The following is a 140,599-nucleotide window of genomic DNA, read 5'->3' on the forward strand; positions in this document are numbered from 1 at the left end:
AAAAGCCAAATGAGACAGGTTTGCCTTTAATAATCCCGGTGTTCATTGATGGTGATTGACAATTAGAATCATATTTTCTCTAGATTCAAAGTGGTCAATTGATCATGGATTACTACCAGGCCGAGAAAGCGAAACGATTTGACTTCTTTTCATAAAAGTATTCCGATTTCGCTTCAAATTCCAGTGAAAACGTCAGATTGGCAGACAATTGAGTGCGCGGTTGGCTGCGTATTCATGGGGTAGAGGTCCCAATGAGCACCAATCGCGAAGAAACACTTCAGTTAATGCACGAAAATTGTAAGTAATTGCTTCAAGTCACATTGACCTTATTCATTTGTGCTTGGAGCCAACTTCGTGATAATTTTGGTCAAGACGGCGAGCCAAAAGGTAAGATCTGTGATATCATTTTCTCAGTTACCAATGCATTTTCTTTGAGCAAGTAGGCTCTCGAAGACACTATCAAAAGGATCAAGGAGGCTGTTGGGGCTGGAGGTATCAAGCAAGACGCTGCCAGCTATAAGGAAGCAATCTACGAGATACCGCACTGGCTGCCAATCAAGCTTAATGCGAGCTCTAAAAAAATCAATCCTATCTTCATGTTCTTATCCGAACTTAACATTCATGACTCCATCCTAATCTAGACGCCCTGCCAATGGGTGGTCTTCTCGCGAGGGCTTTATTTTTTACCTAATTGCTCAAGTAAATGTCTTGCTGCTATGTATCACGGTTGAGCGCCCCAGAAACCAATGATCCAATCTACTGTCATTCCTTCGCAATCATGGCGGGCCATGAATAAGGGATGTGAATTTCTAATTGAAGGATGTTCTGTCCTGCATCAGTCTCCGGAACTACGACGGCTTACATCTATTGAGACCGTCGAGCAGTCAACTAGACAGCCAAACATGATTGCCCTGCCTGTATCTCAAGCTGAGTAGCAACAACCAATACTTGGGTGGAAGCTGATCGGCCGAGGTCTTCCTCTTGGACACACACTCCTCTTTGACTGTGCCAAAGAAGAGCTTGATCATCGGCCCAAAACAATTAAATACCCTCCATGATGGTTATGCCTCTGATTCGCCAATTGTCCTGTCAAGCTTGTCAATCACATTCATCTGCAGGATCTGCATTACCATGTTTGTCTCTCTCTGATCTATAATAAATTGTCTTGTTGAGGACTAAAGTAAAACTCTTAATTAAATATCTTGAAGGTCAGATCTTCAAAAATGAACTCTTCAATTAATTTGATCATCACAGATCCACAACCAAGTGTTATTCCACAGGAATGTTGTCCCGCCCACACAGGTTATTTTTCATGTCACTGCCCACAAAACTGCTGGTTAAAACTGAAATAATAATATCACTGTGATTATCAACTTGTTGGAATGAAGTTGACTGCAAGTGCATATTGAGGGGAAGGTGCCTGCTATGCTGAATTTTTGACTCTGGTTTAAATTTGGTTCACCAAGCAATATATTGATTGACATCACTTGGTTCTCCACAACCAGTTGAATTCCTGGAAAAGACTATAGAATTTAGGTATTGCCATTGGAGTTTTGATTTGCAGGCTATGCCGATGAGTTTTTGGAGCTGGGTGCCTGGGCAAAGGATGCTGTGCTGCATGAATAGCAATAGGAGACCTCGGAGTTGCCCAATGATAAATCAGGAGTGTTACAGAAGAAGTGGTTTTTTGTCAGGGGTTCAGGTTAGCACCATGGTATGTAAATTTCATGGTGGATGTGAGCCTGAGCCTCTATAGTGGCTACAGGACACAAGAAAAGTGGGAGGCACTGGTTGTATTTCTTGGGATAAAGAACTACAATCAGAGAGAAGAGAGAAAGAGAAAGAAAGAGAAAGAGACAGAGAATATAATGATCTGGAGGGGGTCTATCTACTCCTTGTAGGAGGATCCTCAAAAGTCTACTTGAATCACCTGGAAAAGTGATAAGGACAGCTGTGCCAGACCAACAAGGGCTACAGCCTCCGCGCGCACCAAGGAGACGGTGGGGGGACACAGAATAGTAATACTAATCTGCTCTGATTTTTAGACTGAGTCTAGGATTAACAGAGTAACCTTTGATCTTGAGAATAGTAGAGGTGAAAGCAATAAAGAGGAGCAATCAGGAGGCACAGAGAATCACTCTGGATAATCAAGGTTCAAATGAAGAGTATACTTACTGTCAATATCCTAGGCGCCTGTGACGGTAGGAGTACTGGGAGCGTGGTATCCTCTTGTAAGGTGATCCTGGGTTATCTACGGGGTGGTTCTGGGTGGTCTGAAGTCTGTAGATCCTCCTCAGGCAAGGGGGATCCTGACTTCGAAAATTTTCACAGTTTGCTTATGTAATTACATATGTACATGTGGTTTGGCGCGCCTGGTAGCGCTGACACGTCACAACTGCGCATGCGCGCCACAACTCAAGGACTCAGGGAAGGAGTAGAGTTACAAAGAATTGGTGAGTTGTAACTAGGGTTAAAATTGCGTGAGGAAACAGAATATGAAGTCAGAATAAGGATATCTCTTAAGATGGAAAAGATATAAAGCAATTCATATGTAAAAGTAGATAAAAGGCAGACTTTGGGTCAGCTGTGATGACTCTAAGGCTGACATTCCCTACCACCAAAAAGGTTGGATTTCTGTAAGAAATTAAACCATAGGGGTAGACCTCTTTTCACTTCTGAACTTCCTGAGAAGGATAGCAGAGTCTGGAATGTCCTTCTCTAGGAGCCATTCATCATGGTCAGCACTCATACCCTTGTATCTAGCTAAGTACATCATCACATCTCTGTTCTCTACTCTCAATCTTTTCTCTCTGAGAATCTTCTGTATGACTTTATTCTGAGGGGTCTTATCCATGGGGGGAATAACAACTTTAACCTTCTGTCTCAAGGGGAACTTATCTGGATTGGGGTCTTTGTATGGTTTCACCAAGCTGACAGGAAATGTAGGATGTTTTCTGCTGAACTCTTCAGTCAGAATCACTTCTACAGCATTCTTCCCATGTAAAGCTTTCACAAAGAATGGTCCAGTGAAGGAGTCTCTCATCTTCTTAGGGCCAGACAGGTTGTTAAAGTTTGCAGTGGATATTAGGACTTTATCACCAACTTTAAAGCATGGTTCTTTGTGAGTCTTGTCCCATCTCTCTTTGTTGTAGGATGTAGCTTCTGTTATGCATTGTTCTGCATGTTTTCTAGCTTTCTCAAAGATTTTCCCATAGGCAAGAGCAGTAGGATGAAGGTCTACAGAGTCTTGTTTCAAGAAATTCCTGGGAAGGTTTGGGATCCAGCCTTTCTCCAGGATGGCAGGAGGTTTTCCGGTAGTTGAATGTATGCTGGTGCAATAAGCTAGCTCAAGGATTGGTAGGAGTGAAACCCAGTCATGAGTGTAACCATCATTGTCTTTGAATTCTAGACCATATGCACAAAACCTCCTGATCATGTCTTCAAGTGTTTGGATCATCCTTTCAGCTAATCCATCAGTCTGAGGGTGGTAAGCAGTGGAGAAGGAGAGTTTTGTTCCTAGCATGCTATGTAAGCCAGTCCAGAATTCAGATGTGAACTTAGGATCTCTGTCAGAGATGATGATTCTGGGGATGCCAGTTCTAGGCATTACTCTGTTCCAAAACAGTATGGCAGTGTCCATGGCAGAGTCATCTTTGAAGCAGGGTACAAATATTGGGGTCTTAGAGTATCTGTCTACTATTACCAGACAAGCATTGAAACTAGCAGCTCCTCCAGGGGACAAGGATGTTACCCAATCCATGTTAATCACATCCCATGGCTTTGAAGGTTCTTCTATTTTCATCAGCAGTCCAAATCTCTTGCCTGTGGCTTTATTGGCTTTCTGGCATCTATCACAGGAAGAGCAGTATTCACCAGTGTCTTGTCTCCAATTAGCCCACCAAGCAGTATCAGCTACTTTTTCCAAAGTTCTGTCTTCAGAAAGATTACCAGAGTAGACACTGTCATGGCATTCATGCAAGATTGTGTTAATGCTGTCTTTATCAGCTAGAACCAGCACAGAATTGTGTTTTTCTCTGAAGTAGATGAGGCCATCAAAAAGTGAGAATCTTCCTTCATCATATAACTTTCTCCAAGGTTCCTGTAGAGAGTTTTTTAGTTGGGAATCCTTGGCATCCTTCAGCAAAAGCTCAGACAAGATAGTAGTGTTCTTGTCTTGCTGGTAACCTTCTCTTACTGAGTCAAAGAATTCATTCTTGAAGGTAGAGACATGTATACCCATGATGGGGAACCTATCATCATCTTTATCTTCTGGGTCATAAGCAGGGTTACTTGGATCATTTGGTAAAGCCCATCTGCTGAGTCCATCAGCATTCTTGTGAATGTTCCCATCTCTGTGGATGATGGTCATATTGCCTCTGTATTCCTGAATGGCAATCTGCCACCTGAGCATATGTCTGTTGGGAGTCTTCATGTTCAGCAGAGATCTCAGAGCTGTGCAATCTGTTACAACATGAAAGACACTGCCATCCAAGTAGTAATGGAGTTTTTCTAGGGCCCAAACTAGACATAAGCATTCAAGTTGACTAGCACCATATCTTGTTTCACTGTCCTTTAGTTGTCTGGATATGAAAACAATGGGTCCTTCTTTCCTCACTCCATCAATAACTTGGACTTGGTGTAAAGCAGCACCTAGACCAGTCATGCTAGCATCTACATATAGTGTAAAGGGATGGGCCCAGTCTGGGAACAGTAGTAAGGGTGCTGTAGTCAGTTTCTCTTTCAACAAGTTGTATGCCACTATCCTATGATGAGTCATCTCATATATGACATCAATCCTAGTTAGCTCAGTAAGAGGTTTTGCTATCTCAGCAAACTTCTCAATGTGCTGTCTGTAGTAACCAGCAAAACCAAGAAAGGATTGCATTTCCTTCCTGCTACTAGGCACAGGCTTTTGGAGGACAGCAGCTACTTTGTTCTGATCTATTCCTATAGCAATTCCAGAAACAAGATGGCCTAGAGCTTTGATCTGGTCAAACCCAAAGTTACACTTCTTCAAGGAGATTTTCATGTTCATGTTGATGACAACTTTAAGTATCCTGTCTATCCTAGTCAGGTGTTCCTCCCAAGTATTGGACATAATGATAATATCATCAATGTAGATAATGACCCACTTCTCATCAATTTCTTTTCTGAACTCAATGTCCATCATCCTCTGGAAATGAGAGGGGGCATTCTTGATTCCAAAGGGCATTCTCAGGTATTCATATATTCCTTTGTGCATAATGATCCTAAGTAGGTGTCTGGAATCTTCTGCAATGACATTTTGATGAAAACCTTTGAGTACATCCATGCTAGTCAGAAATTTGGCTTTGGCTAGATTGTTCAGAGTTTCACTGATTTTTGGAATAGGATATCTGTCTGAAGCAGTGTAGGAGTTTAGGGCTCTGAAATCTCCTACCATTCTGGACTTCCCATTATGCCAGGCAATAATAACAGGAGTGGTGATTTCAACTACTTCATTATGGCCAACTTTCCTCAGAACATTCAGGTTTACTAGTTCTTCAATATGTTGCTCAAGAGCTTCTCTGCTTTTGGGGCTAGCAGGATAAGGAGGTCTTCTGAGAAGAGGAGGATAAGGCCTTTCAGTTGTTAACTTGAGATGAACTTCATGACCTTTAATGGCACCAAGAGGTTGGTTGGTGTTAGAGAAAGCAAGTTTGTTATTAAAGAGGACTTCAAATAGCTTCTCTTTCTGCTCAATAGTTAACTTATCACTGAACTTGGCTTCACAGAGTTCTTCCACAATAAATTGCTGCAGTTGAGGGTGGGACTTCTTTACAGCAGAAATTTCATTGGAAGGACTCATTTTCTCCAGATGATGAGATTTAAAACTGAATTTCTTCCTCTTGTTTTCATTTCCAATGGTAAAGAATCTCTCTTTGCTGTTAGTGATATCAAAACCATAAAGAGACATGTAATCATTCCCAAGGATAAGGTAGTTTATTCTTGCATTTTTCATAACTACAAATTCTGCTAGAATTCTAATGGAACCTTTAGTGTGAGGGAAAATTAAAGCCATTTCTATTATGCCCATTGGCTGTAACTGATCACTACAACTATGGAATTTGGCATGATTGATTGGCATGAGCTTGTTCTCCCACTCAGGTATTATAGAATCTAGCAATTTGTTGCTGATGATTGAACAAGAAGCTTAAATTGGCCCTGTTTCCAGGATAGGTATGGAATACATTTTACACATACATTATACCATACATCAAGTGTTTTTCAATTTAATATCAGAATATTTTGTGGCAGACATGAACCTTGCCTTCAAACCAGTATCTAACTGAGATCCAACAAAATCTATAACTGAGTTCAGAGATGGCACTTGCATGCAAGTGCTGAGCAAACTCCCATGGTGTAAGTACAAGCATCAAGTTGTGGTCAAGTGGCATATTGAATATGCATGGAAGTGAGTGGAAACGAACGGAAGAAGGAACAATGAGAATCAGTGACATCCAAGATATCACACACAGAGCAAGCACACACGAGGTCATCAGTAGATAGGAGAGCACACAGACAGTTCTAGACAAGGATCAAGGTCACAGGGCTTAGAAAATGATAAGGACATAACCAGATCTAAAAGACAACATCAGGAGACAAGCATATGTGAGGAGTTTTGGATGAGAAAGAAGGAAGAGAGGCAGATGGAAGATAGAAATCCAACAGAATCAGTTTATCCCAGCCCACCAACCTCAGTAATTTCTCCATCCAGGTTCCCAAATGAAGGGTTAATATGGGAAGTGGGTTCAAGTCAATGTAGGGAGGAATAATTTTTGGTGGTTTCTTGTGGTTGGTTTTAGGGCATTGGGGGTTGGCCAGGAAGATTGTGCAAGCTTTGGTAGGGTGAGGATAAAGTTCATGTTCATTTTCCCCAGAAACCCATGATTTGGTGGCAGGTTTACAATTTACGCTTGGTATTGAAAAATGTTTGAAACTTTTTTGGGTCTGCATCTGCACCTGAATAAGTATTTTTTTTGTATTTTAAACTCATTTCAAACCAAACCCAAAACATTCCCAAATATTGTTTGGGAGTTGAAAAATCGACTCCCGTAAATTAATTTATCGACTCCCAAAACGTGTTTACGTCGCGGGGACCGTCTCACGAAGTCCATGTTAAGCTAGTCAACCAGTGTTTCCTATCTTAGTCTCTCTTTGTATGCTTGTCACATGTCTGTCATTTCACATCACCTGTCACATATCACTACTCTACCTGAGACAGCGCACGTGGAAGGTCCCTTTCCTCATCCTTCCACAACCATCACCCACTCGTCTCCACCTCGTGTCCGCTGATCTCAGGTAGAGTCCTTTGTTTTCTCTTTCTTCTCTTTTTCTCTCTCTTCTGTTTCTTTCCTTCTCCTTGTGACTGATCTTGTGCAATGATATTATCCTTCCACAACCATCACCCACTCGTCTCCACCTCGTGTCCGCTGATCTCAGCCCCAGTCTAGCTCATCAGTCCAGACAGGGTCCGCGGGACCAAATTTTGACCCGCGCGGATTTCGGGAGTTGTAAAATTAATTTTGCTATCCAGAATGGGAGTCGGAATTTTAATTTCACAAAAATTGCCAAAAAATAAAGAAAAATTTATACCTCCTCACTGGGGCCCCCAAAGCCCCCCAACATTTTACAGCAGGCAGAAAATGCTCTTAAGAGCACATGGTGAGCTGCACGGCAGTAGCACACCCCAGGAAATGGGTGTGCTACTGTGGGTCTAATTTCGGGGATTTCCTACTAAGGAAATCCGCCAAAGCATTAGCTATGGTGCCCCAAGGCCCCCCAAAGTTTTACAGTGCGCAGAAATACCGCTGAAAAGAACCTTGTGAGCTTTTTGGAAGTAGCACACCCCAGGCAAGTCACGTGCAACTGGGGGTCTAATTTGGTGGATTTCCTACTAAGGATATCTGCCAGAACCAGCTACTGTGCTGCAAAGTGCACCAAATTTTGGATCATAAAGTTAAATAATCTGTATTAAAACATTTAGCTGCAAGGCAGTAACCCACCAACAGAAATAATTTTGGGTCAGCTGGGGCTTTTGGTCATATCTACTACTAATTGCCTCCACCATAGTTATTAGTCCCTCTGCCACAGTTATTGGTCCCTCTGCCACAGTCAGTTGTCCCTCTGCCACAGCTATGAGTCCCTCCACCAAATTGAATAGTGCCTCTGACACAGTTATTAGTCCCTCTGCCACAGTTATCAGTCCCCCCGCCACAGTTATTGGTCCCTCCACCAGCTATTAGTCCCTCTGCCTATTAAATGTGGCAGAGGGACTAATATCTGTGGCAGACACACTATTAACTGTGGTTGAGGGACTAATAACTGTGGCAGGGGGACTAATAACTGTGGCGAAGGGACTAATAACTGTGTCGGAGGCACTATTCAATTTGGCGGAGGGACTACTAACTGTGGCATAGGGACAAATTACTGTGGCAGAGGGATCAATAACTGCGGCAGAGGGACTAATAACTATAACAGAGGCAATTATTTGTTGTGATGCTAAAAACCAGGTCGGGGACCCAAAGTGTCCGCACGGGTTTGCGGAGGTCGCGGGCTGTGTATTCCGCAAGGCTGGGGCGGAGCGGCACAGTGCGGAATATTTCCACAAGGCGGAGCGCGGGGCTATTTCCATGGCGCGGCGGCGGCGGAGCTGGACTCAAATTAAGCAGGCCGGCGCGGACTGGATAGTATAGGCTGTGACTGGGGGAAGCCGTGGCAGCCAAAGCGGGCTACGTCAGCGGGCATAGCTGGGGTGGAGGCGGTGTGTGGGATCCCGGCATTGAAGGCTGGACAGGGGCAAGGAAGCTAAGGCAAGAGGAGTCTGATGGAGGGTGATGACGTGCGGCGATGTTGACAGAAGATCCGCGTGAGAGCGGAATGGGCGGATGACATGCGTGGTTTTGGGAGCGGGGCTTGGCGGATGGCATGCATGAGGGGCGGGCGGAGGAGGATGGTTTTCTTTCTCACGTTGTTTTCCTTTTTGCACGGAGGGGGGGGGGGGAGAGTTTTCCCAATCCATCATCTCATGTTTGTTCTTCTTCATGGATTCTGGTTATTCTTGTTATTCTTGTTACTCTGGTACAGATTCCTTATGGCGGAGATTTGACCACTTGCAGCGGAGTTGTTTTGACTTGCGGAGTTTGTCTTTTGTGTACTTTATGGCGGATTTTATGGCTTATTGCGGCTTTTCTACGTGTCTTTGCGGTTATGCATACATTAGTTTACTCGCTCTTTGATCATTGCGCCCCTACATGTACTTTCAGAGCGGAGCTGAGTTTCCCAGATCACCCGACTTTACCCGGGAAACATCTTGGAGCAGCGGAGGTCCTGACATTTCTACACAGGGATCTCTCTTGTTCACCACATCGTAGATATGACCAAAAGCCCCAGCTGACTCAAGATCATTTCTGTTGGTGGGTTACTGCCTTGCAGCTAAATGTTTTAATACAGATTATTTAACTTTATGATCCAAAATTTGGTGCACTTTGCAGCACAGTAGCTGGTTCTGGCAGATATCCTTAGTAGGAAATCCACCAAATTAGACCCCCAGTTGCACGTGACTTGCCTGGGGTGTGCTACTGCCAAGAAGCTCACAAGGTTCTTTTCAGCAGTATTTCTGCGCACTGTAAAACTTTGGGGGGCTTTGGGGCACCATAGCTAATGCTTTGGCGGATTTCCTTAGTAGGAAATCCCCGAAATTAGACCCACAGTAGCACACCCATTTCCTGGGGTGTGCTACTGCCGTGCAGCTCACCATGTGCTCTTAAGAGCATTTTCTGCCTGCTGTAAAATGTTGGGGGGCTTTGGGCGCCCCAGTGAGGAGGTATAAATTTTTCTTTATTTTTTGCCATTTTTTGTGAAATTAAAATTCCGACTCCCATTCTGGATAGCGGAGTTAATTTTCCGACTCCCAAAATCCGCGTGGGTCAAAATTTGGTCCCGCAGACCCGGGTTGGACGTCGTGAGACGGTCCCCACAACGTAAACACGTTTTGGGAGTCGATAAATTAATTTATGGGAGTCAATTTTTCAACTCCCTATTGTTTATAATTGAGTCCTGAGTGGGTTGATGGTTTTGCTTCAAAGGAGTGGTTTGGTCTGAATCTTTTTTTTCAGGCAATCAGTCAAAATTAGTTTTGGGATTTCATTGGGTTCTCTGACCAAGATTTCATTGAAATGGACAAGGTTTGTAACAAGCAAGCCTTATGTTGAATTAACCATGGGAAATTTTACATTGAGTAGCCTTGGTAGAGGATTGCAGAAGTCAATGCAAAAGTACCAGAGCTTTTCTTGAGCCAACCTGGTTGTTGCTGGAGGCCACCATAATGTTTCAGTGTGCTGATGATTGGTCAACAGTCCATTAAGATGGTTACAGCCCTGTTGAAACAAAATTGAGTTGGGGTTGGTTTGATGGGATGTCCAACATTGTTACATTGCCAGTGCCCCTCTTCAAATCAGACCATGAAAATGTGAATTTAATATCTAACCTTGCCAAAACGATTTGAATGATGTTAAAAGTTGATTTATGCATGCATAAACCATCTTTGCACACCATAAATATTGCAAAACTGTATCCCCAAGGGTAAAACAATCTTTACACAGAAGTTAGTGAAAACTCAAACAATCCCACCCAAAACAATTTGGTGTTAAACATTCTGAACAATTTCAAAGATGTACACCACAGGCGCTGTGGTCATTATTCCTATGTTTGTAGGAGAAAAATTCAAACTTTCATGTGAACTTGCAAAAACACCTCAAGATACGGCCAAATGTACATCATAAATGGAATCTAGGACCAAAATAACCCCTAGTCACCCACTGAAACCACCCTCATATCTCTAGCAGATCAGAAGATACACAAATCACCCCTTTCACGCACCAGTCCGAGTGGGTTCACACACAAACTCAACTCTTGGCTATCATACTTGGCATAATGCATACAAAACATGAATTACTTTTCTTCCTTCCTTTTATCAGTCCTCACCTCCTATTTTCTCTTTGCATATGTTTGTTTCCCATTTGCATATCTTTGGTCTTGGAAAATCCTTGTATGAACATATATGATCCTGTTGCATATCAAAGGGACACATTGTAGATAGTCTAGCTAAATTCCCTCAGTTTTACCTTCTCACTAGCCAAATTCCCTCACTCTTGTCTATATAAGGAGGCCTCTGCCTGTCAGTTGTTCCCTCCCCATCCCATCAGGGGACATTCCCCCTCAGATCCCCATGCCATCCAGGCGGTCTATATCCCATACTCACTTATCACCACTCATATTATTCTCTATCACAGATTACAGTTATCAGTTCATATCACCACTCAGTTCACATACCTTTCACCAGTGAACTAGTCACCGGTTCCACTCCTGGTTGAGCCTAGCTCCCTCTCACCCTCATCACCCTTCACTTTTGGAAACCTATATACCCCCAGGCCAAGGACCTAGGTTCAAGCCCCGCTCAAGACATCAAGTCACAGGCACCTATCTCATACATCAATAACTCAATCAACCTCAGACATCAACAACAATCCTCTTATATATCTCATTCTTTGAACATATCCTTTCACAAAATAAATTGCCAAGCTTACCTTGGTGGTCTTGTTTTCTGATATCCAGAAAGGCAGAGCCTGCACCTCATCCAGACCTTTTGCCATTCAGCCAAAGGGTCTCATGACACCTTTTGAGTCTTTCAGCGCATAATTTTCAAAGTTTGTGGTCAAACCGCCCAAGGCAATAATTTGACATTGACTTGCCGCAGCTACGGCAAAAAGCGGTCCCAGTGAGGCAAGACCACCAATCACCATCTCCCAAAAGGGTACGGCTAGCCTTCCACATAGCAGACCTCCTAACCCCGTTGGGCAGGAATTTCCATCAATGAGGTGGCAATCTCACCACCTTAAGACGGTGCAAGACTGTTCTGGCCCACCATCCAAAACAAAATGCCCTGTATTTGTCCTGGCAAGAATACCGCCCAGCCACGGGCATGGCATCACAGCACAGCCCCATCACGGGCATGGCTACCCACCACACAGTTATGTACATAGATACATATGTAAATAAAAACCTTTGTACACAAAACTATAATGTCAAGAAGTTGAATTAAACACAACTCTGCATTCTGGATTCATTCATTCTCTGTGGCCTCTTTGTTGTTGGAAAAACTCCCCCCGGCCCCAAGCCAGGCAGCCAGTCCTTCCTCTTGAAAGAATTCAGAGAACTAAGATTTTTATTCTTATTAGTCTTCAAGTCTAATTTATCTTGTATTTACAATTATGTTGTAGAAGAAGTGAAATCTCCTTTTTACCTAAGAGCAGACACAGGACCGCTATCTGACAGGATGGATAGAAGTTATTCTCAATGAGAGAACTTGAGGAACCAAGGATGGTTCTTTGGATTGAAATGATCTAAGATGATCTGGAAGGGTGAAGCAAGTTCAGTGTCAGTCTTTGCTGACTATTATCTGAGCTGCAATCTTTCTTACTCGGATAAGGCTTTTGCCTTTTTATATCCTATTTGGTTGAGCGGCAGCGAAACGGCGGAGAAGTGTTGCAGTGTTTTCTGTAACAGTTCAACAGTGTTGTTCTCTTAGCCTTTTGTTTCTGTCTGCCTGATCTAAGAACAAACACTCTTACCGGTGTTCCCAGCTCTTTGAGTGGACTCAGTGTGTTTGATCTGGTTTTCTCTAAGGATGGCGTTTGGGACCCGGGTACCCGTTGCGGGTCCGGGTACTGGGTGAATTTTTGCCCAAAAGATGGCACCCGGCACCGCACCTGGCACCGCCTGGGCGGGTACCGGCGGTATCCCGCCGGTACCCGCTCTCAAAAACATGTATATGTGCTATATTACTTCATTTTTCAGTCTTCATCTACAACTATAACCTTATTTTTACCCTTCTCCTTTGCCTTGACCTTCTTTTCTGTCTGAAGCTCATGCTTCCACTTGGCCAAGACCCCGTCTTTGATCAGTCCATTTTTCAAATAGAAGGCCACTGTCATGCCCCTGCTCAGTGAGCGAGCTGATAGCTGGTGTCTCCTTGGCGAAACGTAATCGCGCCCAAAGCTAAAAGCTCTTTCAACATCGACCGATGTTGCTGTAAAAATGTGGAAAATCAGTCAGCTCATGCAAGAAGAAGAAGGGGATCCTGGAAAACTTCTACTGACCTGGACAGCTCAAGACATCAAGTGCCATATATACAAGGCCCCCATGTGTGTTTCCTGAGTTTTTCTGTTGGATCCACCACTTCAGTGGATTGACAGGTTCATCGCCATCCAAGATGAGTGCCCCCCCAAGCCAAATATCCAGAGGATCGTTTGAGCAGTGGCCGCCTCGAGCGGCAGCAGCTTCACCAAGGCCAGCTAACATGGTACTCTTAGCCTGTCAAAGATTGATACAGGTTTCAATATGTGGGAAGGAGTTGATCAACGAAATTTGAAAACTCACCTTGGATGTTTTAGTCGATGATGTTGAGGGGTTTGGAGGTGTTGGGTCTGGTTTGTAGAATGTTACCCACATTTTGTTGAGTTGTCTGTTAGTCTGCTACCATGATGTATCACCACAGTATGGAGGGCTGTCGGATCGACCCATGAGCACTACCAACCAACCACCCAGCTGGCAGCCACAAGCGTCTGTAGCCTAGTTGGTAAAGGCAGCACTCTAGTATGTGTCTCAGCATAGCTGAGGTCGTGAGTTCGACTCTCACCAGACACATCTTCATTTTACAGTCTCTACAGGTTATGAGCCCAGAGCTACCTGAGCGCTACTCGCTTACAATAGAGACTTGATGAATTTGTGAATGCTTACTTGTAAGACCACGCAAACCCCTATAAGCCTACATCTAGATCACGGGTTCAATCCCTACACTGATCATCTTTCCTGGGTCTCATTCCCACTCTCTCTTGGGGTCAATCCCCACTTCCCATCATGTAGCAAGGGGGGGTGTTGAGTTGTCTGTTAGTCTGCTACCATGATGTATCACCACAGTATGGAGGGCTGTCGGATCGACCCATGAGCACTACCAACCAACCACCCAGCTGGCAGCCACAAGCGTCTGTAGCCTAGTTGGTAAAGGCAGCACTCTAGTATGTGTCTCAGCATAGCTGAGGTCGTGAGTTCGACTCTCACCAGACACATCTTCATTTTACAGTCTCTACACATTTCCCACGCGAGCCGTATAGCTTCAGTAATCCACTCCGGTTCCCAGTGGAGTAACTTGAAGTACTCGTCCCTAAACGACGGGTGAAGGACTTGAAAAGAATAATTAATATTTCATGCAAAATCAAGCAGATCTTGATGACAAACAGTACTTACTGATAGCTATCCTGTAGAGAGGGGAGTTGTCTGTCAAGCTATAGTACTTATTCGTGATTTTCAAACCAATTCGGCAAGCGTTCTTCAACGCTGGTGGATACTTGGAACCAGAGATTGCAGTTGATAAATGTTTGGTAATTTGATCGATGAAAACGACAATGTTGGACAAGCAAGCGGAGCCCGAGATCAAGATTTGAAGAGTTATCTCGTAGAAGATTGAGAGGATTTCCGATAGATCCCGCGCCAAGTCAAGGTCAGACTTATCAAGGTGGAACTTGCGATCAATACCAAGTCGTTTGTGACGCTGCCACTCGCGACTGGGGGTTAAAAAAGCAAGGCAGTCAGTTCATGCACATTGTAGTGTCAGAAATAGTAATAAAAACTTACATGGCGGCCTCACATCGGATAATACTGTTAATTTGGACAAGAGTTGAATTCCATTGGGTTCGTACGTCCCGCTCAACATTGTGAGGAGTATCGCATCCATTTTCACGGCATATATCAACAAATTCAGCTTTTGAGTTCGGCGAGTATTTCAATTTTTTAGCAATCACACAAAACTATCAAAAGAAAGGACAATCAACTACAGTATATGTCAGACAAGTTGTATGTAAATGCAAACCTTTGCCAAACTGTTTCTGCAAACTTTAGTCGTATATCGATCATCTTCCTCTTCGTCGCTTGCGTGATCAATATCATCCATACCAAGCAGCTCGAACTCATCTGGTTCTTTTGGGTCATACGACCCAGCTTTGCTTTCATCATCATCGTCACTACAGTACGTGGCATCTTCTTTGGGTTGGAAGCTAGTAAAGATGAGATAAATCAGTGTCTGGAAATAAAATAGGGGTGAACTGAGAGTCGGACTTACAAATTAATGTTTCCCTCCATGTCATTGTTGCTGGATTCAGAATAATCTGAGTCATCCCAAGTAGTTTCTTTCTGTTGTTTTTTGGTCCCTGTTCGCTTCTGAGTGCCAAAGGGTTGTAGAATTCCTTGTACAATCAAGTTGAGTATGTGTGCAAAACAGTGTACCCACTGTGGCTCCCCTTTGAAGCGGGGCCACTGCTGTTTCTTCAGCTCTTTTACCATGACATTGTTGTTTGTTGCGTTGTCGCTGACGATCCCACATAGCTAAAGGTTCTTGTTCCTCAATCAGCAACAGACTAACAAGCAAAAAAAACCCTGGCTAACCTTCTGTTGAATACCAAATTTCTCCACGACGAGGCGGACCGTCTCAGCAAGATAATGACCTGTGTGGCTTTGAGAGAGGCGAACAAAGTCTAGAGGCATGGCCTCTAGCTTTGGTTCACCCAATAGATCGCCTGCTAATTGGTAGATGATGATCCCAAGGATGTCGAACCCATTGGGAGACTGCCAGGCATCTACTCCTAAGTACAGTGCACCTTTGTGTGCCTAATAAAACAATAACAATGCAATCAGCGGTTGAATTGAGCGGAAAAAAGCAAAAAAATAAAGGTGTACGAACCTCCAAAACCGACTTATAGTTCTGTTGTATAGCTGAGTAGAGCATGTGGATATCTTCTGAAACCACTCGTCTCGCTTGTAGATTCTTGACGACGGTTGGATGAAGAATGGCCTTGTGGCTCGCGTCGACTAGTGCTGAAAAGGGTCTGGCGGCCTCGGCACACCATACCGCACAAAGTTGAGGAACCTATGTGTTTTTTTGGTAAGCCTAGTTAGTTAGCTTGATCAATCATATATTGAAGCCTGTTACTTACCTCCTTGGGATCAATGTCCCCAGTTCCCTTGATTCCAACACGGGCAAGATTCGCATTTGATTTCTGTTTGCTCTGTTTTTGGAGGCAGGTTGCCGCATGCTTGATTAAATTGCTGCAAGACAAGTCCGAGGTTGGACGGTTAATCTTGGTTCCACATCTGAGTGAGTTTGGGGGTCGGCAAGGGTCAGGGACTTAATTTATTGATCATGGAATTAAAAAAAGATCAATCGAACTCACATTTTGCAAGGATAAGCGATCATCCTTTGGTTATTCTTATCAAGCTGCTTGGAGAGCTCGGGGACCAAGTATGATTTATAGCTTAAACTCTGGCCGTTTGCGGCGATCTTCTGTGCCCTTACTGAATAGAAAATTCAGAATCATTCTACCGGAAAAATATATGGTTAACAGAATAGACTCACATAGCTCCTCCTCGTCGCTTTCATCCCTGGTTCTTCCTGATGGAGGCTGGGTACTACCCGGAGTGACAAGGTCGTCTCTGCTAGTCCTTTGAACGCTATTGTTGTCGTTGTTATTCTGGGAAGATGAGGGGGATGATTCTGATGTGTTGGGTCTTCTTCGCTTGCGGTTGGAGGCCATGATCAATGGTTTTGGCGGGGTTTGATGACAGCGGTGGATGGTGGCTGCCTAAGATTTGCCTTACACCCGATGGATTCCCCTGAACCCCGGGAAAAATAGGGGGCTTGCAGCGGGTGCGGGCAGGCGGTAACCGGGTACCTGCTGCCCTTACCCCAAAAACCAGGGACCCGGCACCGCACCCGGCACCGCTTGGAAGGTACCCGCCAGGCACCCGCCACACCCGCCAGGCGGTGCCAGGTACCCCAAGACGGGTACCCAAACGCCATCCCTAGTTTTCTCTGACGATGTCTAGAGCTGTTATGTATTGCATTAGCAACTCTTTTTAATCATCTATCCTTGAGTTTTAATTAAACCGCTTACCTTTGGCGCTGGTTGAAATTCTCTCGGATAGTGATCTGGAGCCGGGATTTTCCTTGAGCCTAATCTTGCTGCTCACGTGGATTGGACCTGTTTGCATCAAAAGATGATTTCAGTTTTACAATCCCGCGGCGCTTGATTTGACTGCGGAAAATGGTTTGCTTTGCTTACCAGATTCCGCAGCTGATTGAGATCCCGGCATCTTTCTCACTTTGTGAGAAAGATACCGTTCACCTAGGCATGAATTCTCACACCTCTAACATTGGAATGATGTGTTGGATGTGCTCTTCTCCCCTTGGGACATCAGCCCATTCAACAACCTCCTTATTCCTGGGCAATTTTCCAGAATTGACAACAAATATATCAGCATCTTTATGCACCACAGTGGTGTTGTTTTCCTTGGATTCTTTCTGCTTGACACAACCCAACCTGTGGCTGATGCCTCACACCCTCCTGTATGACAGTTGTGCTAACTGGTTCAGCGTGCATGGACATGGATGATGAGCGCTGGAGTTTGAAGTAAATTTGATGTGTGTTGCGGATTAGCGTGTCAGTGATGGTCCTTGTTTGCATTATCTATCACAGTGTTGCCAAGAGGCCAAACTGTTCATTTCTGCAGGTGACAGGTGGTCAGTTTGCATGAATAGAGCTTAGTTATTTGGCCACAGGAGATACTTTCTTCTCTCAGCTCAATATGGAAATCATTTGGCCACCCACTGAGCTTGAAGTCATGTTGAAGATAACCATTCTTGTGCAAGAAAATGCTGCTCTGCCTCCCAGCAAGCCTCTGCTCTCAATCTATGCATTTGTACATATCTGGTTTTCAAATTTCTAACCCCTCTGTACAGAGCTCTTGTATTTCTCTTTTCTTTCCACACTTCCAGCTTCACTATTGTGTATTTTTTTTGTTGTATTTTGTTTTTCTGGGCAGATTTTTTCCTACCCCAGATGTGTGCGCAATGAACATCAACTCTCACGTGTTATTGGTGGCATTGTGGCGAGCGGGCAAAACCTGCCAGTTTCATCTTGTCACGGATGGTGAGGGACTCCTGTCCGTGCTAGGCGGCGGCAGTTGTGTGAGGGGAAAGTGCTTAGAGAGCTGCCCTCTGGTGGTTGTCAGGAGTGATGAGCAGAAGCCGAATTGATGATAGCTTTTGGGGTTGGTGGTTTTGAGATGTTTGCCGGGGTTTGGATCCTTGGCGGTGGTTGTTTTTTTTTTTGAAGAAACATGTGGAGTTTCCTTCCGAAAAAGGTGGAAGACTGATGCGGAGCTAGATGATGATAACTGATCAAGGTGATGCGGAGTTTCAGCTCTGATGATCTGATCAATAAACTCTTGGTGATGGACCGTATTCTGTGGATCAGAATGCCATCCCGCTCCCTTCCTCCAAGTTCTGCAAACTTGGACTCGGGGAGGCGACCTGTCACATGAATTTCATTACATCTTCTGCGCACTACACGCGCGCACACACACAACAAAGCAGTAGAGAGAAAGTTTGGAAAAGTGGGGGGGGGAAAGAATTTGAAGGATGAGAAAGGGATGGGGAAGAGAAAATTTCTTGAGGATGTGTGAGAATCTTGATGGCTGCTGTTAGATCTTGATGCTTGCTGAGTATCTTGATGATCTTGCTGGCGGCGGCGATGCTCCTGACTAGCTGACCACAAAATGGGTCACCACAACGGTTGCACTGAACTTAACAAAAATCCCTCCCATGCTTGCGGCTAACTTAACACAAGTCCCCCACTTTGGAGGGCCCTGGTACAGCCTGGGCTGGCGCAAAGAGCGACCTCCAAAGGAGGTCGACTTGGGACTAATGTCCACTTTTTGGCCTGAGGGTTTGAGGCCTTTTGGTGGGTGTTTTGTGCCATTCAAATTTTGACTGTCTTCCCAAACAGCCCCACACATGCCTTTTGGACCACAAGATTTGACTGGATCATCCCCATCTTTTGCTGCTACCCCCATCCCTGAAGGCCCAACCCTTTGCTTTCCATGTTCCGTCAAACTTTTGGTTTTCAATGTTTCTTGACCTGTACATTATGTGTGTATGTATCTAGCTTGACACACCTTCCTGTGGCTCGCATGCCAGGAAAGCTGTATTCCTGTGCATTATACTATCAACCAAAGTTTTGCCAAACAAATGAGGTCCACTGAAAATGCATACTACCACTTTTACCCATAGTAGCGGCGGAAAGCAGTATGGCATGTGAGGAAACCAGTCTCTTGTTAAGATGTCTTGTCAATTCCAGCTCAGGTGTCCATTTTTTTTTTGAGAACAGGAGCGGGAAGCTAAGATGGATGGCTATTCAGCCCCTTCACGGCTTCACCCGGTTGGGATGGTTTTTGCTGTGTGAGGGGCTAAAGAAAAAAAATGGTTGAAAAGCCACAATCGCCCAGAACTCTCAGGCCAAATTTACAACATTAGTTGTAAGCCTCTCCTATGGAGATTCCCTTTGGGATGTGGGGCTCCCCCCACCTCCGTTTGAGAGGCTTAGTTAGGCTAGTGCTTGTGGGGTGCAAGCACCCTCCCTCCAGGGAGGGACTTGCATGCAATGTTGAGGTTCTTGCGTGAGCAGTACCAGCTAAATGGCTGGAAAGACCATAAAACCCCCCAGATGACCCCCAACCCCTCTGAAATTTGAGAAGCCAATGGTACCATTGGAACCCTCAGGACTTCCTACATGTTTTGAACTGTTGAAATCTTTTAAAAAAAAAGGCTGCTGTTGTGTTTGAAACCATTTGTAAAGCTGGCCAGCAGCCAATCATCTGCAGGAATTACAGATTGGTTGCCGGGGCAAAACACTATCACACCCTTTCACACCCCTCAGAGCCCTTAAAATGGCTTTCTTGAAACACATGTAGAAGCCTCAACAATGTCACTTTTGACATAGGCCCCGTTTGGCTGCCGCATTATACGTGATAAATGGGCTTATTTATCACGCACGACCCCAGGGGGGTCAAAGTTTTTGGTGGAGACGGGGGGCAAACTTTGTTGCACATTTATCACGTATATGTAACGCGGCAGCCAAACGGGGCCATAATTTTTTTTTTTTTTGGAAATCATAGGCAAGAAGGTAGGCTCCACTTCCCTCATTCTGATTCTTTGTTGGGGTGCTAAGTTGTAGGTGCTACAGGATCTTGAAACCAAAATTCAACAAAACAACGCAAAAGACCCGGTCTTCTCCGGCCGCGACCCCGACTTTACGCGTAAGCCTCTCCGAGCAGGCGCGACAAGCTCGCGGTCGCACGCGGTAGTTGTGCTGGAGTGCCGTACATATGGCATGCATTGTTTCGGCCGTGTGGTTTATGAGCCACTGTGCATTGGCCGTTTGTTCTGGTCACCCCGTTTGGTGGACGTGTTACAAGCAACCAGCTAACATCAGGTGCTAATTTGGTCTGATGACATGGAATTCGGACGGCGGATTGGGCGAGGAGGTTCAGGACGGCTTCATGAAGCCATCGTGGGGCCTGGCACGGGGCCTGTATCTAGGCCGCATGTTGTTGCGGGGGAGGTCCTGTCGTGAGACGTAAGGATCAGCCCGTCCCCAGACGTTCTAGTGCACCCGGGGTGTATGTTTGACTGCCATCATACTGATACAAACAATTCACACAGATTGAAAACTACCCCATGGGTGGATGTTACAGGATGTGTGGATAGGTCAAGGAAATGGGTTGCTGTCTGTGTAGACTTAGTTCTGTGACTTTTCAGAGAATCTGGTTGAGGGGATTGTATTAATAAGGATAGGTAAAATGAATGAAACCGATGAAATAGGATCAAATGAAAAGAGAGAACAAGAAGGCAAAAGAGAATGGACGGTGTATGTGTATAGAAATAAATAAAGTTGATGATCAAACGACAACATAGTTATGTAAAATAGAGATACCTCAACTAGCTACTAAACTCCAGACTGACAAGTAAACAAACTGTGCCAATTCACATAATTTTTTTTTTTTTCTGAATCACATGTGTTTGTGAATCCTTTCGGGGGGAGGAACAAAATTCTCAGATGGGCTACCAAAGAGTAAGAGGGTGTGTGTGTGTGTGGGTGTGAAGGAAGCAGAAAGAAAGTGGAGAGGAAAGAATCGAGGAGGAGTGTTGTTCAGTTCCAGTTGAGCTCACCCAGGACCTCAGCCTCGGCCTCTTCCCTGTCGAGAGGGAGCAGATGATTGGGGGCGGATGGTTGGGAAGGAGAAGGTTGGTGGTAGGTAGTCTGAGTGCTCGTGCACCTACTCCGAGTGCGGTTGACCCAGGCTTTGCCAAGGTTTTCGTTGGGGCTACTGCTCAGCAGAGTGTTGTTGTTGTTGTTGTTGTTGTTGTTGTTGTTCTTAGTGGATGATCGGATCCGGGGGGAGTTGGAGAAGATGGAGGAGGCGCGCTTGACGAGTGAGGATGTGGATTTTCTGGCCATCCTCAAGGCGTTCATGGCCGAGGTGGATGGGACTGCCGGATCTGCTGATGATTGGTCGGCTCGTTCCGAGTTGAGGACGTCGACATAGCTCATAAAGCTGATGCACGTCTTTCGTTGCCGCAGCTTTCTTCCACCGCCCTGTTGATCGGCAGCCAAGTTGCTATTGTTGTTGTTGTTGTTGTTGTTGTTGTTGTTGTTGTTGTTGTTGTTGTTGTTGTTGTTGTTGTTGTTGTTGTTGTTGTTGTTGATGTTGTGGGGTAGTAGGATATGTTGGGCCGAGTGGGCGGCTGGAAGGAAAGCGGATTCGTTCTTCTCCTTGTTCTTCAAGAGAGCGTTGGTTGACATGCTGATTTCGGCGGGGTGGTTGGTGGCGATGGCGTCGAGATCAGTTGTGAGTTGGGTGACCATGGAGCGGCCGATCTTGAAGGATGGGGTTGGACTGAGGCTTCTGGGGGAGCTGGGATCGCTGATCGAAGCAGTGTCCGAGGTGCAGCTCAGGGTTTGGTGGTGGAGACGAGGGGGGATCGGAGGGTAGCTGGACGGCGGGGAGGGGCTGAGCTGGGGGAATGGGTACGCCGGGGTGGGGAGTGGATTGGGCGGGGGCGATGCTGGTGGATGGATGGGGTTGGGTGGCAAGCTGGAGTGGAAGAGGTGGTATTGGAGCGGCATCTGGTCGACGAGGATGTTCTCTGGGGAGACGGTGGCGAGGGCTTCGATGGCCTCGTCGAGCACGGGGGGCACGGCGAGCTGGATGGCTTCCTGTGCGGTGAGGCTGGCGTCGAAGTGCTCGACGTCCCGTTCGAAGATCGAGCCAGTCGAGGCAGACCTGGCGGGAGGAGATGGTCAGCTGGCTGTCTGCGCCTGGCTGGTGAGTTGGCTGGTGAGTTGGCTGGCTTACATTCCTTCGATGATGTCGTCTCTGGCTATCGGGCTGGGCGAGCGGGAGAGTGGGATGGGGTGGGGGCTGCGCGGGATGAAGTGGTTTCTGTTTGGCGGGGTGGCTGGGCGGGGGGGCTCGGCTGTGCTGGTGCTGGTGCTGGTGCTGGTGCCTGTCAGTGTGGCTGCTGGCGTTGGCTGAGCGTCTCCCTGCTGGGGCCTGGGCTGCTGCTGACGAGGGATGCGCTCGTTCCAGCCGTTGTCCATCGTCGTTGCTGATTCGGTAGTTGCTGTTCTTGTCGTCGTAAGCTGGCGATCGTGCTTTGCGGGTGGTGACGGTGGGAGTGGTGAAGGGTGGGACAGTGCGAGGGCTGGGGCCGGACAACCTCCGGATTTCCAGCCCAATCTATTATGTATAGTCTTGGCATCGCCACTCCTGCCATCTCATTCTTCTGTTTATGTACACAAAAACAAAAACAAAAACCCCTGGGACTTGCTTGATCACAATCTTCTGTGCCAGAGTGCTCGAGCGAATTAACACTCAAACCTTGTCTCTCGCAATATGAACACCCCATGACCAACTCAAGCCACACAGTAATCCGACATTACAGAGAGCCAATGACGTACATACATACATGAAAACGGATGAGGCACAAAGGCACTGAATTCAGGATATTTTTGTCAGGCAACGATCCTTCCATTTAAATTTCAAAACTACAATCTCTGGAATGTATTTCAACTGTCCCCAGCCAAGAATCAAGAGCTGGCTGAAAATGCTCGAGCTGGACTTGAGAGCTTGGAGACAAGCCATTTTATCGTCGGCCCAGGCTCGGGGATATCTTGAATTCCAAGTTTAGTCAGTCAGCATGCAAGTAAATACCATAGTACTATGTGGGCAAGCGTCCACACGTCTATAGCCTCTTCTTTGCATGAATACTGTAAATAAACATTTAGGATGCAAAAACAACAGAGACCGCAAAAAACCATCATAATCGGGTCACATGTTGAAAGACTCCTCGTAAAATTCGATTTCTGAACAGCAGATAGCCCCATCAGATCTCACAATGTCGGCCGCCACTTGGGCAACCGCATTACGGACATCCAGTAACATCGAGGTAGGTCCGCAAACTACCAAAAATTCGATGGAACAAGCTTCAGTGGATGTGAACCACGGAGTATTAACTGCACTCAACTGACCCATCACTCCGATTCGACCAGCGTATTGCCCAGCAGCATTGCGTACGACCTGGCTAAGATTAGGCCGGCCATGCGTGAAATGAGCATTGAAGCCCGGAGACCTTTCCTCGATACCTTCCGGGTTCTCCTTGGCAGGACGATCTGCCGGCACCTTGCTCTCACTCGGTCCGGTCACATACATCTCGATGGCCCCGATTTCAGCCAACTGATCTTTGAACCAATCCGTCGCCGCCGAGTCACGCATCACCCAATGCACCCGATAGGCTTGGCAGCACGTGATACCGGGTTCAGCGGATGAGCGGGAGAAGGCTTGAGCGATCGGCGCAAGGGTCGTCATCCCTGTCCCCCCAGCGATCAACAAGACCATGTCGCAGGCACGCAATGAATCCATAAAGCCACCGTACGGGCCATCGACCAAGCAAGCGTGCAGACCGGAGGGTGCCGAGGCTGCCAGACTCCCGATTCGAGCCGTCAGGCCACCATGAGGGCGGATGATAAACACCATCTCATGGAGCTGAGAGAATTTAGCTCGATCACTGTTCGCATCTACCTCGGTGGATGCGATGATGGATGAAATCGTGAATGGGTGTGATTCCCATGGCTTGATACTCAAGAAGCGAAGGTAGACGTATGAACCCGCGCTCCAAGTACGATTAGTCGGCATCGGGATCCGGATCCGGATGGCGGAGGATGGAAGCATCTCGAATGATGCCCGAGGGATGCGTCGGAACCATCCATGGTCGAAGGCGTAAGCAAGCGTTCGCCAAAGGATGGCTGCCCCCCAAAGTACAGTAGCGGCATGCACTAAAAATCACATCTTGCGCGTGAGCAAACTGATCGGTGCATGATACGATGATGTGGAATATTGGACTGAACTGTATTGCCATGACTTCAACTTATCAGCGAGGTGAATGTACATCCAAATGAGGAAAACTGTACGGAGGAAGGGGCGATCAGCTTCGAAGCTAGGAACCAGTGATGAAGAGGATCGACTACTACTGACTAGCGGCAGAGAGCATATGAAACACGTAGAAAGTCTCGTAAAATCGTTTCCTGTGTGATTGGATCTGATAATTAGTGTACATACGTCGTGTCTTTGAGATTGATCGTGAGATATGAAAATAACCTGATTGGTCCCAAACTCATCACACACAGCCACACTAATGCTGCGAGTGGGGGGAACCCGTTCCAGTAGATTGGATTGGTTTGGATGGTGTACCACCATGGCTCTTGCCGATTAGCACGAATGATCATTGCCCAAGTATGAACGATCGACATGTACAAGCATATCCAGGGCGACCACTTGTGAAAGGTCATGAGTCGCGGCAAACTGACCCCTACATGGATGATAGATTGGATGGTTTTAGGAATTGGTTCATAGATATATATATGGGACGGGTGTGTGATGAGCTCACCCGAAAAGTACTCCAGAAAGTTGCGTTTACTGGCTGCAGCATACATCCAAGGAACCATTGCTGTTGCGACCCATTCGGACCTCAACCCTCTACGGAAAAAAGTATCGCGATGAGACTTGAGGAGAAGATATAGGCTTTTCTTGAGCAGATTCGACATCTTACAGCGGAGAGCTACCATAGTTCGGTGGTCGGTAGTACGGTCGACGCAAGAAACATACGAGCGTGCTGAACACCAGGAAGCCAAAGAGCAAAAAGCTCGGCCCAAGCGGTGGAATGGCCCCTCCCCAAAGTCGGAGCTGGGGATAACTCGCCATCCTGAAAAATGCAGAAGCCTTGTGGTGGAACTGCACCACACTGGGGGCGCCCATAATTCTATGTGTGAACACAGCAAGCAAACGTCAGGATTTAACAAGGGAACACTAATGGTCCGAGCAGCCCTGATCACTGACCGGTTGAGGCTGTGCAGTCTTTTGATGCCATTCGAAATAGACACCACCACAAGACCTGCTAGAATGAAGTACGTGGTCCAATGGCCATAGTATGCGGATTGAGCCCAAGGGTCGTTCGCGGCTTGACAAGGGGCCTTTTCTGCAGCCGTCGGCATGTAAACCCCTGTGAAATTGGACTGCATGAGTGATTCGAGTTAAGCCTGACAAGATGAAAACTGGGTTTGATGAGCTGACCAAATGGCATCCAGTCTCCTCTACCGAGAGTACCATTGGGGTAGGTACCATTTGTAAGGCCAAGAATACAGCTGTAGGTAGAAGATCAAAGTAAATTAGATTGAGGAGGAAGAGTACATAGAGGGCAGCTTAAGATGTCAAACTCACGGATCATCCGAGCCACCATATTGACCGTCAGTGGGTGGAGACATGTTCATACCGGACATTGTGAGGCCGAGAAAAGCCTATGAGAAAAGCGAGATCTGATCGTGAGATGAGGATGCGACGTAGAAAGCGGGACGAGTGAAGCGGAGTATCGGAGGCAGTTGAGCAAAAGGAAAACAAAGTAGAAGAGTTGATTTGGCGTGCTTGAGAAAAGGCGGTGTGTATTATGTATACCACTGCGGGGAGAAGGTTGATTGCGAATATGTGGACAGGATTTGGAAGTGCTCGGCTGTGTCGAAGTGCCCGGAATGAACAGGGAGTCGAATATGCTCGCAGAAAGGCCAAACGTCCGAAAGAGGCCGGTCCAGATCACGCGCTTTGCTTAACCGCGGATAGTATTGAGCTTGATCGTATGTAGACTGCACAGCTCGATGTATGTATAAGTCTGTTTGACGACGCCTTTAGTTGACGAGCCTGCAGAAAATAATCAGGGGGCGGGCACGAATCAGGTATGAAAATGGGCTCGTTGAATGGAACCTAGCAGTTGAATGTAAAACTTTCAGTTGACGAACCGGCTGGAGCCTCAACAAAATGAATTCAAGGCGCACATATCGAGTGAACATCACATACGCGTGTATGTAGCAATACAGTGCGGGAGCAAGTTGGCCGCTTGTGTACGCTGGGAATTGATGGCCAGTGCTGCTATGTCACGTGAACGGGAGTGTAGATTGACGGAGGGCGGCTTGAGGAATCTGAAAGGGGTCTGGTGAGGGGTAACACGGACTCCACTGCGGCGCGACACACGTCGAAGGCGGGCCGGAATTCCCGATGCTGGAGGGTCGAGCACCTGCAAGGAGGACGGGCACAACGGGCGATTGAATGAATTGCAGGACTGCCGGAAGCATCATGGACAGGTCCTGGCCAAAGGGTCGTCTTCGGGGCGAGGCAGGTTGGAGGGTGGAAGTGATTCGGCGTCTCGGCTCGTCAAGGTTGAATTCGAATCTTTGTTGACAAACCTCGATTGGAGCGAGTTAGTGATAGGTCAAGCGCGGTACTATGTAGTTCGTGGTTGTCCGTAGTGTACCGGGAAGGATAGATGAGTTGGATGTGAATCAAGAAGACCGCTGCGATGGTTCAAGGTGTCGGTGGCTTTTTCGGAGAGCGTCGACCGGGTATGTAGCTGGGATTGGCTGGATATCGGCAATCAGTAGTGTGTATGTCAAGATGGGTGTGGTGTCGGGATGGTGAGATGTTGGAGTTTGCAGTTGTATGCGAGAAGATGGCTGCTTGGACGGGTTGGTTGGCTGGATGCTAGTGTTCAATGTATGGCCGAGTACATAGAGCGTGAAGGGAATGTTGAGCTTGAAGTGGTGGGTTTGAATGTGTATGTAGCAGCAGATCGACTGGGAGCAGAAATGCCTCAGCCGCCCAGGCGAAAACCGCTCAGTCTGTGACTCTGCAAGAGTCTGCATGAGGCATTTTAGCCTGCTTGGAAGCATCTGCGACTCGAAACACACCGCGCACGGCAGCATGCAGGAGACGCCGCAGCTTCTCCATATCTCATTCTCGACTGGAGAAAGAAAGCCCGTGTTCCAACTAACTTAACACAAGACCCTCTTCGGAGGGCCTGGTGCAGGCTGGCTGGCGCGGAGCGCCCCTCGGTCTTAGTCAAGTTAGGTGTTCCAAGGACCAAATCAAAGCTCAAATGAGTGCGACATGAACACTTCATTTTTTGGAATCAGTTTCATTCCCTCACTTGTGGAGACGCTTATCCAGCCAGCTTTACGCTGCCAGCGTTCATTGTTGTTCGTCAAGTTGGCTGGAGGAGCAACAGCAGACCCAAGTCAATGAATGAAACTACTTGGCCCGGAAAAGATCATGGGTGAAAATGCCTTCTTGATATTTCAGTTTGGGTTGCTTCACTTGACTAGTTATTCTGGGGGAGCTGCAAGGGGAGGACAGAAGATTGGTCCAAAGAAAAAAGAGATTCTATTGATACAAAGCACATTATCATCAATATCATCATCAATCATTAAAACAAAGCAGATCAATGTACGGAAAAATTACAATACAAGGGTCATGGATTCTCTAAGGACCAGTCAATAAGATTTTTTTTGTGTTCATTCTCTTTCTCTAAATAACAGCCAGTTCAATTAATCACACGCATAGAAGAATAAAAAAAAAGAAGAAACAACAAGGAAAATAAGTCAACGAGCAAGAACATGGATCTGGGGAGTGTCGATGTCAGATGGTATGAGCTTCACTTGACAAAACCAACGTTACAGAATTTAGGATGCGGATTGATGATGATTATGAATGATTTTTTTCTCTGGAGGGGAACGATGTTTAAGCGAGATGTATGTACAGACCTACCGATGAGCCAATCCGACAGGGGATGGAATTGAGAAAAGAAGAAGAGCTATTCAAACGAAATTCAAAAAGAGCTTATTTAAGTGTGTACGGGGGAAATTCAAACAGATCTGAATCGGGGAGGGTAGACTGATACGTATTAACTTGGGGAGACAGTGATGGGTGGGGGATTGTGTGTGTGTATTTTTTTTTCAGAAGGATCTTAGCTGTTCGAGCACTTGCTCGATTTGCGGTCGGTCGGCAGCGGCTGGAGAGCACATCTTGGCGATCAGTTTCATGATTCGTTCATCGACGATTTCGTTGCCATTGAGATAACGAATCTTGGGACTTCCATCGCTGTAGAAGCCGATCCGGGTCTCGCCGTCTCGAGCTGGATGTGTTTCCTCATGCTCAAGGGTCGGATTTCGCAGGTTGGATTCAGGCTCAGGTTTGAATTGATAGAGTGCGTCGATGGTCTTGTGGGAGACAAGCAAGAGAGTCGACTGCGATGATGGATGGGAGTCGGTTGAGGTGGAGCGGGAGAGGGGTTGAGGGTATTTTGATGATGATGATGATGGGCCTCTAGTCATGGGCGCCGATTGGACCTCTTCCAACATCCGCCATCGGATTCCCAGTTCGTGTTCCCAGAACGCACCCCGACTGATCAATAGCATCCGTTCGACTGCACTCTGAACGCCTCGGTATGGTTCCCGACCGGTGAGTAGAAAGTACATGGTCACGCCGAGTGCAAAGATATCGGCTGGGAAGGAGCATGGTGAGGGTGGAGGTTGGACGAGCTCTGGGGCGGCATAGACTGAGGTGCCGGTGCCTTGGGGGTCGATTAGTCCGAGGCCGTCTTTGGTTTGCTCGACTGACAGAATCGTGGAACGATTGAAGTCGGATAGTTTGATGCGTAGATCGCCGGTTAACTGTTTATTAGTTTTGTTTATTTTTGTTATTATTCATATTCGTGTTTTGTTTATATTTATAAGTTGTTTTTTTTTTTTTTTTTTTGGAAGGTGAGAAGACAATTAGAATCTAATTTTGCTAAGAGAGCCAGTCGGGAATGCTTACCAGAACGTTCTGAGGTTTGAGGTCGCCTATGAGTACGTTGCGTTGTTTGCACCAGGCCAAGGCTTGAGCTAGTTCTTGGGACCACCTGAGCCAGCGCTGGCTGCCGAGCTCGAGTGATTTGTGGCTGCTATCTTGGGGACGCAGGTTGGCGGCCCTTTGGACGAACTTGAAGAGATCGCCGCCGGCACAGTACTCGAGTGCAAGGACGATGGGTGGGAGGAAGGAGTGGTTGGAGCTCTGTTTTCGATGTTTGGCATCCTGGCCAGGGCTTCTGATCCATTCGCACTCTTCGTGGTCCTTCAGCCCGAACCAGCCCAGGATGAACCGGGAGCCGTTGGCTTGACTGTCAGGGAGGGTTGATTGGGATCGTTCAGGATCTCGTAATCGCTCTAGGACCAGTGTTTCTTTGATACTCCCAGCGATGTCCTCCGAGAGTTTAGCAGCACAAAGTTTCGAGGGTTTGGGATGGTCGGTCTGGGTATCTGCTGGTGGGATGCTGAGGAGTGCTAGGTGGACGGTGGCATGAGTTCCTTGGCCGAGGATTGCAGATGGACTGGTGTTGATACGTAGATGGAGTGAGGTCTTAAGTCGGGTGAGATCGCGTTGGTCGTAGGCGGATGGCTTGCGGTCGTCATGGGTGGGTTCGTGGTGATGAGGATGGCTGCTAGGTTTCTGGGTTGCTGGCAGGGGGAGAGTTGGCTGAGGGAGCGAGAGGGCGAAGATGTCGTTTCGTGATCCGCTCCTGGATGGTGCTGGCCGGTCTGGTTGGGAGAGGCGTGCGATGGATCGATAGCGTTGAGAGAGGGGGGTGTTGTGGTTTGACTGAGGCGGGGTGGGTGGGAAGGCTGAGGATGAGCAGCAGGAGGAGGAGGAGGAGGAGGATGAGGAGGATGATAGGGTGCTTGAGCGGGAGATGGTGGTGGTCGGCTGGTTGGGGTGTGGAGGGTGGTGGGCTGGGCTGGCGTGGAGCGAGTGGGATCTCGAGAGGAGCAGTTTGGGGGAGCTGGCTGGGGATGGTGTGCAGGCTGAGGCAGATCGGAGCGGGTGGGGCTGTTGCGGCTGGGGGAGGGCGGCAGTGTTCCTGTGGGGCGGGGTGGTGGGTGGGGAGAGCGAGAGGGAGTGGTCGTTGGTGGTGATCATGGCGGGCTGGCGTTCGGCTGGGATCGCAAAGTGCAAGAGAATTTAAAAAAAAAAAAAAAAGATTAATAATCAGACGGACTGGCGGAGGATCAGGAGGAGGAGGAGCAGAAAAAGTAGCACTAGAAGTACTACTCGTCTGCTGATGTAAGCAGCTCACAACCATCCGCAAGCCAACCGCAACCATCCCAGCCTCACTGATCTGCCCCGGTCACCACCCACCAGCACACCCAATGCCACGCCCACCCACAGCTGATCGATCCCATTGAAACCTCACATGAGCACTGCGAGCACTGCCCATTGCCACGCCCCGCCTTGCCATCACCCCCCCATCCTCCGCACACCCCACCGAACCTCAATATGCACACGGTGTGGCTCCGGCCGGGGGGTTCGACCAAGCTCATAACTACAAAGTCGATGGCGATGATTGGGCCGAGTCGAAAGCTGTACCCTGTAATCACCAGCCGATGTTCTCATCTCGGCAGCCCTGTCCATCAATCGTGTGTTCTAGCGCCAGATCACCTGCAAGGATCGATATGTGATAGCTATTTATCACTCCCATAAATACTTGACCGGAGCTGCACTATGTAATTCTGATCAATGATAAAGATTCATAGTAGTATAAACTATCCTGAAATTTGCCACAATCCAACACATGTGAAAAACTGTTTCACTGATAGAATTGCCCATAAGAGCCATGGCGGGATAATTCACCACTGTACATTGTACTACCTATCTTAATTTGGAACTTGATTCAAGCGTGATGCACAAAGTTGAACGTGTTTTTGGAGCCTAAAGCTGGGTGTGTAGAGCCCCAATCTAAATTGGCAACAAATTGTTTCCTCTCTCATTTTTATTCTTATCTAATTTGCAAGTACATCCTCAGCCTAAATTAAGACCTTATAGGGCCTAGATAAATATAACTACGGGGTAGCTTGACCCCTGTGCAGAATTGAAGTAAAATTGAATCACTCGGTGACTTCCTGTTGAGATCTGCCCCCCCCCCCTGCCCAGGGGTGATCTGGGGCCCCAAATTTCAAAAGTTTGGACTTTGATTAGGGCTTAAATTGACCTCTGCAAGGGTCCCAGTTTTGATGGGAAGTCATCAGCTGTAAAATCCAGCAGAATGTGGTAATTGTGATTCATCCTGAGCTCTCTAACAGGACAAGGATCATATCAAAGACTGAGACAGGCAACGGTGAACAAGTCAACTCCAAAACCCTGCAGGCAGGCTTTTTTTCCACTGTGCAGCCCACCCTGGTTTCATGGGAAGCATGGAAATGCCACGCACAAATTTAGGTATATGACCAGAGGGGTTGTATTATTTTATGTTGAAGTATCACATGGGTGCAGCACAATTAGCAAATTTCAGTTCAATGGATGACAGACAACATTTTGAGTAAAATATGATAGACCTTGAGTATTAATCTGTCAATACTTCCAATTATGGTGTTCAAAGTTGGTATGCATAATTTTATGCATGCATGAATCATAAAATCATAAAATCTTTTTTGCAGGGGATATGACTGTCTGATTATGTAATACAAAATTTACTCACCAAAATGTTTTTATGATTTTACAATTTATGCATGCATAAAATTATGCAAACCAACTTTGAACACCATAAATGAATAAGAATGGCCCCTTGACTTTCTCATCATCACTGGTGCTGTAAATCCCTGATGACATCAGGGATTTACAGCACTTTGCACTCAGGGTATGGTTGGAATTTTTGAGGGACACCAGGGACTGAAACTAACCTAGGCTGTGAAGACTCATACTAACTTGATGAGTGAATATATGGTATTATTTCAGTGAGCAAATGAAAAGGAAGCAAACTGGTAGAGTAATGGATATGATGGACTTAGTATGAGCAAAACTACATAGAAGCATATAGTACACAACATTATCCAGCTAGCTTCACATCCTCTGGATTCTGTCACATATCCTCTCCAAAAGAAATTTCACATTTCAGGAAAAATCCACAAACATATGCCACCATGAAAAAAAGTGCTCCTGAAATTTTGTAGGTATCATGGATTCATGCAATCCTTATATTGGTTTGAGACCTGAGGTACATGGTGACAATCAATCCTTATATGCACATAATGAGCATTAGATTTCAGGTTGAGGATTAGATCGTTATCATATTAAGAACAAAAGATTGGATGGATCTTGATCAACAGGTATCAATCCAGAGTAGGAAAATGGTTCTTACAATCCAAACCCTCAGTCCTCCCCCTTTTTGTTTTCTATTTGTTAGTAAGTTTTGTTGCTTATAGATGGCCCCAATGCACCCAGGTAACTGCTTGGGTTTAGGCTACCTGCTGATGTTTTTTGGACAAGTTGGACACCCGCACCTGCTGATTGGGTCTCAGTGGTTACTGGTGTGGTGATTCATTCCAAACCATAAGTAGTATTTTATTATCTTTTCTTTATATATAAACATCTACAGAATACAAATTACATATCAAAACTTCACAAATATCAAATTACACGCCTCATTTTACCTATATTCACCCACTTGTACTACCCTCAAATTCTCAATGGTTAAATAGTTACAAGCAATATTATATCCTCTCATAGTAGATGGCTTTGGGGTGCCCCAAAGATCTGCTGTGGTTTGGGGTTTGGGATGACCCTCAGACCTTGTCCCAAAAACCGGCTCACAGCCTTATCTGTAGAATCCAATTATGCAATAATACATCTAGAAATATGCCTCCTCACTATTGAACTATGACTTGATGGGATTTGATACTTGAAACACAGTTGGCACACCACAACACTCAACACATCAGCACTAATTTTTCCCACATCCGTGAGATTCAGCACAGCTAAAACCTCTCAATTTTATTGTCAGCTAGCTACTATGTCAGAGCCACCATGACACAATGTACATATGCTTATACCCCAGCTTCAGTGACAAGGCTGAGGTGTTACGTTTAGTGCAGAAGACAGCACAATACTGGTGTGCTGCCCCAAAACCCATGTTCTGTGTGCTACATAACACAACCTATCTGTTAAAGTTTGTCAGCCTTAGAGTCATCACAGCTGACCTAAAGTCTGCCTTTTATCTACTTTTACATGTGAATTGCTTTATATCTTTTCCATCTTAAGAGATATCTTTGTTTTGACTTCATATTCTGTTTCCTCATGCAATTTTAACCCTAGTTACAACTTAAAGATTCTTTGTAACTCTACCCCTTCCCTGAGTTCTTGAGTTGTGGCGCGCATGCGCAGTTGTGACGTGTCAGCGCTACCAGGCGCGCCAAACCACATGTACATATGTAATTACATAAGCAAACTGTGAAAATTTTCGAAGTCAGGATCCCCCTTGCCTGAGGAGGATCTACAGACTTCAGACCACCCAGAACCACGCCGTAGATAACCCAGGATCACCCTACAAGAGGATACCACGCTCCCAGTACACCTACCGTCACAGGCGCCTAGGTTATTGACAGTAAGTATACTCTTCCTTTGAACCTTGATTATCCAGAGTGATTCTCTGTGTCTCTTGATAGCTCCTCTGTCTTGCTTTCACTTCAACTCTGCTCAAGATCACAGGTTACTCTGTTAATCCTAGACTTAGTCTAAAAATCAGAGCAGATTAGTTTTACTATTCTGTGTCCCCCCACCGTCTCCTTGGTGCGCGCGGAGGCTGTAGCCCCTGTTGGTCTGGCACAGCTGTCCTTATCACTTTTCCAGGTGATTCAAGTTGACTTTTGAGGATCCTCCTATAAGGAGTAGATAGACCCCCTCCAGATTATATATTTCTCTTTCCTTTTCTCTTTCTTTCTCTTTCTCTCTCTCTCACTGTTTGTAGTTCTTTATCCCAAGAAATACAACCAGTGTTCCCTTTTTTTGTGTCCTGTAGCCACTATAGAGGCTCAGGCTCACAAAGTTCCTCAAAGCCCGCCTGCCGTGTTCTACAGAAGCCTATGACACACCACTGTAGGTTATATGAGCGCAAACCCCATGCACAGGCTTGTACACATCCCAAAAGGGTCACAAGTACACCTCCTTACAAGAATATGACATAATCAGCTCAAAAAATGACACATGACATGTTTTACAAATTTCCTATACATGTATTGATGTCATGGAACATTCCTCACACCACAGAAGGACTAGTACATATACAGTACACCAGATTGGGAAATACAGTGACCCATTCTAGAAAAAAAGGCCACATGTCTCAGCCCCCCTCTGTACAAATGTAGCAGTGAGAAATGATGTAATATTTGGCCCATTCCAGTAAAATGGCCAAATGTTTCAGCCCCCTCTGCACTGATGTAATAATGATGTAACAACTGGCCCATTCCAGCTAAATGGCAACACATCACAGCCCCCTCTGTAGAAAAAATGTGTAGCAAGATTGAACCATGGTATCAAATTACTGCTTTAGTCTCCCTTGGCGCGTCTCCAAAGAGTTTCAAGCCTCTATGGCGCCATCAGACAGGCCAAAAATCCGTGTGAAAGCGCCCACAAGTTGGCCAGAAGCCCTGTGCTCACCCTGAGCGCCCCAGAGAGCTTCCACAGGTATTTAAAGGGCCCTCTGTCCGCCTCCAAAGCCCTTTCATCATGCTTATTTACACTATTATATTTTACCCGCCTTCAACAAGTGCTCAATAGCCTGTTTCCAGCCTGCTAAGACCCTTAGTAGTTATTTTTAGCCTTATTCTTCCACCAGAAGCTGCCCATTTTTCATCCAGCCTTCAGAATCAACTTCTTCAAGCGCTTCAAACGGCCCAGTCTCTATTCTGCAGAGCCTCAAGACCTTAAGGGCTTTTTACTAGTAAGTTTAAGCCCCTTCTCTTGAGATTTTCCACCCTTTGTTCCCATATACCTCTGTAATTATCCCCAGGAATTTTGTCCCAGAGTTTTATACTCTTTTATCTCAGTTCTTCACCACTTTTAGCCAGAAGGAGTAGTCCTTGGCATCACATAGGCTGACATTTATTTTACAAGCCCAATCAATCTCCTATCAGGAAATATTTCTCAGCTTCAAAACCAATTTACTCCAAGATGAACCAAACTGCAAGTCATGTATTCTTATATCATAAATGAATTCAGGGCTTACACCTGATGCTTGCCAATTTTTGTATCACCACTTTTCCCCACTTTTTGTTACCAAGCAGCAAAAAAAAAACCCATCAATAGGAGCCCAATTCTCCCCTTGCCAACCAAACCAAACACACCTGTGCCGGAAAAAGGTTCAATGGTTGATTCCTGCACTAAGATTTGTCCCAAGAGACCGCTTCAGGAAGTGATCTATATACGCCACGCTAGTAAGTAGATGGACCAAACAGTGCCCAATAATGAGTCCATGCTTATTCTAGCCTCCCCCCCCCCCCCCCCCCCCCCCCCCCCTCACCCACACATACACATACAGTCTTTGAATCTATGAAGTCTTATCAAGAGGCACACAGTAAAATCTTTGTGGATGCCAGTCTGTATCATGAAAGCTACAACGCACATATCAACATGACAACCAGTTTCATCAATCACCTCGACTCAAAAATTGAAGAGGCCAGTAGATCTGGGAGTCAATTTATACATGGGGATCTTGATTTCCCAGACAATATTACACTATAAACAAAAACTTGAGAAACTGCTGTCAGTTGACATGCAAGAACCAGCTTCATACTTTGACCTTTACCCAAGTCCATCCAAATGTTTCCGGCTCAGTTTGGGGATTTTTTTTCTCTTTGGCTGAGTATAATTTACTTCTGAGGCATTTAGGAAAAAAAAAGTATAATTTTACCCACCCTGTTTATTAAATCACTCCCGGGCCAAATTATAATTGTTCATAGTGCATGATCTTTCCTTGTTTCCAAACCGTCTCAAATTTTTGGAATGTTGATTGTCTTTGCAATAGTTTAATACCCACTATTCCATCCAAATCATGTGTGGCATCAGACTCACAAGGTAGTAAAATATGATCAAAGATAAATTGAATAAGGAGAGAGGGACAAATGCTTTTGTTGTGCGGAGATGAATGAACAGCTTATATAGAGGAAATCAGAAAATGGGCAGGAAGGTGGAGAACTTAGAAGTAAAGGATGGTGATGAAAGGATCAATCAAAGCTTAGGAGAGGTGCAAGAGTTGAGGCGCTTGATTTTTTGATGCCACCAATACCAAAGTTAGTGATTTGAATTAGGGATCTTGAGTGATTGTTGGTTCAAATTGACTTCAAAATACAGCCCAACCAAGTCCTCCTTCAAGCAGATCAGAACCCAGCGTTTATTCAAAAAACCCTTCTTCTGTTTTGTGATACATATTTACATACACGGCCGGTTTGTTTGTGCTGTGCCGCAGTCGGGAGCTCGTGGTTCCAGGATCGGAACTTCCAACTCGGAGACCGTGTGGGCCCGAGCAGACACCGGGCACTCCCATCGAGCAACCACCTCAGCAGCAGCAGCAGCCCCTCATCACACCCCCACCTCCTCAACATGGTGGAAACAACACCGATAGCAGGGCCATCGATACCCCGCTCACTCCTTCTCAGCGGCAGCCAATCCAAAAACCAAACTGTAAGCATGCTGTGCCGCTTTCAAACAGACTGCATGACTGACATCACACCATCTTCATCAACAGCTGATCACCAACAACCCTGCACCGACGACGACGGGCACGCAGTCTAAGAAACTCGAACAGACTAACCACCAACTCCAGTCTGACCACAACAGCAAGCCCAGTTCTCCACCCATCAACCACCTCGTTCGGATTCGTCTGGCCGACCATCTACTCGCTGCACCCGGCGTCTCGTTCGCTCGATCCCTCTCGGCCTACTCTTCAGCCTATGGGACCATCAGAACCTCATCCCCGATCATCCGCAAGAACCCCAAACGCTCATCTTCCTCATCCTCAAGCTCACCGCCCCCTTCCCAACAAGACTCACTACCCACCTCCTCAAACCACCCACAAGCCACCCCTCAGTCTCCAACTCACTCTCGATCAAAATCACTCTCCAGCTCCACCGAAACCCCACCCACTCTGCCACAAGAACATCCAGCTCAACTCTCAGCCGACTCCCATCCGCCGAATCCTCATCAGTCCCACTCAACCCCCACACCGTCCATCACCCCAACACAGCCCCCCTCTTCTGCTCAGGTCGACCCATCACCTAGTCTAACCACTCCTTCTCCTCAACCACCCCCGTCCAATAAACCCAAATCTTGGGCCGATCTCCTACGCCGTCCCGAAAGCTCGGCAAAACCTACAAACTCGAAGAACACCCCCTCCAACTCATCTCGTCCATCGCCCAACTCGAGAGCAATCGGGACCTCAGCCGAAATTATTAAACCAGTCGATCTCAATCAACCCTTACCTCTGTCCCAAAAATTGGCTCTCCTCAGAGTCACCAATCAGCCGTACCATTTGATCCCCCGAGGACTCGTCAACAACGGCAATATCTGTTTTGCCAATGCCGTCAGTCACTTCATTAACTTTTCCAATCGACCTGCCTTTTCCTTTTTTTTAAACATAGAGCTTGACTGATCAACCGTTATAAACAGATCTTGCAAGTCCTTGTTCACTGCCCACCTTTCTTCAGCCTTCTCAATCACATCGGACGAATCGTTGCACACGACTTCAAGTCTCAAACCCCTCTACTCGATGCCATGATCGCCTTTCTTCACGAATTTCAAACAGTCGAACCAACAGATCTACAACCGATACTGGACTCGACCGGCCAACTCCAAAAATACCAGCTTCCCGCTTCTTCAGCCACCCATCTCCGTCAAGGCGATCCGTTCATAGCGGAATCAGTCTGGATGGCAACCAAAGATAATTCTCGGTTCGATGCGATGAGAGTAAGTTGATCGTTTTCTTTTCTTTTTCAAAAGCAACCAAATCACTTGTTCCGGCCGGATCAATTGACGCTTCTAACTTTCTCAGCGTGGTCAACAAGAAGATGCCCAAGAGTTCTTGTGCTTTTTCCTCGATTCAATACACGAAGAACTCCTGTTCTTAACTAGCAAGCACGATTCCACGATCCGGTCCAAACTACAAAAATCCAAAACAAAAACCTCCGATCCGTTGCCCCATCTGAGTACGAATGAGGCCTTGAACTCGGGGGAGTGGCTCGAGGTTGGAGCAAAAGGCCAAGCTGCGGTAACAAGATCAGTGAGTCGCATCTTGTTTAATCTCAATCGACTCATCTTCGACAATATATATTCTAACTAAAACCTTGACTTGAATCTTTCACGATTTGATTCCCAGATGGACGCATGTCCTTCCCCACTTACCGAACTATTTGACCTCAAGACTCGCTCGGTCCTTCATCGCTCTGGTCAAAAGGATTCGGTGACGTTCGAACCGACGAATATGCTGCAACTCTCGATCGAACATCCCTCGATCACCACGATCGAGCAAGCATTGGCCCATTTCTCGTCGCCCGAGGTGATTTCAGATATGATATCCAAGAACGGCCAACGGGTCTCTGCCACCAAGCAAGTTTACATCGAGAGCTTTCCGCCCGTCTTAGTCTTACACCTCAAGCGATTCAATTACAACAACAAGGATGGAACGGTGCACAAGAGTAATAAGCAGATTCGCTTTGGCACCGAGTTGAAAATCCCTCAGCTCGTCATGCCGCCCGCTCAACGAGGCTCACAAAATAGCCAAGATGGCCATGTCAACTTCAAGCTCTTCGCAGGTAATTTCGATGTGTTCTTATTGACGATGGTGATTGTTTTCGATCGAATAGCTAATTGTCCGTGACCATTATTTGCCCGAATACCCAGTTGTCTATCATCACGGGCCCCACGCTTCAGGAGGACACTATACAGTACTGATTCGTCAGCCAGTGATCGATCATTGGATTTATATCGATGACACTCAGATCACGTCGATCGCCAATCCCAACATCATGCTGAGTTCTACGGGCGAAAGTGGAATGGACAGCCACATCCACTCTTCATCATCGTCTACCATCGGATCGACCGATCAGGCCAATCAGGGCCCAGACGGCGCCCGCTCCTCGGGTGCTAATGGCCACCAGAATCACATCAATGGTAGCAGCAATGGCGCTGGGAAGGGCAATCAAAACATCAAGACTCCTTATTTGTTATTCTACACCCGTGGATAAAATCTTAAATCGCCAGCAGATTTTATAATTATGATTTCTTTCTAATGAGCAAAAACTAGATAATGATATTCGGTCGTCTTCCTAGTTGTACCTTTTTTTACTGGCTTTTCCGAAATAGACTCCAATGTTCTTTCCTCTCTTCTGATTATTTTGTGAAGCAAAAAATAATACTCACAACATTATGTCTCAATTAGTCAGCTCATGCAGCTTGTCCTTTTCACCCTTCACTGCTGTTGTGTAGGATGATTTGCCAACCATTCTTTCCTGATTTGCGCTCCTCGAGTCTGAAGACTCATCACATTGTCCTTGCTTGTTATTCTTATTCTGATTATGGCTGTTACTTTTTTTTCTCTCTCTCTCTCAACCATCTCTTGGTTTCTTTTATATCTCAGATCTGGTTGTATATAACTAGCTGGTCTGAAGTAATCATTCAAAACACTCTGCACTAGCTGTGTACATTCAGAGGCTTGCATGGTTGTGGTTTTGAGTTGTTGGTGTTCTTCTTGAGTCCATTTTGGATCTCGATGGATGCATACACCCAGCTTGCCGGTCCCAATTTCTCTGCCCACTTTTTCAAGCCAACCACTTCACGATGGCCATCTCAGCCATTGCTGCCCGAAGACTCCAACAGCAACAACAGCCACAGCCAACCAGCCCAGACTCAGCCCCCCCGTCCCCAGCCAGCCAGCCATCATCCCCCACAGCAGCAGCAGCAGCAGCGGACGAAGAAGAAGAAGAAGAAGAACACGAGCACAGCGCAAGAAAAAAATACAATCGCTACTTCGCAGCCCCAACCAACTCAAAACCAACCATCACCCAGAAAGCAACACCATCAACCCCATCATCAGCCCAGGAGAGACCGACTAACACTGCCTCAAAGAGCCCCAAACGCCGCAATTCATCCATCCGCTCAGGCTTTATCGACTCAGAATGCGTTTCCCACTGGACGCCGATCAGCGATCGACCCAACCAAAACTATCTCCAAACACTCGACCAGAATCAAAGCCCTCTCTGGATAATCGGCTTATCCACCGGACAAGTCAGTCCCCAGCCTGTTGTTGATCTATCGTTTCATTTTTTCCAGTTGACTGACTTCGTTTTTTTTTTTTTCTCTGCATAGAACTTGATCCCCCATGGAACGCTCCAACTCCAAGTTCTTTCCGGCGCCATAGAGCTCATGGGCTCGGAGATCATCGGACCTACTCCAGAGCCTATCAGTCTGTTTGCTCCCCCAAGTCATCCCCTCCCGATCATCACCCCCAAGACGATCCCGACACCCATCAACCATTCAACCACCAACAAGCACCTGCTTCCATTCGACCCAACTCAATTTGAAGCGGTCATCCAGCTGCAAGATCTTCATTGCGGCATTCAAGCCTTAGACGAACTGTGGTCATCCAACGATCACAAACGTCCCATCTGGAAATCCCCAACCAACCCTCTCTCAATCCATGGCCAGACTTGGTCCATTGTCCTATCCCCCACACCCGATCTGTCTCATCTCAGACTCCCGGCTAGCTGGACATCCGCCCTCTCGAGCTTACCATCGACTACTAGTCAGGTCTCGGGCCCAAGATCGGAGATCTTTTTTATCGAAGGCCCCAAAAGCACCGGCAAATCAACCTTTTCAACCCTGCTTATCAACACCCTCTTAAACTCATTCAAAACCGTCGCCCTCCTCGATCTCGATCCTGGCCAACCCCTTCTCACACCACCAACCCTGCTATCCCTTCACATCTTGAACTCGCCGATCCTCGGACCCTCGTTCTGTAGACTGGCTGCACCCCACCAACCATCTTCCCATTCGATCTACATCGGGCATACCACCCCTAAAGATTGTCCAACTCGGTACATCGACGCTAGCATCGAGCTCTTTAACATTTATACCAACCTCCAGTCTGATCATCTCTCAGCCAGTCTCTCGACCAACAAACGAAGGCGGCGGTGCCAGAACGGCCAGACCATCGGAACCTTAACTCAGTCTGATCACTCCAAGCGAACCGACCAAATACCCTTGGTGATCAACACCATGGGCTGGACCAGAGGACTTGGCCAAGATATCCTCAATCAACTCCTTCAAACCATCCAGCCTGCTCAAACCTTCAGCTTCAGTGAACGTCCCTTGCTAGCCGATCTACAGTCATCATCATCATCATCATCAGAGGAATATGCTATGCTCGAGCCCATCGGTCCCACACCTCTCTCTTTGCGTCTCACTCCGGCGGATTGTCGAGTCCTCGCAATCGTTTCCTACATGCACTCAACTCCACCCCCCCTTGGGAATTTTTTTATCAACCAGTGGGAGTTCCAACACCCCTTATGGACTCGACGACCCTTCGAGGTTCGACCGGATCGGATCCAGCTACCCGACCACCCGGACTTCAACCACGACCATCTCGGACACGTCGTGAATGGCGGACTGATCGGCTTGGTCGATCGCAGCCAAGGCTCATGGATCGGCTTCGGCCTCGTCCGGGCCATCGACCCCACTCGACGGACGATCCATCTCTTGACCCCGGCCTATCCGACCGCCGAACAGAGCAATCGGTCCAAATACGAGTTCGTCAAGTACTCCGAACCTGAACTCCCTGTGATCTGTTCCCTGAGCGATGATGGCCCCGTCCCGTATCTCGAGAAAGATTCGCTCGGGAATCATACTGCTGCTTCATTGACCATCGGCTCTGAGAAGAAGAGAGTTAGGAGGAACGTTCAGAGACGCTCTCAAATCATGCGCTAAATTCTTTTTAATCCATGCATATCTATACGAGAAGCAGAGCTACATATTTGGATAAAACTCAGACACTGTGCCACATAATTTGCCCACGTCATCGCCACACATCGACACTTCAGTGCACGCTTTGCCACAAGAACAGTGCTCTGTAGCTTCTTCACTGTTTTTTTTCTTTTTCTTTTTTTCTTGAGCAATCAACAGAGGTTTTTTTTTGTTATGTCCCCCACAATTTCCTTGAAGTGTGATACAATAGCGAACAATTGATTGGGTCTCCCTCATGAGGGGCTGAGCAAAGGCTGGCCACAAGAAAAAAAAAGAATGGAACTGTAGCTGTGAAGAATCTATTTACGTACATGAGCTTTGCACCAGTGTTTGTTGAGGGAGCAGACCCATCAGGATCCAGGCGAAATTTGATGGCCTGGGGGGATCAGACAGAAGAGACCCCAGGGAAGGCTAATGCCATGGCTTGTTGAAACTTGGTTTTTGGAAGAGGTGTTGTAGATTATCACACTTGCCTATCCATGGGATATGTTAGCTTTTGCTTTTGTAAAACACTCCGCAAGTAACTCTGACGTGGGAGCTAAGAATTGTTTCTTCAAGAAGTTGTATGTTGTTTGGATTTGGCAGTTTTAAGTTAGGCCACTTTGCGCCCAGCCACGATGGCCTGTGAGGCAGGCTATACTGTCTGGCTGGCCAAGACAGTCGGTGCTTTCAACTTGATGGGATAGATTTGTCTCCATCAGGAAGTTGTTCTGGTGGTGTGAGTCTGTGCCTGCTGTGTCTGATGTTGTAGTTTTGGACTTTTACAATGTAGTTTCTGCCCCCTCCGCTCCTTATGGCTGCTCCTCCGCCGTACTCGCCTCAACTCAACCCAGCCCACTCCACTCCACTCAACCACCCGCCAACATCCATCCAAGTTCAACCCATCTGCGACTGCTCACATCGATCGATGATCAATCACCCAAACTCATCCAAGAATACCAACTCACCATCACCAGCCCAACAGCTCAACTCCAAACCAGCCAGACTAAGCCAGAACCAGCGCAGAGCAAACGATCAACAGACCTTCTCCCATGTTCGTCGTCTTCCATCTCCACTTGATTTCGATTGATCAACCAAGAACTAAAACAACAAAAGATACATACAACAGCTTCTAGGATTCACCCTACCACCCCGATCGGCTCAATCCAATCCATCATCCTCTTCCACCCGGCGTCCTGGCAGGAAACAACATGCTCACACTTCTTATTACGACAAGGATCGTATGTCAGCTTCACAACCTATGTAGTCGTCTTGCCCAGCCATGCTTCTAATCACCACCCCCATCTTCTCCTTCTTGCCCAGGATTCGTCCATGCCAAATATCGTTTCATCTTGAAACCCACTGGCGATTACACGGCCCACTTCGCTGACCCGGACATTCGATTCAACTGGCCAGGTCAAACCACCATACATTAAATATCCCAATCACACTCGTCTGACTGATTTGTCCGTTTGATCATCAGACATCCTTCAAGTCATCGTGAACCTTCCAACCAACTTGTCCACAGTCACTGCCCCTCCTGAATCCTCCAATCTCCATCCAGATGTCCCCTCGGAGAAGCACGCCTGCCCGATCTGCTTATCTGAACCGACGGCTGCACGAATGACCAAATGTGGTCACATATTCTGCTATCCATGCATCCTGCATTATCTCGAACTCTCTGATGAAGGCAAGGGACAAGGGCGCAAGTGTCCGGTATGCTGGGAAACTGTCCTCAAGAAAGACTTGAAGAGCGTCAAGTGGTTCGACTGCAGTACAACAGACGCGCCCAGTGACATTCCAGACTCGGCTTCGGATCTAATCACCTTCCGGCTCATCGAACGTCCGAACCTCACCACCCTCGCCCTCCCTCGTTCTCCCACTTGGCTTTCCCCTGCTGTTCCCACTCACCATTCCCCTTGGCAGTTTACTCCTGACGCTCTCACCTTCGCCAAATTCATGCTGGCGTCCCCCGATTACATGACGAGCGAACTCAACGGAGACTTGGAAGAGCTCCATAACGAATTGCTATTGCTCTCCAAGTGGTCGACCTCTCCAGATGGCTCGGATGACTTGGGCACGGTCTTCATTCGGACCGCAGAGGCCAAAGTTAGAGAGCAGATCGAGAAGGTCGTTCTATTGAAGACGACCTTTGTTATGACTGAGAGGAAGCGAGCCATGCGGAAAATAGCCCAAGCCATCGGTGAGGCCAACGGAGGTCCAGATCTTGTCGATCAACTCCAAGTCGTTACCTCTACCGACGAAGAACAGTCGACGCCTATCCCAGTGACCTTGGAAAGCCTGATCTCTCAGAACCTTGATCGGCCGGCCGTGCTCCCCCCAAATCAACTCGAGCACACCTTGCCTACTACTCCTGGTGCTTTCAGCAGTACCAAGATCGAGGATCTTAAAGCTCCAGAACCGCGCCTACCCAGATCGGAGTTCATCTCGTCAACCGGGCCCAAGACCCGGAAGAACGTCAATCCACCTGAACCAACCTCGGCTACTTATCGGTTTTACCAAGCCGCATCAGGAGAACAGATCTACTTATCTGCGCTTGACATCCGTGTTCTTCTTACCAAGTTTGGGTCATTCGATTGTTTCCCGAGCTCTATCACACTGAAAGTAGAAGCTTGGAGTGAGGTGAGGGTATCGGACGACTTGCGACGGCGATGCCGATATCTTTCGCATCTACCCACCGGAAGCGAAGTTCGAATGGTCGAAGTGGATTTGGATGAATATCTTGGAGACGACTGTTCGCTAGTCGAAGCAGTTCGAAAGAGGCGGGCGAAGAGACGCGAGAAGACGAAAAAGGAAGACAAAGCGAAGACAAAGAGTGAACTGGTCGACCAATCGAGCGCGAATAGCTTCACCACCAGGTCGCTCCCTGATTGGGTCGCCCCGGTTGGCGTGAAAGATCATCCACTAGATGGACCGATCGATCATCATCTCTCTTTAGCGGAAACGATGGCGTCAGACGTCTTGCCCAGAGAAAGTTCTCAGAGACCGGCGGGATCTGACGGGCAGCCCAGTGGATCAAGAACGGTTTGGGGTACTTACATCCCATCAAATGCGACCAGCTCGAGTGTCCCAGCGGAAGAAGTGACGGACCAGGATGACATATGGGCTAAACACGAGCGTTATCTCGTCTCGAACAGAGCCAAGCCTGGTGTCCGAGCCGAATTAAATACGGAGGATCTCGACGATAGTGATGGCGATCAGGAAGGCGGTGAAGGCGGTAAGAAAAAGGCCGGGCCTCGCCAAAAGGGTAAACAGAAAAATCGAAAGCATGTCAACAAGGTCGTCATCAATCTCAGCGGCGGTACTGGTGGTAGAAGATTCTGAGCTTTCTTTCACCTTCTCTTGTCATCTTCATCGTTCTTCAAATCATCATTGGTTTTCCTGTGCTCTTCTATACCTATATGGCACTCAATCTTAAAGACAGAAACACCAAAAAAAAATGTGAGTAAAAGAAAATAAGAAGAAAAAAAATGATTGAAAGAGTTTTGTTCATTTGCATGTCAGTTTTTACGCAAGGGGATGTGTTTCCCACCAGCATGATTGTTTCTACTTCTTTTTCCTTCACTCCGAATTGATCTCCTTCGGTCCTATCACCTAATCTGTTTCCACAATTTCTTTCGCTTCATATCTATTGTTTTTTTGTTTTTTTTTTTGCCTTGAAAGCATTCTTACACATAAGCACCATCTCTTTTCTTTTTTCAATCAGTGAATTTATGTAGTATGTACATGGTAGTTAGTGACATGTCTGGTTGACTTGAGTTGTATAATTGAGCCATGATTCATTCTTTGATCAAGTATATAAGTAGTAAACAAGTATTCTGCATCATGACTTTCTGTTCTTTGAGTTTACATAGCAGACAGTGGCTGGATAGAAAAAGTTGGCCAGCCCAAACTGAACACAGTCCCTCTGAGGCAGGAGGGACTTGGCTGCAAGTGGTGATCTTATTTCCCATTTTTTTCATCACATGAAAGCTCTCCATTTGGTGGAGGGAACCACACAAGTTTCATTATCTGGTTTCTTCTTTGTGTAATCAAAGCAACAAGCCATCCAACTTCCTCCTAAGAGCAACTCCACCTTGGGAGCTTTCCAAGGTGCTGAATGTCTACCATTTTTAGCTCACAAGTTGATGCAGCCTGCTTTGGCATCCACCACATGGGAGGTATCCTGAGAGCTAAACTCAGCTTTCACCAAGCCCCAAGTGCCCCTACTCAAGGAGGTGGATGGGTGTTTGGGGGTGTGAGTGTTTGGAGTGGTGAGATGTCAACAAAAATTGAGGTGTCACAGGAGCTACTGGGGAGTTCAGGTTTTGCTATGTTTGGCACCACCTGAGCTCCCAAGGCTCCTATACACCGCCAGAATAATTGGTGCTGAGGTTATACAAGTTGAACTGGGATGCACTCAACCAATTTAAACTTGGTTGATCTCAACTGATGAAATATAAATCCAAGGGCCCCCCCTTGGGTTTATATTTACTTGGTTGAGATCAACCCATTTTAAATTGGCTGATTGCATCCCAGTTAACCTGGGATGACTGCAACCCAGTCAAATATGCTGGCAGTGCTACAGCCATACCAAAAAAGGCTTGGATGCTGTTATGAGCCGTAGCGCGGGCTCTGCAGCGCAGACTCACATGTACATAGACTACACGTACATGTCACGGACCATACTCAAGGTTCAAGAGGCTGGAGATCCAAGCCTCTTCCTCATCCTGCAATCTACCATCTTGGATCCAGAACCCCCAGAACCCCAGAACCCAGCCCCCATCTTCCTCTCCACAGAACAGACCTTAACAGATGCTTTGGAGAGATTTTACACTGGGAATTCCTATGGGATTTTCTAACCTTGAATGCGATAAAGTGACAAAGTTTGACATTTTGATATATGCAGGATGCCTATATTGAAAGAAGACAAGCTCAATCAGAGACTTCTGGTTTGTTTTCCCGGATTTTGATTCCTGAATCAGAATCCTTGACCAATTTTCAACCTGGACTCCTAATCATATGAACACATGCAGGTGTCATGGTGCCGGTCCCCCCAGCAGCCAGCATTGTGTTTTTCTACCAAACGGCTTGGCTGGTAGCATCCCATAAGCATGAGTGGTGCAGTCGCTCTGAGGGGGAAGAGTGATTGAATCCATCAAGTGCCTTTGACATGTTCTTATACTTGCAAGTTTAGACCTGAAACATAATTTTCAGTCATCTTAGCTGATCTCAGATTTGTAATTGACCTGCCTGCAAGTGTCAGTGGATGATGAGATTAAAAGTGTTCTCCAAGCATTTTTGCTTTTGAGGCACACAGACAACCAGGAATGAGGCGCTGAGGGAAAGGGAAATTATGAAGATGAAGCTATGCTTCTTATCTATCATTTTGTGTAACTGTTATAATTAGAATCTGCTCAAGACATATAAGATTTGATCCCATGGTAAAAAAGGGTAACATTAGAGCAAAATTAGCACTCCAGCAACAGTACACTTGTATTAATTGGCAAAAGCATCACTCATAGGTTTGAGTCCTGTAGTGCACAACTTAAATTTTGGTTTCTGATAGTCACGCACAATACAAAAAAAAGTCTGAGGTGGGGGTATAATAACTAATTCAAAAAAAAAAAAAAAACACTCACATAAACTTGATTTCCTGCCACACCAGCTTTCACCACTTAGCCCTCCTGCAGAGGGCCCTTCAGGCCCCCCATGGAGGTAATTGGATCAGTTTTTGGTCAACTCCTGTACATAAACCACCGCCAGTGCTACCAGATCCCGATTTGGTGATACACGGTGTACTCTATACCTGGCCACTGATTCTCACTGTTCATCTGTTGACCATCTAGTCTAAATTTTGCCAAAATTGACTTACAAAGGAAAAGCACACTTTCCCAGAAATTCTGGTTTCAACAATACTGTGCAGGTGAATAGTTTTGGGCAGAGAGCTTGTGATGATGGATGTTTTCATCCAGAAGAGAGGAAAAGAGACTATATAGACTATCTACACAGACTGTGACATGTGTCATGGTTGAGCACTGTGAGTATGTCACAACATATGTTGTGCTTTGAAGAAAACTAAATTGACAGTGAAATCCAAAATTGGTGTTTCTGGCAATGGTATGTCCAGGCCTTAGTCGTGGCTTCTCTCTCTCCTGCCTTACCTGGCAGAGATCCCATACCACATTATCTGCTCCAATTAAATAAAAAAAGACATTGTTTAATGGACTGGGATACTTGTTTTCAGAGATAGGCCTGGTTATGAAGCAATTGATTTACCTTGAAGAACAAAATATGACCTCACATGGGCCAGATTTTAAGCTGCAATTTTGCGTGTGATAAATATTGTTACCAAGTGCTGGATAAAATGGGACAGGCTGCATTTACATGTACACATGAATTCAGGATCAGCTACATTAGAAAAATTGCTAATGACACACTATTTGAATAATCAGACACTATAATATGGCAAGGAATTTGCTTAGGATCATGAATACTTTCATATAATTGTCCAGCGAGTAGATAGATAGATATGCTGACGAAGTTAGGCCAAAATAGGAAGTGATAAGAAATCACAACTTGGACCCTGCAATTCGATAATTGACACGCAGGGCCTTCTCGGCCTCGACTTTAGCTGCCAGTTGTTGCCTCAGTAGTGGGACGCGCTTCAATTCCATTTGAGCCACTTGGGCCTCATGAACTTCATCGGGACCCTAGATTTCACAAAGATTGCGTCACCTGTAAGCCCCTCTCGAAATCCTTCACTCTTTGATGATACTTGCAGGTAGCACTCACATCAGCCATTCTCAATGTCCTCACAGCCGCAAACATAGCGGCCAAAGGTTGATCTTGACTAACCCCTTCACCACCATGCACTTGAATCGCTCGATCGATTATAGCATTGACAACCTTGGGTACTTGCGCCTTGGCCATTCCTATCGACTTCATCGCTCCTTTGGCTTTGACCAGATCAATCTGATGTGCGGCTGAATAAACTAACAATCGGATTCCATCCAACTCGATACGCGAATATGCAATTTCTTTTGCTGTCGCCCCGTGTTGGTAAAGTTGCTTGCCAAAGGTCATCTTGCGCGGATCCGTCACTCGAAGTAGCATTAGAGATATCGCGCGTTCCGCAATACCGATTGATCGCATACTGTGTCGTAGGGAGTTGTGTTTAAAACTTTGGTTTCCGACGACAAAAAAAAGCTTTACTGTGGAAAAATATCTACCAATGATGAATTCTGCCTGGGCCAAGTCGGGATTGAACTATTTCGAATCCTTTCCCCCAATCATACACCAAGTTTTCAATAGGCACCCGAACATCTTCATACAAAACCTCGAAATGTCCTTCGGGTGCACTTTCATCAAAGCAAGAGCAAAATTCAACTGTCATGTGTAAACAGCCGATGCACTAAAAACTCAGACTGAACTCATCATAGCCAAACACTTGCATCGGGCGTATCAGCTTAACGCCAGGCGTACCAGGAGGTACAATGACGATTGATTGCTGAGAATGCTTGGGGGCAGAAGTGTCTGACTTGCCCATGACCAAATGAACAGCGTTGCGCGGGTCACCCGCACCCGAGATCCACCACTTGCGACCGTTGATGACAATCTGCTGCCTAAGAAGGAGTTGCCGTAGATCAGAGAGGATCACTGGTTATATTTATGCTTTTTTATTTTTGGCCTTACTTTTCCCGATCAAACATTATGCTAGTTTGGATGTTTGTCGCATCAGATGATGCCACTGCAGGCTCAGTCTGAATTATCGTGCCGTTGATACCTCAATTGTTCTTTATTGGACTTAGGTAGAAGTCGGAGAGACTCACCATTGCAAAAGAGCTACGAGTTTGGCCATTCATGAGCGGCTTGAGCCACTTTTCTTTTTGTTGCGGAGTTCCATAGCGTGCCAGGACTTCCATGTTCCCTGTTGCGAGTTTTTTCCAATGTTCGAGCCACATTAAAATCAGCAAAACACACTGGAAATTGATTTGATTACTTGCCAGTATCGGGAGCCGAGCAATTCATTGATTCGGGAGCAATGCGGATGGCATGTCCCATCACTTCGGCCATCACCGCATATTCTAAGTTCGTCAGCGGTACACCTAACTCAGGGCTAAATGTTCAAATAGTTAGACGTGTTTCTGGTAAGAAAGCTAGATAACTTGTAGGATTGATTTAAATAATTGATTTCAAAACTAAAATGCTTACTAGTGTGCCTTGGAGAGAAATAGATTCCAGAGCCCTCGAGAGCGGGCTTTTGATTTTAAATCTTCCATTATTTTCGGCACAGTGGACCATCTCTTTTGCGGATCGGATGAGATTTGAGCATGGTAGATTGACTCAGCGGGAATGCATTCATTCTGACCAGAAACCAATTTAAACGGATGGAGGTGGGGTTAGTGTATCAAGAAAGGGAACCTGAAAGTCAAGTAATATTAATACATACCTCCACAAACTCAATCACTTTTTCCAACTTCTCTTTCCCGAACGGTGTGAAGTGAGGCTCGATTAAATGCCAAGTTCTGAATGGGTAGTATGGCGAAAAAAAAAATTCATCAGCCGGATGGTTTTACAGTATTTTCTTTGATAGTCAACTGCACTTACGACTGAGGAATAAAGCGAGTGATTGGATGGGATGTCATTGTTGCCATTGGTGGATTGCATGAGGTCATTGCCCCACATCTTCTGCGAGGCGAGTGAGCCGGCTTACGGTCCCCGGTGATGTCAGCACTCGGGGCTCCAGCTTAACGGGTTACCCGGGACCGAGTGATTGTTTCCCACGAAAATGTCGCCACCCCTCCCCTGTCAATGCCCGCACATTCCCAACAAATTATGTCCAGCAATACCGGTCGTCTTCCAATTCTCGCCCTCGCTGTAATCGGGAAAAAGGGCCAACCACTATACGTACGAAACTTTGCGTCCCCATCGGGCGGCGATGCTGATCTCAAGTGGCACTATGCAGCTCATGTGAGCTTAGACGTTTTTGATGAACGAGGTAAGTATTTATTCAAATAGAAACAGCACCAGATCTTCCTTATTTTGACCGTTTATATTATACTATTTACCAATAGATGCATTACCTACAACGTTGGTGGACTGTTACTTTGGTCTATTGTATGCGATGGAAGATTACGCATGCTATGGCTATCAATCAAACACGAGAATCAGATTCGTTTTGTGTTTACCGATGAAAGACACCTTAATTAAAGATACTGAAGTCAAACTGGTAAGCTCTCAGTTCACCACCCATTGTGAGAAGCGCGACTGCCAGGACATCGCTGACTCGAAACCACTCAATATCATACCCACAACTACGCTCAACGAAGGTGTTCAAATCTTTACATGCCGCGTACATTCAACATATATGCAATCCATTTCATCAAATCCCGATCGATAATCCTAATCCCAATGCCACTACTCCAACAATCAAGAGCAAAGCCTTCGATCAACAGATCAACCGAATTGTTGGTCTATAAACAAGTGGATCATGTCGACTTACTTCCTCGGCCCCATCTGCTTTCATAATGCCTTTTTCCATCTACAGACGAGCGACTTTGACAAAAAGCAAAAGTTTTCCGAACAACGAAACAAAAACAAAACAGTCGAAGTGGATATCATCTTCTGCGGGGTGAGATTTTGACATCCTAGTCGATCCTTTTTTATCATTATATCGGGTATAAATCCGACACCAAACTCGAGCAAAACCATCCACGGTCTTCCCAATACACCCGCTTATCATCCCATAAGATACAGTCTACGCAATTGATCTAAGAAGGATTGATCGATTCCGTTGAATGAGATTAGGTTGCATCAAAGTAGCAGGAATGGACACGTGTGGTCTTCTCATCTTGGTTTGTCACACCGTGATCGGACGGAAGAGGCGATCTGGATGAGAAAGTAACTAGATCAGAAGAAGGCTCACGGGTCCTGAAATGCTCATGATGACAACCTAAACAATTAATGAACAAAATCGTTCATCCATAAATTTTGTGATTGCTTGCTGAGGACTTATCGATTTGGGGTACTAATTTCATGATATGCTGTGGCCACTGGAAGTTGTTGATTGTCTAACAAACAATTCAACTTTAACCAAGATTAAGGAGAAAGAGGCAATCTGATTGTCTACACTCTTCTAAAAATTTCTTGCCATCTGAATGACCTGTTTATTTTTTAGAGCTTACAATCATCAGGACAGATACGTGGCTAACATTTGTTTTTCCGTCTATCTGCTTTCCCACGTGTTCTCAGAATGAAGGGTAGCTTCGAGACCAATATGTAGGCGTGCGTACTTGATCCGATTTTCGATTGCGTGTATTTCGAGAGTTCCCTGGTGAACGTCAAGAGACTACAGATTGTGATCACAATGTTCGTTCTCTGATTTATAACATACATATTCTTATTTTTTCATCTCCGATAGAAACTGCAGCCACATCGATATCTGAGTAGCTCAGCAGATGCCACCCATGCAGGTGCTTGGCAATCCCATCTTCCTTAATTTCATGCAAGTACTTGGCAATCACGTCCTTAATTTCATAACTACTTGTTGTGCGGGTGCCAGCATATGTAGTCCGCTATTGAGTTAATTGTGTTTCCAAGCCCACACACAGTTGGGGTACTTTTATCTTTGGTTTGCAACATACAAGCAAAAAAGCTGTAGCTTAGTACTATGTGTTGCACATACATAAACACCTCGTGAAATGTTTGCATTGCGATGGTTTCAGAACTTGGAGAAGGAGGGGAAACTATGGAAAGATATGGGCTCTATACTTTAGAACAGAAAGTACATGAATAAAGTTTGAATGTTATGTCAAGACTGGTGAGAGGGATAAGTTTGATATCCATTGGATTGGTAAAAAGGAGCAAATGACTGAGGCGCAGGGGGAGGAGGGTGAGTCAGAGATTGCCCATGAGGTGGTGGTGGTAGTGGTGGTGGTGCGGGAGTGGGGGATGGGCGAACATAAACGTTGCCAGGTACGGCAGAGGAGGGGCGCGGAGGATTGTGGAACGGGTTGTTGTACTCAGGATATTGTTGGGCACGGGGGGATGCAAAGCCAGGTGCAGGCGTGGTTGAAGGCGGCGGGGCATAAGACGGTTGATAGTACATTTGGGATGGATGGCCAGGTGGGGGAGGCAATGGTGCGGGCATGCTAGAAGGGGCTTGTTGAAGATGGAAGGGTTGATATTGTAGATGTGGAGGGGGCGGAGGTGGGGCGTTTTGTAATTGATAAGAGTTGTTGTTTGAAGCTAGGTTTTCGAGTGAAGGATTGTATGCCTGATTGTGTTGATGGACTTGATCTTGATGATGTGCGGGTGGGTAAGAGTAAACACTTTCTCCACTCGAGTTTGCCCGTGTTGGGGATTGAACTACTTGAGGTTGTTGGGTCGGGAAGCCAGCTGGGGACTGTTGATATCCGCTTGGCGGGATCGGTGGGAACGGCCGACCGCTTGAGGCTCCGAAGACCTCATGAATTGGCACTGGGGTTTGACCCGGTGGTGGTGGTGGAAGGTTGAAAGGTGCATGGCCAGAATGTTGCACTTGTGAGAAAGGTGGGTTTTGAGGAGGTGAAGGTGGGTAATGACTAGGTTGCTCGGAGTAGGGTAGATGCTGAGGCCGATTAGCCATGCTCTGCTGATGAACTCCGTTCGGAAGGTTGTTACTCTCAACATATTGAGTCGGAGGTGGATACGCAGGAGCGCTATTGGGGATCACTGTGAATGAATCAGATGGTCAGTAGGCTGTACAAAGGCTTGCTCTCCGATAAAAGCTGACCTGGCGCGCCATTGGGTGGATGATCGAAATTTTCAGTATATTGAGGATAGTTTGCAGGTAGCTGCTGTGCTGAAACGATACCCTCATTCGAGTAGGGTTGCCCCTCTGAGGAAAGGTTGTGTGAATGCCCCCAAGCAGAAGCTGGCCGATGAACACTGTCTCCGCCAGGGACCGGTAAGGGACGGCGGGCTGGGAATGCAGGTCTTGGAATGCCCGAGGGCTGAGAAGGTGCCGGGAAATGGTCAGGGTATGATTGGGGGGCAAATGGAGTGTTTGGATGATCGTGAAAGCGGTCTTCTGTGTGGTCGGTCGTATGGACAGAGGAGCTAGCTGAATGGGTTTGATGGGTTCGGTCGCTGGGTTGGGGATGAGAATGTCCTGAGAAACTGTGTCGGTGGTGGCGCGGTTGGGAAGGGTGTTGGTGAACCTGTAACTCGGAGGGCGTGGTCTGAGGCATATGAACATGATTGTTGGCCGATGGTCGAGCGGAGAGCGATAAAGAATTTAAAGAATTGACGAGATGATCTGTTCGATCACGTGATTGATTACGCGAGGACGAGCGCGACGGTGAGCGGTCGCCCAAACCAAAATCTGGAGTTGGCATACTGAGTGAGCCAGTAGAACGCTGCCGAGAATTAAGACTGGCATCTCTGGATGTAGAAGGTTCGCCAGGTAATGGAAGATGGCCACTAGACATTGGACCAGACATCGGTCTTCCAGCTCGCAGAGCAGCAGGAACAGAAGCAGGATTGATTTTCTTGACAGGGGTACCTAGGGGCGATGGTGTTCTTTTCTCATTCAACGGGCTACCTAGTGAGACTGCTTGGATTGATGCTTTGGTCGGCCGTAAGCCCGATCCGGGAGAAGAAGCCTCAAAAACGCCAGCTCTCGTTGGACCAGTTGGTGTGTGAAGTTTTTCGGGCGGTGGTTTCTACATAAGATTTCGCGCAGCCAGAGGAAAAAAAAACTGTTGCGTGAGTACATTGTGCAGTTGGTAACTCAATTGAATCAGTTTTGGAACCGTGCATGCTTACCGCAGAATAGAAAGTCATTTCAAGATACACTTCCCCTTGGTATTTGCCTTTGTTTGTGACGGTAACCCAATCATCAAACTCACCTTTCTTCAAGGTATCTGTCAGGTCAACTTTTCCTTCGCCAATCAGATTGGGATCTCTGGGGTCGTCCGCATAGACAGCCACGCGCAGTTCTTTGACACCGGCAGAACCAGCTGATCCGATTGGAGGTGCGTTAGATTTGACCGGAACGATCCCACCGGTGGCCGTCGTCGAGACTGAGGCAGAAGCCATCGCATCCTTGGGATTATCGTAAATATCAAATCGAAGTTCATCATCCCAAACTGGATGCTGACCGCCGCGTTTATCGGTCTTAGTCCTCTTGCGATGCGATAAATAGGTACAAGTTGCGTAAGGGTCTTGCTTCCTGAATGAAAAAGGATGCAGGAAATCATGGTAAGAAGGAATTCAGCAAGTAAAAATTTAGAAGAATAAAACTGTGGTATCTTACCCAATCCTTTGCTTGTTTGGTAGATTCCGCTGAGAAACAAAACAACACGACGTGCAGAGTGAGATAAACGCCAATTTGAGATGAAAAAGGAAGAGTATCTAATCAGAGGATGGGCCTACAGCCTTTAGGACGACGACAATCAATGTTCCAAGTGGTCCGGCCATCGGTTATGGGATTGCGCGCCGAGTGAGATGATGAGCAGATGGTGGGAAGAGCTTGAGATTTGTTCAAGACGGAAAACTGAGAATCGAGGAACCTGTGTAAAACTTCACGTGACAGCTCAATCAGTCCTCGGGGGAGCGTGGCGACCTCCGGAGGACTTGTGCCCAATGTCCCAGATTTGGCTTGAGGCTGCCCAGCCAATTGTCCAAATTTCCTTTTGAACCCATGTATCACCTGGTACACCTCTGATTTCCTCACAGCCTCTTTCACCTTTAGAATCAGAATTTGTTTCTACCTACACCAAGGGTGCACTAAAAGTTTTCGGATGTGGTCTGAAAATAATCCGCTGGTTTGTGGAAATATTATGAGGAAAACAGGGAAAGATATTTTCGAAGCCCCTTTGAAATATTTCCTCCCATTTTTATTATTGAAATCAAACTTTTCCCCGATTTCTGTGGGAAACCAATTTCCTAAATTTATGGAAAATATTTCAGAAACCACTCAGAGTGGTTTCTGAGATATTCTCAAAATATCTCAAATGCAGATGCTGTGACTCATTCCTGGCGACGTCCGTACTGAATGAGCTGGAAAATATTTCAAAGCCGGATTCAATCCGGCTTTGGAATATCTTTTTGCACCCGTGGTGTACATATTGTCTTTCCCGTTAATCTTGGACCTGGCACCCTTTTTTTATGGATTTATGCAAGAGGATTTAAAAACTTGAAATTGGGTTTCTGCTTTGGATGTCTCACGGCCTTCATGCTCCCTGTCAGGTCAGAAAGCGGCCAGGTTCTTGCTTGGCCCCTCTGTTGGAGCAGAGGGCGATGAGTCGGACAGCTGAGGGATGGGTCCCAGGGCCTGCAAACTGCCCTGGTTCTGAATATGAGCTTGGATTTTCACTGGATCTACTCCAACATCATCTACTGGAGAATGGTGGCTCTGAGGGTAATTTCCGGTGTTGGCCTTGTCTGACAGATGTCAGAATAAAACCCCGGAGAAAAAACAACTGTATGTCTTATGTCAATACCAAGTCAAGGCAAAAGAGGTGCAAGCTTTTTGGTAAAGACAATATTATCATGTTTTGAAAATAACAGCTACCCCCATCCCGTAAAAAATTGGATGTAAATTGGATGTAAAAAAGCCACCTGAGAGCCTATATCTGGCCCAATGTACCCCAGATAGCCTGCCTGCCCTAAACATATGAAAAAAATATTTGACATCATATTTATGTATTACCAATTTTTTTTGCCACAAGCCACTTACAGTGGTAATTCTGTATTGACAAGAGACCTGTCATTCTTAATTCAATACTGGAAAACCCCGTGAGAGTGTGTCCAACCTTGAACTTTGGATGATCCAATGGCTTCATTGCATTGCTCAAGACAACCTCTCGCAGGAATAACGGCTGAGTCGTGAGTTTGTGACAAAATTAATTGAAAAAACATTTACAAGAAAGCTGAGAATCAGGGCTACAACATGGTATAGGAGGCTTTGAATTTTATGCTGAGAGAAATGATTAAAAGAGATATAAACACAAATATGTTTTTCTGTGTAAATTTCTCTCAGCCTCAGGCAAAGATTGGGACTTTAGTCCTAAGCCTCTCCTTCCAAGACATTTTGAGCCTCCTTGAAGAGGCTTAGTTAAGCTTGGATCCATACCTTCACCAGCCCACTCCAACAGTTGGCCTAACAACCAAGCTTAACAAAGCCTCTCCAAGGAGGCACAAATTTTCTCAAAGGAGGCTTACCTCTAATGTCACATCATTGGCCTCACAGACTCAAGTTTTTCTTGTAAAAAACAGTTTATTTTTTAAAAAAATTATTTGAAAACTGTAGTTTGCGGTTTAAAAATTGACTCCCAAAAGTTCACCAGGACCCAAAATTGGTCCAGGAGCTTTTTTGGAGTCAGAATAAAAATTCTGCTTCAGCCATGTTAGAAAAGCTTGTGGGCTCATGTGGCTGAAAATGATTTCTGCATTTCAGCCACAGGCCTGTACAGCTTCACTGTACAGGCAGTTGAAACCCCTTTGGGCGGCTGGGTTAGCTTGAGGAGGGTGCTGGGCTGGCCATGATGGCAGGGAGGATGTGCAGTGAAGGGCGAGATTGACATAAAATCACTCCAGGATTCCAATGGTACAACTCTTGAGGCCCCAAAGTTAAAAACAAAGAAACTGGATTTTTCTTCTGATGGCATGCCCCTCCAACAAAATCCTATGCAAATGATATTGTGTTGAATATACCATCATAAGGGCAAATCCACATTGTCTTCATCTTTTCAAGACTCTCAAAAGCTCCAAAAAATAACAACTGATTCAAAAAGTTAATGATAGATACCAACAACTTCCAAGACAAACCCCAAAAGACAATTGTTGTCCTAGAAAACCATTGTTTTAAACTCATTGGCGAAGCCCCATGAGCAACCACTGATCATTGGAAATAGTCATCTGACAAATGCCTTAATCACCCAATCACCAAAAATAAGCAAATCACCACCTCCTCATATTTCAAGGCTTCAAACACTTTGAATATATGGGAAAACAGAAATGAGAGAGTTATTTCTAGGGTGCTACTGGATCTTTCTCTCAGCCCCAGCTCATTGTAAGCAAGAAATGGCACTTCCTCGCCAATGGTTGCTGTTATTCTTCTTACAACAAACATCAGTTACTGCAAGCATATTTGTTGAGCACAACTCACAGCAGGGGAGAGGTGCATGGTCCCCAACTGGCTTTGACAGTCTTGATCAAACCAAGCTAAAAAGGGCAGTTCAGACGATAAATTATATTAATTGATTCATTCAATCTTCTGTTTTTTTTAGTAAAAAAGAAAGATTCAAGTGGCCGCATGGGTTTGGTAACAATACTCAAGATAAGCTGAGGTGAGGAATATTTGATACCAAGCTACACGCTTTTGACTGTTCTTTTGTTGTCATTCGTAATAGTTGCCGTGATCATTTTCCGATCCCCGATATCATAATCTTCGGATGACCATCGCTGAAGCAGCTCCTCCCTGTTGAAAATTTGTCAAAGGATTGTAAATCAAAAATCAGAATTTACGGTAATCGATGAAGAGAGAAAAGAGATGATGAGGGGTAGCGGCTGACTCCATTGCAAACACCAGCCACGCCATATTCGCCTGGCTTCAAGGAATGAATCAAGCTGACGACGATTCGACAACCGCTGCTGCCGATAGGGTGGCCCAAAGCGACCGCTCCACCGTTGACATTGACTTTGTCGGCTTTGATTCCAAGGATTTTCATATTGGCGAGGGCGACGACGGAAAAGGCTTCATTGATTTCGATTTTCGACATGTCTTCGAACTCCAAGCCTGCCTTCTCTAATGCCATCGGGATCGCCAGAGTGGGTGCGATAGGGAAGTCGATCGGCGCACAGGCCGCCTCGGCATAGGCTGGTGATACGTAGTTTTATGTTTTGATTCTTGAGCCAACGGAAACCCTTGAAAGACGAGTAAACAAAAAATACAAAGTGATGCTGCTTACAGATGATTTTAGCCAGCTTTTTGGTTCCCCTCAATCGAGCTTCTTCAGCCGTCATGAGTACGACAGCACTTGCCCCATCGTTTAAGGTGGATGCGTTGGCGGCTGTGACGGTGCCTCGTTCCTTTTTGAAGACTGGTTTCAATGTTCTGAGCTTATCAAACTTGACATTTTTATATTCTTCATCCTCGGAAACGATGGTGACTTTATCCGATCGTTTGTCTTTTATCTCGACCGGTACGATTTCGTCTTTGAATGCCCCAGCTTCCCAGGCTTTCGCGGCCCGTTCGTAGGATTCGATCGCATAGTCGTCTTGGGCATCTCTTCCGATCGAATGCTTCAGCGCCGTCTCCTCGGCACAGGATCCCATGTGGATTTGGTTGTAAGGGTCCCACAACCCATCCTTGATGATTGCGTCGGATACCGAGAAGTGTCCAAAGGAGTTTCCTCGAGGTAAATAGAAGCTGTTGCAGAGTTTCGATCACAGTTGCAGAGTAAGAGGACAAAGCTCGTTTAAGCTAGCTATCTCGCACAAGACTAGCACCACTATGATAACAAGTTCAAGGCGTACGGAGTGTTACTCATGCTTTCCATTCCACCAGCGACCATTATGGTGCGGTTGCCGCTCTGTAAGTTCTGAGCAGCGAGGATGATGGCTTTCATCCCACTTGCACACACCTTATTGATCGTCGTGGCTTCAGTCGATTCGGGACATCCAGCACCGAGGGCGACCTGACGGGCAGGACTCTGGCCAAGGTTGGCCTGGAGCACGTTTCCCATGTAGACCTCCTGGATGTCGGAAGGCTTCAAGCCAGATCGCTGGATGGTAGCCTTGACGACTTGAGCCCCTAATTCGGTCGCTGACAGCGCTTTCAAAGAGCCCGACATCGAGCCCACCGGTGTACGGCCAGCCGCGACGAAGACGACCTCGGGGAGCTTAGTGTACGGCGAGATGTCAGGGCAGGCAGTTAACTGTGGGGCTGAGGGTGAGATGGCCATTTGGAAGAATCTTCGAGTGGCGATTGGGAGACGAATAGGCATGACGGCAAGTCGGGTGGGGGAATAAGAAGGGCTGTATTGGCACAGAATTTTGAATATATGCAACACCAGCAGAAGTACAACATGACCCCTGCCTGGGTCGGAGAGCTGTGTATGTAACTTGCTTGACTTGCCATCGTGTCCACTCTCGAGCAAGCTCATTAACCAGCAGCGCATGTGTGCGCTGGGATCATCATCCCTCCCTCCTTTCTCCTCGCCCCAAGAACTCGGCAGCTAAGAACCATGCTTTGCTGAACAATTGGATAGCCCAGATTGCCAGTAGGAAATTGGTTGGGGCCCAGATCATTCCAAGGCAGCATTTCCAGTGACACCCTCCAAATTGCTCCTCTTCATCCTGTATTTCTCAACCGAGCATCCTAGTCTGTAGATATGTATATTCCCAACATCTTCTATCCAAGCGGGTAATTCATGATTATTCAGACGTTTGGAAATGTCCACATGTCTTGGGTTAGTTAAGCTTGCCCGACCCCCCATGAAGCCGAGGGATTTATGAAAAGACCTGTTTGGTCTGCACGGCTCAAGGGCGTGTTGTTTATGGGCACACGTATCATTAAGATTGAAGACAAGGGAAAATATTGGGAGCAAGCATCAAATATGGCCCAGGAAAGCCTCTATGGAACACAATAACCAAAACGTATGAAGTTTGGGTCAAAAACCCAAAAAAGGTACCCACCCCAGATGTATGAATGGCTACTTTGGCCGGTGAAGGTACTGGAGGACTTGCCGCCAATTTAGAGAACACTGTGCATTGGGTGTTTAGACAGAAGAGGTCTGAGCGGCACATGAAATGTGTTGGCAAGGTATTGTGTTTTGAATAATTCTTGGACAGTTGAGCGATCCCCCCCTCCATCACAAAAACATCAACTTCACTTGATGTATTCCAAAAATGGGGTTCACCCACAGATTCTGCTCATATCCAACTAATAGTGCCTCCCAGACCCCAAAAGTGTAGCTTTTAGACTTTCCACTGTAGAACTAGTCGTGTAAAAATGTCCAAGCTTTTTTCAAAACACAATACATAAATCTCTTGCTATCCACCCCTCATAGAGAATCTCTCTAAACCCGGGGCAGGTCGGCTTCCGCCGGTGGGTGATGTATTTGTGTAACCATCCTGCCTTGAAACCTGCCAAGGAAGGTATGGGCAGTTTTGGGGAAGCATTTACTAACATTGCAGCAAGATTGTTCAGGAATGATAATCAGTCATGACCGTTGACACTGACAGCTTGGTCCACTTTTATAGCCTTAAGGATGACGGGATGATCCAATTGAAAAAAAAAAAAAAAAAAAACTCAAAGACATCGTGTTGCCTCACTCGTGGGCTTCCGCATGAATCCGTTGGTCAAGAATTGAGGTGCAATTGAAAGTTGTTTCAGGCTCTCTCTTGATGAGCACAAGCAGATAACGACGACATATCTCATAAGATACAACACGAGGCAGTCAAGAATGATCGAGCCAGCCATAATAGTACAGCGTAGGTTACCAAAACTACACGAAAGAAGAGAGCCAGGAGGAAAGAACACGTCCAGCCAAGAAGAACACAAGGCGCTTTAAGGACTGCGAATGAAGGATGAACGCGGCTAGAAGGAAGATTGCTATAAGCACCTGATAGCAAACATAAACGCCTCCCGAAAATAAAGCAGCCATCAAGAGAGAACTACAGCCAGGTATTTATGAGTTCAGACAGTTTCTTGAGAGTTATAACTGCATGATCTGGTGGGTTTTTATAGTCCGGTACATTTGGCGATGTGAACATGGAGCGTTTCGGAAGACCTTCAAAGACAACCCGATGACGGGTTACACCGTGAGTGGATGAGTGAGTAGATATAAGCCTTCCCCCCGAAAATCCCGTGGATTCGACTTACCAGTAGTACCTCCATTGACTATCAAGCGAGCGCACCGGTCGAGGTGGTAATTAGGCTTCCGATAAGCGTTCTGGAGACAAAGTCAAGAGGATCGATGGGGGGGAGAGAAAGCGTACCAGAAAGGGCAATACTGGAGAGCAAGAGGGTGGATGGGGTTGAGCATCCCGCCAGCTGGCCGCGGAATGTACATATTGAGGATGGGACTCACCCAGCGCGGTTGGCCAGGTTTGGCGGGACTCGACATGATGGCGGACGGGGAGATGGGTGGAGGCTTGAAGGATCCGGAAGATAGAGATGAGTGCAATGTCTCGCGGAGGCCTGACGTGAGGCCTCGTGAGAGTCAGACCACCATCACTCACGGGAGAGAATACAGCTGGGTCTGTTGGCGATTGAGAGCGAGACGGGTGTGCCTCTGATGAGTGCAGAACGGTGTTCGTTGGCGTGACTGGAGACGGTCAAGAGCAATATATATAGCAGGTGGTTTGGAGTGTGTCCAGTGTCGACCAGACGGAGCCAAGCAGCTGATGGGCCGAGTATTTATAAGATCCAAAGCCCAGCTGGCCCAGCACTCTCGATGCCTCCCTTCGTCACTCCCCCGCCCAGCCCAAGTTCTCTTGAATCTTGATGAAGCTGACGGCAGAATGTATTATTTACATAAATATTTTGTTTTATGCGGAGAAATATTCTCCAGCTTCTCGTTTGAGTTCGGGCAAAGACCGAGAGATATGAAAGTTTTACATATTTATTTATTTATTTCGATACGGACAAACTGAATTGCGCTGTAGGCCCACTCTGAGAGCGCTTCATAGATCCAAAGTGCGTCTCCAATCGTCGTCGTGCCAGTGGCCAACCGTTTGGAGAATTAAGTGATGTGGATGCGAGATGGGAAGCAAACAAGCCCAACTGCTTGATCACTGGCTTTCTTCTCATCGAATCACCGTTCATCCTGCTTGATTCCAACAGCGCCGCGCTGGTGTGACCGAGTAAATATTTACTTCTGCTATCGTTTATGTATGCCCTTCTGTGGAAGGGCGGTGCTAGTGTATGAAGATTCGACGGTCAGCTGAGAATGCTGGCTGCAAGTTGATAAGAGTCAACCGCTCGATAGATTAGACTCTGCCTCCTCCATATTTTTCGCAGTCCTCGTTGGTGAGCTGTGTTGTATTTACATATTTATTTACCCTAAACGTTTTTTGGGACTCAACTACCAAGTCACAGAAATGGGGTTGCTGATAAGAGGAGTGCCCGTCTGGGCGACGAATGCAGGCGCTGCGGCTGATCAAAGCACAGCCTGCAAACGGCTGAAGGCCCCGTGATCCTTGCCGGTGAGCAGGTTCGTCGGTTTCAGGCCATATGCAGAAATAAGAAGGATGATTTGCTATCTAAGCTCTCTCGATCTTCAGGCTGCGGCTCCGTTCAAACCTAAGTTGCTATGAGCCCACCCCATGACCTCAGGGGAGCTGTTACATAACATCTGACCTGGCCTTCAAGAGCGCGGTTTGGGCGGGAGGGGGAGGGTATCTGACTCTCTGGGGCCAGAAAGCCATCATCTGGTTACATCAGGATGCAGACTGGAGCATCGACTGGGAATCCACAAAACAGGTAATACTCATGTTTCGTTCAATGATCAGTTCCGGGTACAAAACACTTTTTTTCGTTCATCTCCATTGTCGTGTATTCATACACACAACAGTCCAAAAGTTATTTGCGAGCCCTTCCATTTTTTGATATCATGGTAGTGGTATTTTCAGGGGGGAGTGGTGGATGGAGAGAGGGACTGGAGGGCATGGCCGTACGCGGCTCTGAAGCTGCGTGTTTGTGTGTGTGTGTGTGATGGCAGTCAGCTGGAGGGCAGATTGGAGGGAGAGGGAAGGGGGACGGACTCGAGCAGGGCGCTTGTGGATTCGATGAGCATCCGCAGTCCGCGGGAGCAGTACTTGAGCTCGAGCAGATCGTAGGCTGAGGGAGAGCCAGTCAGCCAGAGATCTTGAATGGGCATGTCAAGAGGATGGGGACCGACCGGAGACGAGGGCGTCGATGGCGTAGACGATCCGTGCCCACCCGAGCCGATGGAGGGCGTGTTTGGAGTGCTTGAGGGAGGCCTTGCGGGCCCTGTTGAGTCTGGTGTCGGCGGCGATCTGCTCGAGCAGCAGCGGGGGCTGGGGAGGGTGGTCGTGAGTGGTGCGGAGGAGGCGCTTGTTGTGCCTGATGGACTGCTCGGTGTCGGCGAGGGCCTGGCGGGTGGAGCGGCCGAGGTGCCAGAGCGCGGCTTTATCGAGCGAGGAGCGGGCGTAGTGGAGGATGTTGAGGGCCAGGTTGGCGAGGTTGGTGGCCGTGGAGAGGAGTTTAGGAGGGCTCCTGAGCAGGCTGAGGTTGTCGAGCAGGGTGACGGAGATCTCGAGTGCGTTGGTGGCCGATTCGATGGTCGATCGGAGCTGGTTCTGGTTCTGGTGCTGGTTCTGGTTCTGGGCTGCTGGTGGTTCGGTGGTGGTGGTGGTGGTGGTGGTGTGTGTGGTGGTGGTGGTGGTGACTGTGAGTGGGATGAGTGGGAGGGTTCGCTGGATGGCGGATAGGCTGATGAGTGTGATGAGGATGGTCCTGGTGGTCCTCTGCTGGCGGGGTGTGCGGCTGAGGTAGATGAGCCATCGCAGGCTGGATTCGAGCAGTCTCTGTGGGGTGGTAGTTAGCAGGGTGTTGAGTTTGAGTGGTAAGTAAATATACTTGCGAGCAGCTTGTCCCTGTCCTGGTTGCTGGCGAGCAGTGTGCGGAGTGCGGCTGATGGGGCTGCTGCTGCTGGGCTGGGAACGAACTGGGAAAAAAGATGATCGGTGAGCTGGGGCAGACTGGGCCATGCTCCTGCTGGCTGACCTTCGAGTGCATCCTCGTCTTCACCAATGAACAGACGAAACTCCTCCAGGGAGAACTCCAGTCAGCAGCACCCCCACTCCACCACACTCACAGCAAACTAACCAAACAACTAATATGTACTAACACAAAACACCACCCCAGCCTGCTCCTCCGCCACCTCCGCCGAACGCCCACACCCCCAGCCAACACCCCCAGCAACGATTTCCAGATCAAGCTCATTCACCCAGCCAGCACCACCCCCACCCCAAACACAGCAACACCCACAAACACCACCCCCACAAACCACTCCAACAGAACACCCCGAGCAGCAGCAAAGCCTCTTCGACCCGCTGCCCCATCTCCCCTCCAGGCTCCGCCAGGCCACCCTCAAGCTCGTCCCGCCCCCCAACTTCGGATTCATCGAGGGCTCGCTCTTCAGGGCCGGCGAGCCCGCCGAGCTGAGCCTCAACTTCATCCAGCGCCTCGGCCTCCACTCCCTCCTCTGGCTCGCCCCACACCCCCCCAGCCTCCAGTTGTCAGTCCCCACACACACACACACACACACACCCGCCAACCCAGCCAAGCCACACTGACACTCTCTCTTATGTAATCCAGCCAGGAGTTCCTGCTGCTCCACTCGATCAACTTCCACGACCTCGGCATCCAACACGCCGCCTCGCTCGATGCAGTCACCGAAGAGGCCGTCACCCACGCCCTCCAGCTCATCCTCAACCCCTCCATCTACCCGCTCATGTCAGTCCTCACTCACCCAAACACAGCGATCGCACCTTACCCAAGCGCTTGCTTTCGTAGGATCATGTGTGGAGGCGGATCCCATCGCACCGGCACCGTTGTCGGCTGTCTGCGCAAACTCCAGGGCTGGAACCTGGCCTCGATCTTCGAAGAGTATCGCAGGTATGTCCAGCCACCACTCTCCTCCTCCTCTCTATCGCCACTCACTAACACACACACTCTCTCTCTTTATCAGATATGCAGGCGCCCAACACCACATCATGAACGAACAATGTAAGACCATCTCCTCAAGACTTCCATCATCATCATCTCTCTAACTGCTCTTCCCTCTACAGTCATCGAGTTCTACAACGTCACCAGACTCGCTCACCGCCTCACCCTCGACGAACCCAGCCACACCCACCACCAAGCAGCACTCAACCATCCCCACCCACAACACCCCACCCCCTCGCCCTCCGATCCTCCTAACCATCCTCGCCAGCAGATCTACAAAATCGCTACCCCCTCGGGCCTACACCTCCAAAACTAACCCCCATCTCACAAAACCCCCTGTTTCCGTCTGCCCTCACTGAAATCCAGCCCCATACATTCTAACCGCAATGAGAACTCAACTCGAGGGAATCATACTTCAAAAAGCTTGGATTGTACCAGACTTCAAAAACTGAAAAGCCCCCGGGTGCGAGACAGCCGGCTCCGAAGGAGGAACTCACCAAGCAACAAGGTAATTTGGGTGTGGCTGGGATGCACGATGTACTCGCAATATCTTGGCCGCAAAAGCTCTATGTTTCTTTGGAGCAAGCTCTGTGATTAGGCATGAAGCCTGGGCATCTCTTCTGCCCTGCTTGGATGCACCACACCAGGAAAAAAAAAAAACAAGGTTCCCTTGGCAGCAAGTGACATTTGAACAGCTCTGGCTAGGCATGGCAATCAGGCAGGTTTGGGCTGCAAAATAAATGGGCGGCTCAGGCTGGGTCAATTTTACTCAAAATGCTACCTGCCTCGAACCTGTTTGGCTAACAGGCTGCCCGCGGGCTGCTGTGGTGTTCTGTAAGGACATGTGAAAAGGTATTATGATAGTACAGTTACATACAGGTGGAACTGATTACAAGAGGAGGAGATAATCTTACACAACAGTTACAACATTTACATACATACACCCTTTGGCAGCCACAGCGGATTGGACAGAAGAATACACAACATGGATACAAGGACGAGGGAGGAGGAAGGAAGGAGGACCAGAGAGAGGCTTTGACCCCCAAAATTAGGGTGGGCAGTTACATTATCAAGTTATCCATTAATTTCATTGGTAAGTTAGATTTTGGTGGCCTATATCTTTGTTTATTGGCAATTCAAATAAAACAAAGCTTTATGTGGTTATAATGAATCATTTTTTCAACTTTGGAGACACAGGCTTGACCTCTGTAAAAAATTATCCCTGAAAAGAAACCTGAAATTAGTTATCCAACCAAATATAGTTACAGATAACTGAATTTTTGACCTAGATTTAATGATTAAAAAGCAGCCAGTGAGCCAATATGTAAATACAATGAATATATGTTAGGAGGATGGACAGGGACCGGACCTGCAGGGGGAGGTCGCCTAGGTCCAAGCACGCAAAAGAGGGAGCCCAGCTGGGCCTGAAGAGTCAGGGGCTAGATTATGAGCTATTAGGTTCAAGACCGGGCTCATGCGCCAGTCACGACAACCTTCATAATCTAGCTTCTTGGGACTCACCTATCCCCGCACAAAGACTCTTCCCAAACCCTCTCTCCTCCATCTCCCTGAAACACATCGGCTCTGCACCGACTTGTTTCCTTTTTCATGCTTCATCAGTTACACTATTGAATTCGAGTTCCTTACATCGCATTTTCCTGAAGAACATGGTCAAAGAGATGGTCAAACAAACAAACAAAAGACTTAACAGAACACCCGAAATCCAAGTTGAAGCACCAATCGACAAAAGTCAGAGAGGTTTACCAATTTCTACCATTGATCCGACGCGCAACCCGACCACGACGCAAGAGAACTTAAGTAGTTAGTTCTCTCCTGCGAGGAATTCAAGCAACCAAAGTAGCTGGTTAGCGCTGATACATATTTGTTGTACGTTGCATCTTTATAGGAGAGGCTCCTGGGAAAGAGATTGCTTTAGGCCACGATACAGATAGTGAAGATAGCTTTAAGGGTTAGTGCATCCTTCTCAAAGTTGCTGAGTTGTGATTAGCATAGATAAAGTCAGTCGTAATTAGCTCGATGTGATATTGATTATGAATCATATTTCTTTGGATTGTAATTTGCTCGACCACATTTAGAGATCCCTAATCCGTCAAAGGATGGTCTGGATTGAGACACGGCGGCTAGATACAAAGCCATTTTGTCGAACTTGCCGTTGATTGTCGAACCAGGAGCGGTTTCGGTGACAGAACCACCCAAAGAGTTAAATGCAGTTAGTTCACACTGCAAGAAAAACTCTAGAAACTGCTTGCAGTTGAGATGCAAGAGCTCAAGGCAAGCTATGCCTCATGCATGAATCAAGCACTGGTTGATCCCATGCACATTGCCTAATTTATGCAAGAGTGAGTCTAAGGTACAAAAAACTGAGTACAGGAGTTGATACCTGTGCAAATTCCCCTTTCATGTGAAAATTCCCCTTTCATTTGCACATACCCCTTTCATGTGCACATATCCCTTTTGTATGCATTCACCTTTCATAATGTGTACATAGCCCTTTATGTGCACATACCCCTTTCATGTGTGTATATCCCTTTCATGTGTGTATATCCCTTTCATGTGTGTATATCCCTTTCATGTGCATGTATCCCTTTCACAATGTGTACATACCCCTTTCATCATGTGTTCATGACCCATTCATGTTTACATGTCCCCTTTGAGTTTTTTACATCCCTTTCAATACCCCTTTCATCATTCAGGTTTACATACCCCTTTGATGTTTACATATCCCTTTCATGTGCAAATACCTCTTACTGCACATACCCCTTTCATGCATGAATACCCCTTTCATGCATACATACCCCTTTCATCATGTGCACATATCCCTTTTATGTGTTTATACACCTTCTCACATTCCCCTTTCATGCGTACATATTTCTTTCATCTGTACATATCCCTTTCATGTGTACATACCCTATTTATGTTATTCTGGCTGAATTAAATGGCACATGGAGCGTTAATAAAAGAAAATAAAAGGGTGCTCAGGGGGATGCTCATTTGCCTCAACCTACTGCATGAGCACTACAGCATGTTCAACATTGAAATGGTGAACAAGGTACACAGTGAAGGTGTGCCAGCACAGAATTTGGGTGCTTGACTCCAGCTTGAGCCAATCTTTGATTGAAGCTTGCTGCATCTCAACTGCAAGCAGTTTCTAGAGTTTTTCTTGCAGTGTCAACTGCCGCTGTGGTCATCGATTCCTCGACACCTCCAGAAGTCACAACCATAGTTGAGGTTAAGGCTATGCAAGATAAGACGGATTGCCAAGAGATTTGGGAGAGAGCGACGGAGGCCTTCGCAAAAGGCAACAAGAAATCAACAGACTTCTTTTTGCGTCTCTATGGGAAGATGGATAATGCGACTTCTTTGACCGCTCCAGACAAACCAGACATCCTTTGGTCTTCATCAAGCGACACAATAAATCCTGCAGTCAACGTTGCTAAGAGATCCGCTGATAAAACAACAATTGTGTTCATCAAAGGTTCTCTGCCCAATCACTTCAATGTTGGGTTCACTCCGTACTTCAATCATAACATCAGAGAATTCAGAGGGCCGATTCCGTTGACCATTTTTGATAAGAACTGGCAATGAGACGCAATTCATTACTACACAAACAGAAGATCTAAAGGAGACGAAAAGGACGGCAATTACATCGGTTACGAGTATCCCAATGAATGGACGCAGACTTTCAGCAAGTGGACGACAAACCACCAAAACTTCTATATAACCTTCAAAGATATGTACGGTTATACTGAATTTGCAAATTGGATTTTGTTACATAAAGAAAATGTTGACAAAATCATTGGGGAAGAAGGTTTTATGACGGCTTTTTGATATGATATGATAATACGTCAGAATGCCTTTTCTTATCAAGTAACGACTTCCTTGGGCAAAATCTCAGCGGTAGACATTTTGATTTTTAGGGAGGAGGTCAAGCGTGAGGCTTGGAGAATCACTTTAACTTTGGGCGAAAACGACTTGCCTGATAACCCTTATGCCATTGGAGGAGAAAAGTTCGGATACGATCCAAATACGGGTAAACAGCGTGTGAAATCTAACAAGCCAGTTGAAGATCACGCAAAGCCGGAATCTACTTCTAATCGCGGTAGAGGTGGCTATAGAGGAAGAGGCGACAGATGGGGACAAGATAGGTGAAACTCTGATTATGGCGGCTATGGCGACTATCATCATGAAGAACCTTTCAATAAGCAACCTAGAGATCACGGATACAACAACAGTCAATATCACGGAGGCAACGACTATGGCGGTCATCAAGGCGGTTATAATAGAGAGTGCGGTGGATATAGAGGAGAGCAAGGTCCCTCAAGGGGTTTCAAGAAGAAAGACAACGCTTCTTCTGCTAAAGGAAAAGACACTTAGTGGGCTCTTTTCTCCATGTTTCTCTGGTGATCGAAATTTTGTTCTTTTTGGCGGTCTAGAGCCTTTTTTCTTTTGACAGTCTCGATTTATTTTTGTTGTCATTCATCAAAATGATTTGATATTGCGTTGTGCACCGTGGAGTCAACTTCATTCTTGTTGTGTTTGATGAATTAAATTCTCTTATACACAGTAATAATCTCAGCTCGTTGCAGCCGCAAGCTTCGGTGAACTCGCTAGATTCCAATAAAATCGACACCTGTAAATTTATAAGCATAGCAAGCTTACCAACCGTGATTAATTGTGAAATGAACTTACACAAGTGGGAAGTTGCATTGAGAGAAAATAAATTGCTACCGGAATATGAAGACGTACTTCAAGGCTTCATGTTTGGGTTTGATCAAGGGATACCAGATCATAACTTAGAAGGTTTAGACTGCTTTACCCCAGACAACCACGCATCATCTGAGAAGGCAAAACCAAATATCAAGGAATCCATTGCGAAAGAGCTGCAGGCAAACCAAATGTTTGGTCCTTTCACCAAACAACAAATGACAGAAGCTTTTGGATTTTTCAGATCTAACCCTTTAGGTGCCGTGGTTAACAGCAATGGTGCTATTCGTCCAATTAATGATTTATCTTACCCTAGGAATGATCCACTGGTTCCTTCCGTGAACTCTTTCGTGGATAAGGCAAATTTCAAGAAAACATGGGATGATTTCAACCGTGTTTCAAAATTTTTCGCAGAAGATTCACGCCCGCTACAATTAGCTCTATTTGATTGGGAAAAAGCCTATAGGCAAATTCCGACAAAGATACGCCAGTGGAAGTATTTGACGGTGAAAGACTTCGATGGGAACTTTCTAGTTGACACGCGGATCACATTTGGGGGAGTAGCAGGTTGTGGATCCTTCGGTTGGCCAGCAGACGCGTGGAAGAACGTGATGATGAATCATTTCGAATTAGTCACCATATTCCACTGGGTGGATGATAATCTTTTCGTCAAAGTTCACGGAGGTGCCGTAACAATGGAAGAAGTTGTCAAGAAGTCCTCCAAACTAGGTGTCTTGACAAATGAAAAGAAATATTCACCGTTTAGTGATGAACAGAAATTCATCGGTTTTGTCTGGAATGGGGTTGAGAAGACTGTACGCCTACCAGATGGGAAGATCGAAAAGCGCCTGGACCAGATTAAGCCATATTTGGAGAAAGGAGCACGTTTCGACTACGGCAACGTAGAGGTTCTAGTAGGAAGGCTCAATCACGTGTCATACATATTACCCCATTTACGCTGTCACCTGAACTCTTTATACAGGTGGCTCATGTCTTGGCAGTACCGTAGGGCGTTGCGTGATACAACGCCGGACGTCCGCGCTGACCTGGAAGTGTGGAAATCGACCTTAGAGAACTTTGAACACACTAGGATAATAAATTATGGACCCCCCATCGACATCGGATGGGTAGGTGATGCATCAACGTCTTTCGGGGTTGGGGTGTTGGTAGGGAAGCATTGGGCGCAGTTCAAGCTCCACAACCCTAGCGACGGAGTAACTCGGATATCCTTTCTGGAAACGGTCGCGATACGCCTTGGGCTGCTGATGGTCCTACAGCTACGCAGTCAAAGAGGTAAATCTCTGGTGGTGTGGACCAATAATACGACGACCGAAAACGGAATCAACAATAAGAAGTCGAGGGACAAACCCTCGAACGCGGAGTGGATCATGATCAAAGAAGGAGTGGAATTGGTCGCAAGGAGGGTGTCGTCCAAGAATAATAAAGCGGATGCCTTATCGCGAGGGGTGCGTTCGGGTCAGGCGGTGAAACACCAGCTAGTCATCCCTATTCCAGCAGACCTGAAACACCTGTTATCACAAGTGATCTTTTTGATTTGAACTTGTCACCGCTACCCTCACATCTAGTTACATGTTCTTTCCCACTCGCGTGCTTCCCTCTCACAATGAAATCAGCTTCTTTCATTTTTAAAAGATTTCACTTCCTCGGGTCACACCCTTAAGGAACCCTCCGAGCTAGACATCCTGGTGCTGCGAGGTTGGGAATCAAATACCCTTCGCAGCTACAACTCAGCAGTCGGGAGATTCCTCTTGTTTAAACGAGGATTGTCGTACACTTGAATCTTCCAGCTACTACGGAGGGCATCTACCATTTCTGCTTGTGGGCAGGGAAGAGGGTAGATGCCACGTATCCCCAAGAGTTTTGTTCCGTGACACTCGGGAAAATACCTTCATGGCTTGAAGGCTTGGCACCTCTATCACGAAGCAGCGTACCCACAAGTTTGCGAGAGAAGATTAAAACTGATTCTGGAGAGCTTGGCCAAACGAGACGCACTCCGCGCGAAACAAAAGAGGAAGAAAGCCGTTATGGTTTACGACCTTATCGAGCTGACAGGCGAACTCTCAGGCGGGGATGATTTCGGCCTAGTGGGCCGATGGGAATCGGCTTGTTGCAAGCTTTACATTAGGGCGTACTCTGTGGACGAGTTTGCTAAGACTATCGCAGCTTTTGAGGTTCTAGACAAGCATAGATGACCCTAGAAGAATCATATTTGATAACTCTTCTATACATAGGTGTCTGGCGTCCCGGGGAATTGAGGGTCGAAGTGTGGGGGTTCGGCAGGCTCAGGCTTCTCCCTGAGTTATGGGCATAGCCCGAACCCTTTCTCCACTTAGACCAAGGGTAGCCACTCCCACTCATTCCTCTTTGCTTCAGGAGGAGGGCCGTCGAGCTGAGTTACTACACACCCAGGGGCTCCTTCCGAACAGGTCGCGACGCCCTGCAGGTAGTAAGCCCTCAGTACACTCGAGGCTCTCCACCGAGACCCAGACGCCGGCCCCAGTGAAAACCTACCAAGAGGAAGGGACCACGGGGGCCTACGGGATGACCACGTGCTGCGACAGCCGCAGTAAAGGCCATTCCGGAAAAGTGTGCAGAGACAGACGAATGGAGACGGCTTGGACTATCAAGCAACACAAAGATACAATAAAAACTCTATTGCGCATCTCTACAGCTTTTTACAGTCAGTTGCAGCCAGATTTTCATCTGGATAACTGCCCACCCTTGCGGGCCAAATCCTGGAAAGGAGGAGTATTCTAGTTAGGTGCAGAGTGCATGGAAGGTGGCTTGGTTACATAGCAACACATTCTGAAGGATATGGAAGGTGGCTTGGGTACATAGCAACGCATGACATCAGGCAGTGCAATACATGCAGGCAGATAAGGTGTACAAAGAGTGTCACGGCAGCATAATTCTGTGCAGGTGTACATATGCTGTGCAACTGAAATCTCCTGCAGCTAAATTCCCTCAAACACATTCCCCTGGAGCTAAAATCCCTCACTCTTCAATATAAAAGGAGCTCTTCTCCCCCCCATAATTTCTCTTTTTCCCCATCAAACTATAGAGGTCTGGTCACATATGGTAGTTTAGCAGTAGTAGTCTTGAGTAGCGTAGAGTCAGTCAGTCAGTAGAGTGTTAGTGCAGCAGTAGAACCAACAATCAACAACCAACCAACCAACAACCAAACAATCAACAACCAGCCAACCAACCAACCAACCAGCCAACAACCCATCTACATATAACTAAAGAAATGGCCTCTGAGGGCCAAAAAAACCAGTTCAAATACCTGTCATGTGAGTAACGCCGGCGTCGGTATGCAAGTAACACCGGCGTCAATACTTTTTTGTATTAACCGCGTCCGTTCCTTCTGAATTGACTCTGCTTGAATGGACTCCTGGTGCGACTCTCTGAAAGGATTTGGTAAGAGAGTTTGCTCTTCTGCTTGAACAGACCAGCAACTCCATTAAATCAGACTCCAGAGTCATGTTGTCAAGTCTGTTCAAGCAGACTCATCAAGCGGACTTGGTGATCAAATTTCACCAAGTCCGCTGTGGTGTTCAAACCAGTACAGGCCCTCAAGATCATCAAAATCCTGAATCCATCAAGATCAGAAATCCCAACAGCAAAACTGTTCAGCCTCAAGATTCTCATCAAGCCCCTCATTCTCAATATCCTTCAAGATTTATCCTCAAGATCTCTTTCCCCTTATTTTTCTTTATGCTCTTTTTCATGTTTCTTGGTCCTAACACATGAGTCATGTGGGTTTTGTTTTGGTTGTTTGTGTTGTTTGTTTTTCTCCTTTGCTCTTTCTGTTCCTTTCCTTGGTTTCTTCCTTTCTTATTATGGTTTGTTTCTTGTTTGAGTGTTGTGGTGTTTCTTCCTTTTCCTCTTTTCTTGTTTGATGTTTGTAGTTAGGGATGTGATGACATGTCCTGTGACATGTCACTCCCCAGAGTCCAAGTTCGAGTTCGAACTTGGAGGATGGGACGGCATGGGACTTGCTCTGATCCAAGAGAAATTTCATCACCCTTTTCTGATCCGCTGGCAGTATCCCCAGCACTATTCTTGATCCTTTATCTCTGATCCTGATCCCTTATCATCATCTGATCCTCAACAAACCAACCACCGCCGACGGTATTCCATCCCCGTCGTCTCTCAAAAATCCCCCCCCAACGCTATCACTTTCTGATCCTCATTGCTCTTCATCCGGACCACCACGAGGGCAGCCTCAACAGCACCTTTCCCCTCGACGCTCTGCCTACCGCCTGGCACGGTAGGAGTTCCACACCGCTCAACCATATTGCTTGAATGGACTCTTATCACACATCAATAATCAATCCCGTTCAAGCAGATTGCTCAAACGGACTCTTACAGACACCAGTTCCATTCAAGCAATGTTAAACTGATAATTGATCTGCATGAATTCAGCAATCATAAGACCTACATAATTCCCCTCATCATATATGCTTGACAATCCCATCATCATCATCAACTTTCACAGTCTCTTCATTCTCAACAATCCCATTATCATCAATTCTTGCCCTCCCATCATTACCAGAAATATTCACATTCCCATGTTCTTTTTCTCTGTGGCAGGAGCACCAACATTCTATTTATCAGCCTCAAGATTTTCCTCATACTCAACAATCAAATAATCCAAATCATGAGTGGTCTTCATCCCCAAATTTCCATCAACATTGACAACAGACCCCTGCATACACAGTATCATCAAAATCATGAATCTCCTAAAAAATTCAATTGTCACACACAAAACCAATCTAAACACAGTATCATCTAAATCATGAATCTTCTTACAATTTCAATCCTCAACCATAAAACCAATCTGAACACAGCTCACACAAATCTCCATCCCAGTATGGAAATAACAATCATGGCAACTGTGAGAATACCAGCCAAGGGGACCAACAATCTTCTAATAAATTGAGAAGACTGTTGCAAACTAAAGCTGCAGAAAATGGTAAGCAAAAGCAAACCTTTTCCGCAGTGCAAAGCGCAGTGCGGTGGGAGTTTGAAAACTAATTACATCTCCATGATGCATACAGTGAGAACAACCGCAAGCAGCAAAAACAAGCTCAAGGGAAAATCCGAGAGCAAGTCTCTACTCAAGCGAATAACAACAAGCGCCAAAGGTAAGCAGTTGTTATAAGACTAGAGTACGATGATTAGATAGTAGCTAACGCTCTATCCATTTCTCTAGGCACAGTCCCAGCAGAAAAGACCAGCGCAACCGAACCCACTTGAACAGGTGGAGAAAAACTTGGTGAGTGACTGTGTTGTAGGCAGATTGGCTAAAGAAACAAAAAGGCTGATGTGGAGGGACGGATGCTCATTAGAAAACGTCGCAATACTCCTGAGTCGTTTTGCCGAATCAAGCCAAACCCAGGGCAGCAAAAGCTAAAAGCTCCATCAAAGTAAGGACAGAAGGATTGAACCTTGGTAGCAAGAAGGATAGCTAATGGTCATCTACTTAACGCAGAAACAATCATCCAGATCCAGAAAAAGAAACCTGTTTTTACCATACTTTCTTTTTATCTAAAACTCTTTTATCAAAGAGACTGCAGCCTATTGCCTGCTCTTAGGTAAAGATGCTTCTCACTTTTATACATTTAACTATTATGAGTTGAAAGTAGTTAGAAAACTAACAAAAAGAAATAAACTCTTAGTTATTTGAGTTCTTTCAGCAACCACACCTCCAGGTTGTCTATTTTTAACCTGCTCAGCTCCCAGAGTGCTTCACCAAGAAATACGCAGAGTCCATCTCAAACTTATGAATATTCTTCAAATTTATCCCCTGTGCATATACCCGCAAACTGGAATGACCCACCTGAAATTGATTTGGGCCTTATTCAGGAACAAATTGATTCAAGTTTATCTCAAGAGAAGGATTTTTAAATGATCCTCCTGCTGGAAATTTGGTTGAACATGATTTCACAGGTAACCATTCCTTCAAAAATATTCCAAGAATCATGTCAACAGACCAAATGCATGGTGTTGGACTGAGCCTCCTGGGTTCATATCAGAAACTTTGAGGGCAGTGAGATGTTGTGTGAAGTGTCAAGCAATAATCTTCACAGGATAAACAACCTAACTTTGCTGCCACCAAGGTAGGATCACTTCATAAAAACCACCCCCACCCCCTGAATTGCTTCAGATCTTCAAAATTACATATCAACCCAATATAACTGAGGGAAATCAACTCATTCTATCCATCTGCTTGATAAATAGCAACTTCACATTTACATCTCTTGGAGTCAATGCCTCAACCAGAGATGCACTCAACAATCAAGGTGAAGGTATCCATACATTCAAGGTGAAGGGTACAATTCAACATAACATTGGAAGTTTGCTTCCACTTTCACAGGAATTCCCCAAATTCTTACAGCTGGACATATATGACACAGAAAATGAGTTTTAAAACCACAGAGTTCATGGTGAAAATCTACTTCCAGGACTTATTCAAAGAATCTAAACAATCCTTCACCATTAATATCCTCTCATGCAACAGTTTGAATTTGTTCCATCTGAAATAAATCCAAATCACTCAATAAGGCTTACTGATAATGCTACAAATGTGGATCAAAGAGTTTACAAACTCCCAACAGGTGACCAAATTGCTTAATAAGAATGCTCAGGAACCTTGATTGAACAATGGGACTTTGTAATGGAACCAGGTTGGGCCCGAATGTGATTTACACAAGAGTTGTATCAGGTAACAGAGTTAATGATTCTGTGCCCATCCCTCAGAGTCACATTCCTTTCACATCTGACCCAGATAAGTCTTGAGCTGTCTGGACTGCCTTTCAAGCTCATACACAAGAAATTTACTGTCAATCTTGCCTCCTCCCTCACAATCAATAAATCTCAAGGTCAAAAAATTGGTAATTTTGGTATTGTACTTCATGAACCTGTGTTTTGCATTGTCAAGAAGCAAGTCAAGCCAAACTACTAAGGTAGTGATTCCACAGCCTGAAAGTGGCCAGCCTTCATAATAAACTTCAAAAATTGTTCAAAAGGAATTTCTCTCACATTTTCAGAGTTTTTGAGTATCTCTCATCACCATTTTTCCAAATATTTACTTTTTCAGTAACAAATTTTGTGTCTTTTCCCAAAATAAAATGCCCTTATTTCACCAAGTTTTCACTTGAAATTTTGTTTTTCAACCTATTTTTCAGTTTAAATTTGGTTTCTCCTTTGACTGAATGCATAGTCACCCTGAAATTGCATCATCAGAGGTTTGAAAATTTTATCTCATTTCCTTTGCTCTGTCCCATTCCCTTTTGGGCCTTTCACATCCTGTGACTTTCACACCCCCTGTAACCCCAAATTTGGGGGCTATGCCCTTGCTGTAATTTACAAACCCCTATGAATTTAAAACCCCCTGGAACCCCAAATTTGGGGGCTTCCCCTTGTTCTCTGTATAAGCATATTAGTAGTAGTAGTAGTACAGATTATAACATCAACAACATTACACCAGGAAAAAAGAATGATCCCTTGCCAACAAGTGACATAGCAAAGTAGAAAGGGGCCTTTGTACTTTTTGATGTCACTTGCAGACAAGTGATCATTGTTTTTTCCTGGTGTTAGAGGAACTTCACCATAACAAACCACATTATCCATAGTTATAACCGGTCTAAAAAGAAATTCTCTTAGATATTTAGGTCTGATAGAGATTACTATATAAAAGTAAGAGCTATCTTGGAATCTGCCACATTTTCTTAAATATTGATTAGAAGACTCTTGGTTATTTGCATAGTACTATTAGAGGGGAAGGTCTTTCAAACCACCTGTAGATTGTAATAGCCTTTCAACCTATCATACAATTTATTTCCCCCTCAAAGGAACTTTGATTACCCATCCATCCCTGGAGTCCTACGCCGCCCATGGGCAGCCCGTGGGCTTCCATACCTCTTTGGCCCGTGGGCTACCCGCGGGCCTCAGCTCATGAGGCCAAATTACGTAGTCACATTTCAGATTGCAGGGGGGAATAGGGGGCTCTGAGATGCCCCCTACACTTTACATAGACAGAGAAACAGAGAAATAAAAACGTAAATCACTTTGTGGCTGCTAGTTTGCTTGCGTTCATCCAGTCTTGAGGGGTAGGGTTTATTTTGCAACTCTGTTTGCAGATTCACTTCAATGTCAATATCCCCGGCGTTGGAACTACGTATGTTGACAGGCCGCAAGAGGTCAAAGCGTGGATGCCAATCTGGCAGATGGTGCCGCAGGTTCAAACAGACTCGTATCCCCGGGGGCGCCCCTCGGGCTACCCAAGCCCGCCCGGCTTTGGTCACGGGTCTGTTGGGTCAGGCCAACTTCACAAATTTCCCCAAAAAGGCAACCCAAACCCAGCCTGAACCCGGCCGGGTTCAGGCTGCCCAATTGCCATGCCTAGCTCTGGCCATCAATCCACAGCTGGTACATCATAGCACAAATGCCATAACTGAGTATATATTTGTTTGCCTTGCACAGCCAGCAGCAGCTAGTGTAGCTCATTCTGCCATGTGCACATACAGCTTGTGATGTGCATCTGCTCAGGACTAATCTGCTCAAGCAACACCTGAGTTGTTTGACACCCCTCTCTCTAGATTGGCACTGGGACAAGGGCATTGATAAATGCACACCCACGCCCACGCCCTTTGAAAAGGGCATGTGGGGCCGCACACCCTGTATTTGCGGAGGGCGTGCACACCCCTGTATGGGTGTGCAAGGGCATGCATGCCCCTGTATGGGTGTGCAAGGGCGTGTACACCCCTACATGGGTGTGCCCCGTGCCTGCTTGCCAAGAGAGATACCTCTTGGCAAGCAGGCATACACATCCCTGCTTGCCAAGAGAGATACCTCTTGGCAAGCAGGCATACACATCCCTGCTTGCCGAGAGAGATACCTCTTGGCAAGCAGGCATACACATCCCTGCTTGCCGAGAGCCCCTCGGCGGGCAGATGTACATATACCTGCTCCACAAGAGCCCCTTGGAGGGCAGGTGCAAGTATAACTGCTTGCTGAGGGGCTCTCGGCAAGCAGGGATGTGTATTCCTGCTTGCCAAGGGGCTCTTGGCAAGCAGGGATGTGTATGCCTGCTTGCCAAGAGGAATCCCTTTTGGCAAGCAGGCACGGTGCACGCCCTTGCACGCCCATACAGGGGTGTTGTGGTGATTTATATGGGCATGCGTGGTAGAATGTCCACTCGGAGATAGCACGGGTGGGAATGCACAGAGCGGCTCAGGCAGAGTGCATTCCGGTGACATAAGCACTGAGGATGATTTCAGGAAAGCACACTAAGAAAGCTTACAGAAAGTCAAGCGCGGATTGCAGATTGCAGATTGCAGATTTTGGATTGGGTATTTGGACCAGAGCAGAAAGACAGGACTGGACTGTGGCAGACTGCACACATGGACTGGTAGCAGTGGCGCGTCAATCTCATGCAAGAGGCAAACTTGTGATTTCCTTGGTAAATTGAACCATGCAATCTGGTCTGGAAAGTGTGTAACTTGTGTGTGATTTGTCACTCTATTGTACTAGGGTCACAAATCACACACTTTTCAGACCAGAGGGACATGTCAAGCTGAATTGTTTCCAAACTGTGACACCCTCATTTACTTGGGAAAAATTCACCTCTGGTCTGAAAAATATGTGATTTGTCACCCTATTATACTTTTCATCCCAGAGGCAACAATGGGAAGTTACATCATCCAGTTCGCCTAGGTGTGATTTAGTTATCCAGTCCTATGTGGTGTGAAATCCAACATAAATTGAATCTGTGGGTTTCAAGAGAAAGGTTTAATGTTGGTTAACAATATGGACTCCAATTCATTCCAAGGAAATCCTTTTTTTTGATGTTAAAATAACGCTTTTGTGACCAAATATCAGTTATCTGGTCTAAGTTACCCAGATAACTGATTTTTGGTCACAAAAGTGCAACATCAAAAATAGGAGTATCTTGGAAAAAAAGTGGAACCATACTGTGAATCAGCATTCAGCCTTTCTTTTGACACCCACAGATTCAATTTATGTTGAATTTAACACCACAGAGGACTGGATAACTAAATCACACCTAGGAGAACTGGTTAACATAACTTCACATTGTTGCCAGAGGGGAATTTCTGCTAATTAAATGAGAAAATTTATCTGTAACTGCCCTGATGGACTACAATTTGTCACCCGTACGTGCATACAATAGGGTGAAAAATCACACACCAATCACATCCTGTTGAGGCCACAGCAACACCGTAACAGCTACACTACGCTACAAAAAGCGGCATTATAGCGTAGCGTAGCAATGTCCCGCTATTCCTACAACCGCATAGTGAAAGCGGAGCGGGATTGTTGCTACTATCAGCGGTAGCGTAGCAACAGTCCCGCTATGATAAATTGGAACTCCATGTAGCGGAGCAAATTTTTTGCGCTATCACTATGAAATAGCAAAGCTGTAGCGCAGTAGCGCACCAATGTGCTATTCTCCGCTGTTAGCGGGGAAACCACGCTTTACCGCTATCAGCGCCTGAAAAGTGCATCCCGGGCGCGCGGCGCAGTCTCACCAATCAATGTGTGATTGGACACAAGATGCACCACCCTCATTGTTGGACACGGCGGCCGAAAATCCCAAGTTCAAATCTGACCTCAAGAAATAAAAATAATACTATTCCTTCCCCCTTAGAAGTTAGATGAAATAACAGTTATTTTCCCCTGCCCTTTGAAATGAATGTTTTTTCCCCCTGCACCCAACGCTATTATAGCAAAAAGCACACTAGCGCTCTGAACTCGCTATTCAGCGGCACCAAGCCTCTAAAAAGCGGCTATCTAGCGGGTTTGCCGCTATTATAGTGGTTAGCGTAGTGGTGGCCCGCTTTTTGCCGCTACAAATAGTGCGCTATTATGATCTGGGTTCCCACCCCCTATTCCTGAACAAAGAAGCAAAGTGGCATGGCCGCTTCCCTCAGCGTAGCAAGGCTGACCTGGAATTCACTACGCTTCCGCTACGCTCCTGCTTTGCGTAGCGTAGCTGTTGCGGTGTTGGCCACAGCAACAGGTACACAAGGCTGAAATGGTTCCAACACCATTCAGATTAGGGCTGGACCCCGGGTGATACCCGAGAGCCTCCATCCCAGCCGTGGTAATACCCATTGGGAATACCCAAGCAGAATATCAGTGGATGATGCTTCCGTGAAAATACCCATGGTTACCAGGTCGGGTACACGGGTATGTGCGGGTATTTTACCTGGAGGGTACCTGCGGATATTCCTGGTGTATACAGGGTATATCTGCGGGTACCCGGTCTCTCCAGCCCATTTCATGTGCCATGATACTCGATCCTTGTATCAAGATGGGCTAGATAGAAAACAACCTCTCATTCTTGTCTGACAAACTCGGAATCAGACTGGATCAAGCCACTATTCTGGCTAATTTCAAATACAAGGCTTGTCACTTTGATCACAGTCCTTCTAAGTGTGGTACCAGCAAACCACAACCATCACCAGTTCAATGTTCAATCCTAGCGGACGTCTTTGGATCTGTACAGACAGCAAACGGCCTTGAAGCGGAAATCAGTCAATACCTCAAAGAGATAGCCAAACCAGGCGAGGCCGAGGTACTAGAATACTGGAAGTGCAGGAAATCAACCTACCCTTTTCTCTGAGGAATGGCAAAGTGCTTCCTGGCCATTCCTGCTACCAGCGCATTTTCGGAGCAAGTATTTTCAAAATTAGACATGAAAAAAAATCCAAAAAGCCCTGACTCCTGAGGCAGTTGTCTTAGCCCAAATACCCGTCGGTCCCCGTGAGATTGGCGGAGTGCCCCAACTTTTATACCCAAGAATGCCCGGCGGGTACTTTTAGAAAAAAATCCTGCCGGCCCCCAACCCGTTGGGTCGGATAGCCGGGTATACCCGTCGACCCCGTCCCCAGGGTCCAGCCCTAATTCAGATTGATGTCACCCTCTGGTACAAACAGTGTGGTACAAACAGTGTGTGAGTGGTGCTTTACACTTTAGTTAAACTTTGGTTACAGACAATTTGTGTTCTGTGGTCCAGTTTAGTTACTACTGAGAAGAGATGTTCACTTTGAATCCAGATACCCGCAAACCTTTTTAGTCATTTCTGGACATCTGCATCTGCATCCCACAGCGGATACCCGCTGTAAGACTCAAAAGTGGTTGTGAAACCCTTTTGCTGAATGGAGAAGGGGATGAAGGAGGTGCAAGCTCTGCCCTTCTATACTACCAGCTACAAGACCCACCAAGGTAAGCTCGGCAAGTTTTAATAAGTGATAGGAGTGGTTATCTCAAGATAAGTTTCTTGTGACACAGTACAAAAAGTTTGTTATTCAGTATGTGAGGGTTGTTATATGTAAGTAAGAGGGTTGAGTGGGTACGTAAGTGTTTTGGGTGATGGGTGAGTATAAAACTTGATGAGTGATAAACTGAGGAACTAAAAATGGGGGGGGGGAAGAGAGCTCCTTATATAGACAAATGTAAGGGATTTTGGCTCCAGGGCAGCCCCTGAGTGAGGTATTTTAGCTGGCCTGGGCTGTACAACATGAGGGAGTTCAGAGGGAGTGGCTGTGTACAATTTATGCAAGGGGTGCATAAATGAGCAGGGGCTGTGCCAGATGATGCCATAATTTACGCAAGGGGTGCATAAGCTGTGTGGGGAATGATCATGTCATGTAATAAGACCAAAGAAAGCGGAGTTAGAAGGAACTAGAATGTGGGGAACCATTCAGTTGAAGGGGCACAGCCTGCAGGGGCAGTGCTGCATGATGTCATATACATAACAAACAAATCCAAACCAACATACGTAGTGGGGATAGAATGGTGCAGAGAAAGGTGACTTCAGGCACCTGACAGGTGGTTGACTGGGTGCTACAGGTTGTCCAAAGGGTCTAACTTCCAGTGTAGTAGGGCTCCAGTGATGCTTCCAGTGGGGAATAGGGGTTACTTTAGCCATGGGGTCCATTTATGGTGTCCAATGGATGGTATCTCAAGGCCTTCTGTATGTACACAAGAAAAACTTTTGATTTTTCACATTTTTGCATACCACACCAGTTCAAGCTCTAGTCCTTGAGCTGTATTCTAGCTGTCCTGGCCCGTTGTGGAACTCCTAAAAGATCAGGAAAGCGCTGTGAGGGGAAATAGTCAACTACACTACTAATAATGTAGAAGAGGCTACAGGTGCTGGTGAGGCTGCCCTCTTGACTAATGCTGATGGAGAGAGGGTTGCACTAAGAAAAATAAAAAGGTGTGCCTTATGATATCTTTGACTTAGATGGCTTTAACACTGATGGGTTTGAGGTGTACCAATCCTACTGAGTGAGAGAGGAGAAGTGAGATGAGGCGAAATGTTGGAACCACAATTCTCAACAAGGCTTTAGTGGCACAATGGAGGAGCAACAGTCTTGAGAGACTGGAGAGAAATAGGGCAGCAAGAATGTTTTTCTCACCGGATGCAGCTCAGGTATGGAGGCGGAGAATGAAGGAGAGAACCAATGGTTTGATTTGCATGACAATGCTATAATATAAATAGACTATGTACATGCAACAGACTTTTGGTTTTGAGATGAAATGAATAAGAAACCATATTGAATAAAGTACATTCTTTGAGACTACACATGAAGGCCCCGTTTGGACGCCTGGTGTGATATTATAAATTGCATAATAAAATACATAACACCCAAAATGAATTTTGGGTGTCATAAAACTAATTATGCCGCCAACAAATTTATCATTTGCCTGTTTGGCGCATCCACTCCAGAACACCTCTGGAGTCCACTTATCACAGGTCTGTTTGGCAAACCCAACCAGACCAGTTTCATAATGCCCACAACCAACCCTCTGGATGGCCTGTTCAACAGGTCATTCAAAGAAGTACATGAATGTGTACCCTCTTGATGACCGGTCAACCGGTCATCGAAGAGAACACAACAACCTCTGGATGGCTGTTTGGACAGGCCATCCAGAGGACTTCACCTCTTGATGATTGGAAATCCGGTCATCAAAGAGGACTTCGCACCTCTTGATGACCGGACCAGTCATCAAGAGGGACTCTACACCCTCTCAATGACTGCTCAACTGGTCATTGAGAGGGACTCTACACCCTCTCAATGACTGGTTGACCGGTCATTGAGAGGGACTCAACACCCTCTCAATGACAGGACCAGGCATCAAGAGGGACTCTACACCCTCTCAATGACTGGTTGAACGGTCATTGAGAGGGACTCAACACCCTCTTGATGACTGGTCCGGTCATTGAGAGTTACTCTACACCCTCTTAATGTCCGGTCAACCAGCCATCAAGAGGCCTTAGATTCCTTCTAGATTTCTGGTTGACCGGTCATTGAGAGGAACTCCACACCTCTCAATAACTGGTCCGGTCATCAAGAGGTGAAGTCCTCTTTGATGTCCGGCCAACCATTCATCAAGAGGTTACCCCACCTCTCAATGACTAGCTGACCGGACATTGAGAGGTGTAGAGTCCCTCTCGATGGCTGGTCCTGTCATCAAGAGGTGAATTCCTCTTTGATGACCGGTTTAACCAGCCATCAAGAGGGCTTAGATTCCGATTTCTGGTTTACCGGTCATCAAGAGGGACTCTGCACCCTCTCGATGATTGAACGGTCATCGAGAGGGTGTAGAGTCCCTCTTGATGGCTGGTCCTGTCATTGAGAGGGTGTAGAGTCCCTCTTGATGGCTGGTCCTGTCATTGAGAGGGTGTAGAGTCCCTCTCAATGGCTGGTTCTGTCATTGAGGGGGTGTTGAGTCCCTCTTGATGACCGGTCAACCAGTCATTGAGAGGGTGTAGAGTCCCTCTCAATGACTGGTCCGGTCATTGAGAGTTGCAAAGTCCTCTTCGATGACCGGTTTACCAGTCATTGAGAGGGTGTAGAGTCCCTCTTGATGACTGGTCCGGTCATCAAGAGGTGCAAAGTCCTCTTCAATGACTGGTTGTTGGATCATCAAGAGGTGAAGTCCTCTGGATGGCCTGTCCAAGAGGCCATCCAGAGGTTGTTGTGTTCTCTTCCATGCTTGGTTGACCGGTCATTGAGAGTTTGTGTAGTATGGGCCATGGGCACATATCACCCAGAAATACAGGTCAGGACCTATATTTCTGGAATGGCAGGGGATATAAATGTTCTGTGATACAGCGTAGTGAATTTTAAGATATCACTGGCTGTCCCAAACACATATAAATTTGGTGCTATACCCCGAGCACCCCCGGTGATAAGTCACGCAATTTATAACTGAATTTGGGGTGTCCAAACGGGGCCAAAGATATAAATGACTATCATAACTCTACTACTCAGGGTTCATGGACTACAAGGTGTGAGCTAAAAGTACTATTCACTTACTAGTGATGCTTAAAGAAAGACAGAATCAATAAGGATTAAATTCAGAGACAACATGAGGAGGTATAAGTAAGAATAAGGAGTCAGAATTTCAACAGGGAAAGCAGAAGCTCTTGAGACACAGTGAGATAGGTCAAGGCTCTGAGTTAAAATGTAAAGAGATTGCAGGGAGATATATTTCAATGGGGTGAAAGTGTATCTAAGTGTAATGTGAAAAGGTGCTACAGAGGGGATCTAGTAGAAATTGCATATAAGGGTTATGTAAAAAGGTGCTACAGAGGGGATGTAGTAGAAAGTGCATGATGGGAGATACAACATCTAGAGGGGTGTTGATGTATGTGAGAAGTACTACAGGGGGTAATACATGATGAGCACATAGTAACAATATCTGAAGATGTGCAGTAATGATGAAGGTACAATGACCAAGTAGTGTATATGAAATGTAACTATGTAGAAGATGAAATAATGATGAGCAGAAGTAACAGATATAAGTTCCAAGGAATGTACATAATGAAGATGAGCATTTGGTAATAGCCACAAGAACTATGAAGGAATGTACTGCTGATATCATATGAAGGGAAAAATGTGTAATGAAGCTATGTAAAATCTGATGTCCTATGTAGCTATGATACTAATGAATGATGTATGTAATAATGCTAAGGATATGTATGAAGAAAATACCTGCCAAAACTGTGAATGCCAATAACTGCTGATCCATTTGGAAATCCTAGGTGAAATGAGTGGGTGACTAGGGGTAAAATGGGGTGTAGAATCATAACAATGGGTTATTTTGGAAGTGTTTATGTGATATGAAAGTGTTGGTATGAACAGGAACAGGGTTACCACACTGTGTCACAGAAATCTTGCCCCTGCCTACCCATTCCGGCAGGCTACTTGGTCAGGGATGCATGGATGTTTATATGTTCACCCTGTTGTTTGAAGCTTACCCAAGAGATTTTTGAAATCAAAAATCTTTCATTTTGATTTCATTTTTGTTTCAAATTTCTTTTTGAATAGTTTCAAAATAAAACTTAAATATTTGTTTATAATTGGGGCCTTAGGGATATAAAAATATGATTTGCTACATTATAGAACAGTGAGGAATCCCGTTTTTACAGATGACAGTAAAAATGGTCCGCCATGACAAGGGTAGTTACAGTAAGAAATACACCTAATAATGCAATGTATTGTAACTCCCCAGTGTTGATAACTACACTAGTACTAATGTAAGCTATGCCAAGGATGCTGATATAAGAGTTGCCTTCCTGACTAATACTGCTGGGGATGAGTGTAACACTAAGAAAAAGAAGAAAGGTGTGGCTTCTCTACTATAATCTTAGACTGACTAATACTATGAGCTGACTACTTGTACCTGTAGGGTATGAGGAGGAGGAAGAGTAGTGGGGAAAAGATGAAAGGTTATGTGCAAATGTAAATTATATATGCAGGGGAATATATTTCCTGTTGAAATGATGGCTCTGAGTCAGAGAGAGGAGAGAAAAACAGGCCTGAGGAAAAATTCTGGGGGCCCGGAACAGAACAAGAAAGCCCACAAACGGGGCTAAGCTGCTAGCTTGTGAGGAGGAAAAAAGCTTCACACTACAAGGGACTCATTGGTCTGAGGGAAAAGGCGCAAAGTACTTATGATGTTTTGATTATCCAGATGAGAAGAATTTGTAGCTATTACAACTGAGGGACAATTTGTGGGCAGAAGGTGAACAAGCATATTCATCTGGAGGGAGGAAAAAAGAGTGACAGATGTGTGACAGGGAAAGAAATTGACATTGGGCAGTTGTAGTTTCAACATTCCTGGTATGTGTGAAAGTGTATAAGATGTGTGAATGGCAATGATATCTAATAGTGTGATGAAAGGTGTACTTGTGAAGATGAATCTAATGGTGTAGTGAAAAGGTCATACAGGGTGTATGGGGTAGAAAAATGCATGTGGGGATACAACATCTAGAGAGTATTATATATGTGAGGAAATACAACAAGGAGGGGAACACAGGATGAGCACAATGTAACACAGTCTGAAGATGAGCAATGATGAAATTTAGTGAAGTGAAGTAATGATGAGCACTAGTAATGTCTATGTATGATGAATGAGATATGTAATGATGGGTTGTTATGTGTACTATGATGACTACAGATGATGAAAGCTATGTTATGTATGTAATTCATTTAACTATGGTGACAATGACTAGAATATGTAATGTAGATGAAATGTCAGAAGCAAGAAAATACCAATGAAACTATGAATGCTAATAACTTCTGATCCCATGGGAATTTCAGGGTGGTATGAGTGAGTGAATAGGGAGTAGAATATGAGTCTGGAATAATAATGATGGATATGTATGATATGAGAATGATGATATGAGTGAGAACAGGGTTACCACAGCAGGAGTTGGGTACATATGTGCCCAGACACACTTGCAACACCATAAATGACAGTTGTTGTTTTTTTTGGCAAAAAATACTCTTGACTGGTAAAAATCAAAGGGGGGTTCACAATTGAAATTTGCAAAACTTTAGGACACATTTTAAGGTGTTTATGAACCTTTTTCTAAAAAATTTACAAATTGCACTGATTGCTCAGTATCACCTGTTGCTGTCCATTTTCCCAAAATTTTGAAATTTTGTTCATAAATGCCTTAAATTTGGCTCCAAATTTTAGTAAAATCCAATTGTGAACCCCCCTGATTGGATGCTTTTAGAATTTCCTAAGTGATCCTTATGTCAACCAAGTAATTCTGACATGCTATGAAGAGCCAGGTTTCAAGAGTTGGATGCATATTTGTATGCAATGTGATGTGAGGACTTGAGTTTGAGCCACGCGGCCCAACACGAAAATCCCAGACTTGAGAAGAACAACAAACTCCAGCCTCTTTTAAACCCGCCATCCCTTAATTTACTGACAATCACAGCCATTCTGCTCAACTCCAGTTCCAATTGCAATGACTGTTTAACATAAAGAAGGTTTAGGAAAAGCCTGGTTATACTCAAGTGGAGATATACCCAATCTTCAACTTCTTTCTCTCTGTTTCTTTGTTTTTGGTGTTGTTATTTATTGATCTTGTTTCTCTTATTCAGGCTTATTGTTATTTTTCATCCCCTCACTTCAAAATCTTCTGTATCTATATTTGAGTTGTAGTTAGGACCAGAAAAACAGAAGTTAGATCATGATATCACCCATTATACCATTGTTTTATCTTACTTGTTTTTCTTCCCTTTTATACCATTATTGTTAGTTTTTTACTACTATTACTATTAGCTTTTGATATAAGCTGCAATAAAGTTTTTGATCTCAAATTATTGCACCTTAGTGCACCATGGTATCTTTTGAATGCTCTAGGACTCTGTAGCATCCTTTGAATGCTTGTAGGTTCAAAGCGTCCACAAGATTTGGATAGTTTTTGGAATGTGCCCCATGGTGTAATCAGTGGTCCGCCACTGACCAAAGCTAGTTGCCTCTTAAAATATATTTCAACCTGATTTTTGTTCAGGTACACCCTTCACATTGCCAAAGGTGTTTCAATTGCTGCAAAAAAAACTGTGTCAACTGTGAGCAGTTGACATGCGGTAACTCTGAGGAAGCTTGTGGTGTTACACCAGCCTCACTCAAGGTTTGACTCAACCCAAGCTTCAATACACAGTCACTGTGAAAGGCACTTGTGCATTCAGGTGGAGTACAATGGTAGCTTGATTTTGGAATGGTTTTATTGCTGCTGCGGCGAAGCCAGGTAGACCCGCTCAATGACTGGTGGGCTAGGTGTGTTAATTTTTCTAAATGTTTAATGGACGTTGGGACACTGATGGACTTGTAAGACCATTGAAGTTCAACATTTCTCATCAAGGAGCCGAGGACATATAATTTAAAATGCTGCTTTTCGCGGATAGGGTAAATAATTATACATAACTGGTACATGTCATATTTTTTTGGAGAAATCGAACTTGAGATCGAGGACTATCGCGTTCAAACACCTCGGCGCAGCGCGAATGACCTCATGGGTGAGGCAACTTGCTTGAAGATGGTAAGTACAAGGGATTTATCTGCCGAAAACGTTCAACCGTATACTTCCGTCCCTCCCGTGACGTGTATGACCGCGCCGGTAGTGTAGGTACTCTCGTGAGAGGCTAGAAAAACGTAAGCGGGCCCGACCTCAGAAGGTTGTCCCGGACGACCTAATGGAGCTGCCTCAACGCCGATGCTATCCACCGTTTCTGGTGCTTGCCCTCCCGTGGCAGCCTGCAAGGCCGTGTATATGATTCCGGGGGCGACGGCGTTGACGCGGATTCCCCTTGGTGCCAATTGAAGGCCGAGGGACTTGGTGAAAGTGACGATTGCGCCTTTGGTAGACGCGTAATCCACCAAATTCGGACTCCCCTGCAACCCAAACCAAGAGTACAGCCGGTTCAGCTCCCGGAAGAAAATAACTGGGTAAAGTGATAAATGGGTGGTTGACCTTATAAGCCGCAACACTAGTGGAGTTGATGATGCTTCCACCTCGACGCATGTGGGGTAGCGCAGCTTTTGTGATTGCAAACTGAGATACGGATCTCGAGGTGATTAGAAACCCGAAGACATAATTTGGCCTTTTTTCCAGGACGAAAATTGTTTACGAGACAGGAGGTGAACGACTGACCATACCAAAAATATTCAGGCGGAACGTGTTTTCCACTTGATCTGTCATCAGAACCAAAAAGGACCAGATCAATAAACGTTCGCTCGACCATCATGAAAGACGGTGCTCAGAATAGCTTGAAGAATAAAATTGGACATTTAAATACCTAAATTGATTTTTTCGAAGTTGTCACAGAGATCTTGCCGGCCGGAGTTGTTAATAAGAACATCGATTCTTCCGTGTTCATCGACATGTCCTGGAGAGAAAGCAGGAGATTCGTGATAAGCAATTGTGGCTACATGCAGGTTGCACCTTTAGTTTTCCTAGGAGAGACAACATGAGCAACTTACTCTGAACAGCTTTGAAGCAGTTGTCTCTGCTCATTAGATCTAATGGGATTAGAGTGCAGCCACTACCGTTGTTGAATTCTTTAGATTCTTTCTCGATTTGCGCTTTAACTTCCTTGGCATCCGACATCTCTTGCTCTAGAAATACGATCGAAATCTTCGCACCCTCCCTGGCCATCATCAGTGCCACCGCGCGTCCGATCCCAGAATCGCCTCCAGTAATCAAGACTTTTCTATTTTTGAGTTTACCTGCAGAAAAAAAAAATCAGCCAGTCTTCCACCAGATATCTTCCCTGAGTCGAATTCTCAATGACGAAACTGACCACAACCGGTATATTCATGGAACGACGGATTCCCATTTTCCGAATGAAAATGTTCTAGCATAGTGTAAATTGGTTTGGGTTCTAATTTGCTATCTAAGCCCGTTCCTGACTGAGTCTGAGGTTGGATGGAATCAGTCGGGAATGCGGTAGGGGTCGCTGAGGAAGGCATTTTTGTTGGACAACGAGATGTTGTTCAGACTGGTTCAAGTTCAAATGATATGGTTTCCCGTCGACGAGGGAGACAAAAATGAGCTTTAAATATCCTGTCGTTGCGTCTGGTGAGATCGCTTTGATTCACGATGACGTCAATCCTTGAAAAAACGAAGAAGACCTGACGATCAAGCGTTGAAATCCTCCTGACGTCATCGGAGTTCAGCCATCCGAATCATACCGGGACAATTTTTCTGGTGATGGCCTCAATAAGCGTTATTGAGAGCTGCTGATACCAACATCAAGCTAGCCAATCTAAAAAAATTAAATGCATTAGCTTACAAATCTAAGCCTAGGCCAAGGCCAAGGGCGGCGAAGGACTTGAGTACATATCAATGTAGTCAAAGAACAACAATCATGCTTATCAAGCTTTCATGGACGCCACGCTTGCTTGTGTGAGGACAGCGAGAATGACTAATGAACAGACCATGTTTTTGTGTTCTCTTGATGCATTTTCAATCAAGTATCTCGTCGCCGGGATTCTTTGGTGCAATGGGTTCAAAAATTATGACTGCCAGCTCATCTTACAAAAAGAAAGTAAACATCAGTCCGGTTCATCGACCAGCCGAGGAGGAATTGAATAAAACTTCTCTATTTCCGAAAAGAGAGCCAGTTGCGAGGACAAATCAGCAACAGTCTCCACCAGAACAACAACCGCGCAAAAAAAGGTAACTTCTTCGGTGAGCACCTGCACATCGGGAAGGATTCCACCATGGAGCAGTCCGTACCTGCTCAAGGAAGGCTGCTCCAGGCGGACAGCAGCTATGTGTATTGGCTGGCCGGACGGCGGAAGGTGTCTTCGCTCGCCGGGCCCGGGGAGAATATCGCTCCTTGTAATTCACTTGGCTCACCGGGCCCGGGGGGAATATTGCTCCTTACAATGCACCAGCTAGTCTACATCCTTGCCGAGGTTGCTCCCCGGCAATCACCTGCACATATGCTTGCCAAGAATGATTCATTCCCACCGGGCAGAATCCTCGGCACTTGTACATGCTTGACAATGAGACTGGCCATCGAATGGAGTAAACACTCCCTTTGATGGCCGGTCCGACTGCACATCTAGAGGAGGAGAGTCCTCTCGATGGCCACTGTCTTCTCCCTTTGATGACCTATTACATTGGCAGACATCGGGAGGGGTAACTGAAGGCCGAGGAGGCATTCTTGCACCGGGAAGGGGCTGGGTGGGACAATCTTTGCAAGATCAGCATGTGTGGGTTCTCAGGCCCTTTTTTTAGCAATTAAAGAAGTTTTATTCGGGGGTGCCCAGCCGAGTCTACCGACTCGGCGCTTAGAATAGCGATCCAGCCATTCTGCGGCAACCCCGCTCATCTACATCCCCTTGATCTACATATCAAGAGATTGAGGAATGGATTCAAGCTCTCCTTCATAGACACGTGACACCCCTTCTCAAACTCATTGAGTATCAAATCTCTCAATTACGCGCGCAATGAAGGAATGTAATGCAGTGATAAGGAAGAAATACAAGTGTTTGGCAGCACATGAAAAAATACAAAAACATGCAACTTATTCATATCCTCAAAGCACCACCGAACGTCTCGTAGGTGTCGGTTTTGTGGAATTGGTATTAGCCTTCGGTTCTTGGCTAGCGAACAAAGCTGCGAGTTGGGGTGGCAGGTCACGTTTGTTCAACGGGGCTTTGGTGGTGTTCTGGTTTTGTGGGGCGAACAAAGCTGCGAGTTGGGGTGGCAGGTCACGTTTGGACAACGGGGCTTTAGTGGTGTTCTGGTTTTGTGGGGCGAACAAAGCTGCGAGTTGGGGTGGCAGGTCACGTTTGGACAACGGGGCTTTGGTGGTGTTCTGGTTTTGTGGGGCGAACAAAGCTGCGAGTTGGGGTGGCAGGTCACGTTTGGACAACGGGGCTTTAGTGGTGTTCTGGTTTTGTGGGGCGAACAAAGCTGCGAGTTGGGGTGGCAGGTCACGTTTGGACAACGGGGCTTTGGTGGTGTTCTGGTTTTGTGGGGCGAACAAAGCCGCGAGTTGGGGTGGCAGGTCACGTTTGTTCAACGGGGCTTTGGTGGTGTTCTGGTTTTGTGGGGCGAACAAAGCTGCGAGTTGGGGTGGCAGGTCACGTTTGCTCTGGGGTGCCGGGAAAGGGGTCGTAGCGTTCTTGCCTTTTGCTGTTTTCGCATCTCGTCTAGAACGTCTGTGTTCAGAAGGGGTGTTGGAGAGGACCAGTTCGCGAGTTTTTTCCATCGAAGAATCTCCAGGCGCGCCTTCTTCCTCGTTTCCATTAAAGGACAGGACCGCGATTGCTACTGTGTCTCGCTTTTGTTGAATTGCTTGTGCTGGGGATGCAGTGAAGCTGTGATGAGAGATTTGGACCAGGAAGTCAGCGAGCCATAAACAAAAATGCGCTCAGAGTCAGTTAAGAATAAGCTTACCTGGATGCAGCGGCGCCAACGTCTAATTGAAAAAGACAGATAACAAAAGTCATAACATAAGTAGCAAGCATCTTGATGGGCGTCTGTGGTTGCTCAAGGGCGTATTTCCGTAGATCTCGGATAAATTATCGGCGGTCAAGTGACGATCCGGTGAATGCTTGCGTGAAGCTCGATTGATGAGTCTGATTGTGGAACGGGTTGAAATTATAATGTCAAGGAATACTAATACTGATTATTAATTATTAATGATTGGTTCTACGCAGTAGATTAGAAAGTTGCCGGTCACCAGTACCGTCACTAATAAATATATAGTTGAGAAGTTAAGATGTTTGCTTGTGACTGCTTGAGATGAGTGGAGAGAAAGAAAGGAGGCAACCTGGCGAGCCTTCTTATACCAAATCTTCTTAGTGGGTACTCGGAGAATTCGATCGATTGGACCAGCAGCGCGAACACTTTGCTGGTTAAACTGAGCCCCATCAGCCATGCCTGTGAGCTTGCCTACGGTCACCTCAGTCAGCTCATCCGGTTTGTTTGTTTTCTTTCTGGACCAGTCGATAACGTGAACCGGTTACATACAGCAGAAATCGGATTCCAACGGCATGGCGTGGGGGCAACCAAGTGCTTAGCAGGCAAGCTTCGGGGCCGGTAAACAGCTCCACGTCTTGTCTGATATCAATGTCATTGTGCCGATGTGTATCCACTACAAACGAATCAGCTGGCCGGGATCTTCCTCTCAGTCTGAAAACGCTTGGACACGTCAGTGCCCAGCTGAGGTCCTGAGTATCCCAAGGACAGGCCAAGGACGGCTGGGCATCCGATTACCATGGGTCGTGAGGACGGGGGCAGTACATATTTTACGGGAAGCTTTTCTAATCATCTCAAATCCTTTGCGGCTGCCTCATGCCATAAAAAAGGAAACACAGAATACAGATAAAGAATATGACCATGGCCACGGGTCGGTGCGGCCGTGCCGTCGTTGTATGTAGTCGCACCCATCAAGTCTTCACAACTCCTTCGGTACTGGTTACCGCGCGAACGGGGCATAATGACATTCACCGCTGCGCACCAGGAAGTAAGAAGAAGCAGCAGCTGTTCTGCTACATTTCATTTCATTTTGATTTATGTTTATTTCTTCGATTCGTGGTGTTTATCCACATGTTGTCGACACCACTTGCAAGGTTGACTGGAGAGGAAAACTTCGATTCTCCCAAGCTCTCCTCTCAACATAATTCACACCGTGTCCACTGTCAGTACTGACGTGAGTATTGCAAGTTGCAGATAGATCACAAGGATGAGAAAGAAAATCAAAAGAAGGAGAATTGATCCAGAAAAAAAGTGTCAATACAGATATTTCCGGACCCAGTGATTCCCACCCATGGTCTATATATAAGCACTAGAGTATAACTATCATCAACAACAGCAGCAGCAGCAGCAAGCTATGGACAAGAACAAAATGAAACAAGGGTTGGAAAGATTCTGGTGCTTGTAAGCTCCAGGACAAGTGTACCATAGGAAGACGGGACGATAGAGACAGACAGAGAGAGATGCTGGTAAATCTGAAAGGCTCAAAATTCAAGCCGGGTAATCTCAGTAAAGATCTGGTCGATGGGGTCGACCTGTTCGGGATTCTCGTGAGCGGGCGAAGGATCGGTTGTGGCATCAGGAAGTGACGAAGAGGAAGGGGGGTAGGTGGAACGGAAGCGGGAGGTTTCGTGCTCGATGGTCTTCAGCAAACTGGGCCGGGCATACTCCTGGCCCATAATAGCAGGCTGTCCAGCCTGCGCATCTTGGCCTCCGTTCGTCCTGCTGCTTGCTCCTTCGGCTTCGAAATCGATCGTCCCCGGTTCTTCGCCCTTCAGGATACCTCGGTAGTGGTAGATCGTGTTCGGAACGATCAACGGCGTCTTATTTGCGAGTTGGTTTGAAAAAATCGGCAAATTATCTGTGTGAGTAATAGAATGAGATCTGGGTAAAAAACGCGAAGAACTCAACCATCTTCAGATATTGTGCGCGCAGGATAAGCTTAAGCAACTGCCTCAATGCCAAGATCTTGACCAGTCTTTCGGGAGCTGAGGTTTGGTCCTCAGAGGCTGACAACCAAAGCTGAGTGAGTGAGATGAACCGGGCGACCAAGGTAGCGCGGACATTAAGTTCACTAATTTTGGCGCGTTCCTGCTCCGGAGTGAGGTCGAGATGGACTCGGCGCTCGGCTTGCTTCGCTTTCTCGACCTCAGCAGGATCGGTGTTGGCCGGTGGGACAGACGTACCGACCGGATAGTTTGCTGGGATCGTCCATTCGAAAGATGACTCCCCGCCTTCGGCCTTAAACAAGTTCCGCTTATCCACTAGCTTTATAAGGTCCTCATTCTTCGATGTAAATAGCACCTTCGACCGAACAACCGCTATAATTATAATATGTACATCGTATCGGTCGATCAGCCTCCAGATTCTTGGTCTATTAGGCTAAGTAAGTTTTCAAAGAGAAAAAGAGAGAGGTTTACGGTCAATCATTGTCGAAATCGCCTTCCAGATGCCTTGAAAAATCCAGGGTGCGTTGTGGATGATTTGATGATTCAAAGTCTGAATGTAAGCCCAAATTGTACGTTTCTCTAGATCAGTGACTCGTTCTTTCTCTTTCTTTTTTTTTCTTTTTTGAGTAGTAATCTGAGATTTGCATGTTGATATTTCGTTGAATGGATATCAAGATTGACTTACTTCAGGATAATACGATTCCAGTGTGGAGATCATGAACGATGCACATTTCCAATCCATGTTGGACATCCCAAATCCACTAACAACGACTGCAAATCAGAAAGAGGTATGACATTCACTAATTGTAAGAATTTGCTCACCTCAAGTCGATCAACATTGTGACGGTTTCTGCGGGAGGAACGACGAATAGTCGAGTCACTTCCATAGAATAGAGGATGAAATCTGTGAAGGAGAAGAAGAGTTGGGTTATTTGCAAGCGTTCAACTGGCTAGGGGGAAATGATGAGGTATACCTTCGAGTTCTCTTGGAGTTTGATCGCTGGTCTTATGCTTGGCAGCATTGACTCTAAAGATGGGTGAGCCAGATTTATCAAAGCCGAACACAAAAGCCTTGGCGGTCTTGAGCTGTTTGAGTATGCTCGGGTTCTCGTAGTAGATCGTTGAGAGCTTCCGGTCGGCCCTGAACTTGAGCGAGTTGATGAGTAACTCGAGAGAGTCGGCCGTCGACTTGAACTTCTTGGCCCGGATGTACTTCAGCACCATCATGTCCGGGTCATCCATCATGATCCATGCCCATAGCTCCGTCGCCAGCCTCTCCGCCTCTGACTCTCCAACCAAGTTCTTGACTCGTTCGGGTACGGTCGGCTCAGCTTTTGTCTTGGTCGCTTTGCCATCGGCCTGGTTGGCTTGTGCGGGGGTGTATAACAATCCGTTGAGTGCCTCCCAGAATTTCTTGAGGTCTGTTAGTTGTGACTCGGTGAGATGGGGGAAGAACTCGAGTTCGGTTGATGGTTGGTTGGACATCCTTCGTCGTTCGTATGGGTTGCAGCAATAATCTCGTTATCAGGTTGCGGCGGTTCCCAATACTATTTATCTTCGCCAGTCGTGCTCTTCCCTGTTCTTCCCCCAACTATTTCCAACGAAACAGTGTGACAGTCGACCAACAGCAACTCCTGGAACGGTACTGAGGGACTCCTCAAACATCCACGGCTCGGTTCAACTGCCGGACAGGTACACTGACTCTGGTGGATATCGGCAGGAGAGAATCCTGGATATCCAGACACTCACAACTCAGTGCAATTTCCGACTCCAGCCATTCCCTTGACCGTATCTGCACATTTATGTCTGGATTCAATACACCGAGCGTGGGCCTGTTACAATTCGCTCAGCCCAGCCAATCCACTTGCCAAAAGCATCCCTCACATTGGTCACTCGATCAGGCATTGCAGATGATGTGGAAGGTTTCACAGTTACCGGAAGTCCAGGGCGGTGGAAAGATCCATCGGTGGCTTGCCGACACCCTCCTACCGGACATTATCTGACGGCCCAGTTGTCCTGGTACAACATATCAAGTAGCCCCTCGTACGTATATCACAACAACTGGGTGCAACTTGCAAGGCGCGCATGCTCGTTCTCTCAGTTGAAGGGCCTTCAAAAGCCGCTGGCTTGCACTTGCTTTACCTGCCGCGAGCGAGTGACCTCATCCTGTGAGATTGTCGGGGAGAGATAATATAATAGAGTAAAGAGACGCATTAGAAATAGAGAAACAGCGCGAGTACAGGCGCAATAATAGCATAATGCATGAAAGAATTGCATTATGAATCAGAGTAGCGCGGGCGCGGCCGCGGAAGACACAAATTGCATGAAGAAGAATACATTATGAATGAAAGGGTACGACTAACAGAATAGAGTAGAAAGGAGGTAAACAGAATAAAGATAAAGAAGGTGGTAGGGAAGTATCCACCAACCACAAGTCAAACAGCTGACCAATAGATATAAAAGAGAGAGCTAAGCGACGATGCATCGCTCCTCTCTTTCCCCTCAGTACATTTTTATCCAGTCTTGCGCGGTCATACCCTCGAAACCCTTACGGTAGTATATTAAGCATTCATCGACTCCCAGTCGGAAATACCTTAATCTCACTGCCCCCGGTCTACAATAGTATAACCTACTCGACAGATAGTATCTTCCTTATTCTTTACGCCCCACTCCTACGATTCCTTACGCACTCTTACGACCGTTCCAATTGCTACGTGACCTAGGTGTGTTATCCTTCTTGTTATCCTTTCCTATACCCACCGAGTTCTTCGTAACTCGTAGTTGGATTGCCCCGGTCTTAGGACTGCTGGAAGCTGCGTCAGTCTCGTCGAGTTACTCCGAGCCGCTTATCGAAGGTCATATACTAAAGATTGATATTCTTTCTGCTACAGTCTACGGCTATAGCACTACGGACTCCTCCGTAAGTAGCATAAGCCTGACAATTGGGGGTCTGGCCGGGAAATTTTCCGCTGACCAAAACTACCAAATACCTTTGACGCCGAGAACAGTAACCCTCTCGACAACTCTATCCAAACCAATACCTACTACTTACACTAATCCCGTTAACTTCGTTACCCCTAATAAGTCAGTAATCGTCTGCCATCTCTGCCGTAAGACAGAGACTCAAGAGTTCTATCCCAATCCAGTGTCTGAGTACGCTGAAAGCACCATTCGAGGAACCTCGAACCTCCCAGACAATCGAGTAGGAGTTATCCGCGAACCCAGAGCCACCACTCCAGGTTCTCAGCAATCAGACGTAGAACACTCGATCAGAGGAGACTCACCAGAAGTCCTACTTAACCAAGAGGACGGATCTACCGAGAGAGTTAATTTGTTGCCTGACGATAGACCCGTCAGCGTTCACAGTGACCAATCTACGGGTAAGAGATACCTCTTTCCATATATAAACCATGGACCCGTTGCTGAATCTTAAAGATGAGTTCGTCACTAGAACTAGACGTATGTACCGGGCGTCAGACCCTTCCCAACTTCGCTCCCGTGGATTTCCACCAGCGTCAGTCATCCCACAAGATAGACGAGAATACCTTAATAAATATAACAAAACATACACTGATGACTCTTTATCTAGTACCGGTGACCGAAAGATTCGAGAGGTATTTCTACCGCATGGACAAAAATCGAATCTGGTTGAACAACGTCACGAATCAATCATCAGAGGCGGCCATCAGAGCTCATCTAAGCTACTGCCGGGAGGACTTCTCGGAGATGATAGCGTTGAGAGGTCGGGAAGCTACGTTAGTAAGAACAGGAGGGTGGGACCCGAGCTCCATCACAGCATCCCACTACTTGAGACCGACGGAAGTAAGCAGATCATCTCTCCTATAACCTCGCCTAAAGGCTCTGACCCATCCAAACCAAAATCCTTGTTACATGATACAGAATACTCAACCGGCAAGAACTCATCAGGGCAACTTGGCGACGGTGATGGAGAACATCCCGGTAGCCAACAGAGCGCCCCTAACCCAGGCTCGTCGAGCGTCCAATGCGAACTTGGTCCAGCCAAGGGAAAGGAGAGACAACCTCCCTCCAGCCCGCCCAGCAAATCACACCGCCCCAGCGCGCTTAAGGAACCAAGGCCCTCAACCTCAAGTCATTTGTCAACGAGAGGCCGGACCACCGATGCAGCAAGTGGGAGCCACGTTCCAAGGCCCTACCAGAGGACCTCGCCGAAACAGAGCTTGGAGATCTTCCATCTATTCAGAGATGGTTTGAATGGCCAGGTCCCTCCAGGGGACGTACCAATTCCTCGAAGAGGGGAGAATCAGGACCCAACAGCGAAACCACAACGGCCCTCCCCAGGACCAGTTCCAGAACGATCAGGATCAGATCTGAAGATAGACCAAATTCCAGCAGATAGCGATATAAGTACTAATCATTTAATAGATCAGATGAGCGAGAATGTAGTCCAGATTTCTAATGATTTAGCTATAGCCCTCACTAAAATATCTGCGTTAGAGAACAATGTTATATTGAGTCCTGAGATTAAGGCGGCCGTAAATTTTATTAATACGATTATGCCCAAGAAATTGGAGAAAGAACTGAAGGACAGAGCATCCACTCAAGAAAGTATTGAGGTTCACGTGATCGGGAGGATCAATGACCTTGATCACAAGATATGTGAGATAGGTAACACAATTCAAGATGAGTATAAAACAAGCTCCCTAACGAAGCTTGAGGAACTCCATAAACAGACCATGGAGTTAGTAGTGGAGAACAGCAGCCTAATGGGAGAGTATCACTTGAGGTTAGATAAGTTAGAAAAGGCTATACTAAACAACAGCCACAAAATAGATAACTTAAGCAATGATACAAAACAAAGAATCGAATCACAGTTCAAAACCTTTGAGTCATACGCCGATAGCATTAATCATAACATTAATACATTAACTGTAGATAAAGAGAAGCAGAGGAAAGAGTACGAGGATCGACTACTCAACCTGACAAACTCCGATAATAAACTGTTACAGACTATCAGACAAGAGATCCTTAAATTAGCGAACGATATAACAAAGCCGACGAAAGAGGACAGCTCTTGTTGGAAAGAATAAGCAGATAGGATCCCAGAGTCTGAAAAAGATGAAGCACCTCACCTCCAGAAAACGAATAAGGGAGCATCCGAGACCGCCAAAACTTACAGCCCAGGGCCTAATAAAACCGAAGCAGGATACGAGAAAACCTACGTTCGGCATCACAGTTCGGGTAGCCCTGGAATTACGGAAATTGATAGCACTACCCAGAAATTATTGCTCAACGGATTACCTAAGGTATTGGATTGGGCGCAGTTCAGTGGTATGGGGGAATATAACCATTTAGATTTCATCGAATGGATAGATACCCTTAAAGACGACCACAATATGCCCGATTGAACCTACTTTTTACGGACGTAGCGAACTCGTGGTACAGACAGAGAAAAAGAGAAGTAGGGATCCAACCGTGGAGTTTCTGGAGGGAAGAGATGATGACCCAATTTACCACCGATACGTGGAAGAGAGATGTCAAAGCTGCGATGAAGGAAGATGTTCTGGACTTAGAAGGAGTCGAGTCCGCAGCGCTGTGGGTAACTAGACAAGAAAAAAGGATAAGAGCAACCGAGAGGAACATAGATAGAGAATCTATGATCAAGAAAATGCTGTCATTATTAGACCATGATATAGCGTACAAAGTTAAAACCGCTATGTCGCCTACAGGAGGTATCACCGAGATCATTAACCACCTTAACGACCTAAAGGCAGTCATCAAAACTAAGAAGTCCCGAACAGAGAAAGAAAGACTTCATAGACAGAACCTCTATCATAAGAAATCTCCAAAAGCCGAGTATGATAAAGCGCAGAAATCCGAGAAAGAAGAAGAGAAAAAGAACCCAAGTGGCTTCCAGGAAATCACCTGCTATGAATGCGGGAAAAAAGGGCATAAAGCAACAAAGTGCCCAGAAAGGGCAAAGAAGAACAAAGTAATGGGAGTACTGAACGAAGATAGCAGGCACGCTATTTCGGAGGACAAAGGACCGCGCTCCTTACCATCATCGGAAGGAGATGTATCCTTGGACGATGAGGGGGTGCAGACCTTTGCTATCGCTAAATCGAAATGTGGAGCACCGGAGACTCAACAAGTTAGCACCAAGGAGTGCAGGATAGCACGGCGCATGGATCCAGCAAAAGACGCCTCGACGGGGAGCATGCATTTACAAGGAGGGACGAACATTACCAACGTTATATGTAACAATGTTAAGGTAAAATGCCTACTAGACGGAGGAGCCTTCTGCTCGATCATAGGGCCCAAACTACTGAGCAAGATCAGGCCCCAGTGGGAAGCAGAACTACTACCGGTGAAACATAATAAGTTCTTCAGCTGTAACGGCAGACTCTCCCCGCTAGGGATAGTTCAGCTGTTAGTAATATTCCCGCACGGTAAGGGCAATGTAGAAATCAATGTAGAACTAGTAGTAATGAAAGATTATAATTTCAACACAATATTATTGGGGAACGACTACATTATAAACTGTGGGATAGATATTATTAACAGTGACGGACGCTACTTTACGATAGGAGGGGCAAGAGACGTCCGGTTTGAGATAGGAGTGACGCGGAGAATAAACCTAGAAGCGCTAGAACTGAGCCTGACCAGACCAGATAAACTATTCAAAGAAACTATTAAAGAGAGCAGAATAAATATGGCGCTCTCAGAAAAGGAGAAAGAAGAGCTAATCCATACCCTTTGGGTACATAAGGCGGCTTTTGCGACAAAGAACAAGCCGTTCGGCAGTATTAAAGGTCACGAAGTGGCCATTAACCTCAGCGTGTCACGGCCGTACCCACCACTGCTGAGGAGACCGGCGTACCCAGCTTCACCCAGGAACAAAGAAGATTTGGAGAAACATGTCAATGAATTAGTTGAGATGAATGTATTACGGAAAGTGGGACCGAACGAGAATGTCGAAGTTACAACCCCGGTTTTGATCACGAGACATAACGACAAGACCAGGATGGTGGGCGACTTTAGAGCGCTCAACACGTACACTATTGCAGATCGGTATCCTATGCCGAAGATCAGCGAGGCGCTGACGCTGCTACAGAACGCCAGATACATTACCTGTATGGACGTCCTGAAAGGTTTCCACCAGAACAAAATCCATCCAGAAAGTAAGCACCTAATGAGGATAATCTTACATTTAGGGATCTATGAATACCAGAGGATGCCATTTGGGATCAAAAACGCGCCTTCTCATTTCCAGCGCATGATGGACAATGAGTTTAACAAAGAACTAAGAGAAGGTTGGCTGATCATATACATTGACGATATTATCATCTTCTCGGCGGAATGGGATGATCATCTGGAGAAGGTGAGTATAGTTCTGAAAAAAGTAGTCCAGATGAACATGAAAATATCGATGAGCAAGTGTCAGTTTGGGTTCCAGGAACTAAAAGCTTTGGGGCACATCGTATCGGGTTTGAGTATAGCGATAGACCATAATAAAGTGGCGGCGGTATTGTTGAAAGATATGCCGGCGAACGTAAAGGAACTGTAATCGTTTTTAGGATTTGCCGGGTACTACCGACAGCACATCAAAGATTTTGCCAAAATATGCGGTCCACTGTACGCGATTTGTAGCCCTAAAGTCACATTCAAAATGACAGTAGAACGAGTGGCAGCATTCAATCAGATGAAAGAAAAGCTTACTACGGCGCCGATTCTTTTTATGCCAAACCCAAGTTTACCATTCAAGCTATACGTGGACGCATGCATGGAAGGTTTGGGGGCTGCGCTCCACCAGATTCAAATTAGAGACGACAAACCAGTAGAAGGAGTGATATGCTACATCTCGAGGACCCTGAAAGATAGTGAGAAGAGGTATGGGGCGAGCCAACTGGAGTGTCTCTGCTTAGTATGGGCCCTAGACAAGCTGTATTACTATCTCGATGGTTGTAATTTTGAAGTGATCACCGACTGTAAAGCCATGAACTCCTTACTGAACATGAGTACACCTAACAGGCACATGCTGCGATGGCAGATAGCAATACAGGAATGGAGAGGTAGTATGACTATTATACACCGATCAGGTAACATCCACAAAAACGCGGACGGCCTCAGCCGGTGGAGTTTGGAGAACACGCCGGAGAACCCAGCATGGGACGGCGAGTTAGCCGCTAAGATTATGGCATTCTTCGCAGAACCCAATACAGAGGAGAACCCAGCAGCCGACCTGACAACGGAATGCCTAGTACAAGGAATCCACGTAACCGAAATGGAGGAGACCTTTTGGGATGACGTAAAAGAGAGTTATGAGCAGGATCCTAACTCCAGTAAGCTCGTTCAGTTGTTACAGTCTAAATTTAAGCAGACAGAGGTCAGCAGTAAACTAGAATCGCCATGGAAGAAATCGTTCGAGGAAGGTCGGTTCTGTTTGTTAGACGGACTTCTGTTCCATCGGACCAAGTACGCTAGCGTAGTGGTAATCCACGAGAGGAGACATATTAATTTATTCTTACACGAGTGCCACGATAATATTACAGCAGGCCATTTCTCTTTTGACAGGACGTTGGAAAGAATTAGGAAAATCACGTGGTGGCCGAATTACTACGCAGATACGAAGGAGTACTGCGAAACTTGCGAGAGATGTCAGAAAGCTAATAAGGCGACTGGAAAAAGATTTGGGCTGTTACAGGAGATACCAGATCCCACAGAGCGGTGGAGCACCATTAACATGGATTTCGTGACGGGCCTTCCGGCAGGAGGGCCGTACAACTACAACGCGGTGCTAGTCGTAGTAGACAGGTTTTTGAAGAGAGCACGATTCCTACCCTGCCATAAAGAAGATACAGCGATAGACACAGCCCTGCTGTTCTGGCACTATATAGTGGCGGACGTGGGGTGCCCCAGATATATTATTACAGATAGAGACCCCAAATTTACGTCGGCCTTTTGGACTAGCTTGTATGACATTATCGGAACGGGGTTGAAATTTTCTACAGCTTATCATCCTCAGACCAATGGGCTAGCGGAGAGGATGATACAGACGCTAGAAGATATGGTCCGGAGGTACTGCGCTTTCGGTATGGAGTTTAAAAATAAGGATAGATTCACACATGACTGGGTGTCACTGCTCCCAGCGCTGGAGTACGCATACAACTCAAGCAAGCATAGCGTAACTAACATGACGCCGTATGAGCTAGAGAGAGGCTGGATCCCGTGGTTTCCCAGAGACATGATTATGAGTAGGTCGGTGAATGTTCACCCGCATGCAGAAGAGTTCTTCACTATGATGGACAAAGCAAGGAAGTTTGCAGCAGAATGCGTGAAAGAAGCGGTAGATTATAACAAACAAAGATGGGATAAGAAACATAAAGAACATCAGTTCCAAGTAGGAGATTTAGTTCTTGTTTCGACGTACAACTTCACTAACCTAGGAGGACCCAAGAAGCTGAGAGACTCTTTCGTTGGTCCGTTCGAAATCAAGAAGCTACACGGTAACAATGCAGTCGAAGTATACTTATCAGGAGTACTAGAGAAGAAGCACCCAACGTTCCCGGTAAGCCTTATCAAGCAATATGAGCAGACGGACAAAGACAAATTTCCTTTGCGGGAGAATGGTAAAGAGGCAGTTAAAGAACTACCCACGGAGGCAGAAGCACCCGTGAAAATTAAGAAAATCATACAACAACGAAAGATCAGAACAAACAACCAAGATCTAATACAATATCTAGTGCGGTATAGCGGGAGTAAGGAAGACGAATGGTTGAGTGAAAAGGAAATACCTGAAGGACAAAAACTACTCAGACAGTTCAGAGTAGACAAGAGGAAATGAATTCATCTAGGAAGACGAACCCTTTTTGGGAGTGGCGAGTGTTGGGGAGAGATAATATAATAGAGTAAAGAGACGCATTAGAAATAGAGAAACAGCGCGAGTACAGGCGCAATAATAGCATAATGCATGAAAGAATTGCATTATGAATCAGAGTAGCGCGGGCGCGGCCGCGGAAGACACAAATTGCATGAAGAAGAATACATTATGAATGAAAGGGTACGACTAACAGAATAGAGTAGAAAGGAGGTAAACAGAATAAAGATAAAGAAGGTGGTAGGGAAGTATCCACCAACCACAAGTCAAACAGCTGACCAATAGATATAAAAGAGAGAGCTAAGCGACGATGCATTGCTCCTCTCTTTCCCCTCGGTACATTTTTATCCAGTCTTGCGCGGTCATACCCTCGAAACCCTTACGGTAGTATATTAAGCATTCATCGACTCCCAGTCGGAAATACCTTAATCTCACTGCCCCCGGTCTACAATAGTATAACCTACTCAACAGATAGTATCTTCCTTATTCTTTACGCCCCACTCCTACGATTCCTTACGCACTCTTACGACCGTTCCGATTGCTACGTGACCTAGGTGTGTTATCCTTCTTGTTATCCTTTCCTATACCCACCGAGTTCTTCGTAACTCGTAGTTGGATTGCCCCGGTCTTAGGACTGCTGGAAGCTGCGTCAGTCTCGTCGAGTTACTCCGAGCCGCTTATCGAAGGTCATATACTAAAGATTGATATTCTTTCTGCTACAGTCTACGGCTATAGCACTACGGACTCCTCCGTAAGTAGCATAAGCCTGACAGAGATTGTGCCAACCATACCGGGAGTTCGCCCGGTGTAACTTGGTCGAGATGGCGAAAATTGTGGATTGGTCCGCCGACGCCGTTGGCCAAAGCAGCAGAGCCGGAACGGCCGATCGAGTAGGTCAAACATAATGCTTTGAGCAGGTGGCCATCGATTCCCAACACGGCCGGGACCGCTGGGCGATTGATAACCATGGCTTGATAGATTAGACCCACGATGATCTAGCCGTCCCCTTCCCAGAGGGGCTCCGTCAAAGCTGCGAATAGCTGGATCGATTGCATCGCCAGAGAGAAACGGAGAGCCAAACATTCGCCTCCCAGCTCAAGGCATTTCCCTGCTCCCTCCACTGGTCGAGCTGAGATGCGCTGGAAAACCATTAACGAGCAGGATTGCTCCGGGAAGTTTATCTTCTGGTTCAAAAGAGAGCCGATAGCCGGGTCTCGGCTGAGCTCAGCTCGACACGAGAATGTTTGATTGGTAGGTGGCAGGATGCAGAATTGCAAGGAGAGGCCGGGGTGGATCCGTGACCGGGTAGGCAGAGTCAAGAGTCCTGGATAATTGCTAGAGTAGTAATTGAGAAACAGGCATATCTCCCCAAGCGGGAAATACTACCAAGACCGGGTGAGACTTGTCAAGTGCCAAACACGGGAAGCATCAGAACTCGGAATTTTCTCCTTTTATCCGCCGATATCAGCTATTTTTGTAGAAATCAGCAGCGTAGTGAAGCGTAGCGGCTCGAGATAATGAGCTCGAAAAAAGAAGTATTGTTATCGCGGGATAGGACGGCTTTCATCAACCAATGTCATTTTGGAGCCTCAGAGTCATTGTTGGATACCAAACTGCCGGTACCGGTATTGATCTCAGCGCGACTACATCCCAGCAGCACACAAACATTCCAGACTCAGCACTATGGCTACAGGCAGCGTGATGCTGAGCCCACTTTCTGCCTCCTCCGGCTCAGCAGTGCCAGTGCTGCATCACTCGCCTATAAAAGGTCTCAACTCAAGTCGTGCCATCGCTGAAAAAAATCTCCACTCCCTGCCACCCGACGCGCTCAGCCCCTTCCACCCCCATTTCCACCCAGCCCTCGCGCAACAGCACCAACGATACTCAACTCATTTCCTCTGGTAAACTGCCCACCTCCCTTGCTTTCTCTTGTGAACTACCAACCTGCATTGTTGTAGAACTTGTTGTACCCCCTTTGGTGGACCCACCGACCATATTCCTTTCACTTCTTTCCCACAAAACTTCGGTAAGTTTTTGCGGTGAGTCTTCTCCTCCCCCTATGCTTTCTGGCCCTGCGCGAGAGTGATCACGGCACTAGAGGGCATATAAATCATTCAGAACCATCGGTTGTTGTTCTTTTGAACTGCATCCGCAGGTTAAGACTCTGCCAGATGGCAGGCAACAAGAAGCGATTTTACCTCAGCACCATCACCCTCAGATCTATGGCATGGATGACGAGATCCAGACCACTTAACGGCTCCAGCGGCTTGACACATAGTCAGGACCGCTATTCATATGGGCTCATTTTCTAGGCGAAAGCTTTGGGAAGACGTACTCCAATTTTGTCTTCCGTCTGCTCCCTTTTATCACATCCGGGAGTCCGGCCACTCGCTGCCTTCCATCTCTTCCGAAGTTTCAAGCCCTTCAAGCGTAGTTTCAAACCAATCACTGGATGTGCAACCAAATCACATTACTAGACTAAAAGAATTCGATTTGATTGATTAACCGCATCACCACCGCCTGTCGCCGAAGGTTACAAGTTCTTCGCCACAGTTTCTCTCAAACGCAGTAGTCTTCCCCCGCAAAAAATTCCTTGTACCTCCTCTTCCTTGATGAACATCGACACCCAGTCCTTGCTACACCAGCCGTCTGCTGATCCCAACTTCGCTTCGACCAACTTCCGCAATGCCTCCTTGATCCGGTTGACGATCTGGTCGAGTTGTTCACGGTCCTGACTGCTGTCTTCGAACTTCCCAAGCCACGTCGGCCGCCCGCGGATTGTCGGGCTGTCTCGTCCCAGCTCGTCCCAAAGATCTATGGTTCTGGTGCTGAGGTAGAATCGTTTCTTGTTGCTTGCTATTCGGTAGAGTGTCGACATGCGGATGTAGTCCAAGGGGACTACTACCGAAAGTTCTGAATGGTTCCCATGTTCCCTACAAGATTTCTCAATCGTCCAGACGAATATCCTTTTGCTGAACTTGCTGACCTCGTGTGCCAAAGCTGATTGCGGTTTTTCCATTATTTCTAAAGAAACTCAAACACAAATGTCGTTTAGTATACTCAACTTTCATATCTTCAAAGTCCTGGTATAACAACTACCCACCTAAATGAAGTATTTCAAAGACGTTAACGCGTAATCCACTTCTCCAGCGATGGATTCAAGGAAGTAATAGAGAAGAAGGGAATTTGGCAGGCTAACTTCAAGGAAGGCCAACAAAGACGAGAATACTAAGCAGAAAAAGTTGGGAGGAACCTGCCCTGAAGAAATAAAAAGTACGCAGGCAATTTTAGAGGGACAGCTACAATTTCCGTGAGATGTTAGGTTGTTGAATGAAGGAGATATTCTGGCGCGAGTTGATAGCTCTTATATTAGCCCGAGTTAGGGACGATTACGCCTGACGCAAACGAAAAGTTATGACCTGCCGTTGAATTTGAGCCAGTAAATGGCACGCCCCATTGTACCAATTGTCCCACCAGTCATCAGCTCAGTGTTGTTTCATCGCAAAGCCCAACGTCAGCGAAAGGCTCAATGAGGACTAGAAAGTCTCAACATTTTGGAAGATGTTCGCTACGAGATGCCTGCGCATCGGCATGTCACAATGCTTGAACAACCCCCTTCAGATCCTTTGCGGTGGAATGCTGTCGCAACTGGCCCGTCTTACCAGGAAGATATAGGCGACCTCAACGGCTTTAGGGACAAAGTTCCAGCGCACCGCTTGACACAAAGACTCCCGATCCCTACTTGCAATCATGAATGGGCTGAACAGTGAATTATCCAGTGCATTATCCTTGTACCAGGCAATTGCCATCGCGAGCCCTGCGCGAGTATGAATTCAAGCCCCCTTCTTCTCTCAATCAAACGGACGAGTCCTAACTTCTTCGCTAAATCCACCGAGCATAAGGATGCAAACTCCTCCGACTGATGAATAAGGTCTAGGTGTTCGGTTTCATTGACTGCGCGAGCTTTCTGATGAGTCAGCTGCATCAACCTAACTTAACACAAGTCCCCCCTGTGCGGAGAGCCCTCCGGGCGGGGTTCCCCGGACCCTCCGTTCAAGAGGCTTAGTTAAGCTAGTGCATCAACCACGGGAGCCAACCGCCAGCTCGACATGAAGCAGTGTCAATGTGATCTTGCCCGGGCTCGAACCCGTGGGAGACAATACAGCGGATAAATACCAAAATGTGAAGGCCGCGTTCATACTTACCTTGCGTTTGCAGTCCCGGGCGATCAAGGATGCCTGACTGTCATCAGTAGGTCTGCGCATTGCACAGCGACCCATTCGCTTCACGTAGAACTGCTGGTGGGTTTGTGTCCCTGATGCAAGCCGATGCTCAATCTCTTGAACGGACGGACCGGCTTTCGAGCTGGTCCGCCTATACTCCTTTTTGCCTCGCGGCGCCCTCAGCACACACATCGAAGGAAGCGTCGTTTGGGACCAGAGTCGTCCAAAAGACCTCTTCCCAAACGCAAGGAGTACTAAGATTTCCTCCGTTGTTCAACAAACTCACGTGTAATCGCCCAGATAAATTGTTATTATTCACATGCGGAAGAGGACGGTGAACAAAAGAGACCGTATTGACTGGACTATATATAATTCAGATGGGATCAATCGAGGGTGACATGAGTGAAATAGATTATGCTTGTTGTTTCGGGTCCCTATGTAATCCAGTGAGAGGTGGACAATATGTATCGTTGGTTGAGTAACGGATAATTCCCAATGTCATTATGAAAGCTTATTGTTTTGGTTCGTCTTTCATGTTCAAAACGATGTCCACGTAACCTTCAACGCCTTGGCATGCATCAGCATTTAACCCCAGGCCATGTAGCAAGAACATCATCAACCCATCGTCCCGATTGTCACTAGCAGATTGCCTCAGCGCAACATCGAAGTTTTCGACGGCTGCCTTAAAATCCGCGGACCTAATCACTCTTCCAACCGACGCTGCATCCGCCTTGATACCGGGTGGCAGATAGCTCTGCAAGCTACTGAGGATTTCCGGGTCGTTCAAGATTGGTTCGATTGCCTCCATGGTAAGAATGTCGCCTAATCTAAATGCTACACGTATCAAGGAATATAAAAGCTATCAGTATGACTCTATGAGGATGGCCTTCTGCTTGGACGGGGGTGTTTGCTGGAGTTTACACTCACCCGATTGTCCAATTGAGGCGCTGTTCTGTCCAAAGCCTGCAATGATACTTTGCAATTGATTCATCTGTTCAACTGGTATACGATGATGATAAAGCAAATCAATCAATCAACTCTAACAAAAGAAAAAAGGTGATTTAATTTCAGCTACCTGATATTCCATTTGGGGTGGGTAGTTCAGGTGGGGCTTCCGCTTCGGCTGAAGAATTTGTCCGATTTCCATCAGCCGTGACGGGACTGTTCATAATAAGGATGCAAAAAGATCACTGTTATTTCGCTTGATCAGCAGATAGTGATGTATCAAGAGAATCAAGCATGATTGTTCAACAGCGGTAAGTGAAAAAAGCTTCGATTCGCCATTTCCTCCTTAAGCAATATCAAGGGTAATTTGATGAACCCGGCCACCAGATATATAGAATGGCAAGGTGTCAAACGAAACCATCCAAATGACAATGGCTATGTATTTGGGACGCGGCACCACAGTGTAGCAAAGTGGAAGGTTTTTTTTTTCTGTAGGATTGACATGTGAAAACAGCTCGCGTAATATACAACATGACGAAGCAGTCACAACAGATTGATAACGCTTGACATAAGCCAGATCATGTCAATTGTTGGGACGGCTGATGCAGACCCCCAACATGCGCTGCGTTTACAACCAGACTGTGAATATTCGCTGGAGTTCGCTCGAGTGTGATTCACGCCAGCGGCACTGAATCTTCGACGACGCCAGAAGGTGGTCAGGAGTAGCCCAATTACAACCTGGCGGATGAGAAGGTGGAATATTGGTGTCAAAGCGCGGTTGAGAGGGCAAAGCGAGGCAGTAAAGTAGAGCCGGGAAAAAAAGAAAAAAAGAAAAAAAGAGAGGCAGAGATTAAGAAGGAGAGGAAGTAGAAGAACTTACTACTCCATCGACATCTCTCCATCATCCACGATCAGTTGATTGAGGCGCGCTACGTTTGCTGCGTCGGTGGTCGGGTCAGGGTCTTGCATCCAGTAAAGCAATTTTTGATTCGACGAGGAGAAGCAAAGTGCATAAACCCGCGCAGTTGCGGAGTCGGGAACCAGCACTTTTTGAAATGTTGCATCACCTGAAGACCACGCCATGCAGGAATGTCGCTTGAGATGTGGTCAGTAAGGGGTTACCTTTGACGAACCACAAACACGCCAAAAATAACAAACCAGCAAAGATGATGAAATCATCGATCACGGCTCCGGATTCTAGATCCTTGTAACACACTACCAATTTGTCAAAAGGCCAAGCTCAAGTCAGGATTGCCTTGGAACCAGGACAAGGGGAAGGAAAACGGGTAAAATGCTTACAGTGGTTCAATACTCCATCGTCTTCGTTGTGTTCGACATACAATAGCCTGGTTCAAATTAGTTTGTAATCGGTGGCAACAAGTTGTGGACGTCAATTGCGCACAACTCATGTTTAGACGATCGAATTGCGAGAGCTAATTGAAAACAAACAAACCCTTTCGAAGGCAACGGATCCACAATATTTGTTTCGCCTCGACGTTCGCAACGACCAGCCTGATATGATAGTCAGGGTCAATAGACGCCGGTGGTCAGTCAAGTCGCTCTTCCTTGGACGCAAACGATTGCAAATGTCAACTTGTTATCGTACGGACCCTAAACTGGAATAAGCGGGGCATGTTTGTTTCCGGTTGATTCAACTTTCGTGTATTCTCGATGGATTCTTGGTGTGTCGGTTGTTGGGGACAAAGTCGAATTTGGAGATGATATCTGACATCGATGACGGCGCGCGGGCTGCGTCCGGACTCGGGTGTTCACGCTACCCGGTCCCCGGACCCGATGCGCTCATCTTCACTTCAACCACTCACAAACGGCTCGTCGGCTCCCCCTGCAAACGTCTGGCTTGGTTCGAACGGCAAAATTCCGGAGAAAGATGGTCCGTAAGGAGCACACCTGTATCCTTGTCAATGCCCGCTGTATCACTCACGTAAAAAAGATTATTTTTGCCTTCCTTTTTTCTCGGGCGCGTCGTTGAACTTGAACTTCGATCGAATGTGTCATGGCTAGGCAAAAGCAAATTTGAAGAGGCTGTCCGATTCCAATCGAGGTGTACTCCAATTACTCTCGAAATTATTGGTCGGCTCAAATGTTTGAGTGATCTCTCATTGAACGATGTTCTGGCATCATCAGATCGCTAACTGGGCGCAATTATGTCGTTGTAACATTGATGGTGGTATCCACGTGCCAGGTCATTTATTTACTGTCAATGTTGATCTTCTCTTCGCAGAATATGATGTCAAGATATGGGGTATATTACCTGATCAGCTCTTTACTCAGTTATATATCTTATTCGTTTCTGTCTGCAACTGGCTCACCCCAAAGGCATGGGGCAGGCGGGACTCAAACACCCGATGACCTATCGACAGGGATTCACCAATATGCAGTAGATTACTGTTATATATCCGTTTTTGTTTGGGCTACTACTGGGCTGATCTCCCAGTCATTTTGGATGACTTACTGGATTGTAAGTTTCTTGAAAATCTAGTAATCCATCAGACAGCCATTAATACGACGAACTTGCTGAATTTATTTTTTGATATTGTTCGATGATCGGAAGATTCCTCTATATGGTCTTTACAAAGCTTTCCAAATCTCACGACGCCTTTTCTCCCGGTAATATTAGGTGCTCATACCCTGACAGTGACACTCTCCTTCGCCAAATCAGAGAAATCGAATGTGAACCTTCGTCAAAGCAGATGCATCCGAGCACTCCAATGATATAAATTCACCCGGACCAGCTTGATTCTTATTTAATTTTATGATGATGTCGATGGTGAAGATCACGACGAGTCCATGAGCGCACATGCTGGGATACACGCCCCAAAATCGTTGATTACATTGCTTGCAAGGAGGAAGCTCAACTAAACACGACTCATCAACGTATGAATGTTACTCTACGACTTCGCGGATTTTCTTCTTTCCGGTTGAGCAATGAGTGATAGTAACTGGGTCAGACATCAGAATAGGAGAAGGCGAGGTCGGAGAGCAGCGAAGCAAGCCTTCAAAAATACTCAGCCAGCAAATTGGAAGATAAAACGCTTGAGGCTTCAAACAGCTTTTCGCCGTGTTTCACTGGATGACTTCCTGTGCAATCTGGGACCCCAGATGTTGGTTTAGACCCGAAAAGTCCGCGGGGGAATCTAGCATTTTGGGCTCTAGATCACTTCTGGGAGGCCCGCAGATCTTGATGGGAAGTCATCCACTGTTTTCGGTATTGCATTACGGGAGGTTGACAAGGAAAAAACCATTTCTGGCTATGTATTGTTTCATCCCCAGCCTCCCCTTTCCTTTGCTTAGCGAGTTCCCTCAGCTAACAGATCGTATCACTATGTAAATCAGCAAAAGAAATGCTAAAAAAGCTGTAGCATAGTCTTTTTGCGCTGGAAACACTATCAATTAGCATTTAATTAGCTTCATTAATTTGCCCTCAGCTCACGTTGCTATATGACCCTGGATGATGGGGTAATCTTAACCGCAGAAAGATTTCAACTCAAATGTTTCTTACAATTTTGAATATGTACATACTTGCAATTGTTGTAGAGGATAAGGACAAAGCACTCTGTATTTCTAAAAACAATATTATTAGGAGAAAGTGGAAAAGAGATCTCAAGTTGTACTGGCAAAGATTGTTATGGCTTCGAAGAACCAAAAACGAAAAAAAAAAACAATAAACCAACACAAAGTTTGAAAGAAAGACGAGAGTCTCTTCAAAAATGACTTTCTGATGTTTCTGTTTGGTATAGACAGACAAACAGATGATGGTAAACATTCAATTGATTTCAGGGATTTTGGCCCAATGGCCTCCGCTTAAGACATCATGAAGCGCATCACGATCAAGTTGAGACTGATCAGGAACTGGACCTATTTGTTGTTCTGCGTTTTTAGGTTGGTCATGAGGAGACCGATCAGTCAGGAGTTTATCTAAGCAAGCAGGGTCAAGTTTCCAGCGTCTCCAGGTCAAGAAGGATTGGTTGCTGTCTCTACTGATGGTATCATATTTCGACGGGTGGCTCGATAGACCGGTCAGTTGGTGTTGTTGCTGATGTTGCTGTTGCAGTTGTTGAGTGGGCTGAAGATGAGTCAATCTTAGATTGTTGGTCGTGACTGCTGTAGCTTCTTTTCCCGATGGCGGACTTATCTCGGCTTTGAAGAAATCCTTATAGCTTGATAATAGCGACTTTTTGCACCGATTGAGCGAATTTGTTTGGAAAGCGCAGTTCGAAAACTCAGTCTTACTGCTCGGATCGTTGAAGTAAAGATTTCACTGAAATTGTAAAAGAATACAAAATTTAGAAAAAACTTACACAGATCAGCCACAGATTGGAAGCGTTTTGGTCATGATTCGTGTTGAAAAATCGGTTGATGTAATGATTGATACATCTGTTAATCGAGCGAATTAAGCCAAACGAAGATCGCTGAAAGGTGTTTGTCTGGATGAAGAATAATAAGTGTTGGACTCTAGGGGATATTTGAATCTCAATCTGTTCAGAACAGTAGTGAAAGCTCAACTGGAGACTCTGTCAAACCGAAGCAGAAGGCTCTCTCTATGACCAGGCTAGGACCGAGTTTGTGCGATTGAGTGGTACGTTTGAACACGACGAAGATCTTCATGACGTCTTTGAGCAAGATCTGGTTTTCGGAGACGAAGGTGAGATGGCCAGATTGACGATCGGAAGCGTTGATCCTTTGGATGCAATCCTTTAAGTCAATGACTGGGACAAATATTTCAGGGAACGAGCAACGCTGCTTTAGCAGTCTCAATTTCTTCCGCTTGAGCAGCTCAGTCTCGATGATATGTTGCTCGATGATCGGGCTTGTCGCCTTGGCTCTCCTCGATAGCGAAGATCTTGATTTGAATCTTTGCAGTCCATCCTCCTTGGTCTTTTGGTTAAGCAGACGGGTCTCCTCGAACGCCTTTTCTTTCTCTTCGATAGTCAGGTGCATGTTGGTCTGTGTGGTCGCGCGAACATATTTCATAGCCTCTAGTTTGATTCGATACGCGCCAATTGTGATTCATACAAGGCATCATCACAGAAACTATTAGTCGCAAAGCCTTCATCAACATCGAGACTGTAGTAGAGGTCCAAAGCTCACCTTGAGAATTCATTGCCTGTAGGCGCAGGGCCTTGAGACCTTGGAGGAGATCTTGTGAGTCGCATTTCCAGTTCTCCTTGACCTCGTTGAGGTGGTCAGGCGAACTGCTCGGGTTATTGGGATCGCAAGCTTGGATTGGTTGTTGGAGGTTGTTGATCAGGCTGGGAAATGTTTGGTATCTAACGGTTGATATCGCCTGGGCTAATGACTGGAGATTCTTCAGATAGCCTTCTAGTCTTGGGATCAAGTCGGCAGGTGGTAGTTGTGAGCTGGTGTTCATCGTGCTGCTGTTCAAAAAGTCGAGCGTTGAGGGCAGAGGTTGTGATTGAGGGCAGAGGTTGTTTCAGTCTTGGAGATGTGGGGGCTATGGGTTTATGTACATAGCACAGAAACGATTTGTACGGGTTTTGGTGCGGCTTTTTGCTGATGTTTCGCCACAAGTCCATACCCCGTCACTGGGCTACATACCTCGAAGATTCCGCTGCTCCTGCAATCACCATCCATCAACCCCGAAATTCGACTGGAGTCCTTCGAACAACTTCTTCGTTTCAACCAAGAAGAACTGTACTCGATCTAGCTCAAGACGACTCTAGCTGAGGGAGAAGCAAATGTCGGAGGACCTTTTCTCGGTCTTGGCGGCCATCGGAATCATCGCACTCGTTTACCGATGGTTTACCACTTCTCCCACTACGAATCCCAATGGCTCTAATTCTTCGGGAACTCTCACAGCACTTCAACGTCGGGCAATGAGCCTGCCAAGAAGCCAAGTCGATCGACTCTTGACGATGTTCCCGCAGCTCACAGAAAACGAAGTTCGATATGCTCTCGTCGTTAATCGTGGCGGAGTAGAGGCTGTGGCCGAACGTGTACTGATTAGAGGCGGGTTGGAACCCGTAAGCGCTTTCTCTTTTTTTTTTTTTTTTTTAATTTGAAAGTTTCAGAGATTCCCAAGCAACATGCAGGTAGAATTGGCAAGAAAATCAACACCAGGATCCTTGCTTCTTCCTCTTTATCACGTTAACATATCTCATATCCTAGGCTAAAAACTGGAAGGCTGAATTTCATTGACTTTTCCCCATGTATATTTACAGCCACCACCGAATTTCTTCCCACAAAGCAGCACTCCACCAGCAACACCACAATCAAACACAAACAACGGGAACAACACTTCTACTGAAAACGCATCCTCTCAAACAAGCTTACCGAAAACCAATCCGAGTCTGATTACCAAGTTTAATCTCCAAGCTCACAAAGCCGATCAAGATCGATTATTTCGTGAAAACAAAGATTGGACATGGGAAGAGTGTAAATCAAGAGTTATAGACCAGAAGCTACAACCAGCCTCTAATGATGACGAAGGCCCAGGTCCAGGTTCTTCTAGTCTGCAAGACCGCAAAGCTAGGATGGTGCTTGAATCTAGATGGTTTGCTATCTTCACCCATTCCATTAATCTCTCGCTTTCCTTTACATCAAACCACTGACTCCATTGGCCACTTTTTTTTTAGGAAAATGCTACAGAAAGAGAGGAAAGGGAAAAGTGTCGCAACAAATTAATTCCACTTTCTAAAATTCCATTTTTTGTTTTGTTTTGCCTGCTTTTTTGACTTTTTTTCTCGTTATAGATTGTGAATTAGTGAAGAGGAAGTCGAGACAGGAAAAAAAAGACAAATGACCGCCTGATTGTAAAGAATTCGCACTGTAGACAACTAATCATATAAACACTCGGCTTGTACTTGAAGACTAAGCAGTAAGAGCTACTCTGGTAAATATCCAATTAGATTCAGAGCATTCTGTGAGTCTATACAGCTCAACCTGTTACGTTCCTTGGTCACTTATAAACCAAGCTTAAGAATTGAATACAAGTTATGTTTGATACAATCATCTGCAGGAAACTATGTGAGAGTTAGCGGCTGTCTCAGATGAAGATTGGAAGACTTGCTAAGACTTGCCGTCAATCTGCAGCCCCCTGCAGAACCAGATCTGCAGCCAGAAAACTTTAACTTTTGCGGGGACGTGCTGTCACAGGGGCTGCAGATTTGGTTCTGTAGACCTCAAGGGGAAGTTCTCCATTACTTGTAAAATATTCTCTAACTCTCTGTACATGAACTGGAGGCTCAGTAGCAGACATCTTGTCCAAGTTCTGCCCATTGTTTGATCAGCAAGTTCTGTGTATCTGGGGAAGCGTAGATTAGTACCTGGCTCATTCTTACATCGCGCCCGCCAAGTTCCTTGGTAAAGTGAGGGGTGATAATTTTCTTGGAAGGTGGTTCTGATGAAGATACTGGACATTGATATGCATGTGCATACAATCTATCAGTCTACAAGCCAAGTTAAAAGTACAAAGTGAACAAGAGTAAAAAACAGTAGAAACAGGGGTAGAGAAGCAACTTTGTAGCAAAGTCCCTCCCTCCTGCGCGGAGTGGTGAAATGCTTGTTGAGTTCGCAACGGGGCCCAATCAAGTTCAGTATTTACGGACTAGTACCAGAGGTTTGGTTTCTGATACTGGCCAGTTGTTCTTGTTTCCATTTGTTCAACTCTGTCTCAGTGGCAATAATCCCTCGTTCGCCCAGTTCTATGGCATCACATCAATCGAATTGAAGAGAGTATGCCGGCAAACAGGAATAATCAAATTAAGAAACCCAAGAAACATAACTTTATCAAGTGTTGACGGGGAAGAAAATGAGTTACCTTTTCTGGCTTGTCGACGCATCATGTCATCCGCTCTTCTGATTTTCTTTTCGTGTCTGAGTAAATAGTAATCTGCCCAAATGACCATTCCACTCATCGTTGCTACAAGAAAAATATGGGGAAGAACGATGTGAGAAGGTCGAATTCGAGGTGATAAACAATTAGAAAAAAGGAAGGCCTTTACCAGAGGATATTAGGAAACCTTTAAATGCCAAGGTCTGTTTCCGGAAGAAGGGCCAATACAGATGGCCGACTCCGCAGAGGATTGTACTATATATCGCCCATCGGATACCTCCCTAGTACAGAACCAATATTCGATAAGAAAAAAGGTTGGTAACCAATTGAACCAATGATATTTGGGTTGTTGTTTAGAGTTCGCGCACCTCAGTGGCCCCTTTGACTTGAAGCTACAGGTTTTCAGCATCCAATTGCATTGGTGGAGAGTAGACGAGATATTAAGGACAGTTGAGGTATTCCAGATTGCAGAATGGAAAATGTCAGGGGTCAGAAGTGTAGACCGGAGGAATTAGGGTGATGGAAACAAACAGATATATCTAGTGTTCAAGGGAGCAGGTAATGCAGCGAGACAGGTACCTCACGCTGTAGGCAATCTCGTGGTCCTCGTCCTTATTTGAAAGCAGCCTCCTCGTCCAGAATGGTACCCGAAATATCTCTTTGGCAGGTTTAGGTGCCTCCGGCTCGTGAGTTTGGGAGTTGGGTGGACTGGTGTCGGAAGCCATGATCGAAATAATTCTTCCTGTCCAAGATGCTGGTCTCGATATATCCTGTCCTCGCCCAGCATTGTCTCAGCCCTGTCACAGAATGTTTCCCTCGCCTTTCCCAGCCATCGGGCACCGCCAAGTGCACAAACCTTCCCCGAGGCATACATCGCGCCGAACTTAACTCCAGCCTCCTGCGGGCCGTGCAGCATTTGGCTGGTCGCGAAGCGACCACTCCCGGAGGGAGGGACTTGCATACTAAAACACCTTTCTGGCGTGAGCGTTTTCCGAGGTATGGCTGGGAGCGCCATTGTTTGCATCACCCCACCTTCAATACTCAACGTGTCATTTCTAGGTTTCAGTACATCATACATGTGCATGTTCTTGATTTTTCAATATTTTTTTTAATGCAAAATCACAATTACTTCTAGCAATTTTTTTTTGAAGTTCAAGATTTCGAACTTCAATTCTTGTCCCCCATATGACAAGGGCTGAGCGCAGTCACACTACAAGGATAAATATGCTTAAGAGCAATCAAGATGATGAAACTACCGAGAAGCTCTAGTTCCTCTTTCGTTAATTATAGCTAGTCATTGATATGACATGATGTTCTTCATTATAATGTGACCGCTTAATTAACTGGAATGATTTATTTCAAATTTCTTGTTATCCGTTTTCAAAAATGAAGGAATGGAATAACAACAACAAAAAAAACAGAAAAATCACGAACATGATAAGCAGTCAGAAAAACAAAACAACAAGAAATGGTGATGAGTAGCACAGAAGCCAGAAGGAAAAGTCTTTAAAATGGCCTCTATATCACACCACGCTCACGCGAGCTTTGTGTTCTAGTGCATAAGCCTCTCTGGTGAGACTGGGCTGCCGCCCAGACCCGCTCACCACGAGTAATGGCTTAGTTAAGCTTGACATCGCGCGCGAGCGCGATTGGCCAAGTGACTTGCCAATCACCACTGTCAGCAAACCCCCGCCTACAACACCTCAGGCCCGCCGTGTCCACTCGCCCTTCCACATCAGCGGATCCTTCGAGAACGGTAGCTACATATGCATGTGTGTTGTTGCTTTAAGTACTTGGAACGAGTATTCCAGAGATTTTGCTAACTTGATGATCAGTCATCTGTAGATTGTACTCATTGTCAGGAAATTGGATCAAAATCCCGGTCAATTAATTGGGATAGGATTGCGCCAGCACTTCTATCCAATCCAAACTATTCTTTTTTGAGGGATCGGGAAATCAATCAGTTCCTTATATATAGTGTTTTGAATAAAGCTTGGATGATTTGTCAATTTTTCCGGTTTCATTGACCAAGGTCAACTCCATATTTTTGATATGCTTTCCACATGGTGCATCTTGACAGATGTCAGACAAGGCCCAAGGCTAAATCAACCCCCGGAGCCAATTTCCTACAGTAGGGGGTGGAGAAGTCGGGTTAGAGCAATACCGAGTTCATTTTCAGAACCGGAGCGTCTTCTTTGCCCTACCACCCACAGGCCATGATCATCGGCTGTTGCCCTCTGCCAGTACGGGCCGGGCAGGGAGGGGCTGACCAAGCGCTGGGTCGTGACACAAAGACATCCCGGGCAGAAGTCAATTTCAAGGTTTTGTTTAAAGTTGGGTGTGGTTTTTACAGTTTGGTGTGAAGTTTAAAATAAAGTTACTACATAACAAAACCAGAAAATTTGAGGAAAGATCCCAGCATTATTCAAAACACAATAGATATTGGATTTGTTGTGCAGCTATCTCCAATCCAATCCTTTCCAATACCAATAAGTATTGCAATAATCAAGGATCTGAGAGAGTTTGTGGCGCAGTCTCATAATATTGACAAGGATTGGATCAGAAGTAGCTGCGCAGCCAATCCAATATTCAGGGACTAGATGGATTGGATTGGTGTTGTGTTCTGATGCATGGAAAAACATCTTGAGGATTGGCCCAGCAATAAAATCCACTGGATTGGATTGGCTGGCCACTGCGCCCCACAATGGATGAAAATATGGGTATCAAAAAACAATCCAATCCACAGTATGTTTCACCAATCCCATCCAAGTGTTGAATCTGTTTCAGTGTTGTCTGTAGGCTCAGCATTTAAATTTTTGATCCCCTTCTCCTTATTGGGAGGCTCTGTGGCCATGATTTCTGGGCAAGGGCGAGGGACCAATTTCATTGTGTGCTTTTGTGTTGCTCAAACAAAATAATCTTCCTATTTTTCCCTCACACTTTTCAAATTGTAAAAATCACAACTTCAAGTAGGATTGACAGCACCACACCACCCCTGGGTGGGCCCAAATGTGCAGGAGTGATGTGCATTTTGCGCGCACAGATTGTCAAAAAAGGAGGGTGCTGACCCTCACATTTGTGGGGAGAGCCCAGTTGGTCAGGTTGCTTTCCCTGCTTGTAAGTTGTATGAGTGGCCCCAAAAGCCCGGGAGTATGAGACCAGTCTGAGAGTATGAATTTATTATTCCAGACTGACAGCAGACTTCTGAGTCCAATGTGGACACTGTCATTCAACATGGTTGTAGTGTTCAGGTCATTTTTATGCCAGTGATATTTTGGAATCTAACTCTCAAGAACTTGTCTTTCTATTAAATTGTCTTCAAGACTTCTTTACTATTTTTCCCAACTACTCTATTCCTGTGAGAACTCACAGGAACTGTGAAGAAAACTTGTGTTGCATATTGCTTCACTTGGACTGACAAAGTGCTGCAAATTGTCTAGGCATTTTCTACAGACCATCACAGTAGGGTTTGTAGGAAGCTTTTTGCCTTCCTATTTGTTTTTTCTTGCAAAGAATTTAGTTGAATGTTTTGAAAAACCATGGGTGATAGGCCAAGTAGAATGTTCTTATATGATAAAACCAATTAAAAGAAAAGCAGATTGGTTGTGGATTGAAACTTTAAGTTTATTAATAAATTTACGGTCAATTATATCTATCTGAAGTTTGTAAAATAGAGCTTCAATCAAGAGTGATCATGGGCTTGTTGGTGAACTTTTCTATATAACACGTGAAGATTTCATTAAAGAAGTGCTTGAAACTGGGTTGTATTCCTAATGTCTTTTCATCAGTCTGAACCCAAAATGCTAATGAAGTTCTTGAGACATAAATCCATTTTGCTAAAATGTTCCAATAAAACTTAGGAATAGTGGTAGTTTTTCTTAGATCTTGGCTGGCTAATCTGGACTTTTCACCAGTTGAATGTTCTTCCAGGTGTGGGTTTTCAATGAGCTCGCCTACATATTGTAAAAACTGCTGCCCAGCTGCTTTCCTTTGCAACTCCAATGTAGTCACGCCTTCGGTCGCCACACCTTGATCTGGAATGACTGTGTTGATCAAATCTACGTAGAACAGGTAGATAGGTAGTATTTTCCGGATGCGTTTGAAGTCTTTCAGTAATTCTTTTGCCTGTCCCTCTGATTGAGAGTATTTGTCCCCAATTCTTACTTTAAGCTGCTCCATAGAATCTGCGAACTGCGGGATGACACGATCAGTGTAGAGTGACTTCAATTTTAGCTCCTCGTTGTTCGCTTCGGTTTTGAATCGTGCCACAGCATCGTGTCTTCTTTTTTGATATCCTGGTGCAAAGTCTCCCTTTATGGTTTCAACTAACCTAGCCCTGCCGTTTTGTTGAGGGAGGTATATGTTTCTTGCTCTCACCACTTGAGAAAGGAAGTTTCTGATTTGTTCCTCCTCTATCTTAAGCATCTTGTATTCGTCTTCGCCTTCGTTGCCAACGAATCTCTCCCCGTTGAATTTTTTTAAGCTTCGGATTGCTTCAAAGATAACTTTTTTTTCGATTTTCACTGGCCGCTCAGAATTGATGATTTCGAAAGCAGGAGAGGTACCATCACTTGAATCTTTCACCTTTTTTCTCACTGAGGTTTTGATTTTTTTTATGTCGTACTTTTTCCTCTTTTTTTGAACAGTCGTTGAATGCGTATTGGTGGTGCTGAGAGTGGGATGAGATTCCGGCCGTGGACTATTGGCCGAATTGTGAATGTTATTATTGTGAAGGTAACCCAATTCGGTATTGTCAAGACTGCCATGGGAATTGAGATGCGATTGCGGCCATGGACTATTGATAAGATGAAGAAAGTCGTTCAGGTGATCCGATTCAGACGGCGGAAGAGTATTGATGCCACCAGTGGGATGAGATTCCGGCAACGGACTATGGGCGAAATGGAGGATATCATTAAGGCGATCTGATTCTTGCATCGTAATTGGAGCCCGCAGCAGCCATGTCGCGTCAGGGTCCAGATAAAACGCGCATTGCACATTCTGATCTAGAAGTAAGCAGGTTAGCCAGATGAGCACCCAAAAGGAAGCTCTGGAGGTGAGCTCGTAATAGTTAAGGCCTGGTCCTGGAGCCATGCTTGTGTTAATCCTAGTCCCTCAATAGTTATGTATAAATTTGGATCGATGATGGTCGACAGCCAATTAGCGGGTACGAAATGTTCATGGTGGGGGCTGACATCTTCAACCCACCATGTCTGAAACTCAAATACAAATTTTGAGGTCCGAGGTGCATGGAATCCAGCCTAATCCGGGTTCCTGAAACACTAGCACAAAAACCATCCTGGGCGAGAAACGCCTAACCTAACACAAGTTCCACTTCGGAGGCGAACTCTAAACTCCCTTCGGAGTTGGCCCGCTTCCCAAAAGAACTGAGTTCACCCCTGGATACCAAAGAAAGGCCTACTTCTCCTCTTTAATTCGGCGGCAGTCACAGGCTGATAGCACTTGGTTCATAGCCTGGAGAGCAGTTTGAAAAAGGCCTCTTTTTGAGATGCATTCCTGCTGATGTAAGCAAGAATGCAGTATTCCACTGCCTTTCAATAGATTGAAACACTATTGAAACAGCTTTTGATACAAAGCCACATGTATTAACAAAAACAAAACCTCTCAATATGGTCCACTTTTCTCGGTGTTTGAAAACTTCAAATGCAAGGATCAGGTGGCAGCTACAAGGCTTAAATTGCATCAGAAGAAGCGCACTCCCAAGAACTTCTCAAGTCCAGAGGGGCAGCCTCAGCGCGCTGACGGTTGATTTACAAAAAAGGAAAAAGTGAAAAAAAGCCTGATACAGGCTGATATTCTTGGGGCTCTCAGGCCAGATACAGGTTTTTGCAGGTAAGACTCTCTGTTAGACAGAGACCCTGCGGGGCTGCCTCACTGGGAGGCTTTTTTAAGATCAATATGTAGCAGGAAAAGATAGGGAAGGATGAGAAAATTCTCAGGGTCCAAAGGGTATGTGCGGGGCCCTTTGGGAACCAGGTCAAAATTGGAAAGGCAAAAACTCACCAGCCAAACCTCATTGGAAGATGGGAATCTCTCAGGCCAAAATTTGGACTAGTCCTAAGTCCCTCCTTTTGATTTTGCGCTTTGTGCCAGCCCAGGCTGTACCCAAACTTAGCACAAGTCCCTTGCCTGCAAGGGGCACGGCGCGAAGCGCCTTGCATGAAATGCAACCTCCTGTATGAGACAGAAGAGACCCTGTGGCCTGGGGCTGTCTTGCTGTGAGGCTTTGTTAAGCTCAAGGCTGTACCAGGGCCCTCCAATGTGGACTTGTGTTGAATTAGAGGGGTGCCTGCCTGATCTGGGTCTTCTAGGTTCAAGATCTTGTATGTAGATTGAAAGATGGAGAGACATTTGGCTCTCTCTCCTTTTTGGATCTATAGGAATGAGACGTGACATGTGCATAACACTCTAGTACATGTAATAGGGGGTTTCACAATAAACATTTTTGCTTCCCATGGCACTAAATTTCTTTACTTGTGGTGTAAAGCTCAAAAGTGTTCCTGAGAACCTTTTGCTGAGTGCAGAAAGGGATGAATGAGGTTACCTCTGCCTTTCCTGGGTCACTAGACACTAAAACAAGCCCCCCAATCTACAATTGGAAGGTTTATGTAGTGATAGTGGAGGTGTATCAAAAGATAGCCTACTTTGAGCAGGTGGCTTAAGGGTTATGGTGATGTAGCTGATGTGTAAGTGTTCTAATGAGGATGTAATTTGTATGTAAGGGTGTAAAACCACAATATAGAGTGGGGCTAATACTGTAGAGTGAGCAAGTATTCTACTGTTATGGGGTAAGCTGAGTGCAAGTAGTTTGCTGAGAGAAATGACAACTGGGGGGAGGAGAGCCTCCTTAAATAGAAAAGAGTGAGGCATTTTAGCTCCAGGGGAACAAGAGAATGAGGGGTTTTAGCTGCCCTGAAAGCTACAATGAGGTATTTTGGCTGGTGGTTGACAGGTCACATGAGGTCATGCTGTCATATGAGAGAATTTAGCTAGTGAGACATAGGAGGTGAGATATTTTAGCTGGCCTGGCCTGTCAACTGATGTCATCTGCAAGCTGCATGAGGGGTTTTTGCTATCTTGACACCTGCATGATGTCATCTGTCAACTGCCAAACTGCAGCCCCTATTACACTAGTCTGCATGCACCTGCATAAGACTGCATAAGCCTGCATTGAGTGTGCATAACACTGCATGAAACTGCATACCACTGCATGACACTGCATGACATGTGCATAACACAATGTGATGAGTGCAGCTGATGAGGTAAAGTATATGTCAAGGGAAGACAAGCTGTCAGGGTGGTCCATGTAATGGATTACATGTCCTGGGTAGGTGTGGTTCATGTAACAGATTACATGACCTGAGTATGGTGTTTGTGTGTGTGAAACTGACTGATGGTGTATTGAAAGGGTGGTATCTTCTGATCCAGAGGGGTGTAAGGTGTGTTGTCCATGGTGTCCTGTGTAGTTTTGGCCGTAGAATCCAGTGGTGCCGCCATATTGGTTGATTTGATAGTGTACATATGAGAAAAAAGGAAATTTTGAAATGGGCTAGATGGGTAACCATAAAGCATACCACAGCGGGTGACATACTTGCTTAAAAATTTGGCCTGAAGTCCTGCAAGAAATCACCAGGGGGGAATGTGTGGCACTCTCCAGAGAGTGCCAGACCGTAACTTTATCATTCAAATGGTCTGATGTCAGCCTGATCTCAGTCCTGGGTTCAGCAGCAAGGAATTACTACCCTCATTCCCAACTCATTACCAACTGCAGGAAGCAGGTGATGATGAATTAATCAGTCTGCAAGTCTGAACTCATGTTTGAATCCTACTGAGACAATGTTTACCGTCTCCATCTGCATTTTACTTGTAATGTCTCTTGCCCTTCACCTGTTAATCCAGCGCATAAATTCATGGTTTGCTGTCAGACATGTCTGCACGTGGAAGCTATTTAGCCAGGATGATTAAAAAACAGCAACTGAGCTGGATTGCTGCTGAGTAGACAATTGTGATTGAGACACTGGGGATGGTGACCTTTGACGTTCTTTGGGAGTGTTTTTGGCAGCTTTATCTACCTCCTGGATCCTAGTTTCCTCTGTGTGCGCAGCATCAGCAACATCTGGAGTAGGAAGTGGACCAGAAGTCAGCCCCTGTTGACAACTGCCAAGAAAAATTACAAGGCCAGATCTTTGAAGTCATTCGAATTAGTTACCCATACCTGTTGGGTTGTGGGTTGTGCATTCCCACCCAAATCGACGAACTGATGTTTTTTGCCCTAGAGATTGCTGACATAGTGCGTGAGTGAGTCTCATCACTGCTGCATGAACCAGCAGGTCAAACACTGCTCTTTTTGTTGCATGTGGGCCACTGATCTTTTTGCTCTACCGGGTATTTCATCCATAAAGGCCATTGATGCACTGACTGGTGAGTTAATTGGGTCGTGTGGTGTAGTGACAACTGATGCCCAAGCAGAAGGTTTCTCTTGCTTGGTTTGAATGTCCCTGATCCTGCATATTGCAACCCAAGTGTGCTGGCCCTACCAATGAAATTGAGCTGGGTGTGTAGATGCAAAGCTATAGTGTTAGATCAGCCAGCGGAGCCAGGCTTGTGAAGTGAGGGCAGCCAAGCCTTTTCAATGCTGTAAGCCAGTTGGGGAGAGTAGACTTCATCTTGACCATATGTGGCAGTTTCAGGGCAGGTCAAACCCTCTGGTGTCCTCAAAATTTTGTTACTCTTGGGGGAAGCGCCACAGACGTGAGCTCGCAAGTCAAGATTAGCAAATTTTATCGGTACCAAACAACGCGCATCGACATATATGCATGTTTGGCCTGAGAAAGGTTTGTGAGTACACAACCAAAGAACATGCGAGGTACAAAGGCTCGTAGCCGTGTAAGCGACCTGGTTGGAGACGAATTCCACCCACGCAAGAGTCTCTCCACAACAGCAAGAACGACGACACCCGGTGCTTTCTAACCCACTCGTCCAACCACAGCTGACACACCCAATCCGAACGTGTGCGCTGATGAGCTCCTACTGTCTCGGCCAGTTCATTGCGCCGATTTTCTCCTCGCGGTTGCCAGCTGCCAACGAGGTACCGCAGGTGGGCTTCCTACAGCGCGGTCGCACCCAAGTCCATGTGTATGGCAGCCGACGGATCATGATAGGAGATCTCAGCCCCAGAGCTAGTGAGCAGCTTGGTCCGCTCCTTGGCCCAATATCATCCTGTTCGGCTCCAGTCACGTGTAAGAACTTTTCAGCCAACGATCAGAGTCTCATGAAGATACGCGCATTCGTCGTGATCCAACAAGGGGTCCAACCCGAGCTATGGGGCTGCGTGTTCAGCCGTTTCGAACACATTCAGCATATTCAAACAGCTTTTGCGGCTGCACACTTGGAGTTGACCCCACTGTGGAACTACAACTAAGGATCGCCAAGTGATACCTGTTTGGCGGTACCCGCCACCCGCAGGCGGGTACCCGCCAAATGGCGCGGATACCCGCCGTCGGGTGCCGGGTGGGATCGCGGGTGTCCAGAATTGCTGAAAAACAGCGGCGGTACCCGGGTACCCCTGGGAAACACCCGCCACCTAGGTGGATATATGTGCTGCAGCATTGATATCCAGGGGGCATACATACATCCATCACCGCACCCGTCACTCATTGCCCATCACCGCACCCGTCACTCGCACTCCCCCCACCATCCCCTGGAATGGCTCCCACACCTAAAAGTCAAAAGCGAGCTCGAGAGAAATCCCCCCAATCCTTGACCTTGTCCACCTCAACCTCAAAGACAAACTCCCAGGCACCTCCTTCAGATGATCCTGATGTCACCATCACAATCGATGATGCCCCCGGCAGCCAGGCAGAAACACCCACCGCAAGCCAACTTAACACATCCGGCTCTCGCGAATTAACTGACCAGGAGGAACTCCGTAAGTCCCTTCCTCTCCTTTTCTTTGCCTTTGAGAGGATATCAAGACATTAATTAAAAAAATATGTAGGCCGAGCGCAGAAGACCGCCGCAAACGCTGTCAGTACGGCCTACGCTACCTACCACAAACCCGAACTCTCCAACCAATTGGATAAACGAGGTCGTCGGATGATTGCTTACCCATGCAAGCTGTAAGTTTTCATCTAAGTCGCTCATTGCCGCTGTTTTTTTACACATTCTAAGTTGGTTTTTATTTGCAGATGTTCATCTAAAATAAATCGACCAACAAACGACTCCTCTTGCAGCAACCTACTGAGACATGCATCCACATGTCTCATGAAAAAGCGCGAGGCAGACTCGAGCCGCAATCTGGTGGCTTTTGGAATCAGTGGGACTGGCGATATCGATCCTCAAGAGGTAAGCTCGATATCGCACAAAACAAACCTGATTAAAACAATTGTTAATTTGTTTTGTTTTGTATCAGGTACCGCAACTCTGTGCGATCTGGTGCGCCGAGGCTGCCCGGCCATTTTTGGCATTAGCAGACAAGTCCCTCAAGGCACTCCTCCATCCTACTATCGTCAAGTACATGCCTTCCGATAAAATTCTCTCCCAATCGGTCCATATGCTCTACACCGCCGTTCAAGACAGTCACCGGAGAGAATTAAGTGTAAGTTACTGATTGTTTTCTTTCCTTCTACTCTGAACGTGTATTAATTTCACGATTCCCTGTCATAATGCCCTTCTTTAGAAACACACGGGTGCGATGTACCTCGGGGCCGATGCATGGCAATCACCCAATGGATTTGACATCCTTGAGGTCGTTATTTATCGTCTGGTCGAGCTTGGAGGCGGCGAATTTAGTCTTGAGGCAATGCCTCTTGATTTTGTACGGTTGGCTCAGAGTCATACTGGCCAGTATCTAGCTGACACTGTACGTGCTGTCGTGGAAAAATTTGGAATTCAAGATAAAGTGAGTCGCTCTCAAATGAAACACACATCATGTTATTGCTGATTTCTTTTGATTCCTTCCAGATATGTGGCATAGTCACAGACAATGCCTCAAACAACTCGGCGATGGTTTCAGCAATGAAAAAATTCAAATGGGCCCGATTTAAAGGTGATGAACAGTGGATTCGGTGCTATGCTCACATACTCAACCTTATCGTTCAGTCTATCTTGCGACCGTTTGGTACGGCAAATAAGCAGTCAGTAGCAAATCAACAAGAAGGTGATTTAGATTCATCTGATTCATCCAATGAATCAGATGAAGAAGATGCGGAGGAACAGATTCGCAGGTGAGTTCTTTCTCTCAATTTCACCTTTCTTCATCCACCATTTAAGCCCTTGTTAAAAATTCTAGATACGAGAACGAGGTTACTTCTCTGGAAGAGGACAATGACCCCGAGACGGCTGATGCAGATTTTCAGTCAAAATATTTGGAGCCCGAGCTCACTGTTGAAGACATCGAGGATCTGAGTGATGAGGATGAAGACACTGATCTTTACACAACCGCAATGTGCCGACAAACTCTGGCTAAGGTGGGTCAATTTTTCCTCAATCGGATTGGTTTTCTTTCTGATTCATCATATTTATCTCCTGTTTTCAGTTCCGCGCAGTGGCTCGCAAACTTCGCAAATCACCAAATTCAAAGGCCCAATTCGCCAAGCTCTGCGTAGAGATGGATTGCGAAAGGCCTCATAGCGTTGTTCAAGATGTTCGCACAAGGTGGAACTCAACCTTTGATCAGGTGGTTGGCATCATTAGATGCAAGAAGGCAATGTGATTATTGATTTTTTATTTCTTGTCACCAATGGGAAACTAACATCTTGATTACCAACAGTCTGGTATGGCAGAAGGACAAGAAGCTTGGTTTGGATCGCAAATATCACATCAATTCCGTTGACATCGAATTAGCCGACCACTTGGTATCAATTCTCCAGCCCTTCTATGAGCAAACGCTTCAAGTATCGACATGCGGATCGGCTCGGTTAACTCATGTCATAGTATTCATTGACGAGATTACCGACATGCTGTCGAACGCCATCAAAGGATCTGACAACAATTACCCGCCAGCCCTGCGAAATGCTTGTCGAGTTGGCCTTAAGCTGACCAACAAATACTATACGCTGACTGACTGTTCACCATTGTTTCGAATCGCCATGGGTAAGCTTCTGAATCCCTTTTTAATATTTCCATGGATGATGCTAACTAAATTCCTTTATTTTAGTACTACATCCATCATTCAAAGATGAATACTTCAAGATCGCAGGATGGGAGGAGGAATGGATTTCCGAGGCTCTGAGACTCACCCGAGAGCTTTTCAATGCACGTTACAAGCCTGTGCCAAATGTTCCAGCCCCCAATGACCCACATAAAACGACCAAGGTAAGAGTTACTCGGTTTCAATCAATCAAACTTTCATGATATTTGCTAACATTTGATTGAACCAGTCGAGGACTGGAAACATAGCACAATTGGGTGCTGCTCTTGCGGCCCGATGCCATTCCATAACTGATCCGCTCAAAACGTGGCTAGCTTCGGGGCTAATTTTAGATGACGGTGCTCCAATTGATGCACTCAAATGGTGGATCCAGCAAAAGACCGCTGGCAATACACATGGTGGGCTTTTGCAAATGGCGCTCGATGTCTTGAGCTGCCCAGGTAAATTTTTCATTTGATGATTCCTTAATGTTATATCAGAAAGCTGACGTTTCTCATCGAACTTTCATATTATCTAGCAACGTCAGTTGATGTGGAACACGCATTTTCCTTCGGCCGCCATTATTTAAACCAATCTCGACACCGTCTCAACTCGATTTCCGTTACTAGGGGTATGTCGGTGGCTTTTTATTCAAAGAATAACCTGATTGAGCCAGGGGCTCTTAAAAAATGGAAGGATGGCCTCAAGGAAGAGCGAAAGAGAAAGAGAAAAGGGTAACACTCAAGCTCACAGTGTAACACTTTTAGTTATTGTTTTATTTTTTCATTTCATCATGTTTCTGGTTCCATACATAGTATATGACTAACTACAAATAGCGTAAAATGAAAGTACAGATTTTTTAAACTCGTCACCAAGGGTTTTGAGGGCAAAAAAACAAAAAAGTACCCGTGATACCCGCGAAAAACACCCGCGGTACCCGCCGGCGGGTGCCGGGTGGGATCGCGGGTGTCCAGAATTGCTGAAAAACAGCGGCGGTACCCGCACCCGCCACGGGTACCCGGGTTCACTTGGCGATCCTTAACTACAACCCAAGCTTATACTTCGACATCCCGCACTTCGTTTCCGACACAGCTGAAGCCGGGATGACAGCTAACGATGCGGGGGTGGCGACAGCTCTTCGGCAATGCCGTACCGAGCTCAAAGCCCATCAACTGACTGCCCTGGTGTTCCTCCGAAAGAATGAATCATCCGTTGATCAGAGTTTAGGACTGTGGCATCATCCCGCAAATGCGTGGCTTCGCCGCTTTACTGCTCAAGCCGGGATCAACACACCGGACCATCCAACCAAAACCCAGTCCCGCGGCTCTATCCTTGCAGACGACATGGGGTTGGGGAAGACATTGACATCCCTCACGTTCATCTTGGCTTCTGCGGATTCTGCTGTGCAGTTTCAATGGGAGGATTGGATCACACGCTCTGCAGCTACATTAGTCATTTGCCCCCTGGCAACACTATCTAACTGGGAGCGTGAGATCAAGATCCACTTTCGGAATGACGCAATCACTTACCATGTTTTTCATGGGCCAAGTCGGGAAACAGCTTAGTAGGCAAGACCTGCAATCGGCGTTGGTGGTGCTTACGACTTACGAGATGATTGGGGAGAGTGGGAATAGGCTACATCCAAACCAGCTCACCATTGAATCACTGAATCTGTGCTGGTACAGGATTGTGGTGGACGAAGCTCAGTGAGTTTTGTGGTCGAGATAACATCCTAAGCTAAGAAAGGACACTCATTTTTGTTGATTCAAGCCTGATGAGGAATCCAGCTTCAAACCGGACCCTAAATATTCAGCAACTCAAGTCGCGCTTCGTACTATGTCTAACGGGAACACCGGTGCAGAATCGCCTAACTGATCTTCAAAGTTTGATCACAACGTTGGAGATTGCGCCTTGGGACAACGAGCTCATCTGGAAGAAATGTCTCATTCCACGAATGAAGGTTGGGGCCCCGGAGGCTATCCAGAGTCTGAACCAGCTGATGATTTTGGTCTGCCTTAGAAGAACAAAAGATGTTCTCTTGAACCTACCAGAGAAGGTCGAACATGCCGTGGTAGTCCGATGTAGCCCGCAATGGGAAGAACTATCCAGGGAGTTTCACGCAAGATTCATTGGGGCGTTTGGGAGACTTCGTGCAGCGGGGGAACCGTGGGACCCTGCTGAGTTTTTCCGCCAATTGACCAGGCTTCGCCAATTCTGCAACCATCCGATCTTTGCACGCTTAGAGATGCCGCCCGAAACAACTTGGCGATGGGAGGATTCTGGCAAGATCGTGCACTTGATCAGCAGTCTGCAAGCTTTCTTAAGTGGAGTCCGGGGGATCAATCGACCCAAGGCAGTGGTATTTTCGAGTTACGTAGGATTCTTAGATATGTGAGTTTGAAGTTTTGGTTCCAACTCTGCTGGTGGCGCGTGCTGATTGGTGGTAATTGAAGCATTCGGCAGGCTTTGGGGGAGAATCATATTGCATCAACTTCACTCACGGGGGACTTGACTGTGCAGCAGCGTGATGACAACCTCGCCCAATTCCGAGATGATAGTAGCTGCCAAGTTCTCTTGGCATCACTACAGGCAGCCGGAGTAGGAATTGATCTGCGATGTGCGCAGAATGTATATCTTATGGCAAGTTCTCACTGAATTTGGGCGGAAGGCTAAGCTAGCTCATGTGACTCCTGAAACTCTAGGAACCCAGTTGGAACCCAGCAAATGAAAATCAAGCCATTGATCGCCTTTACCGTTTGGGTCAAACCAAGACAGTTTCGGTCTATTGGTACTATATACAAGGGAGCCTTGAGATGAACATATATCAAGTACAGAGAAGGAAGGGAGAATTGGCATTGTGAGCAAGTTGCTGAGGTTTTGTGATGTTACTCTCCCAGTACTCTGACGTTGTTGGCCCCATAGGCTTAGTGTACCAAATGTAGGGAACGAGGAATATGAATGTGCTCAGCTGCTGATGACAAGCTTGCTAGGTTGACATGATAGTACTTACGGAAATGTAACCATTCAAGCGATTGTGACCAGATTTGGCCATTCTACAGGATCGAGTGTATTGAGAAGTTCCTTTTGTGAGTTGGAAAGCGTCTTCAGGTATTCTGGAGAGTAGCAGTTGATGGTTAAGTTGCGAGGCACTTCTTTGAAACTGTGCAATGGGGCGGAGTCGGAAGGCTTTCTGCGGGACTCAAGAAGGAGCTCGAGGGCATATAGCCGCCCATTGGTATTGGCCTTTTTCTGTGCGTAGATTCTGTCTAACTGTGCGGCAAGCAAGGTGAATGAATCTGATTGCCACGACAACGGCAATTTGACAAGAGATTTCGAAGGTGTGGACTTGGTCTCAGAGGTTGCTTTGATGTTGTCAAAGACTGATCGGAGTGTAGGACGGACAGGAAGAGAGGAGAGGGTCTCTTGACGATGTTGCCAAATCTGAAAATGAGTATGTCCCTGTGAGATTAGCACGTGGAGGATATGGAGCTCAACAGGAGAACAATATCTACCTGCATGCGGATTTTGGATTTGCTTTCGGATTGCTTTTTCTTCAATTGCTTTGCCGGGCAGAATCGGCCTAATCTGAGGCCCTCTTGCCTGCTGACAAACCATCGATGGAGAAGGCCATGCTGGACAGCGGGGTTACTAGCTTCGACAGGATCCATGAAGAACATTTTAAACGCGCCTGATTGATAGGCATTCCGCCAATGCTTCAGAATAAATCTGGAAAGCAGCTGGTTCCAAGGGGCGTCCCACGCATGATCCCAGCAGAAGGTATGACCTGGGAAGTGTGATTTTGAAAGGTCATGAAGGAAGATATTTCTGAAGATCGGGTGGAAAGTTTGAGATTTGCCGAGCAGGCCTTCCGCAGGAATAGGATCTATCGGGTGAATCAGGATTGAATCAGGAAGGTTGGAGCCTACGTGAAAGTTGTGAGCGGAGGGACAGATTCGCCAGAGATCAGAAACGGGTTTCGTAGCCGAAGTGTTCAAGTCAAGCAGAGTTCTGATGAAGGCAGCCATGCTCCGTGAGCATGGTGACTGGGAATTTGGTATGAAAGTTGAGTAGATAGCGTTGATTTTGGCAACACCTCGGGGGGGTTGACCTTTGAGAAGATTGGCATTTGTGGATGACATGGGGCGTGGGCGATGAGGTGGAATGAATGAGCGGATTGAGGTGGGTGGGGGCCAGAGGTGATGACCTTAAGTGTTGGTGGGATAGGTGGTGATGGGTTGACAAGACAAAGGACAGTCTTTGCACCTTGCAAGCGGGGACGCGATGGGGTCCAAACACTCATATAAGACAAGGGGAGTGATAGGACGTGGTTTATTTGGGTTCTGCATGCCGGGAAGGAAGGGGAAGAGGGCATTTGAGAAATGTCCACCATGATGTTCGGCCGAACATCACGGCGGACATTCCCTGTTGGCTGGACAGTGAGTGTCGGGTAAGCAAGATGGCGGTGTGAGCTCAGGCTCTGGCGAAGGACCGGTTTATTAGTGGTCTGGCGAAGCAAATGTCCACCGTGATGTTCGGCCAAAAATCAGGGTGGACATAGGCTTGCAGCGTGCAAGCAGAGAAGCGTAATATCCCAGCGGTGCTGTGGGATTTCACTACACACAGCAGTGTTACTTCTTCAGTAACTTGGTCACCTCGCTCCTTGTCAGCACACACTCATCCATTGTAGATTGTGGTTGATGCGATGGGCTCTGTCTTTTAGAGGTCTTATTTGGCAGTACATGGCTGGGACCAGCCCAGACCAGCTGACTTAATCTGCCTGAAGCAACTTTTTGTTCTGCTGATGGGCCCAGGAGTAAGGCGCGACCAATCTCAACACTTGAGATACCGCCTCTCAGCATTTCGAATGACTCGGGTGGGGGTGTTCGTGGGGCGGGAGAATGCTGAATGTGATTATGACCTCCTGGTGGCTGATTTTTAGTGTAGAAGGGCAATCTGCCACCATTTCTATTCACGTGTGACATTTGCTGTTGCCTGCCGGCGGCGGGAAGGTATATCTCATATTCTGTGGCAGAGGGCCGGTCAAAGGGGACAGGCAGCTTTACAATGGAGCAGTAGCAAGAAGGAGGGAGATCTTGAGGCGGTGTGTTCACTATCCATGACAGAGGCCATTGCTGCATTGGCGGCCCTACCCAAATGCAATCATTCCGGTCAATGCCAGATGGCAAAGTACATTGTTAGAGCCACAAGCTATGATTTACCTTAGCGGCTGAGGAAGGTCCCGGAGGTCGAGGTCCCTTGGGCACCAGCGTCATCGTGATGTCCAGCAAAGTTGGCGCAGACGGGACCTGCAAGCAAGGAGGGACCGGGAGAATGAGTCCGCTGATGTGTGTTAGGGTCTATTAGACACAACTAACCCTTTCCGTGGCGATTTCTGATGGCATTCCATGTGGCGGTCACATCAGGCACTGCCCATTGAGGGATCCTCATGTCTGCGGCATCCGCGAACAATTTGGCTTGAAACTGGTATGCCAAATTGACATTGATCCCATCGTCCGTGATTTCACCTGCCCCTGCAACGACCCGCTCCATCTCTGCGTCCACAAAAATCTGCTTGGCTTGGAGCCACTGGAGCTGCATCGGAGAGAAATTGAAGGTGCTCTTCATGATTCGATTTGGGATGGTAGAATGTTGTTGACCGGGCGACTTATCGAATTGATGGAGGGAAACTTTTGGAGTTAGGTGGATTCGCTTTATCCCACAGGGTCCTACCCTCTGTTTTCTCTGTCGCTTTCACTCAGTCGGGGAGGTTCCACGGTGAGTGGGAGTTAAAATGGGCCTCCGTGGGGGCGTTAAAGCGCTACAATATGTAAATTGGTCACCTGGCAATGTCAATCCCGCTTCTTCTTGAGGAAATGTCTTGAATGGCCATTACCAACATGTCCCAGCAGCAATCTGCATAGCCTCCGGACTTGCTGGATGGAAGTGTGATTTGGCATCGGCATTTCCGACCGAGGCAGTGGCGAGTTGCTTGACTGTAGGAACTATTCAGCTCATTGGGCGCCCTTAGAACCACCTCATCTATTTCTGCACCTGGCACGGCTTGATTTGCAGTGGTAATCATCAGTTGTCCAAGGCCTCAGCTGCATCTCATCTCCAAACCATCCAACTCGACACGCCCGCGCTACTCCAAGTTACACCTGGCGACAAAATCAGCCCACATCACCATATCTTGTCCTTCCCATGGCAAATTGGCCGCTTCACGTCTGTCTATGTACACACTTCGGCTGCAGCGACGCACAGCATGAAGAAGACGGTCGTGGAATTGTTCCTGGGAGGGTTTTGTCCCCCCGTGTTTATCGGGATCATCAACAGAAATTGAAAGTTGAGCGATCCAAGCGCGAACCTTCACAATTGGCCAGCTCTGCCGCTGTGTCAGCCCCTGAAGCCCATGTGAGTGAAACCAACGGGTGAGATGAGTTCTTCCGAGGAGCGTTGCTGATCCACCGTTTTGGCAGCAGAGTGGCACAAGTGCCTCTGCAGGTGCCACAGAAATGACTAGTATCACATCTGGACACTTTGTGCCACAAGAGGAATTTTGCAAGCAGGTTATGGTGCAGATGGCTTCGTCGGTGATGGCTAACAAGCTGACTAAGAATGGAGCGGTGGATTTCCTGAAAGCCGCCCGGGCAAATGTTTCACTTCTCGCACAGATCTGGAGCATGAAGAATCAGACAACGATTGATCCAACCCCAATTCTAGAGCAGATTCCCAGGACTCAGGAAGCTGTCTTCCATCGTCTTGGCCTTAAGCCCAACCTGACCATACGTATCTGCTGCAAGAAATGCTTTGCACTCTACCCGATCAATTTGGCGCCTGGAGATGGTCCGCAAACTTGTACTCAGCCCTTCCTTTCCCCCAGGCAGGGCTTCTGCAAGTGGGCCAAGGCCGAAAATCTGAATCCGACGTGCGATCAGCCACTGTACAACGCCGGTCTGCCTGCTCGGACGTTTCCTTTCGTATCACTGAGATCATGGTTGCGGGGCTGGCTATCCCAACCTCCGTTTGAAGCCTTATTAGATTCAAGTCTGGTCGCCAGTAACTGGCCGGATGACCAGCCATTGGAAGACGTGTGGCACGGCCGGGTGTGGCAAGAATTTCCAAATTTGGACGACGGTACGGGATTGTATACAGCACACTCCGGAAACCTGGTCTTCAGTTTATATCTCGACTGGTTTAGCCCCGGTGGATCCTCAAATCTCGGGAAGCACACGACAGTTGGGGCAATAACTTTGGTTTGCCTGAATATGCCCGCAACTCACCGATATAGGTTGGAAAATCTCTTTCTCTTCGGCATCATTCCAGGCCCTAAAGAGCCAAAGCTTGAACAGATCAACCATATCTTGCGACCATTGGTGGAGGAGCTGAAGGAGTTTTGGGGCGGGGTTTCCTTTGAATCGACTAGTCTCCATCCCACCGGGAGAACCATCCGTGCGGCAATATTCCCACTCATTGCCGACCTCCCGGCCATACGGAAGACCGGCGGATTTGGGAGTCACGCTGCCCAACTGTTTTGTGCCTTTTGTCTCCTCACTAAGGACAACCTGCACGAGGCAGATACAACCAAATTCCCTCAGCGCACTGACGAAGTACACCGGAACCATGCATCCGCTTGGCTGAAGATACAGAATTGCACAGAACGCAAGAAATTCACCAAAAAGCATGGCGCCCGATGGAGTGTGCTGAATGAACTCACGTATTGGAAACCGGTTACATATTGCTCGATTGAAGTGATGCACGCCTTGGTGCTGGGTGACTTGAAAGATCACAGCTTCCAATTCTTAAATTTGCCCTTGGCTGGTGCGCAACTTCAAGCATCACAAGAGATAGACGAGGCATGGCAGAACGACAAGTCCTACTCGGAGATGCCCTTTGGTGATCACCCGCGTTTGGCAGAGAGTCAAAAGGGGAAGAGGAAACTGACGAGCGACATCATGGAAGCGCCCGCCGCTGAAAGACCTAGCAAACGAACCCGTCAAGCTCCTGTTGCCGGTGGATGTAGCCGCATGGCGCCGACAGAAAGGAAATCTTCACAGATTCGTGCCTCCACAGATCCTAACTCTCAACCATCCCCGCACGCCCACTCAGACACGTCATCCACGCACTCCTACGCATTGCGTCAGAGAAAGAAAATGTCGTACACCACGTCCGATGATCACGAATCTAGCGAATCTGAGGAGGAGGGTGGCAGCGATGATACTGTCAGGGGTGTGAGAAGACAAGCAAGAAACCCACCTTTGCCAGCTGATGATATGAGCTGTCCTTGATTGTTGCCTGAAGAACTTGATGTGGTCCGACGATGTATCCTACACACTGTCCTGCCGTCTTGGATTGACCGAGTGCCACACAATCTAGGTTCTGCTTCTCACGGTTCATTAAAGGCAGCCGAGTGGTTAATCTTGTATAAGGTGTACTACACAATGGCACTCATTCCAATCTGGGTCAGATGTCTGGCAGACACGGGCACCACCCAGAGCAAAAGAAGGACTTCATTGCTATTAGAATCAACTACCACGCTTTCTCAAGTGGCACACTTCCTGACTCTCCCTAGGATAAAGTTGCAAGATTTGGCCGAACTTGACAGTTTAATATTGAAATACCAAAGATGTCTGCAAACTGGCTGGCCGACAAAATCAAGCAAACCAAACTTGCATCTGAATCAGCATTTCTCTGATGTAATCCGGAGGTTTGGTCCTCCTCGCTCAACGGCAGCATGGGCACAGGAGAGAGTGAACGGGATGTTACAGAGGCTCCCTACCAACAACCACCTTGGTGAGTGCTTGTCTCCCTTTGGCTGCAGTCATAATGGCTGATGTTGAGTGATGCTTATTCGCAGGAGACATCCCCAAGACTCTGCTCAAGAAGTGGCATATGAACTCAACTCTCCGCTCTCTCCAAAATGACGCAACCTATGCTCAATCCTCTGCCGCCGAGGATTCAGATAAAGGGGCATCGATCAAAATGAACCTTCAGCAGCCTTTGTTTGTGCGGTGGCAAAGGGCTGTGGGCCTGCAACAGCGGAGGAGTGATGGAAAACCAATGACGCAATTAGACCTCAATTTGAATCCTACTGTGGACTCTGTCAGCAGCATCCAGATTGACCGGAAGACCTTCACAACAAAGGAGAATCACGAGGGAAACTCAATGGTTGAGTTCTACTTAGGCAATGTTCAACAATTTGGAGAAACACACCACATCTTCCAATCAGAACAAACACCGGGGACAACATGGCTCGCGGTGAGGCCATTCAAAGAACTACAAAGGAAGGATGATCCGTACGGAGATTACCCCGATCTCAACTGCAGATTAGTCAAGGCCAAACTAGAGGTGATGACGGTGGTTAATTGTGCACAAGTGATTGGGCATGTGGCCATCATGCGGCATGTTGCTGGGACGTTTGGTCTGTCCACTGAGACAATCAGTGCCGTAGGATTACGCACCGCAGTAAGTCCTTCTGCTTGGCAGGGTTACCCAGTGTCTGTTTGGCACGAGTTGACTTTTTTGTGTGGGGTGGGCTTTTACGTTGTGCAGGGCTGGGAAGGCCTTGTGGATGATTGAACCGAAGTGGCAGCGGGGCTTGGAAGGGAGGATGGTTGTGATTGTGTAGTAGGATCCTCTCTTGTCAAGATCCCTATGTGTGGTACCATCCTCATCCCGTACAAAGGGGACCCCCGTCTCATGTCAAATCAAGGCCTGCTTGATGTGTGTCCGAATTATTGTGAACATA

General features: G+C 46.4%; 24 protein-coding genes across 24 annotated transcripts; 7 read left to right on the forward strand and 17 right to left on the reverse strand.

The window, feature by feature from the left end:
• Positions 1 to 21,119: 21,119 nt before the first annotated feature.
• On the reverse strand, positions 21,120 to 22,732 carry PtA15_18A8 (uncharacterized protein; the record flags this gene model as incomplete). The annotated part of the gene is made up of 4 exons (XM_053165048.1): positions 21,120 to 21,566; positions 21,705 to 22,254; positions 22,327 to 22,442; positions 22,541 to 22,732. The coding sequence occupies 4 exons, from the start codon at positions 22,730 to 22,732 to the stop codon at positions 21,120 to 21,122; spliced, it is 1,305 nt and encodes a 434-aa protein (XP_053028508.1).
• Positions 22,733 to 23,301: 569 nt separating this feature from the next.
• On the reverse strand, positions 23,302 to 25,805 carry PtA15_18A9 (uncharacterized protein; the record flags this gene model as incomplete). The annotated part of the gene is made up of 10 exons (XM_053165059.1): positions 23,302 to 23,432; positions 23,502 to 24,305; positions 24,378 to 24,434; positions 24,505 to 24,554; positions 24,628 to 24,838; positions 24,917 to 25,005; positions 25,079 to 25,288; positions 25,366 to 25,528; positions 25,600 to 25,670; positions 25,747 to 25,805. 10 exons carry the CDS (start codon positions 25,803 to 25,805, stop codon positions 23,302 to 23,304), a joined length of 1,845 nt encoding a protein of 614 aa, XP_053028509.1.
• Positions 25,806 to 28,304: 2,499 nt separating this feature from the next.
• Positions 28,305 to 30,306, reverse strand: PtA15_18A10 (uncharacterized protein; the record flags this gene model as incomplete). The annotated part of the gene is made up of 3 exons (XM_053164617.1): positions 28,305 to 29,021; positions 29,167 to 29,988; positions 30,175 to 30,306. The coding sequence occupies 3 exons, from the start codon at positions 30,304 to 30,306 to the stop codon at positions 28,305 to 28,307; spliced, it is 1,671 nt and encodes a 556-aa protein (XP_053028510.1).
• A 6,450-nt stretch (positions 30,307 to 36,756) lies between these two features.
• PtA15_18A11 (uncharacterized protein) lies at positions 36,757 to 39,395 on the forward strand (the record flags this gene model as incomplete). Its single annotated transcript, XM_053164628.1, has 6 exons — positions 36,757 to 36,837; positions 36,902 to 37,735; positions 37,822 to 38,118; positions 38,204 to 38,431; positions 38,528 to 38,963; positions 39,052 to 39,395. 6 exons carry the CDS (start codon positions 36,757 to 36,759, stop codon positions 39,393 to 39,395), a joined length of 2,220 nt encoding a protein of 739 aa, XP_053028511.1.
• A 181-nt stretch (positions 39,396 to 39,576) lies between these two features.
• Positions 39,577 to 42,132, forward strand: PtA15_18A12 (uncharacterized protein; the record flags this gene model as incomplete). The annotated part of the gene is made up of 3 exons (XM_053164638.1): positions 39,577 to 39,588; positions 40,216 to 40,434; positions 40,516 to 42,132. 3 exons carry the CDS (start codon positions 39,577 to 39,579, stop codon positions 42,130 to 42,132), a joined length of 1,848 nt encoding a protein of 615 aa, XP_053028512.1.
• Positions 42,133 to 43,075: 943 nt separating this feature from the next.
• PtA15_18A13 (uncharacterized protein) lies at positions 43,076 to 45,492 on the forward strand (the record flags this gene model as incomplete). Its single annotated transcript, XM_053164649.1, has 5 exons — positions 43,076 to 43,201; positions 43,277 to 43,388; positions 43,471 to 43,563; positions 43,631 to 44,902; positions 45,065 to 45,492. 5 exons carry the CDS (start codon positions 43,076 to 43,078, stop codon positions 45,490 to 45,492), a joined length of 2,031 nt encoding a protein of 676 aa, XP_053028513.1.
• A 3,227-nt stretch (positions 45,493 to 48,719) lies between these two features.
• On the reverse strand, positions 48,720 to 50,825 carry PtA15_18A14 (uncharacterized protein; the record flags this gene model as incomplete). Its single annotated transcript, XM_053164660.1, has 10 exons — positions 48,720 to 48,860; positions 48,943 to 49,303; positions 49,380 to 49,508; positions 49,581 to 49,772; positions 49,843 to 49,910; positions 49,980 to 50,077; positions 50,154 to 50,266; positions 50,362 to 50,513; positions 50,600 to 50,675; positions 50,758 to 50,825. The coding sequence occupies 10 exons, from the start codon at positions 50,823 to 50,825 to the stop codon at positions 48,720 to 48,722; spliced, it is 1,398 nt and encodes a 465-aa protein (XP_053028514.1).
• Positions 50,826 to 50,961: 136 nt separating this feature from the next.
• Positions 50,962 to 51,629, forward strand: PtA15_18A15 (uncharacterized protein; the record flags this gene model as incomplete). The annotated part of the gene is made up of 3 exons (XM_053164671.1): positions 50,962 to 51,148; positions 51,225 to 51,379; positions 51,480 to 51,629. 3 exons carry the CDS (start codon positions 50,962 to 50,964, stop codon positions 51,627 to 51,629), a joined length of 492 nt encoding a protein of 163 aa, XP_053028515.1.
• Positions 51,630 to 52,960: 1,331 nt separating this feature from the next.
• On the reverse strand, positions 52,961 to 55,611 carry PtA15_18A16 (uncharacterized protein; the record flags this gene model as incomplete). Its single annotated transcript, XM_053164681.1, has 6 exons — positions 52,961 to 53,020; positions 53,111 to 53,862; positions 53,924 to 54,854; positions 54,958 to 55,363; positions 55,448 to 55,476; positions 55,567 to 55,611. The coding sequence occupies 6 exons, from the start codon at positions 55,609 to 55,611 to the stop codon at positions 52,961 to 52,963; spliced, it is 2,223 nt and encodes a 740-aa protein (XP_053028516.1).
• A 2,965-nt stretch (positions 55,612 to 58,576) lies between these two features.
• PtA15_18A17 (uncharacterized protein) lies at positions 58,577 to 60,143 on the reverse strand (the record flags this gene model as incomplete). The annotated part of the gene is made up of 4 exons (XM_053164692.1): positions 58,577 to 58,615; positions 58,710 to 59,014; positions 59,106 to 59,566; positions 59,674 to 60,143. The coding sequence occupies 4 exons, from the start codon at positions 60,141 to 60,143 to the stop codon at positions 58,577 to 58,579; spliced, it is 1,275 nt and encodes a 424-aa protein (XP_053028517.1).
• A 1,672-nt stretch (positions 60,144 to 61,815) lies between these two features.
• Positions 61,816 to 62,267, reverse strand: PtA15_18A18 (uncharacterized protein; the record flags this gene model as incomplete). The annotated part of the gene is made up of 3 exons (XM_053164703.1): positions 61,816 to 61,931; positions 62,024 to 62,093; positions 62,232 to 62,267. The coding sequence occupies 3 exons, from the start codon at positions 62,265 to 62,267 to the stop codon at positions 61,816 to 61,818; spliced, it is 222 nt and encodes a 73-aa protein (XP_053028518.1).
• A 1,503-nt stretch (positions 62,268 to 63,770) lies between these two features.
• On the reverse strand, positions 63,771 to 64,903 carry PtA15_18A19 (uncharacterized protein; the record flags this gene model as incomplete). Its single annotated transcript, XM_053164714.1, has 5 exons — positions 63,771 to 63,825; positions 63,907 to 63,982; positions 64,044 to 64,692; positions 64,749 to 64,832; positions 64,892 to 64,903. 5 exons carry the CDS (start codon positions 64,901 to 64,903, stop codon positions 63,771 to 63,773), a joined length of 876 nt encoding a protein of 291 aa, XP_053028519.1.
• A 14-nt stretch (positions 64,904 to 64,917) lies between these two features.
• On the forward strand, positions 64,918 to 66,152 carry PtA15_18A20 (uncharacterized protein; the record flags this gene model as incomplete). Its single annotated transcript, XM_053164726.1, has 7 exons — positions 64,918 to 64,951; positions 65,186 to 65,405; positions 65,486 to 65,623; positions 65,684 to 65,785; positions 65,859 to 65,896; positions 65,959 to 65,975; positions 66,105 to 66,152. The coding sequence occupies 7 exons, from the start codon at positions 64,918 to 64,920 to the stop codon at positions 66,150 to 66,152; spliced, it is 597 nt and encodes a 198-aa protein (XP_053028520.1).
• Positions 66,153 to 89,998: 23,846 nt separating this feature from the next.
• Positions 89,999 to 91,396, reverse strand: PtA15_18A21 (uncharacterized protein; the record flags this gene model as incomplete). The annotated part of the gene is made up of 6 exons (XM_053164737.1): positions 89,999 to 90,319; positions 90,399 to 90,479; positions 90,579 to 90,619; positions 90,724 to 90,813; positions 90,908 to 91,153; positions 91,228 to 91,396. The coding sequence occupies 6 exons, from the start codon at positions 91,394 to 91,396 to the stop codon at positions 89,999 to 90,001; spliced, it is 948 nt and encodes a 315-aa protein (XP_053028521.1).
• Positions 91,397 to 92,973: 1,577 nt separating this feature from the next.
• Positions 92,974 to 93,910, reverse strand: PtA15_18A22 (uncharacterized protein; the record flags this gene model as incomplete). Its single annotated transcript, XM_053164748.1, has 2 exons — positions 92,974 to 93,760; positions 93,840 to 93,910. The coding sequence occupies 2 exons, from the start codon at positions 93,908 to 93,910 to the stop codon at positions 92,974 to 92,976; spliced, it is 858 nt and encodes a 285-aa protein (XP_053028522.1).
• A 1,494-nt stretch (positions 93,911 to 95,404) lies between these two features.
• PtA15_18A23 (uncharacterized protein) lies at positions 95,405 to 97,354 on the reverse strand (the record flags this gene model as incomplete). Its single annotated transcript, XM_053164759.1, has 6 exons — positions 95,405 to 95,743; positions 95,832 to 96,241; positions 96,341 to 96,419; positions 96,555 to 96,630; positions 96,692 to 96,773; positions 96,844 to 97,354. The coding sequence occupies 6 exons, from the start codon at positions 97,352 to 97,354 to the stop codon at positions 95,405 to 95,407; spliced, it is 1,497 nt and encodes a 498-aa protein (XP_053028523.1).
• Positions 97,355 to 108,258: 10,904 nt separating this feature from the next.
• On the reverse strand, positions 108,259 to 108,744 carry PtA15_18A24 (uncharacterized protein; the record flags this gene model as incomplete). The annotated part of the gene is made up of 1 exon (XM_053164770.1): positions 108,259 to 108,744. The coding sequence occupies one exon, from the start codon at positions 108,742 to 108,744 to the stop codon at positions 108,259 to 108,261; it is 486 nt and encodes a 161-aa protein (XP_053028524.1).
• Positions 108,745 to 110,459: 1,715 nt separating this feature from the next.
• On the reverse strand, positions 110,460 to 112,527 carry PtA15_18A25 (uncharacterized protein; the record flags this gene model as incomplete). Its single annotated transcript, XM_053164781.1, has 8 exons — positions 110,460 to 110,782; positions 110,876 to 110,947; positions 111,024 to 111,109; positions 111,774 to 111,960; positions 112,052 to 112,108; positions 112,193 to 112,239; positions 112,347 to 112,405; positions 112,504 to 112,527. 8 exons carry the CDS (start codon positions 112,525 to 112,527, stop codon positions 110,460 to 110,462), a joined length of 855 nt encoding a protein of 284 aa, XP_053028525.1.
• A 100-nt stretch (positions 112,528 to 112,627) lies between these two features.
• On the forward strand, positions 112,628 to 113,046 carry PtA15_18A26 (uncharacterized protein; the record flags this gene model as incomplete). The annotated part of the gene is made up of 2 exons (XM_053164792.1): positions 112,628 to 112,784; positions 112,916 to 113,046. The coding sequence occupies 2 exons, from the start codon at positions 112,628 to 112,630 to the stop codon at positions 113,044 to 113,046; spliced, it is 288 nt and encodes a 95-aa protein (XP_053028526.1).
• Positions 113,047 to 114,677: 1,631 nt separating this feature from the next.
• PtA15_18A27 (uncharacterized protein) lies at positions 114,678 to 116,282 on the reverse strand (the record flags this gene model as incomplete). The annotated part of the gene is made up of 4 exons (XM_053164803.1): positions 114,678 to 115,085; positions 115,213 to 115,338; positions 115,418 to 115,890; positions 116,003 to 116,282. The coding sequence occupies 4 exons, from the start codon at positions 116,280 to 116,282 to the stop codon at positions 114,678 to 114,680; spliced, it is 1,287 nt and encodes a 428-aa protein (XP_053028527.1).
• A 328-nt stretch (positions 116,283 to 116,610) lies between these two features.
• PtA15_18A28 (uncharacterized protein) lies at positions 116,611 to 117,556 on the forward strand (the record flags this gene model as incomplete). Its single annotated transcript, XM_053164814.1, has 3 exons — positions 116,611 to 116,895; positions 117,094 to 117,425; positions 117,508 to 117,556. The coding sequence occupies 3 exons, from the start codon at positions 116,611 to 116,613 to the stop codon at positions 117,554 to 117,556; spliced, it is 666 nt and encodes a 221-aa protein (XP_053028528.1).
• Positions 117,557 to 118,471: 915 nt separating this feature from the next.
• On the reverse strand, positions 118,472 to 119,431 carry PtA15_18A29 (uncharacterized protein; the record flags this gene model as incomplete). Its single annotated transcript, XM_053164825.1, has 5 exons — positions 118,472 to 118,575; positions 118,692 to 118,793; positions 118,876 to 118,987; positions 119,075 to 119,098; positions 119,291 to 119,431. The coding sequence occupies 5 exons, from the start codon at positions 119,429 to 119,431 to the stop codon at positions 118,472 to 118,474; spliced, it is 483 nt and encodes a 160-aa protein (XP_053028529.1).
• A 2,953-nt stretch (positions 119,432 to 122,384) lies between these two features.
• Positions 122,385 to 123,797, reverse strand: PtA15_18A30 (uncharacterized protein; the record flags this gene model as incomplete). The annotated part of the gene is made up of 1 exon (XM_053164837.1): positions 122,385 to 123,797. One exon carries the CDS (start codon positions 123,795 to 123,797, stop codon positions 122,385 to 122,387), a length of 1,413 nt encoding a protein of 470 aa, XP_053028530.1.
• A 2,888-nt stretch (positions 123,798 to 126,685) lies between these two features.
• PtA15_18A31 (uncharacterized protein) lies at positions 126,686 to 127,013 on the reverse strand (the record flags this gene model as incomplete). Its single annotated transcript, XM_053164848.1, has 2 exons — positions 126,686 to 126,840; positions 126,983 to 127,013. The coding sequence occupies 2 exons, from the start codon at positions 127,011 to 127,013 to the stop codon at positions 126,686 to 126,688; spliced, it is 186 nt and encodes a 61-aa protein (XP_053028531.1).
• Positions 127,014 to 140,599: the final 13,586 nt, after the last annotated feature.

This window comes from Puccinia triticina, chromosome 18A (assembly GCF_026914185.1).
Source record: "Puccinia triticina chromosome 18A, complete sequence".
Taxonomy (NCBI): Eukaryota; Fungi; Basidiomycota; class Pucciniomycetes; order Pucciniales; family Pucciniaceae; genus Puccinia; species Puccinia triticina.